The sequence below is a fragment of the Alosa alosa genome, chromosome 9, assembly GCF_017589495.1.
Source record: "Alosa alosa isolate M-15738 ecotype Scorff River chromosome 9, AALO_Geno_1.1, whole genome shotgun sequence".
NCBI classification, from domain to species: Eukaryota; Metazoa; Chordata; class Actinopteri; order Clupeiformes; family Clupeidae; genus Alosa; species Alosa alosa.
Window position 1 is genome coordinate 29,836,571 of NC_063197.1, and position 142,559 is coordinate 29,979,129.

At 44.4% G+C, this 142,559-nt stretch overlaps 8 protein-coding genes across 21 annotated transcripts in view; 4 read left to right on the forward strand and 4 right to left on the reverse strand.

Moving 5' to 3' along the window:
* Window positions 1-13,283: 13,283 nt before the first annotated feature.
* LOC125300970 (regulator of G-protein signaling protein-like) lies at window positions 13,284-35,105 on the reverse strand. 2 transcript variants are annotated; one of them, XM_048253184.1, is made up of 23 exons: window positions 35,052-35,105; window positions 34,024-34,106; window positions 33,833-33,907; window positions 33,559-33,688; window positions 32,948-33,049; window positions 32,217-32,384; window positions 30,861-31,849; window positions 30,452-30,514; window positions 30,020-30,245; window positions 28,510-28,617; window positions 27,572-27,668; window positions 27,268-27,470; window positions 27,029-27,146; window positions 26,553-26,640; window positions 22,408-22,537; window positions 22,141-22,300; window positions 16,428-16,566; window positions 16,060-16,184; window positions 15,599-15,768; window positions 15,249-15,326; window positions 15,039-15,111; window positions 13,894-13,932; window positions 13,284-13,410 (listed from the first exon to the last, which is right to left on the reverse strand). In XM_048253184.1, exons 1-23 carry the CDS (start codon window positions 35,074-35,076, stop codon window positions 13,335-13,337), a joined length of 3,465 nt encoding a protein of 1,154 aa, XP_048109141.1. In that variant the 5' UTR covers window positions 35,077-35,105; the 3' UTR covers window positions 13,284-13,334. The 2 variants fall into 2 exon arrangements, with proteins under 2 accessions (XP_048109141.1, XP_048109142.1); XM_048253185.1 differs by having other exon boundaries at window positions 34,816-35,083.
* On the forward strand, window positions 34,547-53,288 carry LOC125300972 (flavin-containing monooxygenase 5-like). Of its 7 annotated transcripts, none has more exons than XM_048253186.1 (9): window positions 34,547-34,667; window positions 43,390-43,533; window positions 43,625-43,813; window positions 46,931-47,096; window positions 48,975-49,117; window positions 49,616-49,812; window positions 51,347-51,702; window positions 51,927-51,999; window positions 52,431-53,288. In XM_048253186.1, exons 1-9 carry the CDS (start codon window positions 34,662-34,664, stop codon window positions 52,840-52,842), a joined length of 1,686 nt encoding a protein of 561 aa, XP_048109143.1. In that variant the 5' UTR covers window positions 34,547-34,661; the 3' UTR covers window positions 52,843-53,288. The 7 variants fall into 7 exon arrangements, with proteins under 7 accessions (XP_048109143.1, XP_048109145.1, XP_048109149.1 ...); XM_048253188.1 differs by lacking the exon at window positions 34,547-34,667 and adding an exon at window positions 42,049-42,104; XM_048253192.1 differs by lacking the exon at window positions 34,547-34,667 and adding an exon at window positions 42,054-42,104 and having other exon boundaries at window positions 43,369-43,533.
* A 303-nt stretch (window positions 53,289-53,591) lies between these two features.
* prrc2c (proline-rich coiled-coil 2C) lies at window positions 53,592-89,228 on the forward strand. The gene is given in 36 exon segments (XM_048251604.1): window positions 53,592-54,003; window positions 57,811-57,981; window positions 58,886-59,063; window positions 59,581-59,861; window positions 60,553-60,833; window positions 61,892-61,971; window positions 63,427-63,551; window positions 63,853-63,940; window positions 64,186-64,363; window positions 65,772-66,432; window positions 66,898-67,070; window positions 67,688-67,961; window positions 68,139-68,352; window positions 68,646-69,890; window positions 69,892-70,483; window positions 70,486-70,643; window positions 70,645-71,316; window positions 72,136-72,287; window positions 72,804-72,958; window positions 73,549-73,981; window positions 74,143-74,228; window positions 74,943-75,137; window positions 76,245-76,496; window positions 77,429-77,524; window positions 78,678-78,779; window positions 78,942-79,128; window positions 79,575-79,772; window positions 80,727-80,962; window positions 81,377-81,639; window positions 81,945-82,179; window positions 82,518-82,631; window positions 83,295-83,507; window positions 83,947-84,050; window positions 84,873-84,999; window positions 85,869-86,096; window positions 86,724-89,228. Coding segments are annotated over 35 exon segments (8,949 nt in total). The 5' UTR covers window positions 53,592-54,003; window positions 57,811-57,866; the 3' UTR covers window positions 86,982-89,228.
* Window positions 89,229-91,787: 2,559 nt separating this feature from the next.
* Window positions 91,788-98,319, reverse strand: myoc (myocilin). 2 transcript variants are annotated; one of them, XM_048251605.1, is made up of 4 exons: window positions 97,251-98,319; window positions 93,911-93,964; window positions 93,491-93,589; window positions 91,788-92,718 (listed from the first exon to the last, which is right to left on the reverse strand). In XM_048251605.1, the coding sequence occupies exons 1-4, from the start codon at window positions 97,771-97,773 to the stop codon at window positions 91,928-91,930; spliced, it is 1,467 nt and encodes a 488-aa protein (XP_048107562.1). In that variant the 5' UTR covers window positions 97,774-98,319; the 3' UTR covers window positions 91,788-91,927. The 2 variants fall into 2 exon arrangements, with proteins under 2 accessions (XP_048107562.1, XP_048107563.1); XM_048251606.1 differs by lacking the exon at window positions 93,911-93,964.
* Window positions 98,320-103,465: 5,146 nt separating this feature from the next.
* On the reverse strand, window positions 103,466-110,601 carry vamp4 (vesicle-associated membrane protein 4). The gene is made up of 6 exons (XM_048253574.1): window positions 110,346-110,601; window positions 110,184-110,234; window positions 107,885-107,985; window positions 105,365-105,444; window positions 104,977-105,028; window positions 103,466-104,793 (listed from the first exon to the last, which is right to left on the reverse strand). The coding sequence occupies exons 3-6, from the start codon at window positions 107,949-107,951 to the stop codon at window positions 104,768-104,770; spliced, it is 225 nt and encodes a 74-aa protein (XP_048109531.1). The 5' UTR covers window positions 107,952-107,985; window positions 110,184-110,234; window positions 110,346-110,601; the 3' UTR covers window positions 103,466-104,767.
* An 11,064-nt stretch (window positions 110,602-121,665) lies between these two features.
* On the reverse strand, window positions 121,666-126,733 carry itpa (inosine triphosphatase (nucleoside triphosphate pyrophosphatase)). The gene is made up of 8 exons (XM_048253583.1): window positions 126,630-126,733; window positions 126,080-126,137; window positions 125,925-125,989; window positions 125,753-125,826; window positions 124,195-124,226; window positions 123,964-124,076; window positions 123,234-123,310; window positions 121,666-121,991 (listed from the first exon to the last, which is right to left on the reverse strand). Exons 1-8 carry the CDS (start codon window positions 126,690-126,692, stop codon window positions 121,862-121,864), a joined length of 612 nt encoding a protein of 203 aa, XP_048109540.1. The 5' UTR covers window positions 126,693-126,733; the 3' UTR covers window positions 121,666-121,861.
* Window positions 126,734-126,815: 82 nt separating this feature from the next.
* Window positions 126,816-131,281, forward strand: mettl13 (methyltransferase 13, eEF1A lysine and N-terminal methyltransferase). Its single transcript, XM_048253582.1, has 8 exons — window positions 126,816-127,277; window positions 127,382-128,132; window positions 128,542-128,741; window positions 128,830-129,019; window positions 129,437-129,625; window positions 129,735-129,947; window positions 130,377-130,508; window positions 130,760-131,281. The coding sequence occupies exons 1-8, from the start codon at window positions 127,125-127,127 to the stop codon at window positions 131,047-131,049; spliced, it is 2,118 nt and encodes a 705-aa protein (XP_048109539.1). The 5' UTR covers window positions 126,816-127,124; the 3' UTR covers window positions 131,050-131,281.
* Window positions 131,282-131,912: 631 nt separating this feature from the next.
* Window positions 131,913-142,559, forward strand: part of dnm3a (dynamin 3a) — a 45,690-nt gene continuing 35,043 nt past the window's right edge. For all 6 annotated transcript variants that reach the window (XM_048251514.1, XM_048251511.1, XM_048251513.1 and 3 more), the window contains exons 1-6: window positions 131,913-132,206; window positions 132,584-132,772; window positions 139,675-139,748; window positions 140,122-140,271; window positions 140,719-140,922; window positions 141,581-141,679. In XM_048251514.1, coding sequence (XP_048107471.1) covers window positions 132,612-132,772; window positions 139,675-139,748; window positions 140,122-140,271; window positions 140,719-140,922; window positions 141,581-141,679 — 688 coding nt within the window. In that variant the 5' untranslated portion in view covers window positions 131,913-132,206; window positions 132,584-132,611. The remainder of the gene's footprint in view (window positions 132,207-132,583; window positions 132,773-139,674; window positions 139,749-140,121; window positions 140,272-140,718; window positions 140,923-141,580; window positions 141,680-142,559) is intronic.

Consider the following 142,559-nt stretch of genomic DNA (forward strand, 5'->3'; position numbering starts at 1 on the left):
GTGAACCCAGCCTGATCTGCCGGCGATTTCTTTTTTGATTTCTTAAAAGATTGAGCTTGGTCTGGCGAAAGCCAGACTAACCATGGACCTCACAGTTGCAAAATGCAAGGGAACATGAATCAGCCTATATTTCCACAAACATTAACGGACAGCAGCTCTTCAACTTGGCCCATTAAAATGTGTATCTAGAGACGCATTTCATGAAGGCCCTTTTGGACATGTCAGTTATTTGCGCCACTGGGTAAAACTGCATTTTGTTTTAGACTACTGGTATTTAATTTTTGCATTGACAATTAAGTTGAATATCATATGAACCAGATGACAGAAGAAACATTCGCAAAAATCCATGACATGACCTCTCTTCTTGATAGCTGTTGAAAACTGCATGGATCTGACAGGGATTGTTTTGTTTAATAATAAATAAATAAATACATACATTATGCTGCTACCTTCTGCTTTTCCCAAATACAATGTAGCCTACAGGTGTACCTTTCATCAGTCCAGTTGCAATGGATGGACTGTGATGAACTGCCCTAGTTGTGATTGTTTAGAGATTTTAAAGGTTTTATAACAATGCTACAAATTGTTTGGCAAGTGCTACATATCTATTCACCCTTGCAGCGCCAGTAGGCTACTTTCTGTGCGGCCCGCAAACACACATGCCAAACAAGCATACACAAAAGTTTCAAGAGTGGGGGATGGAGTAGAAGATGGAGACAAATTGATTAAGTTAATGTGATTTATTTTTCGCGGAATGGATGTACAGGACTGAGCGGGGGGTCATATTTTGTACCGCTATGCGGTACATCTGGTTTATCTTGATATTATTAATTACAAGTAAATAAAATACAAGTTAAATAAAAGTGTTGAGTACAGAGGAGTCTTTCAGATATACATTGTGTGATGGATGTTCAGTGAGAACCAACAGAGACCTGTCCACAGACAGCTTGTTTTGGTTCTTCTGAGTATTAGATCAGACAACTGTGGTTCAGGTTCCTGGTTCTGGCTCAGCGGTGAAGCAAGTGCATAAGCTGCTGGCTCACGGAGGAGAGAGGAACTCAATATAGTGGGACTTCAGAGCAGTGATGCTTTCACAGGAAATCAATCAGCGGGGGGAAAGACGGAGGGCTGAGAGGAACACATTCTACAAGACACTTCTTCTTCTTCTTTGCTGCTGCTGCTGTTTAGATGGAAAGAGCAAGGCATGAAATAATCACAAAACATTGGTTGCAGTAAAGGCGTAGTCAGACAAGGCGATAAGGCCCCATCTATACTGCCAAGGGAAACTACAAAGAGTAACTAAAAAACACCATTTTAAATATCGCTCTAGCCAATAAGCACTACAGTGTCCACATCATACACCATAACAAAAATATAATGACATTGGGGACAATATTGATCAATAATCAATTTCAGAGCGATTTTGTGAATGATTGAAGTCCTGACAGCCAATCAGAATCCATTGAATTTTAGGCAGGCCATCATGAACATGACACTTATTCCTGAAAGGCTGTCCTTATCATTAGTCAGTATAAATACTGATATTATCACTATAGTAACAGTATAGTATGAACCTGATCTCTATAGCTGTGTCTATAGTAAACATTAGTCATGTGGACACACACCCCTTATCAACACTTTACTGGGATTGTACACCAACAGAGACTTCACCGCTGGATTGCTGAACTACATACTGGGGTCTGGGCCAGATGTGGTGATGTCCAAGAGCAGAGTTCTGATACCCCAGATGTGGTGATGTCCAAAAGCAGAGTTCTGATACCCCAGATGTGGTGATGTCCAAGAGCCGAGTTCTGATACCCCAGATGTGTCCAAAAGCAGAATTATGATACCCAGATGTGGTGATGTCCAAAAGCAGAGCTCTGATACCCCACTGATGGATGAGCTGCCCATTTCCCCTGGTCCTGAGACCCATCAGCCAGAAAAGAAGGGGGTTTCATTTACTACTGTGAGTCAGTGTGTGTGTGTGTGTGTGTGTGTCTAAGTGTTGGGTGGGAGGGGGCTGCCTTAGGTATTCTGTGGTCAATGCAGTGACATGCAGTGACCACTCCCATCCCAGTGCTACATACACACACACACACACACAGCTAAATTCCTTCTTTCCCAGGGAGTGTAAATATTTCCCCCTCCATTGTAGCCTAGCCCAAGAGAGTGTGGAGATTCTGCCCCCAAGTCTGGCCCTGCTTCCCCCACCTACCCCCACTCAGCCTGTCCGACTCTGCGGTGTAAACCTTATAGCCCCACTGGGGGTTTGGCGTGGGGGCCAGGCAGCAGCCTGTTGATTGGTGTTTGGCCGATGGCTTCCTTGAACCAGAACGGCACATCGCCTTCGGAAAAAGGTTTATTTTCCTACATCACAGAGCAGCCGAGTCATTCCTCACCCAGAGCTGTTTGAAAAGAGACAAGAAAAAAAATCATATATAGTGTGCATGTGTGTGTGTGTCTGTGTGTGCATGCATCATCAATGTGTATAGTCTAACACTCAACACTCACACTGCCGATGTCTGTCTTTATTGAACACAGATAATGCAGTGTGTGTGTGTGTTGGTGCGTTTGTGTGTGTGCGTGTGTATATTTGTGGTTGTGAGAGGAAAGAAGCACTAGCTTTCTCTTGTCAACACAGACAGACGAGACAAGTTCTCGATCCAACCCGATATTGCCGGCAAGCATCAATCTGGGCCACCATGTCAATGATCTCCATTACATGTGAGCACATTCGCAGCCTGCCTCTTGTAGCCTATATTTATGAAACTCTCACTGTTCTCCATATTTTCTGTGTATAAATCTGAATGTCGCTTTACAGAAAAAACAATAATATTACAGTGCTGCTGTCGTCGTCGGTTGCAGAGAGCCTCCTGGCGTGAGTGTCTGCGGAGGGAGAGGCTCTGGGAGGCGGTTGGGTGAGGATTAAGCTGTTTGACGAGCGAGACCCCCTGACCGAAGCGGTTTCTGACCACAAATAAACATCAGGCTCCGGCCTCCACGCGGTCAGCTACAGGAGCGCATCAATCATGGCGCAAGCAAGCTGCAGTCTCCCCGCGGCACACACACACACACACACACACACACACACACACACACACACACACAATGTACACACACCAATATGTGTACAGACACACACACACACACACAAATATATACACATACACACACTTAAACACACACCAATATGTGTATACACAAACACACACACAAACACACACACACACACATTCATTTAAACATACACAAACAAAAACATATAATCAAACATACATACAAAATAAGTAGGCATTGATGTGCATGCATACACACCAGAAGTCCCTTAAGTCAGTGGTGGGTACTATGATGCACCCTGCAAAATCAACCACCTGCAAAAATACAAAAATGACTAAACCTAAGATACACAGATATAACATACACCCTACATACTGTACAATCTCAGGCATAAACGATAAATGTAGCCAACATCACCTTCACATGCATACACACACACACACACATGCAAACGCACACACACATGCACATAACAAACTATAGTGCCATTTCACTAAAATACTCAACTTCAATTGCTCAGATGGAAATAGAATGATAAGGAATTGAGCTGCACAAAGCAGGGCCCTGGAAGAGGCTTCTGAGAGGGCATGCCAGAGCACCAGCCTTCCTCTGAGTGTGTGGAAATAACGCACCATGCATCGACCTCCTGCTCATCATCAAAAGGAGAGAGGACAACAAACACACAAAATAGCCCCCTCAGATTGGAGCCAAGGATAGTGCTGGTCTGGCCCTGGTCTGGCCCTGGTCTGGCTTAGGCCTGGCTCTTAGATGGCCCCAGTACAAGCAGTGACCGTGTGACCGGAATCAAGCAAGACAACAAGCATCAGATGGTGTTAGTTGTTGTTGTGGTGGTGGTCTGGTGTGTGTGTGTGTGTGTGTGTGTGTGTGTGTGTGTGTGTGTGTGTGTGTGTGTGGCATTAGTATACTGTATATTGTGAAAATGTAATGTTAAATGGACAGTGGTGTTTGTGTATGAAAAAGTTTCACATTATTAGATTCAACAGGGGTCACCATTGAATTACAAACATTCAAGCTACAAAAGACAGGGCATTTGTGATTGGCAAGAGTAACTGATTCATTGCCCTCCTCATAATCGTAGCTGAATTATACAACTTTCCATTACATTAAAACATCATGTTAATGCCGTGAGAAACTTCTCCCTGAAATCATATGAAAACAGTCTAATTCACTATTACTATCCCAAAGCACCAAGTAATTGAAATAACTCAATTTTGTTGAAATGTAGGTTCGTTTTTACAAGATCCATTAAATCTGTTACAACCCAAATTATTTTCATTCAAATAAGATGATAGAATAAAACAGATTATTTCTTCTCTATGTGAAAAAGAATATCTACTTTCGCCAAAACAGAAATCCACTTTTTCTCCAAACACTCAAGAAAACTGTGTCCCTACGTCCCAGTGAACTGTCAAATTGTGCAGTAAAATTTCAGAAAACCTAGTTAGCAATGTGCGCCATTAGGGTCCAGGATGCATGCTATTTTATCATAGGATAATTATGCAGTTTCCCCTCACCACTGGCTGTTTGTCTGGGGTCCGTTTCCCAAAATAATAGTTGCTATGATATCAACTACCTTGGTAGGCGCACTACCAAATGTGAGTTACGCATACACAAATACTCAAGCTTCCATATTGTCACATATCACGCTTTTCATTTTGGAAAATTAAAAAAATAAAAGCATAATTTGTTAGCGTTGTTTTTGTACTAAAATGTGACCGAAATACGACCGAATTTCAACACCGTATTCGTTGACGTATCCTGTAACGTGTGACTCAAATACTGCCAACTCAGATTTCACAGTGACGCCACCACGGAACATGCATCGCAGCAACTAGGCCTATATGCTTTTGGGAAACGCAACCCTGGTTTTATTTGTAAGTTTGCGGCAGGATGATCTTTTGGCTCTAGTGCCCCCACCTGGCAAGCATTAAAAAGCCTGTAGCCTACTGTTTACACACATAGTCAATGTTGACATTTTTTCTGGACCAATTAAGTTGATATTAAAACGGTTTAAAAATTTACAAGAACGAAACAGAGAAAGGAAAGAAAAGAAAAGGTTTATGTTGAATTAAGTGTGGATAGTACTTCACATGCATCCTCATTTGTCCTAAAATATTGCCATTGCATTTTAAACTATTCTGGCAGTCTGTAATGATTGCTGAAAGGCGAAGGCAATGTCACATTAACTGTGGCTTACGCCAGCAAATTCATATTTTTGCACAAGCAGCAGAGTTCTGTCCGACTGCTGGACGCTTCCTCCATGCACTGCCCGCATAATAAAAACGCTGACTTGATGTAGCTGATTGACTGATATCTGTCACAACCCTACCAGACGGATCTACAACATGTCCTCTGCGTTGACAAGCTCGACTGTTCATGTGCCAGAGGTGAGAGCAGTGTGGACGATCTTTCCTGTAAACATACTTTCATCTCAATATGAAAGTGTGCAAACAACATGGCTGACATTCCTCAATGATTTCAGTCATTAAAATGTGGTGTTAAATATTGCAAAAACCATATGCACCATGTTGTCGGTGCAAATGTCACGTTTTATGGCGCCAAGACTTAATGACCTAGAAACGCGTTTTAGTAATTAACACCTATGATGAAACCTGGGGTTTACATTAATTGGTTTGGTCCAGGGTCCCATTCTCATATCTCCCCACATCATTAAGATAACCACACAAAACGCATCGTGTAATTGATATTGTAAAATATCATAAAATCTTCCGAAATCAAATGAAAATAGTTAATTGGCGAACTTATTACATTCCGAGGTCTATCAATAGGCTACAGAGTGCAGTGCATTCAATGAAAACTCCCCTCTTCGTCTCCTTTTCACCAGAAGGTAATTAGATTTCTAATGGAAACCCGTTTTTTCGGTGCCCTTTTTCAATCAAAGGTCTCTAATTGAAAATGAACCTATTTTCTTCCTATCATTTAAGTCTTTAAATTTTAAATAATGTGGGTCAGACGTTACCGCATCGACTTTAAAAGACCTTCCGCTGCAGATATTCCAAAGGCAGTTCTTAGCACTTTCCTCTCTGTCCCTTACATATGTTCCCTCTGTTCTTGGGTGGACAAGTACAGGGCTGAAAGAACAAAAACTCAATAGGCCTATCACCAATAAATCTGAAAAGCCTGAGATGATCTTGAAATAGGTGGAATGTTTTGAATGGTACCCACTTTGCACTGCATTATTCCACTAGAGCACATCTGTCTTGATTATTTTTGCAGATGATCTAAAGTTCTTGCTGATGAACCATTACCAAATATTGTATTTTCATGTGAAAACAACCACATCTGATTAAAACAGACAATATGCATGCAAGCAGTGCAAGCAAGATGGCAATACAATGGCTCTCTTTTGATGTATGCGTATTTGACTCAACATTTCTGGCTAATGGAAAAAAACTGAGACTGAAAAAAGAGCAGAGGGGAATGGGTCTGTTGAGAGATATAATAATAATAATAATAATAATAATAATAATAATAATAATAATAATAATTTGATCTATATCAAATCTGTATTTGATCTTGTCTTTGAAGACGACAAAGCAGATAATGAACAAGCTGCGTAGGAAACAAATAGTGATTTCTGAGAAGTCTGGATGCTGCACACAGCGCCTCCAATTCGATCGCTCTCAGACGGGTGCGTCCTCTGAGAAGCCAAGAGTAGTTTGTCATGGTTCATAAGGAGGAGTCTGAGTGAACGCTGCCAGTGATGCGTCTGCTTTAAATTTCCTTTACAGCTGTTCAGTGAAGATACCATGCCACAGGAGAGCTGGGTTACGACATTAAACTGAGCCATTTGTCTATCAGGGCAGCCGCGGTGGTAGGAACCTAGGGTTCAGAGCAGGATTTTGAACACCTGCTGAAATCTATTCTGGGACGCTTTTTACTTAGTCCAGGTGACATTATACATCATAGTAAAGCATGAATCACAAAGCTCTCATTAAGTAGCCCACAGAAGTGGAACAAATTGGGCTTCATGACAATTTTGTAGCAGAATGTTTCAGGTTGTGTGTTTACATCTCTTGTTGTATTTACATGTGCATATTAATGATTTTTTTGTGACTCAGGTACATAAAGTCAGTAACCAGGGCCACTTCTTGAAGCCTTCATCCGCCGAGCAGCAACAGCATCTTTGCTGACCTGCAGCAGACACGGCCTTGTACAACAGTCCATCTGAGATTTATTTAGTCTCTCCATTTGGCTCAGGGAGACCAAATTCCTGGCCCCTTCCTCTTCACAGCTGCTCTCAGAGCGCCCCCCTCCGTTTGCCTGTCGTGGCTCTTTTCTTGTTGAATCAAGTCAAACATCTGGAGTGAGATAAGTTATCTTCCCCCCTCTCTCTCTCTCTTCCCTCTGTTCTGCGGGAGGCGCCGGTGAAGCCTTGGCGATGGGGCCGACGCAAAGCCAGAGCTCTCATTTGCCTTTAATGGGGTGTCTGGACGTTACAGGCAGACATTTTTGTTTTTTTTTGGGGGGGGGGGGGTGAACTTTTTCCCTCTCTCGCCCACACCTCCAAAAATCTCAGGGCAGTGCTGACCCTTTTCCCTGCGTGGTCACCTCGGTTACAGTCAAAACCACGTCATGGAGTTTCTGTGGAAGCAGGCAATTTCACAATATTTGACATGGGATTAATTGCACACAGCTCGCCAAAAGCACAAGATTCAAACCAATTTGTGCACAGCTAACCGGATCATGAGCCCGTTACGGTACTGTAAGGAAATCAGTTTAATAAAGGGACATATACCCCGGCACACAACGCAGAATGTCAACCTGAGGGCCTTTCCTCAAGTGTACAAACTGAAGATATATGACAGTCTCTAACCAACAAGGACTAACAACTGCGGGAACAAAGAGGAGGGAAAAAAATGCCGTCTTGCATGGCCATACGGGAGTTGTTTGTCTCTGAAGACGCCCTTGCATGCATCACAGCCCTCGCCCACCCACCCACCCCCCGCCCATGCTTCTCCCTTCCCCAAAACAGGGGATGCAGTTACATCCAATGTGACAAGACTTCAGCTATTCTTAACTTGGGCTCCTGTGGCTGTGCCTTCGCTGGCCATGGGGGGGGGGGGGATTTAGATTTAGGGGCGTGGGGAGGTGGGGGTGGTAGAACAGCGTGGGACTGTAGGCAGTTGCCTGACGGAGGCTCATCTGACACAGCCTACGTCTCCCCGCGCTCTGCCTTTGGCTCCGTGAGAACAGAGACGGCCATCTGCCCGGGCTCTCCAGCGTGCCCATCAACCGCCAACTGGGCCAAGACAACAACAACAACAGGAGATCCACTGGCACGGCGAGGAGCGCTCACACCAGCTCCAGATAACCACTCCAGCTCCAGGAGCACTGCTAGCTCCCTCTGTGTGTGTGTGTGTGTGTGTGAGAGAGAGTCAGTGCGTGTCTGAATATGAATATGTGTGTGTGTGTGAGGGAGAATGCATGTGTGTGTGAGAGTGTGGACGTGTTTGAGTATGGAAGTGTGTGTGTGTGTGTGTTTATGCGTGCATCTCTGCATATGTGCGTGTAAGCGCGTGTGTGTGTGCCTCTGTGTGATAGATAAATAGATAGATAGATAGATAGATACTTTATTGATCCCCAGGGGAAATTCAAGAATGAGTGTGTGTGTGTGTGTGTGTTTGCGCATGTACATGTAGTGTGTGAGCATTTGCGCAGGGCACGGGGCGTTGGTGCTGCCAGATTCGGGGGTGATGAAAGGCAAATGTAGCATGTAAAAAGAGTGTGATTGTCTGTGGGCCCCTCTGGAGGACGCTGATCCAGACTGACACCCGACAGACAGCTGGGATGGCTGAGGGCCACCTGACTTCTGCAGGCCCACAGCCTGAGAAGGGCCCCTGGCTCCCCCGCAACCCCTGTGTGTATGTGTGTGTGTGTGTGTGTGTGTGTGTGAGTGTGAGTGTGAGAGAGAGAGAGAGAGAGAGGGAGCAAGAAAGAGACAGAGGGGAGTTAGGGAGGGGAAAAGTGGAAGAGAGAGGCAAAAACAGAGGGCTATAGAGAGAATGAGTGAGAGAAATAGAATGAGGGAAAGACAGCGGAAGATAGAGAAAGGGATAGAAAGAGAGAGAGAGAAAGAGGGAGTATTATAGGAGCTCACCATGAGCCTCCACCACAAACACACTCAACCAGACAAAGCCTTAATTAAAACATGTCTTTCAGCACTTGGCAAATGAGGAGGGGGGTGTGAGTGTGTGTGTGTGTGTGTGTGTGTGTGTACGTCTGAGATTGACACCACCGCTTTGGAAATGATTGCAATTCTTGTATATGCAAATACAATGCTCTACAAAGGAAATTCTGTTTGAATATTTCAGTGGGTTATTACCCTGAAGAAATTAAATTGTTTGCCAAAGTTGCCCACATGGGTTCTAGACTGCATAACCGTGTGGGATGAGAAGGCTCTCTTTGGTTCTACACTGCATGAATGTGTGGCATGATAAGGCTCTTTGGTTCTACACTGCATGACCGTGTGGGATGAGAAGGCTCTCTTTGGTTCTACACTGCATGACCGTGTGGGATGAGAAGGCTCTCTTTGGTTCTACACTGCATGACCGTGTGGGATGAGAAGGCTCTCTTTGGTTCTACACTGCATGAACATGTGGCATGATAAGGCTCTTTGGTTCTACACTGCATGACCGTGTGGGATGAGAAGGCTCTCTTTGGTTCTACACTGCATGAACGTGTGGGATGAGAAGGCTCTCTTTGGTTCTACACTGCATGAACGTGTGGCATGAGATGCCTCTCTGTGGTTCTACACTGCAGGAACGTGTGGCATGAGAAGGCTCTCTTTGGTTCTACACTGCATGAACATGTGGCATGATAAGGCTCTTTGGTTCTACACTGCATGACCGTGTGGGATGAGAAGGCTCTCTTTGGTTCTACACTGCATGAATGTGTGGGATGAGAAGGCTCTCTTTGGTTCTACACTGCATGAACGTGTGGCATGAGATGCCTCTCTGTGGTTCTACACTGCAGGAACGTGTGGCATGAGAAGGCTCTCTTTGGTTCTACACTGCATGGACGTGTGGCATGAAAAGGCTCTTTGGTTCTACACTGTATGAACGTGTGGCATGAGATGGCTCTCTTTAGTGCAGCTATTCCAGTGGGTTGCCTCTGAGCTGGACAAATTGTCTATTAGGAGCAGCACCACGATGCCCAGAAACTGGACCCCAACACACAGCTGAGAGCACCAGTGGCTGGCCATGTGTGTGTGTGTGCGTGTGTGTGTATGGTGTGTGTGTGTGTGTGTTTGGTGTGTGTGTGTGTCTGTGTGTGTGTGTCTGTGTATGTGTGCGTGCCTGCGGCCATGCCTGACTCAGCTCAGCTGTTACTGTCTTGCTTAAGACAATAAGGGCAAAAGCAAGACTCCCTTACCAACTCACCGTCATCAGGACACACACGTCAACAACATAAGAGTTCATTTATATTTTATGAGCACTCATTTTGAACCTCCCACATACTGTAAATTTAAACGTGTGCAGACATATTTCACTATTCTATTGTTTCTGTTAACGATAATCAGCGGAAAATATGATGGAACTATCATTTATTGTTACACCAATGTATCCACCTGTAAGGAGTTTTATTATAGTTCTGCTGTTAATGCTGATCCAAGTGGTCTGTCTGCAGCGCTCTCCTCCGGGACTCCTTTGAAGGTGGCTGGCCATGTTTCAGAAGCCTCTTTAAAAATTAACCATCTGTGCAGCTTCCCTTCCCACTAACCATTTCAACTTCTGAAATTGCAATAGACATCAAGTCTGAATTGTTTCAGATGATCGTCTATGACAAAAGTGATGTAATCAAAGCTAATTTGAATTTGATTGGGAAGAAAAACAAGTGCTGGTATGTGGTCCGCACTTGTGAGGACTGCGTGGGTTCCATATGGTCAAGTTCAGAATTGCTCTAATGGTTTGGTATTTCTTAACATGGCAGATGATTACTTCTTGTTAGTGTGCGTATGAAAAGCTCAACAGTGCACTCTGTAACCAGATCGGCCCTTGGCTCTACATAAAGCACACACAGAGACAATGGACATTGTTTATGGCGCTCTATAAATAAATGCAATTCAAGTGAAACAAATATGGCTGGTATTTAATTACATGCATTGGAACCACCCATACTGAATCTGCCCTGTCTGCACAATACAGTTCCCCTAAGGAAAGGAAATGCACTCTGCTCCTCAGTGATTTTATTTTACAGTAGATGCTAGTAACAGCAAGAGGCCGGAGATGTAAACACTGTTTGGGTCTTAAGCGGGGCCAGGAACTGCATAATACTCCACAAGGCTTAAGCTCCCTACAGTACAGGAGAGAGGGGAGCAGAGAATCGGGTCTACCAACCCACAGGGTTTGTAAATATTAATGAACTCCTTGCCACTTGGGGATTCTGTCACTCTCTCTCTCTCTCTCTCTCTCTCCCTCTCTCTCTCTTTCTCTCTCGCTCTCGCTTGTTTAATTAAAAGAGCTCATTTTAGAGAAATGAATAGTTGTCTGTTGCCTGTGGGGCGGCTCTCAGTTCTAGGGCTGTGGACTTGACATTTAGCTGATGTGTGGAGGGGGGAGGTTGGCATGGCGACGCAGACGCACGCTGGAACTCTAAACGTTCGGGCGTTTGCCCCCAGAGTCACAAACCACAAGACTGCAGTTGTGATCCAGTCTGTGTCCCGTACTTTAATGCTTCCGTGCCATGCTTAATTAGACAGCGAGCCCTCATTAGGGCTGAGGAGAACACTTGGCAAGCCACATCAAGAGAGCTTAACATTCTCCCCTGCGCCTTGTAAGTTTATTTTAAATTCAATGCCATATTTTGCTTCCAACTAGATTTTGCTTTGATGTCGTATCGCACTACTCCGAAGCCTCTATAATGGATAAATCCAAACATGTGGAAATATTTCACAGCATTTTGTCTAATCTCCATTCCAACTGGTGTAAGCACAATTTATATTTAGTTCAAAAATACTGTTTAAAAATGTCTTAACAATTGTCTGAGATGTATTTGTTATCAGATTGTCTCATTTCAAGAGCACAATCTAATCTAGAACACCATAACGTGATGTCACCATTGGAGTGTCCAGGGGTCAGAAAGAAGTGTTTTAATGCACAGCTTAAATGTGAACACTTTCCCCTGAAACTGTGTGAAAGCCGCCGCAGCAGCAGCAGCAGCGGAGTGGCATGGAGGGAATCTGCGCAGCCTGAAAAGACTAACGTCACAACGTATGATGAAACAAGCGGGGCCTACGGCAGCCTACGGCTTCACACTGTGCCGAGCGTCATTTTTAATAACTCTGACAAGGTATCAGATATACTCATCTTCTCCCGAACAATAACAAGGATAAACAGGATTTCCGTCGCTGGGAATTAGCGCCACGCTCCTCTTACACTTTTTTTTCCTCTTTTTTTCTTTCTATCGCTCTTTCCTTCGTTTTTTTTTTTTTTGAAAGTGGAACATTTTCTCTTTTCCATTCACTGTGAGCCACAATTCAAATCAAACTGGGCAGTTGCTTCAATGTGCACTAGTTCTCTCTTCCTCTTCTTCTTCTTCCTCTTCTCTCTATCTCTCTCCTCCCTCCATCTCTCCATGAGCATTGTGAGGCCGACAAATTTCTTAGAGAATAGACGCCTTCTCAATCCCTCCCCCCGTTTTAATTGCTTTCTCGATGGTAACAAAGGCGCCATTTCACTAAGAGCCAGACCACATACAATAATGATTTCTCCACTGGCCTGTCCTACTTATTTCAATGTTTGAAAACTTTTTAATTCAAAAATTGCAGTGTAGATTAATTGTCTGATATGTAAAAGCATTGTTCTGCATACTAATTCTACAGCCATTTCCTATTGTGCCGAGCATGTCTTTTGATGTGGGCCTAATTAGCGAAGAGATGTGAGCCTTTTTATGACATGTAAGTGCATAAATGAGCTAATTACCGCGCTTATTGGAGGAGCAAACTGACCAGTAATGGGTGTCCCCACTCAGTGTCATTTCTCTGAGGTTAAAGGACCACTACAATGGATTGCTGCTACAAAGCACAGGAAGCATCAATGGACCCCATATTTTCTACTATTCCATGAAAGGAAAACATGGACCTGCTATATTGTACCTATACAAAATGACCCAACTCCATAATCTGTCTAAAAAAAAAAATTGATGCCCAAAAAAATCAATTAACATCTACACAATTGCTGCAGATGACTTTTATTCCTTGTGCTCGTTTGAAATTATAGTGGCTGTCTCTTTGCCTAGAGCTCCTCAGCAACAGACAACAAACTTACTCCTGATGCAGGGGTGCCCTCTGGATGTTGGAGGTGGGTATTACTGGATAACGGAGAAAGGAGGGTGATACAACATAAGAGCCACAGAGAATTCAGCTGAAGAACTCTCGCTGCTAAGATCATTTGTATTCTGTCTTTGTTACCATTCCACCCGCTGCCTGCTAACGAAAAGCTGAAGCCGTGTTAAAAGAACTATGCGAGATGTGTGAGAGTGTTGCTTTTCACACACATCACCAGCACATCTCCACAGAGACATGGTGCAAATGTGCCACGATACAAGTGCGTGTGTGTGTGTGTCTACATATTCACACAGACGTGTGTGTGCCTATATATGTGTGTGTGAGTGTGTGTGTGTGTGTATGTGTATGTGTGTATGTGTATGTGTATGTGTTTGTGTGTGTGTGTGTGTGTTGATGCTCATTAGGCTGCTTTAGCGTGTTTGCCACCTTCACCGAGGTGCCTGACAGGGCATAGGAAAGAGTGCGGCTGCATGCCGTCCCGTGTGAATAGAGCAAGAAAAGCTCACCTGGACTGCTTCTGAGGAGGGGCCTCCAGCCCCAGTGAACTGGTGATGAGAGAGAGAGAAAAGAGAGGAGAGAAAGAGAGAGAGGGAGTGAGAGAGAGGGGGGGGTGTTGGAACAAGAGAAAGAGAGAGACCAGAGTGAGAGAGAGAGAGAGAGAGAGAGTGTGTATGTGAGAGACAGAGAGAGAGAAATCATGATTATGCATGTACTTTGGCAAACTCACACATATACACACTCAAAAAAGAACTACCCTGACTAGAACACCTGAACTTCTGATAATGCAAAACTAACAAGAGAGTGAGCGAAGGAGCAAGAGGGAGAAGGAAGGAGAGAGGAGAGAAGGAATGAGAGATGGAGAAAAGGAAGGAGAGAGAGGGAGAAGGAAGGAGAGAGGGAGAAGAAAAGAGAGAGAGGGAGAGAAAGAAGGAGAGAGGAAGAAGGAAGGAGATAGGGAGATAAAAGGAAGGAGAGAAGAAGAGCAAGAGACTATTTGAATGTGAAAATACGGACACTCTCACACATTCATATTCACAAAGTCATACAAAAAACATGAGATTGGACTATTTTTAATGGTAAAGCTAAGATTTCTACAATTCCAGAGAAAAAGAAATGAAATAAAGCACTATCATATAAAATATATTCTATGAGACCCTTGCAGCTTTTACACATATTGGTATCACTGGTATCAATAACACATTTTGTGTAATGCTTTAATACATTTACAAAGTATAAAAAAATGTATTATTGATACCAGTGCAATTTTCAATCCACATTATCTTTTAAACAGTTGAAATATTTCAAATGAATCAGTAACTGATTCTGACAATGAAAGTACAAAATGCAGAATATCAAGTATGCTAGATCAAGGGCATAAGAGTAGAGGATGCCACAAACATACAATATCATCAGGCTATCATAATATCCACACACCAACAATTTAAATAAAATGAATAACCAAAAATATTTAAAGAGTATATCCTTGTCCTTGTTTAAACTTCTGTTGTTTAAAATGTGCTATATAAATAGTGTTACATTTAAAATTTTGGGGATTTTTGGGGTTTTGTTTTTTTGGGGGGGGATTACACTGTATTTGTGTGTGTGCGTGTGTGCGTGCGTGCGTGCAGTGTCTGAGTTCTGATGTACTCACTCTGGCGCTCCAAATGCCGGCAGCCCACGGTGCCCACTGGGAATCTTGGACAGCAAGTCACTGCCTGGGCACTCTGCCCACAAGGACAGAAGTGCTTTCACTATACAAATATACTGTTATTGAATCATAACAAATGACTACAATCAGATGATATCTTCTGTGCTCTTTAAAGTGCGGTGGTCAGTTTTGGTGAGGGCGTGAACTGGTTACCTTTCATGTAAACCTTGTTCTGTGGAACGATCAGTTTGAGGCCTCGCTGAACAGTGAAGCGTACAATGGTATGTTCATCTGAAAAACACCACCATAGACATACACGCACACGCACACACACACACACACACACACACAAACAATAAAAGAAAACATATCATTTGGAAATCTGCATTTCGTTGTCTCTGGACTTGTACTCTGCACAATGACAATAAAGTTGAATCTAATCAGGATTGAAGCCATTGTAAGATTGAAGCCATTGTAAGATTGAAGCCATTGTCGTTGCTTCAATCTCAGAGTGAGTTTCCTACAATGGCAAACTTTCTTTCTGTGTCTGGATGCGCACTCACCAGTCAGGGATACGATGGTCTTGACTTTATGGTACCAGTCGTCCTTAATGTCCTTAACCTCCAAGTGGTCTGGAGAGGCCTCGGGATTGGCCGCCTTCTGTCCCACCTTCTTCGGCGTCTTCACTGCTTTCTCCCCAAACAGTTTCTTCATAACCCGATGTGCACAAAACCTAGATAGATAGATAGATAGATAGATACTTCATTGATCCCCAGGGGAAATTCAAGGGGGAGGGGATAGGTAATGAGTACAAAAGAATACATCTCACTTAAAATCAACTAAAGCTATCAATCAAGACACTTCAATTAAATTTTATTTGTATATATTATATAAATTTGTCAGTCAAGATGTAATGTAATGTCATATATGGTGCTATGCTAATAAGGATTAAAATCGTCTCGAATGTGCTTTACAGAGCCTGGAGCCAAGAGCCTCCACACGTGTGAACAAAGAGACGACGTACTTCTTCCAGCAGATCATCAGAATGGGGAAGACGGTCACGATGGCCAGGTAGAAGAGGGTGCGGTCCACCCGGGCAGAGTAAAAGAGCTGAAGGATGCTGTCTCTTTGGGACTCGGCGATGTTTATCTGGAAAGAGAGTGCCATCACTCATTTCTCTTACATCATCAAAAGTCATTTTAACAGTCTTCACTATCCCAATATTTTGTCACTTTTTCATCATACCTTGGAAGATCTGAAAGATTAAAAAATGTTTTAAATCTCAGTACATCACAGAATAGCAATCAGCAAGAATAAGTTTATGTAATGGTGACCCCTTCTGGTCATACCAAGCACAGCACCCTACACCATGATAGGTAAACGGACACCTACCCTAAGTTTAGGCAAGAACTCAGACTTGAGGAAGAGTTTGATGATCATGTCAGCCTTCTGGTGAAGCATGGCATAGTCGTTTTCCCCGTACAAGCCGGCAACCGCCATAGCTTTGCCAGAGTCTGCCAGGCTCCGGAACCTACATCAAACATACATACCTACATTTGCATGTGTTCATTTAGATGTGCTTTTAGCCAAAGCAATTTACAAACATTACATTACATTACATTACATTACATTACATTTGGCTGACACATTTTTAGCCAAAGCGACTAACAACATGGTAAACAGTTTAAGCTTTTTAAAGCAATTCTCTCAAAATTTCTAGGAACAATTTAAAAAAGGTAGAGTACAATAAGAACTAGAAATGCAATTCCGATGAATTACACGAGGGGATGCAATCTGCTGGTTAGGGTGTTGGTGGGGCTGTTGAGCTTGCTGCTAGCTGGTTGGTAGGGTAATTGTGATACCTGCAAAGGTGTTTTTGGAGTAACCAAATTTGAATCTTGTGTGACATGGCATTCTTGAGATATCACACAAGGTGTTTTTGACCTTGACATTTGACCTTCAACCTCCAACATCAACTCACTTCATCTTTGAGTCCATAAAAACACTCGTACCAAATTTGAAGCATGTACGTCAAGCCGTTCTGGAGATATAATGCTTAATTTATGAGATAGGGCTGGGACTTTTATTTTGACACACAGGAAACACTTTAACAGGATGTGTAGTTCAGGTAGAGCTAGATTGTATGCTTAGAAGCTGAGACAGTTGGATTCCTCACAGGTGACACCTGTGCCAGTGTTCTGATTAGCCTGGGAACTGCTCTGAGAACTACTTAATCCAGCAGCTGGCTCTATTATGACATCAGCCCCCCCTCCCAAGTCTATGGGGGAAAAATACACTTTTAATTACAAATATCTCAAAAATGAAAAACGGATAGGACGGTAAAGCCTTGGAAGATCTACGGAACGGTGTTTCAACCAAATTTGTACGTTAAGCGGTTTGGGCTGAATAGCGTACACAAAAAGGTAAAAAGAAAAATAATAATAATAACTAGAAATGCAATTTCAAGGAATTACCAGTGCATGAAAATGCAAACGTTGAGATGTAAAATATCATGTATAGTTAAAATAGATAATACAGAGATGGTTACTACGGTGATGCTAGGATAGACATGGTGGTTCCATAGCTCAGTAAAAGTTTATAGTTTAAAAGTAGACCGTTTAAAAGTTGAATGTAGATAGTTTAAAAGTTGTTGATAGACAGCTAGTTTAATAGATAGATGGTTTAATGGTAGTTTAAAAGTAGACAGTTTAAAAGTTGAATGTATAGTTTAAAAGTTGCAGCTAACAATTTTAACTATGCTAACAAAGATAACTACGCTAACCATGCTACTTAGCTAACTTAACTAATGTTTTCTAGCAGTTTTGCTAAAAATGTTAACTATGCTAAAATGCTAATGTTTTCTAGCAGTTTTGTTAAAAATGCTAACCATGCTAGCAATGCTAACATGCTAATTATGATAACCATGCTACTTAGCTAACTTAGCTAATGTTTTCCAGTAGTTTTGCTAAAAATGCTAACCATGTTAGCAATGCTAACATGCCAACTATGCTAACCATGTTACTTAGCTAACTTAGCTAATGTTTTCTAGCAGTTTTGCTAACAATGTTAACCATGCTAGCAATGCTAACATGCTAATTATGATAACCATGCTACTTAGCTAACTTAGCTAATGTTTTCTAGCAGTTTTGCAAAAAATGTTAACTGTGCTAACATGCTAACTATGCTAACAATGCTAACTAGCTACAGTGGGTAGGATAGTTGATGAGAAGTTAAAAGTTGTTGATAGACAGCTAGTTTATTAGATAGATAGTTTAAAAGTAGACCGTTTAAAAGTTGAATGGAAAAAGTTCAGTAGTTTAATGGGTTAAATTGTTTAACAGTGGATTATTGTAGTGAGGACTTTTATTTTGAAACAGTTTTGGGCAGAGGAAACAGTTCAATAGGATGTGTAGTCTTAATTGACCCAGATTGTATGCTTAAAGCCTGAGGCTGCAGGTGGCCTGAACACCTGGCATAGGATTCTAATTGCTTAATGGCCGTATTATGATGTCACAATCGGCAATGTTAAGTCTATGGGGATTTTTAAAAAGATTTTTCTTTAATAGTTTAAAAAGTATAAAAGTTTCAAAGTTGAAAAGACATAGCAACCTGATACGTTTGAAGACCTACGTTACAACGTTTGAATGAAGTTTCTAAGTTAAACTGTTGAAGAGAAATTGCGTATGGAAAAAGTGGTAAGCGGAATAATAATAATAAGAAAAACTAGAAATGCAATTTCAAGGAATTACCAGTGCATGAAAATGCTTAAGTTGTAATGTAAAATATCATGTATAGTTAAAACAGATAATACAGAGATGGTTACTACGGTGATGCTAGGATAGACATGGCGGTTGCATAGCTTCATAAAAGTTGATAGTTTAAAAGTAGACTGTTTAAAAGCTGAATGTAGATAGTTTAAAAGTTCTTGATAGACAGTAGATAGTTTAAAAGTTATTGTTAGACAGCTAGTTTAATAGATAGTTTAATGATAGTTTAAAAGTAGACCGTTTAAAAGTTGAAGGTAAATAGTTTAAAAGTTGTTGACAGACTGGAAGTTTAATGAATGTTGATATTCAAATAGTTTAATGGCTGTGTATAGGTAGATATTTGACAATAACTGAAAGTTGGAATGGCTCTAATGTTTGCTAGCAGTTATGCTAAGATTTTTAACTATGCTAACCATGCTACTTAGCTAATGATTTATAGTAGTGCTAGCAATGCTAACATGCTAACCATGCTACTTAGCTAACTTAGCTAATGTTTTCTAGCAGTTTAATGAATGTTGATATTCAAATAGTTTAATGGCTGTGTATAGGTAGATATTTGACGATAACTGAAAGTTGTAATGGCTCTGATGTTTGTTAGCAGTTATGCTAAAATTTTTAACTATGCTAACCATGCTACTTAGCTAATGTTTTATAGCAGTGCTAGCAATGCTAACATGCTAACCAATGCTACTTAGCTAACGTTTTCTAGCAGTTTTGATAAACATGCTAACTATGTTAGCAATGCTAACTATGCTAACCATGCTACTTAGCCAACTAATGTTTTCTAACAGTTTTGCTAAACATGCTAACTATGTTAGCAATGCTAACATGCTAACTATGTTAACCATGTGCCTTAGCTAATCTATCTTATCATTTTTAGTAGTTATGCTAACTAGCATGCTAACAATGCTAACATGCTAACTATGTTAATTATGAGACTTAGCTAACCTAGCTAATCATTTTTAGTAGTTATGCTAACTATGCTAACTAGCATGCTAACAATGCTAACCATGTGACTTAGCTAACCTAGCTAATCAATTTTAGCAGTTATGCTAAAAATGTTAACTAGCATGCTAACAATGTTAACATGCTAACTATGCTAACCATGCTAACTAGCTACAGTGGGTAGGAGTCATAGTTGATGACAAGTAACAGTTACAATGGCTGAACAGTTGAAAAGTTCAGTAGTTTAAAGGGTTAAATTGTTTAACAGTGAAATATTGTAGTGAGGACTTTTATTTTGAAACAGTTTTTTGGCAGAGGAAGCAGTTGAACAGGATGTGTAGTCTTAATAAGACCAAGTCAAGTCAAGTCAAGTCGGCTTTTATTGTCAATTTCTTTACATGCACTGGTCATACAAAGAATTTAAATTTTGTTTCTTACTTTCCCATGCAGACATAGACATGCTTTAAATACAGACATAGACATACTATAGACATAGCCATAGACAATAAACATTAAATTAAAGTGCAAGACTGAAATATAGAACATGTATGTATCAAAATAGAAATATAGGACATATATATAAAAAAATAGAGGTAGTTGTGTTGTATATTTATATAGTCTTAACAGTTACATGAAGTTTAAACTTGTGCTTGTGTGACCTGTATATTTACATTGATATGCAGTATGCAGTAATTTCAAGTATATCAGGCTTGATGTGAAGCAGCAACACGTTAGGGCCTTGCCAGTCACAGTGCAGTTCCACAGGGCGGTGTTGGGGGTTAGGGTAGACAGGATCCTAGTTTCCTAGGTTCCTGGCTGGCTGGTGGGTGGGGGGGCTGTCAGTGATGGGAGAGTGGGTAGAGTGTTCAGCATCCTGATTGCTTGGTGGATGAAGCTACTTGCCAGTCTGGTGGTGCGGCCAGTTTGTATGCTTAAAGCCTGAGACTGGCAGTTGATCCAGCTGGCCTGAACACCTGCCATAGGATTCTAATTGCTTAACGGCCGTATTATGATGTCACAATCAACAATGTTAAGTCTATGGGGATTTTTAAAAAGTTTTTCTAAGTTAAACGGTTGAAGCTGTATTAAACGCACAAAAAGCGTTAGAATAATAATAATAATATTAAGAATAATTCGGATAACAGTAGAGTACATTTTCATGCACTCTAATAAGAAAAAGAAGTTGTTGTTGCCTAGGAAGAACAGTACAGTGCATTTTCATGCACTGTAATAAGTTGTTGCCTAGGAAGAACAGTACAGTGCATTTTCATGCACTGTAATAAGAAGAAGTTGCCTAGGAAGAACAGTACAGTGCATTTTCATGCATTGTAATAAGACTCCGGATTTCAATAGAGGGGATGCATTCCCTCTAATGAGAAGAAGAAGTCACAGGATTTCAATAGAGGGGATGCATCCTGAGGATGATAGAGATACATGTTCCCGTATTAGATGGTAGGTGCATTTTCTGCTAACAAAGGGAAGGATAGCCATGGCAGTACAGTGGCACTATATTTTACAGTCTATGAGTACTACAGTATTTTATAAAACTGTAAGTAAATACGGTAGTAACAAGATGACACTATTGATGTTTGTCAAATTTCTCTCACGGGATCAAAAGAGTAGGCCTATATATACTATACTGTCGTAAGAGAGAGAAGGAGGGAGAGAGGGAATTTATTCACATATCAGGTCTGATATGTGATATCTGTATGTCCATTTGGTTTTGTGCAAAAGAATAACGATATTATATTAGTTTACAGTATTATTATTTATGAATATTTATTGGCGCCCCTGATAAAGATGAGTAAAAAAAAGTCATAAAGAATTATTTGGCATTTTATCTTAGTTTCACAATGAAAACAATGAGGAAAAATGTTTAAGTATATAAGTATAGGATAAGTATATATACTTTTTTGATCCCGTGAGGGAAATTTGGTCTCTGCATTTAACCCAATCGGTGAATTAGTGAAACACAAACAGCACACAGTGTACACACAGTGAGGTGAAGCATACACTAATCCCGGCGCAGTGAGCTGCCTGCTACAACGGCGGCGCTCGGGGAGCAGTGAGGGGTTACAAGGTTTACCCTTCAAGATTAGCATATTCATTCTGAGAAGAAAGAAATATTTATTTTGTTGTTTTTAAACAAAAACACAAGCGGCACAATTATTAGCAGCCCTATATTTTATTCTTTGTAAAGCTCTTAGTCTTCTTCTACAACATCTCATAAAGTTGGAAAATACAAGGCAGGGGATTTTCGAACATTCCTTACAGAATTTCTCCAGATTGCTTGGTCCTCTTTTGTGCATATATTTATATATATAAAATGAAAATGCATTTCCTGGAATGAAGGTTATTTGAATGTGATGTCAGGTGATGTTACATAGTCTCACCTCTCACACTCCAAGTAGAAGGAGAGATCATTGACCAGGAAGTCCACAATCAAGGGCTTATCATTGATGAGGCGTGTCTTGAGGGGAGCGGTATCGTCCTCTTTGGACGTGTATGTCTTTGACATGTCCAGTGACGATGGACTTGGGCTCACGCCGCATGCTGTAAGAGACAGCCACTGGTCATCTTGCCTACTATTTGCTATGCCACTGTATGCCAACTCTCAGGCTCTCTGCTGTGTTTGCAGTCAGAGTGGACTGGGTACTTACGGTCAGAGAAGACCAGGTATTGCTGATGCAGGAACTGCTCAAACTCGCTACGGGTATTGGTATTGGCCATACCCGCCTTGAACTTGCATACACCCTTGATGAAGCCACTCAGAATGGTCCAGACATTTTTCTGTGGGGAGAGGGATGGAGAGACCAAAAGACAGAGAGAGAGACAGAAATAAAGAGAGAGAGGGGGGGAAGAGAGAGAGAGGGTAAAAAACAATCTTCACCACTGGCAGGGCTGGTTCTGGAGGGGTAGCAACGTGAGCAACTGCACCAGGCCCCGGTCTGGAGGGGAGGCCAGAAAAAAATGCTTTCTGTGCTTATTCTGCATTAAGTGCATTTATTGCTAATTGTGTCTCACTTAGCAGCACAGAGAGGCCCTGTATGTTGCTTCAGGCAGTTTCCCTATTGGCTGATAACGATTTATTTTTAAAAATGTATCAAATGTCCCCCCTCTCCCGTGGGGAGTAGCATGTTAGCCCATCGGCAAGGGTCAAAACTGATTCTGTTCTTGGTAGGCTAAAATAGTGGGAAAATGTTTGTAAACAAATCTGGTAGCCAGAAAAGAAAAGAACATAAACAGAGGATAGTAAATACAAACTAGAATGTAATGCCAGAGGAATTGCAATAGTGGATGGAAAGCTGCTGGCTTAATGTTGGTGGGGAAATTCCTTGAAAAAAACAAAACAATAAATCACTTAATCTTTGAGTTCATACAAACCCTCGTACCAAAAGACCTTGTGTGTCAAGGCGTTCTTGAGATATAACACTCAAGGTGTTTTTGACCTTGACATTTGACCTCCAACATCAATTCACTTCATCTTTGAGTCCATACAAACACAAATTTCAGGCATGTATGTCAAGGCATTCTTGAGATATCGCACTCAGAGTGTTCATTGACTTGACCTTTGACCTCCAACATAGTAAATACAAACAAGGAGGCAGAAAATACAAAACAGGTATACGGTTCTTGGCTCAACGTTCAGACGGCAGACGAGTTTGAGGATACTGAGGCGTAAAGTTTTACGGCAGGACAATGAGGACGTTAATGCAGTAGCCCGCTGTGGCATGGTTGCTTGCAATTGTATGGTTGATCTAAATCAGTGGTTCTTAACTGGTCTGGCTTTGGGACCCACAATTTCCCGTGTTCATTAAGTCGCGACCCGTATATTTTCTTAGCACTCAAGCCATGATGAGGGGGGCTGGTGCTCGATGTTGCTCCACGGCTCATAATAGCGTAGGACTGGCCCTGACCACTGGTGAAAGAGTTGTAAATCAGAATCACTACGGTGCTGTATATACAGTGCAATCGGAAAGTTTTCAGACCCTTTCAAGTTTTCAGACCCTTTCACATTTTGTTATTTTTCAGACTGATCGTAAGATGGATTCAATTCATTTTTTATCTCATCAATCTACACACAATACTCCAACACTCCACCAAAAAACAGGTGTTTGGAGTGTTTCGTAAATTTATAAAAAATAAAAGACTGAAATATTCCATTTACATAAGTATTCAGACCCTTTGTTATGACGCTTGCAATTGAGCCCTGGTGCCTCCTACTTCTATCAATGGTCCTTGAGATGCTTCTACAACTTGACTGGAGTCCACCTGTGCCTAAATGAATTCACTGGAATTTATTAGGAGAGGCACACATCCCTTTATATATGGTCTCACAGTTGATATGTATGTGAGAGTTAAAACCAAGCCACAAGGGTCGAGAGAATTGTCTGTAGACCTGGGTTCACAGGGTTCTGTGAAGACACAGATCTAGTGAAGGATACAAGAACATTTCTGCAGCATTATAAGTGCCCAAGAGCACGGTAGCCTCCATCATTCTCAAATGGAAAAGTTTGGAACAACCAACAGTCTTCCTAGATCTGGCCGCTCAGTCAAACTAAGTAATCCGAGACAGATGGTAACCAAGGACCCAATGGTCACTATGAATGACATCCAGAGTTCCTTTGAGAGGATGAGAAGCGTAAAGAAGGACAAACATCAGTGCAGCACTCCACCAATCAGACCTTTATGGTAGAGTGAACAGATTTCCAAAATCTGGTTTCCAAAAAAAGCACCTGAATAACTCTCAGACCATGAGAAGTAAAATCATTTGGTCAGATGAAACGAAGACTGAACTATTTGGCCACAATTCCCAACAGTGCGTGTGAAAGAAACCAGGTACTGAACTGCACTGATGTTTGCCTTGGTTACACCCGGGCCGAGTGGTTTCATACATGCCACAGTTAGCTTGACACTGGTAACCGTCTGAAATGATTTCTTGGGGCTGTATTTTGGGTACCAGCGCATGGCGTAAAGTTCGTTATTCACCCGCGCAAAGTTGAATTCGGTATTTTGTACATTTCAAGCATTGCGCCCAGGGGTGTGGCAATAGGGAGGGGCCTGGTGCATTGTCTAAAAATCGCTATCATACACCACCTAAACCTGGTCAGAAGTCAATGGCGAGTTGTTCATATGCTATTTTAAGAGCGCATGTCAACAGTCATATTGGCAGGTGCACGCACCATCCTTCTATCATTCATGAACGCACACCAGCGCACGTCCATGTAAAGCATTACAAATTGCACGATTACAATGGGAAACATAATTAGAATAAAGATATTACGAAATACTGTACATCTCATGATGAGTAGTTATTCACCATCATTTGCAAATTGGTAATGACGATTAAAAGTGATTAGGGGAGAGGTACACGTATGGAGCACAGCTGAAGACGCACTATCACGAGGTATAAGAAACTCCTCTGCAGGATAAATGTTGTTTTATTCAGTCATTTGAGCAACATTAGGGTAAGTGTTGCTTTTTCCAGCCTATGTTTTCGGTGGTAACCCATTGTCAGTCAATAGTGAAAGTAACTGCTCTTGTCGTTGACTGACTCCTTGGTGAAGTTAGTTTCACTTTGCCAATGAGTTCAAATAATAGACGAGTGCAAATGCGTGAAGGCTATGCTAGGTTTTAGTAAAGCATGGTTTAAGAATGACTATTCCATACCGTCTCGCAAGCAGCCTCCTTCAAATGCGCCGTTGAATGCCAAAATACTGATGCATTTATTTGACATATCGCGCTTTGCGCCGTTGAAGGGAATGACAGATGTCATTCTCATTGGTTTAAAATGATGTTACGCCCCAAACACACCCATATAACTGATTAAAAAAACTAGGAACACCTTGTTGCGCAATGCGCTCCACGTTTGATAACGAAACCCCTCCCAATGTGAACTGGACATCCTACTAAATTTGAATAGACTTTTGACGAGTGATGATGGACTTTAGAATGTCATGATAGGGCCCTTGGTGTTTTATGCCCCCAACGTTGTCTTAAAAGCAGCGCTTTTTTTTTTTAGGGTTAGGCATGGGTTAAGGTTAGGGTTAGGGTTGGGGTTAGGTTTAGGATTAGGTGCCTTTAAGTCAGCGGTGCCAGCGCTGCCTGGAAGACGACGTTGGGGGCATAAAACACCATTGAGCGTCTGAAATGTAGTATATACAGGTAGTACACCAGTGCAGTCAATATACTTGAAAAACTGTCAAAACTGTCATGTGGTTTATGCACAATGCATCTAGCACTTCCTAAATTCCTGTGCATGGCACTACCCACATCACTTTACACTTTTATCTTCACACTGACATTCAGTTACTTTCACATTTAACACCTTCTGCTTTAAAGGGATATTCCACCATTTGGGGAAATACACTCATTTTCCACCTCCCCTCGAGTTAAAGAATTGAGTTTTACCTTTCCCCAGTTCATCCAGCCGTTCTGAGTCTGACAATAGCACTTTTAGCTCCAGCTCAATGAATCAGATCTGACCGTTAGCATCTCTGCTATAAGCTAACGGTCTAATCTGATTCAATGAGCTGGAGCTAAAAGTGTTACTGTCAGGCTCAGAGAACGGCTGGATGAACTGGGGAAAGGTAAAACTCAATTATTTAACTCAAGGGGAGGTGGAAAATTTCCCCAAATGGTAGAATATCCCTTTAACAATCCATGTGTGGCCTCCTACTTTGCTGTTACTGTAACCTGAGCCAGGCATTTCTGAAACTGACAATGACTATAGGAAAATACAAAACACTCATTGGAAACCATTTCTGAATTCCTAAGTTGACAAAATAAGGCCAAAGTGCTTCACCAGTTTGCTTTTGATGATGGATTCTCTGGCAGTGGTGTCAGGGACCACAGTAGAACAGGCGGGGAAGATGTCCTGGTACTGCTTAAACCTGGCGCCATGGAAATGAAACATCACAGACAAATGATTTACAGACCTAAACAGTACAGACAAATATTACTCAAACATAGCAGTGCGCTGTGTAAATAGTCTGCTTTTTCCATTTTTTTTCATTGCTTTTATAGTCCAGCGAGACCGCTGCACTTTACAGTAACAATCCCCATCACATTTTCTGTACTGTGCGTAACAAGTAAAACAAGCAATGCATATAAGAACATGTTACTGACCTTGAAACGTACTATAAGTATTACAATGACATACATTGACATAAAGGTCCATTGAACTTATTAACTGCTGAAGTACTTAGACACTTGATGTAAGGCTTGGCTTCACAGACTGCTCTTGAGTTAAACTGCTGTACTTTTGAGCTCATAGATTACCATGCCGCCTCAAGGGACTTGTTAACCACATCTTGGATGGTGTACAGGATCTCACAGGTCACTGTTCTCATGGTGCCCACCTTGTTAATTATGTCTGCACTGCACTGCAGGAAATCAGCTGCAAGGAATGGTATAGGGACATATTCACTGTAGCCATCACTAATAAACAGACTCTATGGGTACACATTATTACTTCATAGAAAACCATATGAGTTTATAAGAAGGCATAAAATCAGTACTGGCATCATCCCGTCGGAAATACTTTTCCACGATGGTGTGGATTTTTCTTTTCTGGATTTTGGCACCCTTTGGAGTCTGGTCGATGGAACGCAGGCGTTCCACTTCCTGGATGAAGAGCAGACCGCCATGGGTATTATTGTAACGCAGGTAGCGCTTGAAGTAGTCCAGGTGAGTGGAGTTCCGGAACAGGTCTCCATAGGTTCTGTTCGGAAGAACATAATGAAACTAGCACTAATATCACAATATGGTGTAGACACTCGTGAAATGTGGAAGTGTATTAGTCAAAATGAATGAGGGCTAGACCTTGGCCTCATGGATGCCGTGTGGTAAAAACTGTTTGCCTTCTTCAAATCCTTCCTGGTTGTAGTGGCTGACGATACATTTCTGGAGGTGGGTCTATCTAAGTTGTAAACATGAAAAGATGAAAAAAACATTGATAAAACGTTATTAACGTTTTTAAATCGTAATTAAATCACTGTTGTGGAATATTTTGTGTTTCCTTTCTTTTCTGTTTTAGCATCAAGTCAAGTAGAGAATGTTTGTGGTGTAGCATCTAAATTCTCTTCAATTTGATACATGGTTTAGTTCTTCCACTATGGGCTTGTGAACTTTGACAAAAAAAAGAGGCTGAACAAAATCGACACCACCCTCCCCCTGTAAAACTGGCTGTATCTTGGAAAGTATTGATCTTACATAAAAGTAATCTTACAGTGTATCTCCTGGGTAACATAGGTACACCTGGTAATTTTTTCAGAATATTTTGAGACCTAAGTGCGTGGGCCCTGGTTGAATTGACATGGAATGACCCTTAGTGTAGTTTTGCTGAATACATGGACATGTACAGCTAGACTAATGTTCTAAGTACACCTTGCCTGGGTACAGCTAGACTAATGTTCTAAGTACACCTTGCCTGGGTACAGCTAGACTAATGTTCTAAGTACACCTTGCCTGGGTATAGCTGGACTAATGTTCTAATTACACCTTGCCTGGGTGAGAACCCATTTTTGTTAAAGTGACAGCAAAACATTGGTACATAAGGTCCCCAATGATGTATAATAGCAATATTCTTTTGTGAAATAAAACAACTCAAGCCTCAGGGATCCCCCATATCACAACTATTCCTAATGTACAGGTTATCATAAATGTTTGTTGTCAAACCGGTGTGTAGAACGGATTGTGAATGGATTTCAATAATTGCTCTTTGACTGCAAAACACTGAGCCTGTGAGAGCTTGTTAGTACCTGATGGGGGTCTCTCCTTACAGTAGAGATGGTAGCTGACACTTATCCTCTCTGCTGCCACTTTAGGAAACTTCAAGGCCAGCTGCTCAAATGGCATATCAAACACATCTGCGCAATAGAAGAGATCAGTGTCAGTGTAATTTTCTTGTTTATCATAATTTTCCAACTATTAGCCGCGGCTTATACATTGATTTTGCAAAATTTCTTCAGCTATGAGGTTAATACACGGAGGCGGTCAATACGGTATTAATAGGGTTTAGTTTCTTTTAACAAGGTTTAAACCAGTGGTCTCAAATCCATTCCACTGTGGTGTTTTGGTTGATTTATATTTGTAATGAGATCTGGCCTGCATATCAAAGAAGCATTTCATTTTTTTTTTGTCTCCTTCTTAAGAATACTCAACAGTTTTCTTAGCCTAACCGAGGGGAAGAGAAAAACAGCATAACTTCGGAGACAGTGGAACCGAAAGCCAGAAAAAAAGACGATGATGAGGGAAGAAAAAGGCAAATAAATAATAATAGAAGTAAATTTATATAAAAGTAATATAATTTATTAAATAAAATAATATTTATTTATTTGTAATTTTGTTATTTGTATTTTAGTATATTTTTATATATTGTATTAAGTGTTAGTATAATTTGTATTTTAGTATGTTTAGCATATTCTTTATCTTCTACTGTCCTTACTGCTTAGTTGTGTTTTTATATTATATACTTTAATTACTCTTCTGCTGTTAAAGAATGTGTTTGTGTTGTATGTATGCTGCTGAGACCTTGAATTTCCCCTGGGGATCAATAAAGTATCTATCTATCTATCTATCTATCTATCTCTAATGAGGAGCCGTTTCTGAATGACTGAAAGTTGGCTGTTACGCTGCAGTTTGAGAATATTGTCTGCCAAAAAAAGGCAAGTTATTTAGAAAGTAAACGTCAGCCTCAAATACAAAAAGTTATGCACAGGTGAGCTGCTCATATTCATTCACTTGATAAAAGCACAGACATAGGCTGATGTGAAATGAACGTGCAACTAGCTATTTTTCAGGGGTTTTAATTACCGTTTTGAGAATGATAGTGGATTTTTCCTCAAGTATTTTTGTACTGGCCCCCCAAAAATGCAAAGAGGCCTGTAGGGTAATCTGAGTTTGAGACCCCTGGTTTAAACTATGTTGATATGCTATACATGACATACATTTTCAGAGTGGGTGCCATGTCTGTGATTTGAATAGAATGTACACAAATGGCTCTAAGCTGAGGGACATATAATTGAAGAGTTTGGTTCTAAAATGCTATATCCTCCATTTTAATGGATCATTTTTCTACAATTTGTTTTCCAAGTAATTTCAGTAGAACTGTAGTTGGGTATTGTTGTTTGATGTATCTTTACTCAATCAAAACAACACCATTGCAATTTTATTGATATTGCCTGAAATACACAATTAAATCACATAACTTTTTTAATGTTTTTAAAAATGGAGATGTAGCGTTTTGGAACCAAACTGTATTCTCATTACCGGTCTTTTTGTAGTGCAGGTGAATAGACCCTCCTCCAGCCACGTCTTCCAGTGTCAGGAGCACCCAGGTCTCATCAGAGAGGGGCTCTGCGTCTGTGTAGCCACAGCAGTGGTGGCACAGAGCCAGGGCTTCCGTCATGTGCCTGAGCTGCTGCTCTGCCGTGTTCCATCCACTAGAGGGCACTGTCAGCATTCTGGTGAGACACACTGTCTGCATTCTGCCAAACTGGACCAAACCAGATGGACATGATCAGCATACATTGGATTACACAAGTGCACACATTACACCTACATGCATGCATGACCACATGAAAACAGTACGCCTCCATACCCATCATTAACCCAGCAACCATGATTGAATGTACAGTAGTAGTAGTTTGACTAGTACATGGTTACTCTGAAAACATGACACATCAAATCAATAACACTCACAAGGTGAATAATGAAGGTTTTATCCTCTTCATCCAAAAATGAGTCATAGGAGGTGCTGAGAAACTGTGAATGTTAACATCATCAAGATTTGAATCACATTCCATTTCATCTGAGGTCATAAACACACACAGCTGCAACACTTCCAGAATGCTGAATGTAAGTGCATTTTCATTGAATTAATTAAAATAATTTTCAAAATATTTTCTGTCAGCTCTTTTTTGGAACTCTTCTGGCCTCTGTGATCAGCATCTAACTCTATTACCCAACTGTGAGACGTTGCTAAGCTATGTTGACGTTGCTGCCTGACAAATATTTTGTGTGTGCACTGCATATTGATAGGACAGGATGGACTCCTGTGGAGACTAAGTCTAAGAACATCAATTACAGCCAAAACTTGGCTCTTCAGTACCTTACAAATGTCATGCTTCGCTGCATAAATCCATGGAATGGCTTGCCCAGAGGGCAGGAGCTCACGTAAATGGGCGCAGGTGCCACTCTCTACCCCCAGCGTCCTCTCCACCTCTCTGCTGAAAAACGCGTCGGCTATCCTCCTGGCCACCGCCTGTTTCTGTGCATAGAGTGAATCCTCGCTCTGGGCCTTCAGCAGGAGGCTGAGAAGTATGTCCAGTTCTCGCCAGAGGGCCAGGTGCAGAAGCGGCCCGGCCAGGGCTCGGGTCTCCAGGAACGCCCTGTAAGGGCCCCCGGCCATCTCATCAGCAGACAGGGCCGGACCCATGTGGGCATGACGGCGGGCAGCGGGGGGTGACGTGGGCACGTCGACCTCGGCAGGCACATGGAGGGCAGGGGTGCCCATGCATACGTGGGGGACGTCCACGTCGGGCAGTGGCTGGTCTTTGCCGGTCTGGGCAACCTGGATGGACGGCCGGAAGCCTCCTGGCGACATGTCCGTGCCACTGGGCTGGACAGCGGGTCGGATCAGGTCACTGTCTTTGTTGTGGGCAATGCTGGTGCACCCATCCAGGCATGCTTTACCGTCCATAGAAAGCCACTGACACACACTTGAAGTAGGCTTTTGTCCTACGCCTTCGGTGTTAGTTCTATAAGGATTCTTGGAGCCAAACTTGGACCTCCAGAGGAGCTTCTTGCTCTGTTTTGAATTGTACGGGGAAGGGCCCACGACTGACCGTTCCAGCCGACTCCACTCCGTGCCGGGCAGCACGGGGGCCTCCTGAGGTTCGTCACAGGAAGCCAACCTGACGTACTCCTCGACCAGTGACCTACACTCAACTACACGGGCCAGGGAGGCCTTGCAGTGGCTCAGGAAGTGAGGTAACCAGTAGTCATGGAGTCGGCGCATGGCCTGAGCCCTCATCCTCCACAGCAGCTGCAGCTTGCCAGTCTCCGGGTGATTGCCAGCCAGAACCTCCAATGCCTCGGCTAAGGACAAAACACACAGGAGGACAAGCGATCATCAATTTTGCTGTGGAATAAAATCATACAATATCCCCTTTGTATCGATACTATATTAGGGTACGGTATACTAATATACTGCACTATTCTACACTGCTTTCTATTTATTTAGCAGCTAATATTCAAAGTGACTTACAGTTAAGTTGAGGTACAGTATATATCACTATGTTCCCTGGGTACTGAACCCATAATCTAGGCGTTGGTACTAATTCTCTGTGTTCAGAACTAGAATGTGCTATATTTATTCTACACTGATTATGTGGTACTGCATAGTCACTGTCATTGCTCATATCAGGACGTGATATGAAGTGGTGACACTAAGTGTTGTCCTGACCTGGGGAGATGCGGCAGGCGGCTATGATGCCGGATCCTTCCCTGAGGTGGTTCAGCTGGATGACTGAAAGCAAGCCGCGGTAGTGGACACTCGGAGGAGTCCCCTGCTCCTGCTTCGCCAGACTCAGCAACCTGTTCACTCGCACACTGAACAGAACCAGCTCCTCTCCTGGGTCCCCCGACAGGCACAGAGACAATGAAAACCAATGCAGTCATTTACAAGGGGAAAGCTTGCAGGATTGCTCTTGCAGCATTTGTCAGTTACTTGATGATTTCATTAAGAGATTAGATTATCTTCTCTTCCTATGACTGCTATTGTCATGCAAAGAAAGTGAAGATAAATCTGCATCATTACAAATTATCCACTTCATATTCTGATGTGACAATAAGGGTTATTTTCAGGTATTACTGTAAGCAAAACAGTCAATGTGACGAGTTGGCACATGCACCAAAAATCAATAATTGCACTGACAGAATTCAAGTACAGGTGCTGTGTGTGTGTGTGTGTTTGTGTGTATGTGTGTGCGTGCGTGCTTGTGTGTATGTGTGTGCGTGCGTGTGTGGGTGTGTGTGTGTTTGTGTGTGTGTGACTGTGTGTACAGTATGTGTGTGCATGCGTGCGTGCGTGTGTGGGTGTGTGTGTGCATTTGTGTTTGTGTGTCTGCGTGCGTGCGTGCGTGCGTGCGTGTGTGTGTGTGTGTGTGTGTGGCCCCTGACAGGGCTCCACCTCACCACGCGTGCCTGCCATAAAGGAGCTGAAGCGCTGCAAGCCCCTCACACTGCCCACACACCTCCTCAGTAGCCACTGGTCCGCTTTGGTCCATGGCTGTCCCTCTATTCACAAGATTCAGACATTTATCCGTCATATTCATAGAACATACACAGAACATACAGTTAAGAACAAAATTATTCATACCCCTGGTAAATATTGATTTAATGTTGTTTTTCTCTTTATCAATATGTTTGTTCTGACTGAAAATGGCAATGCCACGTGCTAAAACGTAAGACAAAGTGGTAGAAACATGGAATCAGAAAAAGAAGCGTTTTCATCTTTTTCATTTTTTTTATGAAAAATGGTGTGTCCAAAATTATTCATACCCTTTTTAAATAATCAATGGAAACCATTTGCCATCACAGCTCTCAAAATGGTTCTTATAATACCTACCAAGCCTTTCCATGTCTCCCCAATCATTCTAGACCGCCCCTTTTTAGCAGCAATCCGGGTTTTGAGGCAGGAACAACTCTTACGATATTTGTATCTACTAAAGTATCAATCAAATGTATCAATCTTTCAACAAAATGCAGAAACAGACACTGCATGTAAAACTGATTTAACCATTCACCTTTGGTTTGAGACGATGGGAGCTGCAGGATCTCTGCGCATTGCAGGTAGTGATGAAAAAGTTCAGTTTGTTTAAACAAGGTTAATCGTTGTGATGTCAACCACTGCAGAAACCCTGCTCCATTCACCTGCTGCACATTTGAATGATTTCTCTCGTCATGGTAGATACAAGCAACTGACAGAATTTGTACAAGCCTTTTCGATTTACCAGTGAATGAATGAATGAATAAATGAATGAATGAATGAATGAATGAATGAATGAATGAATGGGCTACTTGGGAGTGCAGAATGTCAGGACACAGAATCCACTTGTTGTCACGCAGAAGGTACAGAGGGGTCTGCCCAAACACCTTCATTAACAGAAAAGACATGTTTTTTTTTTTTTTTTAAAAACACCAGTGACAAATAAAGGAGTTTAAATGAAAAGATGTGATTAATAATGTCAAAACATGACAAAAACACTAACAGGTAGATTGAGGAAGGTGTTGAAGAAATCCACAAATACTTCATCTTTCAAAAGCTCTGATAAAGTTGTTTCATCTTCCTCTCCTGAACGATAATTCATACTCAATTAGTACAATAGAGTTTTGCAGGGTGTTGGATATTATGCCATATCATGATTCATCTGTTGCAAGTTCACTCTAGAACAGCGTAGGCCTACATCTTTATAATACAATCAATTTACTCAACTTTCCTAGACGTACAGATACGTGTAGGTCTAACCTACTAAAACAGCTGAACCCTCGGTCAAAGTGCCTATTCTCTCTCATGACAAAATCCACGAGACCCTAGTTAATTTAGGCTACATTGTCATAACCGCATAGATCACCACAAAACTTGGTCCTATTCCACACTAAATCTAGAATCGTATATAAATATTTATCTATTTAACCCCTCCCTATTACAACTCGCCATACTGTTTAATACATATTCTACTCCAACTCAGAAGGCGAGCGCGGTAGGCCTACTTGTGCTTTAGCGATGGGAGAAAAACGCAAAGACGCATCAAACCGCCTACTTGGAGCTTTGAAGGCCAGACGACTCGCATGAGAGATCCAGTAGATGTGGTCAAAAATGTTGTCCGTACTCTGTATTACCTGAGCAATGAAGGTAGGCTACGGATAATGGCTAACTCTTTCGGCTTGGCCCGTCAAACGGTCTCTATTCTAATATAGTCAGATATGTCAAAGCTATTGCCAATCATCTGGGTTCTGATAACATCTCCCTGCCACTCTGTGCCTGCAGTAGCGGACCTTACCTGCCATTTCGTTCTTTTAAGCCTTAGGTATACCTCAGTGTATAGGAGCTATCGATGGCACACACATAGAAATTAAACAGCCGTCATCAAATTCAATGGACTTCCTGTATAGAAAGAAGTATTCCCTTAACGTCCAAGCTGTGTGCAATTACAAATAGGCCTACAGCTTCATAGTAGGCCTAGTTGTAAAATGGTCCGGCAGCGTTCACGTGTATTTGCAAACTCCAAAAAAGCACCTGCGAGATGACACGATTCCTCCATGTCCCAAACCAATCACGAAAAAGGTCTAGAATGAAAGTCATAATTATGACATCAATGTTTTGACATCAAACATAGATGTCAAAATCAGTCACGAAAGTCTAGAATGAAAGCCATATTGACGTCATTTTTTGCATCCATGACGAAATTGATGTCAAATTATGGCAAAATGGTGTCAAAAACTTCAGTAACAACACAAATCGATAAACAAGTATTTTTATTTCTGTATAAACATCACAAATGTCACAATACAAAATTGAGCCTTCTGTCAAGGATGTCACATACATATATTGTTGTAAAATAACGCTATGCAGAGAACTGGCATTTAGCTGCAGAGGTGTATAGGATAAAGAAAGAAGGATTTAGAAATAATTCAACAAATAGAGAGGGGGGGGGATTTCCGTGTCAAATCTATAGACTGTAGGTCAAATCAGACAAAATCCAGGAAAATGGTTGCTGCACAGTCTCTGATTTTGCTCAAAGTTTGTCTACCTTTAAAGGGGAACTGGGCAACTATTTCAACGTAATAAACCCGTTTAGAAATCATTTGGATGGTTAAATTACCCGTTCCGGTGAATATTGTGCTTTCCCCGCTGCGCCTACGTCCCCAGGGGCTTCTCTCCCCAGGCGTAAAAAAAACACACCTTGCAACATTGAGACTACCGTCCCGGAAAGAGAAGTGAGAAACAAGAAACTCGTTTTAAATCGTGTTTCTTACCTTGTAACATCCACGTAGTTCTGCCAAACTTATGCTAACCGTTCGCTAGCTTGTAAACAAATCCATGTGCGTTATTACCTTTTCCCACAGTTTGAAATAGCATAATGCACAATTTCTCCAGCAGAGGGGGAAAGCCTGGCAAGTTTCCCTTTAAGTTACAAAACCAAGACCTGTAAAATATTTTTGCTCAATTCTATCATTTGATACATTTGTTCACCCTTGATTTTGTTTCATTTTTACTCTCAGAAATTCCTCATCTTGGAGGCCTATTTCCTGTTAAATTAAATATTTCATGGCGCACGGCCACCAGATGACGCCATTTCACTGCTTGTTTTACACCCAAATATGGCCCGAAGTGGAGTGCCATGCCGCAATCTAGTGGCCATGAAATATTTAATGTAGCCCATTGCACTGCGTTCCAAATTATTATGCAAATTACATTCTCAGATTTTCCTAAATAGTTCATGCAAATGACAGTGTAATTTTCAAGTCATCAACCGTTATAATTGTAAAGAACTAAAAATGGTAATTTGTTGAATTTGCAGCATTAGGAATCAAAAGTTATTTCAACCAAAAACCATCTTAAACAGGCCAAGTTACATGTTCCTCATTGATATCTCCTTCACAATTCTTGCATCCATTGAACTTGAGTTCTTGGGAGAGGGAATTTTTTTGCAGAATAGCCTCCCAGAGCTGCCAGAATGTCAGAATAGCCTCCCAGAGCTGCTGCTTGGATGTGAACTGCCTCCCACCCTCATAGATCTTTTGCTTGATGATGCTCCAAAGGTTCTCAATAGGGTTGAGGTCAGGGGAAGATGGAGGCCACACCATGAGTTTCTCTCATTTTATGCCCATAACAGCCAATGACCCAGAGGTATTCTTTGCAGCATGAGATGGTGCATTGTCATGCATAAAGAGGATTTTGCTACAGAAGGCACGGTTCTTCTTTTTGTACCACAGAAGAAGTGGTCAGTCAGAAACTCTACATACTTTGCAGAGGTCATTTTCACCGTCAGGGACCCTAAAGGGGCCTACCAGCTCCCTCCCCATGATTCCAGCCCAAAACATGACTCCACCACCTCCTTGCGGACGTCTCAACCTTGTTGGGACATGGCGGCCATTCACCAACCATCCATTACTCCATCCATCTGGACCATCTAGGGTTGCACGGCACTCACCCGTAAAAAAAACTTTTTGAAAATTAGTCTTCATGTATTCCTGAGCCCACTTTCCGCTTGTGAGCATTGTTTAGGGGTGACTGAATAGTAGGTTTATGCACACTTGCAAACTTCTTGAGGATCCTACACCTTGAGGTTTGCGGGACTCCAGAGGCACCAGCGGCTTCAAATACCCGTTTGCAATGGCATTTTAGCAGCTGCTCTCTTAATCCTGAGAGTTTGTCTGGCAGAAACCTTCCTTTTATGCCTTTGTGTACACGAACACACCTGTGCTCTGAATCAGCGACAAATTTCTTCACAGTATGATGATCACGCATAGGTTTTCGGAATTATCCAATGTTTTCATACCTTGTCCAAGGTAGTCCACAATTTCACGTTTTTCAGCAGGAGCGAGAGCCTTTTTCTTTCCCATATTGCTTGAAACCTGTGGCATGCTTAATAATGTGGAACATCCTTCTTAAGTGCCGGTAGTTTTCCTTTGACTGGGCTCACCTGGCAAACTAATTATCACAGGTGTCTGAGATTGATTTTTAATGATTCAAAGAGCCCTGAGACACAATACCATCCATGAGTTTAACTGAAAAACAAAAAAAATAAATGTTTATGACTTTTCCAATTTGCATAATAATTTGAAACACGGTGTATATTAGAAAAGAAGCGGCCGTCAACATCAAATTGACATCATGGTGCTCGCTGGGTTATGAAGGAATACACAAGCAGTGGACTGACCCCCCAGGAGCACTTTGGACTTCTCCTTTGCAGATCACGGATGGTCATGCAATGGGCGCTTGAAGGCCCGCTTCGCTGTACTCCGGAGAGCAATGGACTTGAGCCTTAATGATTTACCACTGGTTATCATTGCATGTTTTGTTCTCCACAATTTCTGCGAAGCCAACAATGAAGCAGTCGCTCAATCAACTGTTGATCAATGCGACTTTTGTTTTGAGCGAGACTTTCAGCCTTCAACTCAGCACAACAACATCCGCACAGAGTGCAATGAGTCAGAGGGAAGACGTGTACACAGACATGTACTGGCCAGATATCTGGATCCTTGACATTGTCTATGTGAGCCTTCTTCTTTTAGCCAGGCCAACTGAGAAGTTGTTGAGGCTTATGCCTAATTGTTATCTCTATAAAATCCTTGTTAACATTTCTTGGTGTCTTGGTGCAGTTGGAAGCAACAGTGAGGCCTAGCAAGGCCTAATGACTCTATGGCAACATTAGCAACTTTAAAATCTATATAATTTACTAGCCTTAGTCACAAAGGATGTTTGACTTTAATGTTTGCCTCATGCTGCCATTGAGTTATAAGCGTTAGGCTACTATTTTTTTTTTAAGGTGATGCTGGCATTAATAGATGTGTGTGACTCATAAACCCTGGTATCACATTAACCTAAATGCGGTAGCCTATCCTAAATGTAAGAAGTCAGAAAGACAGGCAATGTCATTTGATTAAATGTATTCAACAACTGTGCCCCAGAGAGATCAATGCTTTCCCTAAGTTTAGTCAGGCGCTGACTCTTCCTCAGAGAGATAACAATAGAACACTACTTCAGAACACTGCAATACCACTGGTTCAGAGCAAGTTATGCTGTGGAGAAACATCAAGGGCTCGTTGCTCATATAGATTAAGCCTAGCTCTTAACGTAGAATTTAAATGGAGATATGAACAAAGCTTTTAGTTTTGGATTAGGCTTAATCTACATACAAGCGCCAAGAGTGTTTTAGTATGATTTTGGTTTTGGTCAGATAAATCTGGTTGATAAAATAACTATCTAATGTATTGCCAACATTGACCACTGATCACTTTGTTTTAAAAGTCACTTTCCAGATGATTAGGACAGGTTGTGATCCCTTCAAATGACATCCACATACCATGAGCAATAGTGTTAATTTCGTCAGACGAGACTAGAGAAAAAATGTTCGTCAACAACCTTTTTTTCCATGACTAAGACGAGACGATGACAAGACTGCACTAATGTCCTGAAACACTGACTAAGACTATCTTAAGATGCATTATTGTTGACTAAAAAAAAGACAGAGACTAAAATGTTTTGCATGAAATAAAAACTAAGATAAAATCTCTCTTCATTTTCGTCTAAAAAATGAGAAGCCAGAATAGCTGTTACATTTTCAAAATATTCCGAATGAGTTCAGGTTCATGCGCAGCAGCTTTCCTGTAGGCTAGTCCACGTGCTGTTGCTGCAACTAGACATTCTCTGCTGCAACCCTGTGCTAAAACTACATGGAACAAGAACACCGGAGATTTCTGCCAGAGTTAGCAAGCTAACTACCTAGGCATTAGGCCACAATGCTACATACCCAGAAGTTGAAGCTTCTCTCATACATATACAGATTAACATCCCCCAGAATGTCCATAATGAAAATTTTCAGCAAGTAATGTCAACTATTTAACTAGTTACACTGATGATGCAAAGTTTGCTAGCAAGTAAGCTAATATGGAAAGTTAAGCTAGCAAGTTAGCTAAGATAGAGAGTTTGTGTTATGTTTTAAGCATATTGCCATCTAGCGTGGACGGAGTAAACATTCATACTTGAGTCTAAGACAGTGTTTCTCAAACTTTTTCAGATGAAGGACCACTTAACTAATCAATAAAAAAGAAACGCACGGACTACCTAGCTAAAAAAAAAACAATTAAAAATAGACCTAGCAGTATATTAGCCTACACAATACTCACTGAACCACCTTGCTTATTGTCTTTGCACTTTGCTTAATTGTGTCAGAGGATTCATATGATTTAAACTGGCATATCTGACATAGACAGTGTTGTAGAACTGTTTGAATTTACATACAAGTTGGTTCAATATTGCAAACAACTCATCTATATTATATTTTACCAGGTCTGCTCGTGGACCACTTGGGATAGCTTTATGGACCACCAGTGGTCCCCGGACCACACTTTGTGAAACACTGGTCTACTTAAGATCATGACAGTGGTCCAGTCAAATCTTTTACTGTCTGGTCAAATCCCAGCCGAAGCTATAACTGTAGCTCGACTTACCTGTGCATGTAAACATACTGACTGACTGAAATAATTTGTTATAAAAAAAGACTGAAATGTTTTGACTAAAACTGACTAAGATAGCTTTAGTTTTCTTTTGACTAAAACTAGACTAAAATTACGAGACTTTTAGTTGACTAAAACTTGACTAACAAAAATGATATTTGAATGACTAAATATGACAAAGACTAAAAAGGACATTTCGTCACAAGACTAAGACTAAGACTAAATTAAAAATAGGTGACAAAATTAACACTAATGAGCAAAAATGTTTGTTCTAATCCTTATCCTTGTAAACATTCCTAAACGTATTCTGTGTCTAGAGTTCTAGGAGACTCTAGGCTGGGTTTTAGATTAGATAAGATTAGATTAGATACAACTTTATTGTCATTTTGCCGAGTACAAGTACAAAGACAACAAAATGAAGTTTGCGTCTAACCAGAAGTGCAAAAAAAGCAGAAAAGTGCAATGTGATGGGGGCTGGGGATGTCCACCTCCTTGTTGTCCCTGTCAAGGTTGCCATGGTCGTGGAAAGGCAAGGAGGCATCGGGCAGGGGCGGTGGGGGGCTTAGTTGGTTGATTGTCACCGGGGTGCAGAGCTAAAGTTCAGTAGGGTGACAGCCGCAGAAAGCTTCCTCTGAACTTTCTGGTTCGGGTGCGGAGAGACCTGTAACGCCTCCCGGAGGGGAGTGGGGTGAACAGTCTGTGGTTGGGGAGTGGTGTGGGAGGAAATTTCAGAGAGACTTTACGAAAGGGTTACCAAGATATAAAACATTATTTCTCTCCATGTTGGCCATATTCTCTAACATTTGAAAACTGAAGGAATTCTAATACAACCAGTAGGATGAGATGCTTGAATTCAGAGTGGTACGGTGTTAAATGCAGTCAGCCCTAGCTGCAGCATTTGTAGTCCATTGTAGGCTTTGTCAAGGTGAGTGATGCACCAGCATTGGGAATGCTTAATTGGAAAAAGGTCACAATGCATTTCAGTTGCTATTAATCAAAACAGTTGCTCCCATTTAACTTGAATATGTCGGACACAGCATTTGGTAGAAGTAGTACACCTACACAGCGAAGCTTGCCTTGACCATGTCATGATGACCTGTAACAGTTTTAAGCCGCAATGCATGGACAATTTTTAACTGTTCAGTTAAGCCATGCCAGCTAAATGAATACACTTTAACTTAATGTTCCTCCCCTTTTTTCGATTGACTTTTCCCCTTGACACCAAAGAGCACCTGATTTAAGCAACATACCAGTATCTCATCCTACTGGTTGTATTATTCTATTTGCCACCTTACTCAACGAACAATGCGGATGGGTTTTGACATTACCCACCCTCCTCATGATTTTGCAGCCCGGGTATATGGCAAATACCTTTTGGGCTGTGCCATTTAGGGGAAACTGATTCAACCACCTAAACGATATATTTTCAGAAAGCATAATATTATACCCTCAAGATGAGATCTAACATGGGTTTTGACACGTGCCACCCTATAACACATTGGGCATTAATAAATCAAGTGTGTATGGCTGATATATTTTGGGCTGTATATACCATGAAGGGAAAACAAATTAAACCACCTAAACCTTGTAATGTCTGAAAGCATATACCCTCAAGATGTGAACTAATATGGGTTTGGACATAACATTGGGTATAGGTAAATCGACAGGTGTATGCATTTTAGGCTGTGCCATTTAGGGAAAACTGATTCAGCTACCTAAACTATATATTTAGCATCAAGATGTAAACTAACATGGGTTTTAACATTTTCCCTCCTCATGACTTTGCTGCCCATGAATCATTGGGTGTAAATCCAGATATTCATGATGCATTGTTGTGTTTTATCGATATCTAACTGCCACCTTCAACCCTAATTCGCTCAAACTATCCCCAGTAAACATTAGACGTCTGATGATCTGCATGTCCATCAGACGTCTAATGTTTAGTGGGTAACGCCCAAGGCTACCTTCAACCCAAATTTGCTCACAAAGCAACTCAAAGTCCATGTAAGAACCACTCCGCCCACAATGTTATTTATTAGATACAGTCGCTGCAAGAATCAAACGCACCTGACTTGCCTCCGAGAATTGAAAAATTCCAGATTGCTCGGTGAGTTAACACACTTTTTTGTTACGCATTGCATGTAAAGGCGTTCACGTATAACAGCCATATAACAGCCTAACAAGGGCGTAGGTTTGGTCTGAGCTTTGGTGGGGACACACTAACCCCCCCACCACCACCAAACTCAACTCTTTCACCAGCCACTATAGATATATAAAATTATTAAAATGTGCTACTGTCCAACTTGATCTAACTATACTGTGTACATGGCCTACACAATCTGATTTTAATATGTATAGTAGGCTATATTTAACATTTATTTTCTATTTGGTCTGTTATGAAATCATTGACCCATTTAAGCACAGCTCAGTTTTAAGAACCTTAAATACATGCACGCTTAGCATTTTGTGAAAAGAAATCATTAAGGCTACATTGACAAACTCTTAACCATGAGCTGCCTGTATATTCTCTGATTCTAATATTTACAGATATCTAGGCGATGTAAGCACAGCTCAGTTTTAAGAAATGCTTAAAGCCGAAAGACCATGTTGAATTTTGCTACAATTTATTTCAAAACCGGATTGCTCTGGAACAGCTAACTATACACGAGAATGCATTACACCGTTGTGTTTGGTAAGGTCTGCTGTTTATTCTGATATATGGTTTGTCATGTGTTGCGTGAAGAGTGTGTAGGCCTACGATATTCCACCGAGACAAATGGATGTGGAGATGGGCGCAGAGAATAATTATTAAATCTAGAAGTCTCGCGAACTGTTTATCACAGCAAATAGTGGCTAGCTAGCACCGTTTAAAAGCTGAGAAAAGGCTCTTTTATGTGACACAAGCCCCACCTGACCCCATCAACATATGGTAGGCCTAACGTTAAAATAACGTTCGTACCTACATTTCCTGTCTGATCCGCTGGATCAGATATTATTTTAATTTATATGTCAGTCTGTTTATGACTCTTAGGTTTGGTCTTCCTTGACAAAAAAGAAAGGCATTATTAAATATAGGCACAAAACAATACATTTCCTCCTGTTCTCTTGTGCCCCGAGAAACTTGACGTCACTATCATATTCCTTAACCACGGTGGCCTCCCTTGCAACAACGCAAGAGGCGAATCTCACTCTCATTACAAATAGGCAAGGTAATTTATCACTAATTAACACTAGCCTACAGATAGAAACACTCGACCAAGACATTTTCATTCTTGCTCAGCCATAGTAAGCAATTCTAATAACTTATTGATACGTTTCCTGTAATTGTTTTCGGAGCTGATTTCATGAACACATATTTATATCCATTCCAGTTTTGTTTTTATTTTCTTTAGAGATCATCTACTATGGCCAAACGTGTAGCAGTGATCGGAGCTGGAGCCTCTGGCTTGACATGCATGAAGTGCTGCTTGGATGAGGGATTGGAGCCAGTGTGCTTTGAAAGCAGCGATGACATTGGGGGATTGTGGAGGTTTAAGGTATGGCTATTTGCATTTAATTTTCCATTTTCTGACCTTCATACGCCATCACAGTACAATACCCCTTATTGCAGTTGATCTCCCCCCACAGGAGAACCCTGAGCCAGACAGGGCCAGTATCTACCACTCTGTGATCATCAACACTTCCAAAGAGATGATGACCTACAGCGACTTCCCTATCCCAGCTCACTTCCCAAATTACATGCACAACTCTCTCATCATGGACTACTTCAACATGTACACAGACCACTTCCAACTCCGGCAATACATCCAATTCCAGGTTTGTTACTTGCACAAATGTATTTAACCTTTCCCAGGAACTCTGGGGCAGCCAGAGGGTTGCCGGTTCGAACTCCGACCAGTAGACACGGCTGAAGTGCCCTTGAGCAAGGCACCTAACCCCTCACCGCTCCCCGAGTGCTGCTGTTGTTGCAGGCAGCTCACTGTGCCGGGATTAGTGTGTGTTTCACTTCACTGTGTGTTCACTGTGCGCTGAGTGTAGTGGTGGAGGAAGTACTGAAACTCGGTACTTAAGTAAAAGTACAAATACACAGAGAAATATTTACTTTAGTAAAAGTAAAAGTACCACAATGACAACCCTACTTAAGTAAAAGTAAAAAGTACCTGCTTTTAAATGTACTTTAAGTATTAAAAGTAAAAGTATTTGCATAATGATTTATTATGACCGCCGCTTGAAGCAAGCGGCGCAGTCATATAGGTTTAGTCAGATTTTTTTTTTTTTTTTTTTTTTTTTTTCGCATGTCCAAATTTCTGTCAAGGATTCCCGGGACACTGTAAGACCGGGGTACACGAAACTTGGTGGGCATGTAACCCCACATGGATAGCATGGAACCTCCTTTTTTCGTTTTGATCTGTAGCCCCAGCTGGACTGGACCCCGAAGGAGGGTAGGACGAAGACACAGTTTTCTGTGAATATCTCGAGAACCGTAGGGGTTTAGGAGGACCATTTTTTGTATGTTGATCTCAAAGGGCCATGTCAACCCATTTCATAACCACTCATTTCATGTATAGCGCCACCTAGTTAAACACAAAAAGTAAAAATGAGGTGTTGTAATCGCGGGTATCTGTGACCTAACATAGTCAAAACTAAACCAAGGGAAATTGGAAGTGTAGGATCATTATGACATCCCTCTGAATGCACGCCAAGTTTCGTGGAATTCCGTTCATGGGGGACTACACAATAAATTAATTTATGTTACTATACACCAACTGGCCTGTAGGTGGCGGGAGACAGTTTTCTGTGAATATCTCGAGAACCGTGGGGCCTAGGAGGTCCATTTTTTTGTATGTTGGTCTTAGGGGCATGTCAACCTATCCCATTACCACTTATTTCATGTATAGCGCCACCTAGTTAAAAATTAAAAAAAGCAAAACATTAGGTGTTTTTCATCACAATATCTCTGGCTGACATGGTCAAAACTGCACGAAATTGAAAGTGTAGGATCATTATGACACCCTCGAATGCATGCCAAGTTTCGTGGACTTTTCGTTCATGGGGGCCTTACAATAAAATAATTTATGTGTACATTTAGTGACCGTACACCAACAAGGATTCCCGGGACACTGAAAGACCGGGGTACACGAAATATGGTGGGCATGTAACCCCACATGGATAGCATGGAACCATCGCTTTTTGTTTTGATCTGTAGCCCCCCCGCTGGACTGGACCCCCGAAAGGAGGGTAGACAGAGCCTGTGGCAGACACAGTTTTCTGTGAATATCTTGAGAACCGTAGGGCCTAGGATGACCAATTTTTTGCGTATGTTTGCCTCCAGGGGTCATGTTAACCCATTCCATATGCACACATGTGCATAAACAGATACACGCACACACATACATTCACAGTAATCCTACGTATGACACATGCTCACACAGTAGACATATATACGCATGCATGCACATGCACACACACAGGCACATAAACAGGCAAACACACAAGCACATGCACGCACACACACCCACCCACACACCCACACACACATAAACATAAACATGTACACGCACACATGCACACAATTCAAGAATTTTTCAGAATTATGAACAGGCAAGATGGGGGTGGGGTTGTATAAAATGTATATTACATGTGAAATCTATGAACTATATCATGTTTTGGTACTTGTTGTCTTGCATAATGTAATTCAGTGAGACAGTTAGAATCATATATGCCTTTCAGCGTGACTTATTTTTGTGGAAAACACGTGCTGGACTGGGTGGCGGTCATATTTTGTACCGCTCTGCGGTACATCTAGTTCTCTTAATATCTATATTCTAAAAGAAAAATCAGTATGGTCTGTGGCATCTTAATTAAGCTAGTTTTAGGTTATACACGACTAGATAGTTTTAAGCTAATGCAATTGTGCTTACCATCTGTGGCCCAGTTTACATTCTGACCTACAATTCTAGAGACTGTAATTCTGGTTATCTACTAGGGTGATCTGCTGAGTAAAATATCATTCAGCAAAACACGAGAGCCTGAAGTTTAACGGGGTTGACAAGGGAAACGTCGAGTGGATCGTAATGCCAATTCCACTGATTGAACAGAAAAGTTGCTGAGAAAGGTGTCTGATTAGACATTGAATGAGCGCTCACATTACTACCCCCCAATTGTGGGCTATGCCTCTTTATTTGATCACACACAATTAAGAAATATTTCCTAATCTGGAAAATGTTACGTTTTTTCGGCCAGCGGTTCTCGTCTACCATTCATTTGTGCCGCAAATGATCAGACGTGGGCATAGCCTGTAACTTCGCTGATCCGCGGATAGCAATCTCATTGCAGAGGAGGCCCTAACGCTGCAGATAACAGACAGAGAAAGGCACAGAACACAGTTGCATGTCCAGTGTAGCCATGGGTCTGGTGAATAATATAGCCTACCGAATGCAGATGGCTACAAGCTTTGCCTGGTCTAGACTAGAAGCTTATTCAAAGAATTAGAAGCTGGGCACGTCCAGCGATCCAGAATCTTTTGTAGCAACCCCGCCCCCTGGTAAAACAAACGTGTTTGTCAGAGAGAGAAAAAAACTGATCATAAAATGTATGGTAAAAAGGAACAATGGTGTTGTAGAAATGTAGCGGAGTAAAAGTACAGATAATTGCTGTAAAATGTAACGAAGTAAAAGTCAAAAGTATGCACTATAAATTCTACTTAAGTAAAGTACAAATACGTGGAAAATTTACTTAAGTACAGTCACGAAGTATTTGTACTTCGTTACATTCCACCACTGGCTGAGTGTGTTTAACTAATGCACGGATTGGGATAAATGAGAGACCAAATTTCCCTCACGGGATCAAAAAGAGTATATATATATATTTATACTGCCCAGAATGCAGGAGTCATTAAGAAGTCCTTCTTAATAGTGAATTTCTTTACCGCAGACACGGGTGCTGCAAGTCAAGCAGAGGTCTGATTTCTCCCACTCCGGCCAATGGGAGGTAGAAACCGAGGCGAGGGATGGGAAGAGAGAAAGCCACATCTTTGATGCAATTATGGTTTGCGTCGGACATCACTGTCACCCTCGCATGCCACTGTCTGATTTCCCAGGTAACCAGGGATCTCATAAACATGAATATATACAGTACAATACACACACACACACACACACACACACACACACACACACACACACACACACACACACACACACACACACACACACACACACACACACACACACACACACACACACACACAGGGAGGGTGGGTGGGTGTGTATCCTCTCAACTAGTGTTCAGTATCCTCACATTTAGCACATTAAAAAGCCCCTGCTACAGTCATAGACAAAATCATAGCAACACATGTGCTCAAAGTTATTCGCAAGGTCTTTATTACCCCCTTGACTCTTTTTCCCTCTGCGTATTTTACACCTGATTAACCACAAAACCTTTCCAATCGTGTCCAGACCAGACCTGACTGTTGAATATTGAAGGTTGTGATATCCACTGTTGCATATGTGCATACATACATGGTGTGTCCAGTATAAACAAATATCACTGCTTGCTATTACATGAAAATGTGGGCCCAAAGCTCTATCTGTGTTCTTATTTGTGTGTGTGACAGTGGAAGTCAATGCAAAAAGATGTGTTTATTTTCCGGCAGGACAATCATTAACCCTGCATGAATATGCATGCAGGGATGTGTTTGCCTTCCACAGGTTATTCGTTCACCCATAGTTGCAGTGCAGATGTTTGCGGTGGTTATTTATAGTCAAGATAAGGGTGTAGTAAGCTGAAGCCATTGAATGTGTAGTGAAATGACTTGCTTGCCACATTCTTGCATTTATTTGTGTTTCTGGCATGCCATCTTTATCATTCGGAACTTGTGGTTCAAAGATTGTTGATGACAGCACCAAACACTGACCTGTTTAAAAATGTGATGAGATCTGGGAAATTTCACCAACTTATAATTTTGATACCATCCTAACAACATCCAGGATTTTGTGAGGATGGTATCCAGGATGTTGCTAGGGGATGATATCCGTGATGTTGCAAGGATGGTATGAAAATCTTAAATGGGTGAAATTTCACCAGGGGCCTATTGCACAAAAGCAGAATTAAGACATCCGCTCAATGAATCCAAAACAAGAGCGTACAGGCTTAATTGGTTGCACAACAAGCAAGCCAGGATGAGCAGACACGGATTCATCAAGCCAGGTGAAACCTATCCTGGATAAGTGCGCGCACATGGCTTCCTCAAATAGACCCCGCCACCGATCACAGATTCACTGATTCACCATGGCAACTAGAGTGGCTTCATTGCTTCTTCTACGGTGTGAAGAAGGTAGCGATAGCCTTTTCACAACAGCAACGAACAGCGACACCTCTGTTTAGGAGAATATTGCAACTAGTGCTGCGACCACCACGCGCGAAATGGTTAGGCACTCCCGTGTCGTCACATTGTCGCATGACAGGTCGGGAATGGCGAGTATGTAAAAGTTGATTTATGCTCACAAAAGTTTAAATAATGACAGTGGGTCTAGTTATATGTGATAACAATGTGTAGTGGGCAGTGGAATAACTATTGGTTTCCGTTTGTGATGACTGCTGACTGAGATAAGGGATGAGATTAAATAGATCCTGGAATTTAGCCTGGTCTGGAGCAGGGTAGCTCCACAGAATAAATCGCCATGGTAATTTATACCATAACATATCCCGCTGCCCCCTATCCCGCTTTTGTGCAACTGGATCACGGATAAATTGAGCCAGGATAACCAAGATATCCCGGCTTAATCCCTTATCCTAGTTTTGTGCAAAAGGCCCCAGAGAGGGTTGAAACGGAGCAGAAATAAAGGATTTGTTTGTTTTTTTTATTTCACCATGTGATGGGTTTTCCCAGATGACACCCTCTGCCTGTCTTGTTGTACACAAACCCCACCTTGATGTTTCTTTAGCTTTACTCACTATGATTTAAATATTCTACCAGGCATTGACACGTTTAAGGGGAAGTACTTCCACAGCCGGGACTACAAGGCACCAGAGGAGTGGCGCGGGAAAAGGGTGGTGGTGGTTGGCATCGGGAATTCTGGAGGTGACATCAGCGTGGAGCTCAGCAGAATGACCAAGCAGGTATTTAATGCACTGTGCAAATTGCAGTATACCCAAGACTGGCCTCCATAATACAAGGCTTTATGGTGCTTTGATCCCCATAAAGTATTTTTTGTTTTCTGGGTTTGGGTTCTTTGTCTAAATTGGAACAGTTTTGAATCCTGAATAATAGTCATATATGGTAAATACTCTCAGTCAGAAGCATTATTTCACTATCACAACAAAATATTCGCCAGAACACATCCTTCTGTGAACACTGAACATTGCTTTCATAGTTTTCCCACCTCAATTAAGATATGCACAGATCAGTTTGGTCTCACCATATAAATCTACTTTCTTGTAAAAAAACTATCTGTACAAGGATGTCCTGAAATTTAGTGTATGTGGTGAAGACCCAATACAAGAGAAAATGTAATAGTCTCTCTCTTTCTCTCTCTCGTACACACACTAACACACACACACATACACACACACACACACACACACACACACACACACACACACACACACACTGTACAGTTGTTCCTGAGTACTCGTCGTGGTGCCTGGGTTATGAATCGAGTGGCTGACAATGGCCTTCCTCTGGACCTGGTCTTAAACAGACTGACACGACTGATCCAGAAGATACTGCCACGTGACTTCATCTGTGACGTTGTGGAGAAGCGGCTCAACTATCGGTTTAACCATGCTATGTATGGCTTGCAGCCCAAACACAGGTATTACAGTTTCTCTCAAGGCTCCACACGCCACTGATGCTTATGTATATTTGTTATGTTTATGGTATTTCACTTTTCATGCCAAAGCGACTTACAGTATATAAACACTACATCATAGACCTACTAAAAAATAATAATAAACATAATAATAATGCTATTAATAACAACAGTATTAACAATAATAACTATCATCAACAATGAAAATAATTAGTTTTCATACAAAAAACATTATTACACAAACCATAACCCTATAAGAAAATGAATTATTGTGCAAGGTGAATAGATTTTTAAAGTCTTTTAGTCTTTTAGTCTTTAAACGTTTCTTCAAAGTCCCAAAACTATCACAAGAACGTAGAACATTAGGTCCCCATTGAGGAATCACAGAGTAAAAGAGTCTTGACTTAGCCTAGGTGAACCTAGACCTGTTAGCATATTTAAATTTGATCTTCAGGTTGGTCTGGAAAGGGGCACATTGATATCCGTTTCTGATTAACCAAAAACCCAGGAACATGAATTTTCTTTGGAATTGAGTAGACAACTGCATTTGATACCTTTGTTTACAAGAAAGATGTGTTTGCTGCACTTTTGAAACGATATGATAAGAGTTTCAATGCACCAATTTAAGTTTAATTTCACTGCTGGTTAAGTCCTGGAAGTTATAAATCGGGAAGTTCAGAAACAGGTATCAATGGGATTCTTTCCAGACAGACCTGCAGAGCAAATTCAAATCAGCTAACCAGTTTGCCTGGGTTCACCCAGGCTAGTCTTGACTGTGATGTCTTAGCTTCAGTGGATGGTCTACACAGCAGACGCTCATCAGAGGACCACAGTGGTCAAGAGGGGACGTTCAAGTTCAAGTAATTTATTGTAACTTCAAGTAGTTTATTGTAACTTCAAAGAATGAATTAAAAGTAGTAATTAAAAGTAATTAAAAAGGTATATTTTGTGTGTGTGTGTGTGTGTAAGTGTGTGTAAAAAGGTATTGTGTGGAGGTATGGTGTGTGTGTGTGTGTGTGTGTGTGTGTGTGTGTAAAAAGGTATTGTGTGGAGGTATGGTGTGTGTGTGTGTGTGTGTGTGTGTGTGTGTGTGTGTGTGTGTGTGTGTGTGTAAAAAGGTATTGTGTGGAGGTATGGTGTGTGTGTGTGTGTGTGTAAAAAGGTATTGTGTGGAGGTATGGTGTGTGTGTGTGTGTGTAGGGTGAGGGGGGGTGAAATGGTGTGGGGAGGGGGTATGCTGTGTGTTTGGGTGGTGGTGGTGGGGGCGGGGTGATGAAACGGTGTGTGTGTGGGGTTTGTGTGCGGGGGGGAGGGGTAAAGGGGGTATGTCTGTGTTTGTATGTGTGTGTGGGGGAGTAATAGGGTGTACAGTTTGTTCATGGAATAGCAAGGAGCAGATCCAGACAGTGTCCTGCAGGCCAAAGTGAGGGATTTGAATTGAACTCTGGCTGCCATAGGAAGCCAATGAATTCAGCAAGAACACTAATGTTCACTGATAACTCACTGATAACTTTGTTGCCATTTTGTGTTTCCTAAGGGTCTACCATCAGCACCCCACTATCAATGACGACCTACCCAACCGCATCCTCTCTGGCACGGTGCAGGTAAAGCCCAACATAAAGGAGTTCCGAAGCTCCAGCGTGGTGTTCGAGGATGGCTCCGTGGAGCACGACATCGACCTGGTGGTGTTTGCCACCGGCTACAGTTTCTCATTCCCCTTCCTTCCCGCTCATGTGCTCTCTGTCTCTGAGAACAAGACCTCCCTGTACAAGCACATCTACCCACCAGGGTTAGAGTGCCCCACTCTGGCTGTAATTGGATTGATTCAACCTCTGGGTGCCATCATGCCCATCTCAGAGATGCAGGCTCGGTGGGCCACAAGGGTCTTTAAAGGTACTGACAACATTTCCTTCATGAGAGTGTATCTGTTGTTGTCCAATTCAGTAACAGAACTGGCAAGTCAGTATTTAGTTCTCAGTGCTGCAGCGCCGTTTGCTAGAACCAGTCTGACGATTGGGAAAACAAATGTTATACGGTTACTAAAAGTTCTTGACCCCTACCTTTGTAAATCATAATGAATCTGAGTCTGGGGGTTGATCATGTTTTCTGTATCAAAGGGTTGAATAAGCTTCCTTCGATGAGTGTCATGATGAAGGACATCAAGTGCAAAGAAGAGGCAATGGCCAAGAGGTATCCTCTGTTCAAAAATCCTCAAAGTCTTTCCTCAAATGTACTTATAATAGCCTTGAAAGTTCTTTTGAAATTAAGAGACATGAGCAGAAGACATGAAAGTGAAAAGGAAAGGAAAGAAGTAAAATGACCATGATTCAGTACGATAGATAGATAGATAGATAGATAGATAGATAGATAGATACTTTGATCCCCAGGAGAAATTCAAGGGAATGAGTATGGCAACTTAGAGAACCAACGGTATCAAATTCTGCCGAATCAGAACATATTATGACGATTCATAAAAAAAAAGCTTGTCTTAGGAAGGGTACACTATAGTACTAAGCTTAAAGAAATAATAAGAATAAGCAAACTGCTGTGTATTTGGTATTAAATCCTTCCTTCCATATAGGTGTATGTTCTTCTTTTAATGATCTCATTTTTTCCTCGAGGTACGTAACGTCCAGTAGGCACACAATCCAGGTGGACTACGTCCCCTACATGGACGAGCTGGCTGAACAGGTGGGAGTGCAGCCCAGGTTCCTGCCTTTGCTCCTACGAGACCCTGGCTTGTGGCTTAGAACTCTGTTTGGACCCTGCACACCATATCAGTACCGGCTGTTTGGACCAGGTCAATGGAAGGGGGCCCGCCAGGCTATCTACACTCAGTGGGAACGAGTGGCTCAGCCCATGAAGACGCGACCCATTCCTGCCAGGGAGACCAAACGTACCCTTAGCACCCACCTGCTCTTTCTGTCAGCCGCCACATTGGTGGTGGCGGTAATCTATAAGAGAGACAACTACCAGGAGTACCTCCAGTATCCCATGATGATACTGGACAAGCTGAAGACATATACTGCTTAGTCAGATGTCCGTGTTGGGTGTACCATGCAGTATGACTAATTGATTTGTCTGTGATGTTTTTCTTGCATTTTTAATGATAATTGTAAGTGTACTTAAGACTTTTTTATGTCTGGATTATACTAATAAGGTGTATAAAGCTTGTAAAAGAAGGTCCAAATAAGATTTCAGAATATATAGTTTTTATAATGTGGTAAATTATCATTTTAATTGGTTGCCTTTTTACTATTTTAACAGTCTGTTATTGAGCGCCTATGCTTAAATTACTCTTTAATGCACCATCTTGTAATGTTTTAGTTTACTGCATTTCAAATTGTCAACTGAACATTTTCTTGATGTGTTTTGTGTTTGTTTGTCCCTGATACATATGACGAATCCCACAATTTCAGAGCTTGCCACTTTGTTTATTTGCAAATAACAATAAAGTAGCCTCTGAATTAATAATTGAATTTAAGCCTCTCTGTGTTTTTCTGTGTGTAGTGGAACATTTTCTCCTAAATTAATGAAAACAACTACATTTTCACCTGATGTTCGACAGGGTGCAGTACAGTACAGTTGTGTTCAGATACGGCTCTGGTTGTGTTAGTTATTCCAGAGCCCGTTTACGGTGGCGGTTCTCCCCTTATTAGACATTCTCTGGTTATTCTGTCGCTTTAGTTTTCTCTGTGACGCCACCTGCTGGTGGTGATGCTGACTTGCATGTCAAAAACGACCTCCCTCAGCCGCCGTCATCTTTACGCGATGACGCCGATTCCCGTGGATTGGCAGTCTGCCATCTTTGATTGTGCGACAGGCCTCGGCGCGAGCGGGGCCTCTTAACTGGAGCAGACCTGTCTCACACGAGACAACGGGAACAAAAAAATACACTGACAAACTGGACGAATACATGCGAGCTGCTCAGTGTCGTCCAAATTCGAAACGATACGCTAGATAAAGAAGAGCCACTGAACGGGCACAATAAACCAGCGTGGCCCTTGCAAGTCAAGAGCGTTTAGGTTGCTAGCACTTTAACTGGCTAGTTAGTTAGTTAGCTAGCTAGCCAGTGTAGCAAGCTTTTGTAATTCACCGGCTGCACACACACACGGAAAGCAAAGCTGGTCGAACACAGCCTCTTGCGCAGGCTAAACGAAAACCATAAGTCAGTGAAGGGACCGGCGGAGACAGGTATGTCCATTAACGAAACTAAAATATTTTTCAGGCCTCAAAAGATTAAACCTGTGTGTAGTGGTGGACACTAACTAACCAAAGCCAGCGCGCTAACATGTTAGCCAGCCATGCTAGCGTCGCTAACACCGCCAAGAATTTGGCCGTCAGGAATATGTGGTGATGGCAAGATGTTCTCAGTGGAAACTAGCGAGGTAACATTCACGTGAAACGAAAGTGAATGAATTCGTGTAGTCATCAAACCATCGGTCAGATACGATGTTGTTACTAATGTAGATATGTGTTTTTGAATAGGGGGTATCAATCCTGGGAAGTTGCCCAGTAGTCTGTTGTTCAGAATGACCAGACTAGTAGCCATGGAGGAAACTTGACTTGGCTAACATTAGCCAAGTAGCTACTAAAATGGGCTTCGGAGGCCACCTCAGTACACCGGGCCGCTGCGACCCTCCCTCCTTCTCTCTATGCTTACTGAAACTATTACATGAACAAACCACACAGATCACTTCAAAGAACAACATGGGTTAATTAAATATTTGTTCGCAGAAGTTAAGCCTGGTAATATCAGACGTTCGAAAGAGATGGTCTTAACGGTGATGGATCCAAACAGGGGCGCTGTGACACACTGAGCTAGCGAGTTTGTTAGCTAATAACCATAGTTAGCTCATTAGTCTGGACATCATTATTGAGATGTCTTTGCACTAATGCCAAGCGCAAGTAAGTTAACGTTATGGTTTTGTTTAGAATCATTTCATACATGCAGACAATAAGGTTTATAGTTAGGTAGTAGGTACGTTCAGTTTTGTTTTAGCCTACCATGTAAGTAGCCAATATTGTCGCAACAATAGTGGTAGAACTAGCTTTAATGTTGCAAGGGTTGCTGTTTCTCACTGGAGTGTTATAAAACATGGGTAAAGTTCATTTGTATTTGTCAAATATTCAACTCTGAAAATACTGGGCTAGTCGATGGAGGGATGAACAAGTATTTTAGTAAGGGTTAGATTGGCTGGCTTGGATAACAATCACATCACCATATTATGTACGTCTTCCAGTCTATCATGATATATTTGGTTTCCCCTTGTTCTGTTGGTGGTGATAACGTTACTGCCTTAAGGATCATAGATCATGGAAGCGTTATCCACCGGTCAGCTATGGCTATACACCACTGGATCGATGTTAAATTATAATCTGGTTTTGTAAGTTCCTGGTGGCCCCTTTTGTAGACAAATACATTGTGAACGCCGCAGGATGCGTCAATATAGTTGGTGTCGATCTATGTACAAGGAAGATCGGTATAAAGCAGAAAAGTCTAATATAACATTTTGTCCTGGAGATTAAGGTGGGAACGTTACTTCACTATTACGTTACTTCACGTACGTCACCTCGCTTACCTCTCATGTTCACGTAGGCGGATGTGTTGGTTAACTCTGATGGGAACATTTATGGCAACGATAGATTCTCATCAGAATCTTGGGGGCGGAGGAATTGGATGGATCCTTTCAGAAGCCGATCATTAACATCATCTGTTCCTAGTTTTACTGATGAACTGTGAATGCCAAACCCCCACTAGCCCCAATCCAGTTATGGTATTGATTTATTCAAGAATCTTAAGCGAATAGTAGTTCAGTAGGGCCAGTTGCCAGGCCTGAGATTTTAGGGTATGGTGGTCTCTTCTCTCATTGGCTGTTATCATATGGGAGGCAGATGGCTGGGACCTGTGATGGCTGCTCTGGTCCCCTGAGTGTTTCATCTATGAGATCACAGAAGATGTCTTGATAACAACTCATTTTATATTGGACCTAGCAAGAGCTAGGCTGTGCTAACAAGATGCTAAGGTTTGATTTGGTGAACGTAGACATTCTTTCTATGCTGAGCAACATGGCCAGCGGTGTGGTTTTGAATGGAACAATCACTCTAAAACCATTGTGTTACTGCCTTGGAAGCATCTCTTGGAACCTCCCCCAATGTAACATTTTAGTTGAGCCTGCCAAAAGCCAAGCCAAAGCTAAATTTATCTCCATTCAGAAATCACCAGTGAAGTTGCAACCCCTTTCGTTCTCAGTCTGGAGCACTGATCAGTCGCTGGTTTTCTGTCGTGCTCTGGATGGAAATAAGTAATCCTATAGACCCTTTCAACAATAAAAACAAAAACAATGCTTGAACATTCTATTTGGTTCCCAATCTACTTCCTCTGCATTAAGATAACATATGGAATGTTAAAACGGAAGCCTTGTGGGGCCAACTATGATGCTGATAATGGAACTCTCTTGAATGGGTCTATAGCTGTGACTCAACTGACTCCCACAGTCGGTATGGTGGGTGAACAGAATGGAGCCCGAGTAGTCACATGACTGGAGAGAGATGTTGGTGTTGCAGGACGTGGCTCACGATTCAGAGTGCCACCCTTCACTCGTCTTCCAGTCGTCACCGAAATGCACATGTCCTTGGGTGACCTTTGGCCCCACAAAGGATCCTGCTATTTCCTCTTGCTGTGTGTGTGTGTGTGTGTGTGTGTGTGTCTGTCTGACTGACTGTCTGTCTGTTTGTATTGTGGTTGTTGAGGAAATGAGGTCTGCTCATTCTCAAGTTTGGCCTTCTTATCAATTCCCCTTTTACCACATAATGCAGAACCACTTGGCACAGTCTGCGCACAAGGACTTGCCTGATACGGCATTTAAGAGAGCTGTGTGTTTGTTTCCTTGTAATTATACATGTTGAGGCTTTGGTCTATATTGATAAAAGGAAGCTGATCTAATATGCAGTTATCATACTATGGCGGTGCACACAAGGGGTTAGAGAGTGCCAGAATATGGTCCAGTAAGGGTATTTATATAGAATATTTATGCATTTTAAATGTGTTGGGAACAAAAAAGAGTCTCAGATTGGTTCTTTAGGATGTCAGTGAGCAAGTGGAAGTGTGAAGTGATTTTTGTTGTTGTTGTAGTAGTCGCCGGCTGTCCTGTCAGCCATGCGTGTTGAGTTGTGGTGGCTCAGCCCTTCTCTCTGGGCTTGACTGTGCTTCATCAATTATGAATTGCCCCCATGTGGCTCGCTGGAGACTTCAGCCCCAAATGCTGTCAATCCACCACACTTACAGACTGTTGGCATAGCAACGCGACATGCTCTATCGATTGAGGCGTTGTAATTTAAAGCGGTAGGAGGCTTCTCTGGCCACTCATCTGAGAAAACACAGAATTGTAGATAAACATGTTTAGCATGTTTACACACACACACACACCCCTCTTCCATATATCATGGTTGGCTGATCAAGGGGCTCTCTCTCTGTTGCATCATACTTTACCAGATGCTACTGAAGCTTTTAGAGTGCTAAAGGTATTGCAAAAAAGTATTTGGAACTGATGTCTCTTTTGGGCAAGAAATGGTGGCCCGACTGAAACTTGTCTGGTTAAATTGGTTTGTCCATGGAATTATTGAGGACTCTTGTCCAGGTTGGTGAAAGTGATCTACAACAACATGCCTTGGTTGCATTAGTGTTGCATATTAGTGCATTGGTATTGCATTTCATGCATTAGTGTTGCATGTTAGTTAGTGCGTTAGTATTGCTCATTGTCAGTGCAGTCTTTTGGTAAGCAAAGGAAATTAGATGCCTTTGAAAACAAGAGTGAACTGCATCCTTTTTTTCTTTTGGAATACCCTTTCATTTGCAATTTCTCATCCCTGTTTTGCTCTCTCTCTCTCCCCCCTCTCTCTCCCCCTCTCCCCCCCCTCTCTCTCCCCTCTCTCTCCCCCCTCTCTCTCCCTCCCCCTCTCTCTCTCTCTCTCTCTCTCTCTCTCCCCCTTGTCTCCTAGGAGGCTGGTTCTGAGGGGTGAGGCCGGAGGACCAGACTCAATGAGTTTCCAGCGAAATGTCCGAGAAGTCAGGGCCAAGCACCAAGGCAAAGGATGGCAAGACCAAGTATGCAACCCTTAGCCTCTTCAACACCTACAAAGGCAAATCTCTGGAGACCCAGAAAACCGCAGGTGAGTATTGCAACACATGCTGCGTACTGTCCTTTTTAACAGCAATAATATAAATTATGTATATCAGTGTTTCTCAAAGTGTGGTCCGGGGACCACTGGTGGTCCGCAAGATATCCCAAGTGGTCCGCGAGCAGACGTGGTAAAATATAATATAGATGAGTTGTTTGCAATATTGAACCAACTTGTATGCAGGCTAAATCCAAACAGTTCTGCAACACTGTCTATGTAAGATATGCCAGTTTAAATATGACTCCTCTGACACAATAAGCAAAGTGCAAAAACAATAAGCAAGGTAGTTCAGTGAGTAGGCCTATTGTGTAGACTAATATACTATTGAAGTAGGTCTGATCTTTTTTTTTTTTTAGCTAGGTGGTCCGTGCGCTTCTTTTTTATTGGTTAAGTGGTCCTTCGTCTGAAAAAGTTTGAGAAACACTGATGTATATTATAAGCCGCTAAAGAGCAAATAAAGCAATCTTCAAGCCCAAAACACCAGACATACCTTAACGGTCGAACACAGTCATCAGATGGGAATGCAAGTGACTACCCCCCACCCCCCCACTTCCATTCATGAATAAACAGCTTTTCTGTCTGGCCATTGCCAGCTTTACTAAGCAGTCTTTGTCCACTGAGTCAGTTCTTTGCATTTCTGCTGCTCCTCGAGCCCAAGCCTTTTACTGATGTGTGTCATGGGGGAGAAGCTAATGAGAAGAGGGATTTATTGAAGTGGGGTAATATTTGCCTATGATTCACTGTGGTTGACTGGCCTTAAAGCATTTGTGGATATTCCATTTGAACTGGTCATTAAAGTGTCCAGTCCCTCAGTTTGGAGTCTCGTTCTGTGTCGCCCTCATTTTTATTTTTATTTTTATTTTTCTTTCTTTTCCTCGTTCGTGCTGGTGCGCAGTGGCTGCCAGACATGGACTCCAGAGTTTGGGCAAAGTTGCGGTCAGTCGGCGCATGCCCCCTCCGGCTAACCTGCCCAGCCTAAAGGCGGAGAACAAAGGCAACGACCCCAACGTCAACATCGTACCCAAGGACGGCAGCGGCTGGGCCTCGCGTCAGGACCAACCCGGAGACGAACGGTGCGATGGACACACACACACGCTCACACGCTGTTTGGCCTCACTGACCCCGTGTGAGCTGTACTGTACTAATCAGCAACTCAGATGGGCCCCTCAGATCTGCTTGTATGTGTGTGTGGTCTCAGGAGCATTAATGAAAGTCTATTGTTAAGGCTAATCCAGGTTTTGAAGTTTACCCTGATCGTTTCTTGTAGCCTTTTTGTAAACAATGCTATGTGCTCTCTCTCATTTGCATCTGCCCCCATCCGCCCCCATCCGCCCACCCCCTGTGTACCCTGTGTAATTTTCTTTTTTTTCCCCTCTGTTATTTTTACTCTGTTGTTTTTATGTTCATTAACATTAATACAAGGGGCATTTATTATCTTTGAGATTGTACGTGTGGTGTTCTCTTTATTTAGCCTATTAATCATTTCTTATTTTTTTTATTTTTTGTAAAGCACTGTGGTGCAATGCTGCTGCTTTTTAAATGTGCTAGAGAAATACCTTCACTTGACTTGACTTGAATTGTGTATAACAGACAACAAGAAACCCCGCCCCCTCAGCCCAAGCCTCCGATCACTCCAGCCCCGGAGCTCACTCTGGGCACCAGCCGCTCGTGGGCCAACAACAACAAGCCGCAGCAGCAGCAGCAGCAGCAGCAGCCGCCGCCGCCGCAGCCAGGCCAGGTGGACGGCGCGCCGCGCGTCAGCAGCCAGTTCCACCACGAGTTCCCCACTCTCCAGGCAGCCGGAGAAGCTGAGAAGGCAGGCGACCAGAATGAGGAACCCTACGGGCCCGGCCCCAGCCTCAGACCTCAGAGTATGACACGTACCCATACACCCTTTTATTTAGGCCAGCCGCATTGATCTGTCTGAATCGTGTTTTGCAAAATCTCGTCTCTGATTTTTTTTATTATTATTTTTTGTGTGTTGCTGAGTAATTGCAGCATAACATGTCATCATCAGTGCTAATTAGTCTGTGTTTGTGGTCCATGTGTTCACGCGTCTGAGTAATTAGTCTCTAGTCAATTCCTGATAACTTTGTTTCAACTAAACCATCTTTACACAAGACATTTTAGTATTATTGGTGTTTTTTATGTTATGTTTTTTTATGTTATGTATGTTCTATGACTATGAATGGGGTGCACAGGAATAATTAAAAATATTAAGTGCAGTGTTGGGATTAGGGATATAAACAGTGTTTCACAGTGCCTGGGTAGCAGAACCTCTACCATGGTGGCATATCGTAACTGTTTTGCTATGTTATGCCGTGATTGTGCAACTTCTGCTGTGATTCTGTGCATTAAAATGGCTGAATATGAATATTATAATAGCTGAATATGAATATTAATGTAGAATATTTTGGAATGGTTAACTGGTTATTCACCAATCTGAACACGTCCCTAATGACTACTTCAAACTGTATTTTTAATGACAATGATGTTTATTTTTTTATTAATGCGCGTTGCTTTGGACTAAAGCGTAAGAAACTTTCTCTCTTGTTGGTGCAGATGTTGGCAGCTGGCGAGAGGGTGGGGGCAGGAATCTGAACTCGGCTTCCAGCCCCTCGGAGATGGAAAGCAAGCCTCCTGAGGAAGGTGGGGTGGCTCGCACCACCCCATCCCCCACCGTCGACTCGGACGAAACGAGCAAACCGGCCCCGGCCGAGGGCAGAAAGTGGGACAGGTTGCCCGCCCCGGCCCCCCAGCACAAACTCAATGGGGGGCAGCAGCCTCCGGGTGGCGTCCCCCCACAGTTTCATGCCCAGTTCCGGGGAATGATGCCCCCGTATGTAAGTGCCACAATTCATTAAGATGCAGAAGGAATTTAACAGGCCGTTAGCAGCGAGAACAATAGCTATTTTCTTTTATTATTATTTCTTATTTATTTATTTTATTATTTGTTAATTTTGTTTGTTGTATGTCTAGGTGTCACGGTTACGGGTGTCTCTGTCTGGCATCTTTTGTGTTATGTGCTCTTGCGTGTGGAGCGCTTTGGGTTGCACTCTGTGCATAGATAAATGCGTTATATAAATAAAAGTTACTTACTTACTGTAACGATAACTGCAAAAAAAGTATTGGTCTAGCTAATATGAATGACTCCATCCAAACATGAACTATAACAGTAATGGCACTAATATCTTTATAGTTAGTTACCTTTATCCGGCTGTTTAAGTCCCTGAGTACTTTCAATATGAATTAAAAAGGTTTTAACGATGGGGGCATCATTAAAAACATAGCCCCAGACTGTAGCACTGTAGCTACTACTTTGTATCATACCGACAGTACTCAGTGACCTCGAGGAGCAGATCTATGTGAAAAATTACCGGAATTCTCCTAAGTCGGGATGGAATAATGTGCTGACAATACTTGTACCTGGTCTATCTCCTCCCAGAGCCGCTTGTTTTTCCCCATAGACTGTAAAATAAACTATTTTTTTCCGCTATTCAGAGTAGCCGATAAGAAAATTGTCGTTCAACTACTGACAAACCTAACAAAATCCGTCTTTCCGCAGAGGCCTGGATTTTGATTATATCGTCCGGCTACATGGCTACACTTATTACTCTTATTGATTTATGCAATTTGTTGACCCTTACTAAAACAGAGGTGATGTGGTCGACGTTTACAGGTTGTGGAAACCTGTGAACCTGGCTGTGCTAGTAAACATCTTTTCGGATGAAAAAGCTGTTGGGCCCGTGACGTCGCACTTAACAACTGGATAGTTATCGTTCCTAGTGTGAATGGCCCTTTAGGGAATTATTTCCACCATAGCTGAGTGATTACTTTGTTGTGGTTGCATTTAGGTTGGAAATGAGCTCCATCTCATTGCTTTTTTTTCCCTTTTGTGCAGATGTTTCATGCCTACCCTCAAATGCCTTTTGCACCTGTGCAAACAAACTTCAGATACCCTGTGCCGCAAGATGGATCAAAGTGAGTATTCTTTGCAGTGCCCCCTTCTTTCTTTGTTGTTTCTTATCATTGTGTAAGTTAGTTATTAATATATCCTACATATTTATATATGTAGAATGTACAAAGTGTAATTCTGATGGGATATTTGGTTGGTGATGGTCTCCTCTTGCAGATTTACTCAAAATCCATACTGATTGTTAGTGTGTATATCATTTATGTAAATGTGTAAATGTATCCTGTTGCTTCCCTTGGGCAGTCTATTTGTTTACACCTTTACAGCAACCTTGACCCACTTTTAAAAATGCCAGAGCTCTGTGCTCATCCTTGATCATTGACCCCTGCAGTGCAATACAGATAAGGTTGCTGTGGACCAGAATTAGCCTTGTACTTGTTTAGATTCTGAGCTTTTTTGAGCCTGACGTTTTGTCCTGGCAGCCTTCACTGGTTATTCAAAAGAAAAGGATCTTTTGGAGCATTTTCAACTCTGATTGAATAGACCATATACATTAGGAGTGGCACGGTTCATGAAAAGAATCCGAACCTCTCGGTTCGGGCCATGTGTGCATCGTAGGGTGTTGACGGTCATGCCCGTATGCGACCTCAGACAGTTATTTTATTTTTCCTTTCGTGTGAAAGCGGAGGTGTGAAGTGCTGTGGGTCACGTGTAGAAATGGAAAGTGGGAGAGATAATGAAGGCAGCCCGGAGTTGCGCCAGTGTCTCATAAGTCTCGTGTGTGGGAACATTTTGTGTTCAGTTTTACTTTATGACGACAGAGGAAAGAAAACGGTAGATAGAACTGCGACTGTGTGCAAGCATTGTGCAACACATATTCATTATGCTAGTGCAGGCCCGGAGTGGCTTATCGGGAGCTTCGGGTGGATTCCTGGTGGGCCATTAGCGTTTTGGGCCAGTCTGAAGATCGTGAGCTTAAATATATTCTTTCTGAAGTTCACTTGCTGCTAAAAAGGCACAAAAGTTCCTGTAGATGGCAATAACACATTCTACTTTTTTGACAAATAAATTAAAAGCATGTTGAAATCATCAATATCTTCACTCTTGCTGTATCAAATTCTCACCTTTCCTCAGAGATGGTCTCAATGATGTGCTTAAATTCAAGTCAAATTCTTTCATTTTGTGCATGATTACATGATATAACTATTTTAATATTGTAGCCTAAATGGTGGATAATTAAGCTATATATCATATGCTGAAGTATGATATTTCTGAAGTGTTAAAGATTAAAAGAAAAAATAACAACAAAAACCGTACAGAACCGAAAAAACCGTGATACGAACGGAACCGTGGGTTTTGTGAACTATGCCACCCCTAATATACATGCATATTAATAATTAACATGCTGTTTTATATGGTCGGAGGACATATCTATATGTTGTACATCTGACGGCTGACATCTCTTCTCGCTCTTGTCTCCCCTCCCCTCTCTCTTCCCCTTCCCCTTCCTGACTCTATCCCAGGGGCCCCAGACCAGGCCCAAGGCCACAGTCATGGCAGCAGGACCCTGACCGGCCCTCCATCATCAGTGCCACAGACCTGAAGGAGCTGGACAACCTGGACACGGAAGCCGACGAAGGCTGGGCAGGTGAGCGGCGACGAACAGCTCTGTTCTCACCAGCTGAGCTAGCAGCAGACATCACACAGCTCGTCCAACACGCCCAGGGGAAATAAGACGAAAGACGGGTGTATTTTTATGTGTGTGTGTTCTAATGAGTTGACGCAGCAGGGGTGTCCAGATGAAATTTGAGGGAAAAGTAGCCAGGCTGCAGTAAAATAAAATAAATCAAGAGTAGCCTTAAAATGCACCATTAGAGCCCAGAGCTAATTAGCACGGCGATATAAAATGTTGTGTCTGACTGCGCGCCCTGTTTTTGTCTGGTCTCCAGGAGCCCAGATGGAGGTGGATTACTCAGAAAAACTCAACTTCAGCGACGATGAGGAAAACCAAGCAGCCAAGGAGAAAGGGGAGAATTGGTGAGCTCATTAGAGATCTCTCTCTCTCTCTCTCTCTCTCTCTCTCTCTCTCTCTCTCTCTCTCTCTCTCTCTCTCTCTGTTGTGAATGTTTTTGTTTGTGTAGTTAATATCCTGTGAAGGGTTGTCAAGGTAGTCGCTGCTTAGTGTTGTTTATAGAAATCCTTGTGGTTGCATCTTGAATAATCACACAGCTTTTTTTTTTTTTTTTTTTTTTTTTTTTCGTCTTTTCTCCACATCTGCGCAGGGATTGGATGGGTAAGATGGAACGCATGCGAGCACGGGCTGCAGACGGACAGGAGGGCTGGAAGGATGGAGGCGAGGACCGGGGCGGCAGCAAAGGCTCATGGGTAGACGGCGGCGACGGCAGAGCTCCCTCACCAGGCAGCATGGCCCAATACAAGGCAGCACAGCGAGACTTCCAGGTGATTACTAATGATATGCATGCGTGTGCTATTTAGTACAAATGCCAAATTTAAAGGATCGGGATTTCTTTCTCACCATGCTTCTTCAATTGACGTTCAGTTTCTGGTTGGTTTTTGTTTTGGATATGGGAACTGAAACACAGACACCTTCACAGAGCAGTTTCCCAAACCAGTCGTGTAGCCTTATTTGAAACATGGCCAGTATGTCGAGACATGCTTGCCCATCAGGAATAGCTTTATTTGGTTGTTCAGCATAGCTATGTCTTGCCACATTATTAAAGTTTAGGTGTATTGAAGTACACAGAAGTGGAATAAAAGATGAATAGCTTTATTTGGTTGTTCAGCATATTTATACAGTATATCATTGTGCTCTAAGCGATGCCACACGTTTTTTAGGCTAAAACATGTTATGTCACTTACTGCAAACATCACCTAACCAACCGCTAGCTGTCTGTGTCCTGAATACACTGTAAAAAAAAACGCGATCTCTGTGGACGGCTAAAAAAACGGCAACAAAAACAACCTGGGCAAACCTAGCCCATAAAAACATAACAAACTGTTCCAGCAAATCATTGACAAGATGCGCGTTTAAGAGTTTCACTTGCACAGGAGCAGCACGGGAGGGATGGGGAGGAAGTAGCGAGCCAGCTCTCTGTTTTATTTGAAAGTCAACAGAAGTGACGTTACCCAGCATCGCGTAGAGCACCTTTAAGAGTCACTACATTTATTTTAATAGAGCTATATTGAAGCACAATAGAGTCCCGAAGTGTGACGTAGCGTTTCCATGACGGCAGAATCACTGGATCTAAACAAACTTTCGTAGTGGCATAAATAGCATTGAATGTAGACATGTGGCATCATTTCTAGCTAATAAAAATAAATATATCCATTTAAACGTGTTTTACCTGCTAGGCAGCAGCTTAGCCACATAACACGGATTCCCTCGCAGGTGTAATAGAAAGAAACAAAATTCCAGTGGATATTTCCAGTCTTCTCAAAGACTGGCGGCTGTTAAAGGCGGCGTTTTTTGCCAAAAAATAAAGCCAAAAACACGTCCATTGAATTTAAGGATTTTAACCGCATGCTGTGAAGTTACATGCAGGTCTCTTTTACGGAGGAAACCCATGCTAAAATAAAACTCTGTAGTCACGAATTTGATCGTGTTGGTATGAATGAATATATGTTGTAGTATGTGATTCCTACAGTGTCAAAAAATATACTAACGTCTTAGAAACGTTGTAAAATTATTGAAATAGATTAAGAAAGCCACCGCTATGGCGATTTCAATGGTTAGATTGATTTGTTTGGATCCAATGAAATTGCTGCCTTGGCAACGCTACGTCATGGCTTCGGGACTCTATTAGGTGTGTGTAAATTCACCCGTGGTCTCGTCTCCGTGTTTTGTCAGGGTCAGCCAGCGGGCCGGCCGGTTGGCGGCAGCGGCCCCAGAGCGGTGAAGCCACCTGCGGGGGAGGAGGACTCGGAGGCGTGGCGTCAGAAGCGCAAGAAGCAGTCGGACCTGTCGGAGGCGGTGGAGCGCGCGCGGCGTCGGCGCGAGGAGGAGGAGCGGCGCATGGAGGAGCAGCGGCTGGCCGCCTGCGCCGAGAAGCTCAAGCGGCTCAACGAGAAGCTCCGACCCGCGCCTGCCTCCAGTCCCACCGCCACCGCCACCGCGACCCCCTCGGAGCCCAAACACGGCGCTTCCGCCACAACCCCCGGGGTCAGCGACGGCCATGATGACTCGGCGGGCCCCCGGACGGACACCCCCACCCCCCAGCCCCCCCTCCAGCAGCAGCAACAGCAGCCTGCAGCAGCGGCGCAGGGCCCTCCTCATCCTCCAGTCCCGTCGCCAGCCCACGAGAGGCCCAAGTCCAGCGTGCCGGAGGAGGAGGAGGAGCTCATCGCAGCGGCGCATCTTCCCCCGCGGCAGCCCACCCCACCGGCCCACACGGCCCACGCGGTCCAAAGGACCCCAGCGGAGCAGGACCACAGCGGAGCTGGAGACGAGCCCCAGCTGCAGCCCGACAGACAGTCCATGAGAGATTACTTCAGCTCGGACGAGTGTAGAGGTACACACACACTCACACACACACAGAGAGAGAGAGAGAGAGAGACACACACACACACAGACGGATGTCAGTGGTAAAGACACACACACACACACACACACACACAGACACACACAGACGGATGTCAGTGGTAAAGACACGGAGACACACACACAGAGACACACAGATGGATGGCAGTGGATGCTTGGGTCGGTTTCATGTTCATGTGGATCACAGAGTAAATCTTTTTGCCTGTTAAGAAATATCACAGCTGAGACCCAGTGCTGAGCACTCCGGAATGTAATGGAAGGAACCACTTCCAGCTGCTTCAGTTAGAATGATGGCATTATTTTTTGTGGCTCTTTGGAGAAATTTACATTTACATAATATGCATTATTAGGACTGAAGTAAAGGTGTGTGTGCGTCTCTGTGTGTGCGTGTGTGTGTGTGCGCGTGTGTGTGTGCGCGCATGTGGAATGCGTGCAGTAGAGGACCCTCAGCTCTCCTTGTCCCGGCTCGACCCCTCCAGCAGCGAGGACCCCCCTCTGCAGCCTACGGAGGCGGAAGGGGAGGGTGGTGCAGCCATCCGCCCCGCGGTCAACTCGGGCTACTCCAAACAGTTCCAGAAGTCCCTACCGCCTCGCTTCCTCAGACAGCAGGTAATGCCACACACCTGTGATGGGACTCTACATATAGCTAACACCATTTATGTGACTAGAAGTTGTTTTTAATGTGTATATATTTGATACTTTGATATGGGTGAAAAATAAATGTATCTTGTTGACACAATCTAAAACGTTCAATTATGTTAATCAAAAACATCAAAATTATGTTCAACAATCAATTCAATGTGTCAAAAAAAACAAAAAAAATCAAAAAAATGTGTCATTGGATATATACACTACTCACAAAAAGTAAGGGATATCTGGCTTTCGGGTGAAATTAGTGTTTCAGTACAGAAAGTACTGAAACATTGAACTGTTGTTGGACATGCGCGTTCAAAAATTTAGAGAAGGTCACATTAAGTTCACCTGTAAAGGTTATAGTGGAAGCCGAATATCCCTGACTAGTGTATTTAAATCAACGCTCAACAGCACATCACAAAGCAAGCACACAGGCAAGTCTCTAACACTCAACAGCACAAAACAAGCACACAGGCAAGTCTCTAACACTCAACAGCACATCACAAAGCAAGCACACAGGCAAGTCTCTAACACTCAACAGCACATCACAAAACAAGCACACAGGCAAGTCTCTAACGCTTTCACATCTGCAGGAGCAGCTCAAGCAGCAGCAGTGGCAGCAGCAGCAGCAGAGTGGCGGCGGTGGTGGTGGTAGCAGCAGCGGTGGTGGCCCAGTGTCCCCTTCTGGCACCGGGGTGCCCGCTCCTCAGCACCGCTCCCTGTACCAGCCCCTGGGCCCGCACCCCCAGCACCCTCAGCACATGCCCTCCATGGGCTTCGACCCGCGCTGGCTCATGATGCAGTCGTACATGGACCCCCGTATGATGTCGGGGCGCCCGCCCATGGACATGCCCCCCATGCACCCAGGTAAACAGTGGCTCCTTGTAGGCGTTGCAGCACAATAGATGCTTGTTTAGATTATAATCACTGTTGAAGTGTAGTGATAAGTTTAACAAAGCACTCTACTTGGGAATGTTAAATGAATACCAGTGGTGAAATTGCACATCTGAGTGATGTTTGTCCGGCGCGTGTTCCATCCAGCAGGCAGGATTCCCCCCAAGCAGCTGGTGCGTAGAGACCCGGCGGACAGCAGCCCGTCGGGCTCCGACTCTTTCGATCACCTGACGCGTCCCATCCGAGAGCACGGCCTACCTAACGAGCCGCCGCGCGTGGTGTGGGGCGCCGACTCGTATCCCCAAACTGAGCCGCTGCCCTCGGCCACCCCACCCAAAGGGCGCGATGACGTCAAGGAACCCAGGTGAGGGAGAGGACCGAAAGGTTCCACTTTTGTTGACCTTAGTGATGTTACTTTGTTGCACTACTCTGTACTTCTGTTCTACTTTGTTGTACACTGTTGTTTACACGTTGTTTACTTTGTTGTACACTGTTGTTTACACTTTGTTTACTTTGTCGTACACTGTACTTGGTTGTAAGAGGGTAGCATACCTTATATCAAGAGTAACCTTCTATGTGACGTGTTTTAGTCAGTGTAAGCGCATAGTTTCATAGTCTGTTTGGTTGACTGATTGTTTCCCCCTCTCCTCGTGGCAGGCTGGACGCTGGTCTGGAGCTGGACAGGGGTCTCTCCTCTGTCTACTCTCAGGAGCACAGCCCCCTGGAGCCCCGGGGCAAGAGTGACTTCTTCCGGGACTCGTCGGAGCCGCTGTCTGCAGCGTTCAGCCACGGGCCCGAGGAGGTGCCGGGCCTGCTGCAGGCGGACAGGGTGGCCGCGGTCTCGTCCTTCGAGCCCGAGGAAGCCAGCCTTCCCTGCGGCGAAGACGTGGATGCCCTCGGCAAGGCCGTGCTGCAGAGGAGTTTCTCCCAAGGCTCCAGCCACTCGCTAAAAATAGACGAGCCGCGCTTCGAGGCCGTTACCCTGGCGACAAAGACGTTGGACCTGTCTGAGGGCGGCGGCGAGCGTCCGGACGAGAAACCCAGGAGGGAGCCGTTCGGACCAGGCCCGACCGGCATCAACAACCGCTCCACGCCTCCCGCCACTCAGACGGACGGTGGCGTTGGCAGCGTGCACAAAGCAGACAAACTCCCACTGCCTCAGCCTGGGAAACAGAAGGTGGACACTCGCTGGCCCTCCCGGAGCTCTGGCTCTGGCAGGAGAGAGGGAGGAGGAGGTGGAGGAGGAGAACGACCCCTACGGCGCTCGGGCATCAAGAAGCCCGTCCTGCGTGACATGAAGGAGGAGCGCGAGCAGAGGAAGGAGCGGGAGGAGCGCCACGAGAGGGGAGACCGCGGCTCCAAGAAAGACTCCGGCGGCGGCAGCTCCAAGCCCCCCTCCTCTGCAGCCGCGGCCGTGCTGGAAGGACAGAGGCCCTCTGTGGAGCGGGAGGCCAAGAGGGAGACGACGTCCACTGAGCCCGAGGATGGCGGGGCAGCCAATGGGGCCGCCAAGTCCAGAGACCGAGACACGCAGCTGTCCGCGGGCCCTGCAGCAACGGCGAACATCCCTGATGACAAAACGGACAAACCAACTGGCAGCGACAAGCACCCCGAACCCAAACTCCCCTCCCGGAAAGAGTCCAACCTGCCGCCTCGTTCCTACAGGCGCGATGACCGGGAGAGGGATCGTGACCGCGATCGGGAAAGGGACCGCGATCCGCATCGGGAAAGGGACCGCGATCTGCATCGGGAAAGGGACCGCGATCCGCATCGGGAAAGGGACCGCGATCCGCATCGGGAGAAGGACATGGACCGGGACAAGGACTGGCCAATGGACCCCAGCTTACGGGGCCGCGGGAGAGGGGAGTACTACTCTCGCGGGCGGAGCTACAGGGGCAGCTATGGGGCAGGGCCCAGCACCGAGGCGCAGCAAAGCGTAGTACCGCGTGCGGGGGCAGCGTCATCTCGGACCACCACTCAAGCAGCCGACGGCCGCCAGCCTCCGCTGCCGGGAGGAGAGCGAGACACGCAGCGAGAGCTCGGACTTTGAGGTGCTGCCCAAGCGTCGCCGCCGGCGGGGCTCGGACACGGACTCGGAGAGCGAGGGCCACGAGTCGGCCAGCGACACGGGCGCTTCTGACAGAGAGCCCAGCGCCAAACCCAGCCGTCCGCTGCGGCGGGAGCTGCCCGGGGAACCGCGCTCCGGACCCAAAGCTGGCGGCCCGTACGGTTCCGCTCACCTCCCTGACAAAGGCGGGAGCAAAGACGACGAAGGTAGGCCAAAGCCTGGCTTCCTGCCCAAGGGCGAGCCCACACGTCGAGGCAGAGGAGCACTTTACAGCAGGAGAGGGGGTGGCAGGGAGCGTGGAGGCCCCAGGCCAGCCCCCCTCAGGCGGCCTGGAGTCCGCGAATCCTCCCAGTGGCCCTCCAAGCCAATGGAGACCTTCCGATCAGAGGCCGGACAACTTCAGCGAGCATGGACAACCCGCCCGTCCGGATCGGGCGCCACCATCGACGAGGAAAAGCCGGGGCGTTTGGCGAAGGAGCTCAGAGCAGCAGGGAGAGGCCCAGGAGGCCAAGGCCCGCACGGCCACCGCGACAGGACAAGCCTCCCACCGCTTCGCCCGACTGGAAAGAGCGCCCGGCAACCCGTCATGGCCGAGAGGTTTCCCGTTGGCGCCGGCGCGGTCACCATGTCCCCGACGCTCTCCAAAGCCCCTGGCACCCCCGTCACCCTCCCAGAGGGGAGCGCTGCTGCTCTTCCACCCAGCCTGCCCCCGACCTCCGCTACCAGCTCTGCAACGCCGGCCACGTCGACCGCCACCGCCACGCCCCCCGAGCTGCCCGGCACGGAGGCCGTGGTGCCCTCTGATGTCGCCGCGGCAGCAGCCGCCACTACCGTGGCCGCCGCCGGCAGCAAATCCCCCGACCTGTCCAATCAGAACTCGTCGGACCAGGCCAACGAGGAGTGGGAGACGGCGTCGGAGAGCAGCGACTTCAACGAGCGGCGGGAGCGCGAGGAGCGGAAGGGCGCGCTGGAAGCCGCGTCGGCCACCGCCGCCGCCACGACGACGACATCCTCCGCCGCGGCTCCGGCCGCCTCCGGCCCCGTTTACCAGGGCTCCGCCCCCCACAGCAGGAGCCCCACAGAGGGAGGGGTCACCCCCAAACGTGAGGCGGCAGCCAGCGCCAAGCGGAGCTTCTCCAGCCAGCGGCCCGTGGACCGGCAGAACCGCAGGGGCAACAGCGGCGCCAAGCCGGGCCGAGGCTACGCAGGTGGCAAGGGTGAGAGGAGAGGAGGCTCTGGCGCCAAAGCTGGAAGGAAAGGGTGAGTGGAGAGACCGGGTGATTACATAGCCATTACACTGCCGTTAGCTTATATACCCCTTAGCGATAGAGAGCTGTGGGGCAATTTAGTTTTATCGGCTCATCTTATCTACACCTGTTGCAATTGGGCATATACAAGGCTTCCAGTTCAGATAGATGTTGTTTCAGGCTGTAGTGCTGTTTGCCTGAAAGTGGCCACGAACTCTCTCTTTCTATCTAGCACTCTCTCTCTTTCTTTCTTTCTTTCTTTCTTTCTTTCTTTCTCTCTCTCTCTCTCTTTCTATCTAGCACTCTCTCTCTCTTTCTTTCTTTCTTTCTTTCTTTCTTTCTTTCTTTCTCTCTCTCTCTCTCTCTCTCTCTCTCTCTCTCTCTCTCTCTCTCTCTCTCTCTCTCTCTCTCTCTCTCTCTCTCTCTCTCTCTCTCTCTCTTTTAAGCAGCCTGTCCCCACCACAGTGACTTTGTATTTCTGCCAGTCATCTGAACTGCTCTCGGCTCTCAGGAGCTGCTTCTTCACTAATTGCCTGCATGTGATTCTTTTTCTCTGGATCTTTAAATTTAGACTCCGGCACAGAGTATTTTTAGCCAGGTGCCCCCCTCATTTTCTTCCATCATGGCCTTTCATAAGAATAGCTTGACAGTGTTCATCTAATATCCTCTCTGCCACTTGTCTTTTCTCAGAGCTCTTCTCTGTCGATAAACAGTCTAGACTGGCGTCCGGTCAGGACAAATTACAAGTTACATTATCCCTTTGGCCTAAATCTGTCATCAGATTTATTTATGTTTGTGTGTTTGTTTGTTGACCGAGTTCTCCTTCTTGCAGTGCCCAGAACCCAGAGTCCGGCCAGGCCGGAGCGGGTCAGAAGGGCGGAAAGGAGTCATCCTCTCGCCGCAAAGACGAGGCCAAACATGCCGCCAAGAAACCCAAGGAGAAGGTTGATGCTCTGTCCCAGTTTGACCTGAACAACTATGCCAGTGAGTGGCCGCCGTCCAGTGTCGCCGTTCCCAGTGTTTGAGTTCAAATATGAGTGTGTGACGTGTGCAAATAGTTATTGCTGTAGCTATGCCGTAAATAAATATGAGTGCCTGAGGTAAACTACGTTTAACTGGCAATGGATCAGATTTTTGAAGAAATGGTGCATCTCTGAAGGGCCAGAGAGAAAGATGTGTAAATATTTGAGTATATTTGACTATCCAGAGTAAGAAATAATGATGGTGTCATGAAGTCCCATCTACTACAAGACTTGTATATAGTAATTTCCTGTGTATTAGCCGCATTGTGTATAAACTGCAGGACGGTGTTTTATGCCATATTAATACCAATACCATATTAACTGCCTCCGTGTATTAACCCCATATTGAAGAAATTTAGCAAAATCAATATATAAACCGTGGCTAATAGTTGGGAAATTACAGTGTATACTGTGACAGTGCAGAGAGAAACGTGTGTGTGTGTGTGTGTGTGTGTGTGTGTGTGTGTGTGTGCTGTAGGTGTGGTAATAATCGACGACCATCCTGAAGTAACAACACTAGAGGACCCCCAGTCCAGTGCCAATGACGACGGTTTCACGGAGGTGGTTTCCCGGAAGCAGCAGAAGCGCCTGCAGGACGAGGAGAGAAGGAAAAAGGAGGAACAGACTGTACAGGTAGAGTATGTTTGATTCTGAAGTGCCGTTCGCACCAAGAACGATAAAATTATAGTAAAAAGTTATTGCTCTAGCTAAAATGAATGACAACGTCCATACATAAACTATAACAATAATGACATGAAGAACGATATAGTTGGGTATCACTTTCAGAGCGATTTTTAAGAATGATAAAAAAAGCTGACCGCCAATCACAATCCATCAAATTTTAGCCATTACATTCATCAACACAACGCATTTATCGTTATAGTTATCGTTATAATTGTCGATCCTGGTGTGAATTACCCTTTTAAATGTGTTTTGGTAGCCACCGATTGCCTTTGGGATTTTCCTGTTTGATTGAAACATGTGCAGTCTGTTATAGAAGTGTGGGGCTGAACGTTTGAGAGTTTTTGAAATAGATGGAGAGTGCTATTTTCTATTATGTGAGCGCGCGGTCGTCCGCCATCCCTCCATCTCATGGCCCTTGGTTGAAGTAGGCTAGTACCGGTAATGGTGCTGAATCACGTTGGGACAAAGGAAATTACTGCAAAGATAAACATCTCTTCCTATGAAGTGCTTAACCATAGTACTCTGCTGCTGCGTTACAGAACTGGAGCAAAAAAGGTTCTGGGGAGAAAGGCCGAGGAGGCGGAGGCTCCAAGCTTCCCCCTCGCTTTGCTAAGAAGCAGCAGCAGGTATCCCAGCAGCCTCAGCAGCAACAACAGCAGCAGCAGCAGCAGGCCTCTCAGCAGAGCCAGGCAGCCCCCTCAGCACCCCAGCCACCACCACCACCACAGCAGCAGCAGCAGCCCCAGGCTCCCCAGCTTCCTCAGCCCCAGCCAGCCATCTCGGTGTCCCAGCATGGCCTACAGCCCCCAGCCCAGCCTGCTAGCTCCCCCCAGCCTCACGAAGGAGCCGTGCCGCTGCCCTCCGCACCCGTGGACTTCCCCACGGCCAAGACGCAGACACACAGTACCCTCGGCACCGAGCTTTGGGAGAATAAGGCGCCTGGGTCCACCGTCCTTTCGGATGTTAAGAAACGTGAGTAGCTCTGAATGCCATGGGTAGATAGTTTGTGTGTGTGTGTCATTTCCTGACTTAACAGAGGATTATGAAGATGTTGAGAGGAAATACTCTTGTTTGTTAATACCCATCGCCAATGGCAAAACATTCTCATGGAGAAAGCTCTTGTGTGTTTTCAGTTGGACCCATCAGTCCTCCCCAGCCTCCCTCTGTCAGTGCCTGGAACAAACCGCTCACCTCCTTCACTGGGACAGTCACTCCTGAGGTGAGAAGCCGTCTGTCCGTCAGCGTGTGTTTCAGTGTCTGAAACAACCTACATCTTATTTATTGACCGTAGCGTGTATGGAAATATAGGTCAGAGGTGGGGAAACTAGGCTTCAGTAATAAAATAAATCCTACCACATGTTTTTCCCAACCATTTACTAAAGCAGCTGATTCTTATTAGCTCAACTGTCCAGCCAGGTAGATGCCCTGATTATTGAAATTAACTGTTTTGTTTTAGACACACAGGAAGAACCAATACATGGTAGGACTTTGACTTCCTGAAGCCAGGTTTCCCATCTCTGATATGTGTATATTTTTGGGTTAGTGCAGTGGTTCTCAAAGTGTGGGGCGGGCCCCACTAGTGGGGAATAGAGACATGACGTGACGGGTGGGGCGCAATCAACAGGAGGACATTTGAATGCCTTTCTTTTTTGACAAAGGAGATCATATATTCGAAAACAAAATAGCCACACACAAACATAAGAGCCATTAACAGACTGACATGAATTTTATATATATATATACATATACATATACACACACATACACACACAGTATGTTACCATTTTGCCGGGCTGATAGGGTCAGGTCGGGCTTGAAAATCCCCCACCTCCAAAGTGGGAAATGACAAAAAAAAAGTTTGAGAACCACCGGGTTAGTGTGTCCAATGTCTGACTCGTCCTAAAGCTCATAGTGTCTGCGGTCTTTCCTTCAGGGGGTGAAGCCCAGTGTGGACACTGGAGTGGAGCCGGGTATGGACAGCATCCAGTTTGGCGCCCCGTCTTCAGCCGGCAGCACGGACAGCGACGGCGTTCCCGCCCTGCTGGAGAAGGGCTCCGAGAACAAGCTACCTGAACCCAAAGAACAGAGACAGAAACAGCCCCGCGCAGGACCCATCAAGCCTCAGAAGGTACTTTGGCCAAATCCAGGACATTCAGTACTGTGTGTGTGTGTGTGTGTGTGTGTAGTTCAGCACACTATACTGCAGCTACACCACTAAACCGTAGACATGACTGTCAAGCATAAAATTAATAATATATATAAACCAGGGCTTTGAATTGGTTCAAGGAACGAAAACGAAAACCGGGAACTTTTTGTATTTTACAGGGAACAGGAACGAAACCGGAAACGTTATTATTTTTTATGTTCTGGAACAGGAACACTTATTTAAAAATAATGGTAACCGACCAAAACCAAAGTTTTCGTTGCCTAAAAAAAAAAGTAATTATTTTCCTGCGCACGTTACCATGACTGCTGAGGTTCACTTCCTGTGTGACCTCACATCAGACATTCGCTGACTGTATGGAGAAAGAGCGGTGGATTACAAAGTCTCCACTCCACATCTTAAATAAGGGCTAAATTACGATCCATCGTTAATTAAAACGCTCATTCCAAACACAATAACAATAGCTATATTTGTCGACTCCACGTTAATGATGGACTAGCAAACATTTGGCTAAATGGCGGCAACACCTCTGTTTGCCTAATGCACAGATGGCTTGTTACGGTATGAGTAGGCCTACTGGATGGCCTTTCCCCCGACAGTTGGAATTTGTTGTAAATTATATAATAATATAATTATTATTATTTAATAATGGTTGTAATATTATTACATTTGGTTTAAGCTGGATGAGAAAGATGTGACATAATTCTATAGCATTAAACAGCTGACAGGAGCGAAATTAACCGTTCGGGGAACAGAATTTTTTGTTCTAACGGTTGGGAGCGTCAATTTATTGGTGGAACACATAACCGGAAACGTTATAATTCCGTTTCTGTTCGGAACGAACCGATTGGGGAAAAAAAAATCGGTTCAAAGCCCTGATATAAACATATAATGTTTTTTGCTTTTTTTCTTTCTTTTTCTTTTGTTTTGTTTGTGTCTGTGTGTAACCCATTTTCTGATTCTGGCTCCATTCTGTTTTCTCTCCCTCCTATTTACCCGAATATCCTTCCATTTTCCTCCTCCGCTCTTTCCTGTACTTTACTTTTCTTTTCTCTCCTTTTGTCCTCGCAGCTCCCAGAAATCGCTCCCCCGGAGCCAAAGGAGTACAAGCCGGGCCCCATCGGGAAGGAGCGCTCGCTCAAAAATCGCAAGGCCAAAGACGGCCGCCAGTCGGACGGCGAGGGCTTGGATAAGGGCGTCCCAGGGGGCAGCAGGGACCGCGACTCCAGCTCCCCCAACAAAGACGCCAAGGTGCCCGAGCTCGGGGGAGAAATCGAGGGCATGATCACCGTACCCTCTGCGGAATATTCCAGCAGCTCCAAGGTGAGCTACGGTGGCAGTGCCGGAGTCACTCTTGATCTTGTATTAAGGGCAGCTGTGCTTCGTTTTGCTACAATTCGCACAACTGGCGTATAGTCGATTCTCTGCACCACGTCCTCTTTTCTTTCGGGGAAAGCAAGCACCGGCCATGTGGATGCAGCTCCATACGTTTCCATTCAACCCAAGCGGCCTGCTTTCCTCGAAAATGTGGCCGAGGACATCCAGCAAATTAAAAGTTTCCGGATGTGCCGGTCTGGCTTTTTTAAAATGTAAAAGTCTAAGTCTGTTTGTTTTACCCTGGAAATCCAGAGTTCTCGCGAGAGCACAATTTGAATTGTGCCCGCAAGATACTCTGGCCTTTTATTAATGATCAAATTTCTTCTATCTCTCGGCGAGAGGGACCAATCAAATCGGTGTAGGCGGGACAAAGGCGAGCTACACTGATGACTGACACTGATGAATTGTTGTGATTGGTCGTAGCGTTATCCAACTGCGTGCAGTGAGTTTCAAATGCATGCTTAGTGCCGCCCCTCGAATTGGGCCATTTTCATTACTCGTGGCCAGACCCTTAATCTGAAAGAAGGTTTACCAGGCTATGTTTGTTTAGCAACTATGCAAAATCTATTTGCAAATGTAATACCATGAAAAAGATCCTAAGCACAAACAGCGGTGGGTCAGCTGAAAGCTGTCTCACACCACATGATGCCGTTAGTTCATGGACAAAAACTTTGCTTATAGACTGACTTTGCACTTTGCCTAGCATTCAATTAGGAGTTAATTTCTGGCTTTATCAATAGTAAATGCTCAATAATGAATTGCCCAAACCTTCAGTCATTCAGGTGTTAGATGTTACCCTGAATAATGCGTTAGCTGTGAATAGATCTGATGACAGCCTTGTGTAAGTAATTGCATCGGTGTTCTCTCTCTGTCCCCAGCAGGAGTCTGTGACGGACTACACCACCCCCTCCTCCTCTCTGGCTGATAATGTACCCACTGCAGGGAGCAAGATGGAGGAGAGCATCGTGGCCAATGTGAGTTGCACCAACATTCAGACACACACACATGCACACACACACACGCACACTGAGGTGTATTTTATGGTCACATTACTGTATGTACATTTCTTTTGCACTGTACAGTTAGGTAAGATGATTGCTCTTAGGCTGTAGATTGTGAGAGAGTCTGTATTAAAACTGTAGTTTGTGAGTATATATTACAACTGTAGCTTGTGAGTCAACTGCTGGTCGAATTAGAGTGGAGTGAAATTAGGCTGATTAGCTTCATCTGATTGCTGCGCAGTTGATCAAGAAACCCGGATGTTGTGAAAAAGAAAACAAGCGTTTCTGCTATCGATGTCATTAAACATGGAGCCCTACAATTAAGTGGTGGTATGAGCATTCATTCAATCGCGATCTCTTGTGAGAGAAACTAAACTAATGATAGCGTTGGTATCAAAGCTCAGCTTCAATCTGGAAGGCTATTTATTTATTTAGCGAAACTTAATAGAGCAGCGTTGTTTTTGGAACTTCCTTAGAAACAGAGCAGAGACTGTATAATACACTGTATAGCATTGAGTATTGTATAGTCAAATTTTATAGCATGGCCAAGAGCTATTGTAGCCTTCTTTCTGGGTACATGTAGATGGAGCCTTATGACCCAAAGTCTGCCATGGCCGGGCCTCAGGTCAAAGAAGTTTGAAAGGCTGGTCTATATAACCTGCATCAGATAGGAGTTTGCCCTGAGTCTGTATTGAAACTGTAGTTTGTGAGTCTGTATTGAAACTGTAGTTTGAGAATGTAGTTTGTGAGTCTGTATTAAAACTGTAGCTTGTGAGTCTGTATTGAAACTGTAGCTTGTGAGTGTATTAAAACTGTAGCTTGTGAGTGTGTATTAAAACTGTAGTTTTGTGTGTGTGTGTGTGTGTGTGTGTGTGTGTGTGTGTATTAAAACTGTAGTTTGTGAGTGTGTATTAACCCTTAAAGGTGTAGGTTTTTGAACGTTCTAAGTTCCGCAACAATTGAAGGTTCTAAAATTCTATGTTGAATTCAATGAACCCAGATATTCTTTAGAACGTTCATTTCTCAACATTCCCGTCACACCAGTGTGACGGTACTCCTTTAAGGGTTAAAACTGTAGTTTGTGAGTGTGTATTAAAACTGATCCATCATCTTCCTCTGCATCCAGGTGGCCCTGCCTCACTCTCTGCCTCTGCCACGCAGAGAAGCTCTCCAGCAGAGCTCCAGCCTCACGACTGTGTCTCCCGCTACTGTAGACCTGACACTTAAGGTGAGAACACACACACACACACTCTCTCTCTCCACACTCACACTCTTTTTGCTTCTGTTGGTATATCCTTCCAAGTGCTCTTGGATATGATACCCAAGCGTTACCGGATGCAGACTTGCCTCCTTTCTGACTCTCCTGTGCTGTGGTGTCTGTGTATCTCAGATGGAGTCGGCGCGCAAGGCGTGGGAGAACTCGCCCAGCCTGGTGGAGAAGAGTTCGCCCGTGACCTCCTCGGCCTCCCCCATCACCAGCGGAGGAGGAGCCGGCAGCGCCTCCTTCAGCTCCTTCTCCAGCGCCTCCATGCCTCAGATCCCCGTGGCCTCAGTCACGCCCAGCACCTCCCTATCAGGTACTCCCCCACCTCCTCCCTCAGGTACTCCTCAACCTCACCCCCCCCCCCCCCAACCCACCTCCCTATCAGGTACTCCCCCACCCCCGTCAACTTAAGACTTAAAACTTCCCTACCACTGCAGAACTATTGCTGTATATTGTTCACATTGGGCTTAAACGTAAACTAAAGCAAAGCTTTGCAATGTCAATGTTGATCTAATTATATGAGCTAATTACATGATCTAATTATATGAGCTAATTCCATAAGCATCAACATGACTAGGACAGTGCAATGCTCCCACATGGCCACATGACTGCTTTAGTTCTGTTCATGTGTGAGTCAGTTCGCTCATTGCTCAACATTGTCAATTAAAAGTTAGGGTCCACAGCGTGTGTGTGTATACATATATATGTACACGTAGTGTAGGAGGTGCTGATGTGGATTTCCTCCCTCTCCTCCTCCAGGATCGGCTACGTACACAACTTCCTCCCTGAGCACTAAGACCACCTCGGCCTCGGACCCTCCCAACATCTGCAAGGTGAAGCCCCAGCAGCTGCAGGTGGGCAGTAGCAACTTCTCCCAGCTGGGCTGCGTGCCTTCCCTGTTGCCCCAGCAACAGCAGCAGCAGACACCGCAGGTGTTCGTCTCCCAGTCTGCAGCAGGTGAAGTCCCCCCTACTCTGCGCCCATTAAGATTTTCTCTTTCTCTCTCTCTTGCTCTTTTCTCGCTCTCTCTCGCTCTCGCTCTCTCTCTCTCTATATATATATATATATATATATATATATATATATATATATATATATATATATATATATATATATATATATATATATATATATATCTCTATATATATTTATATCTTGCTCTTTTTTTTCTCTCTCACTCTCTCTCTCTCTCTCTCTTGCTCTTTTTCTCTCTCTCGATCTTTTTTCTCTCTCTCTCTTTTTCTCTCTCTCTCTCAATCTGCACCACACACACACTCCTCCCTGGCTTTGTGATGGTAGCTTAGAGAGCTCATGTCTCAGAAGGTGGTGCCTCCTGTCCCCCAGATGAAAGCCGGTACCAGGCTGAGTGCTCCCCAGTGCAGCTCCTAATGAGGCCTGTGTTGGGGAGCTGACGCTCTCCCTCTCGCTGGGCTGCTTTGATGGGAATGTAGGCCAAGGGACAGAACAGCAGGGGACGCCCAGGGACACATGACACACATAGAGAATGTTTGACAAAAGTGGCACAGGTCCACCCATCATAAATCATGACTCTGAAGTTATGAGCAGCTCCAGTAAAATTGTGGCGCTGTTGTGGTTGGAAGTGTTCTGTTGTCATGCTCCCCCATGTTCTGTTGTGGTTGGAAGTGTTCTGTTGTCATGCTCCCCCATGTTCTGTTGTGGTTGGAAGTGTTCTGTTGTCATGCTCCCTCATGTTCTTCAGAGCTGCTGTAGGGAAGTTTCGTGGAAATGGCTTGCCCTGACATTAGTGGACCAGTTATTTCAGCAGTACTGATTCTGGTGTTGTGGATCATTTCATTAGAAGTTACCTTCCTGTTGTTCTTGAATCTAATGTGGTATGCGCTTGTTTTCCACCCCCACCCCACCCACCCCCTCCTCCTCCTTTCGCTGTAGGTTCTGCAGCCCAGATCCCAGCGTTCTACATGGACACTGGTCACCTGTTCAACCCGCCACACCCACGCCTGGCTCCCCCCTCGCAGGGCTACCAACCTGGCCTCTCGCAGGTACACCACCCCCCTGGACCAGCCAGCTCATCCCCAAGCATGCTTTCCACACGGGACCCATATTCCAGTGCCCAGGCCCAGACCCAGCTGCTCATGTCTGCAGCTGCCACCATGCCCAAATACTCGGTCAGCTTACACACTGGAGTCACATTTTATTTACACATTTTGCATTACATTGTTGTGTTTATACATGCCTTATGTGTAAATTCTCTATGTTCACTGTTCAATAACAATGTACAGATATCTCTATCTTTGTGTTTATATTCTTTGCTGTTATCTTGATTAAGCTAGATTGTTGAATGATTGGCTTGCGGACAGCACATACTGTACTGTGAAGGAGTGCCTTTATGGATCCTGGGGATAGCCTGTGGCACAAGTTGCAGCTGTCTTGAGCCAATCCTGCAATGCTGTTGTGTCCTGTGTCATGTTGTGTGTAATTAATTCGGCTTTGTTTGTTGATGGGACACTGTGGGAGGTCCCTAAGCCAAAAGCAAAAGAAATTAAACTTCGTTCTTGTGTACAACTGGAAACGACATACAGATCCCTAATCTGATGGCTCGGTTTCCCCCCGCCCAGCCAACGGCCGTGCAGCAGATCCCAATCCCCATCTACGCCCCCCTGCAGGGCCAACCCCAGCATCAACATCAACACCAACATCAACACCAACATCAACACCAACACCAACATCAACACCAACATCAGCACCAGCATCAGCACCAACATCAGCCTCAGCTGGGCCTCAGCGCTGGCCCCTCTGTCTCCCAGCCACAGGACCTCTTCGGCTCCTCCATACAGCCCTACAGGTACAGCACACGCATGCATGCATGCACACACACACGCACACGCACAAACGCGCGCACACACCACACGCATATATATGTGTGTGTGTATGTGCACACTCACATATACTCACAATCGTACGCAGAGAGAGAGTCACACTCCTTTAGACACCTGAACGTTGTTTGCTGTGAACGATTGGCGCAGATGTTAACTGACTGGAAAAGATCTTAAGTGACAACATTTTTGTTAAACCTGATACAGTGAGTTGGTGACCCAACCCCATCATATTCCCATTCTTCCTCTACCCCTCGTAATCGCCCTACTGTAGGTCCCAGCAGGCTTTCATGCAGAGCAGCCTGTCCCAGCCGTCCCCCATGATGCTGTCTGGCACGGCACTGCACAGCTACCCTGGGGTGCAGCCCCCGGACCTGGGCAAGCCTCAGTCCAGCCTGGCCTTCCAGCAGACCTCCAACACCCAGCACATCCCCATCCTGTTCGAGCCGCAGCTCAACCAGCCCTCCGGCATGGGCGGCTCACAGCTCATCGACACACACCTCCTACAGGTATCAGTGCGTTATGTCTGTACACTCCATTCACCTGGTCAGACCGAACACTCCATTCACCTGGTCAGACCAAACACTCCATTCACCTATTCAGACTGAACATTCCATTTACCTCTGTGAAACCAGTAACAGGGTATTGCCCATGTCCTTTATAACTTCACCTTCTCTTAACATATGCTGGCTGCATTTCCATGATTTCGTTTAGTTGTGTTTGTGAGGCATTTGGGTGTGGGTTTGGAGCTGAGCCACTCTTGAGGAAGCTGATTGCTTGTCTTGTGTAGTCTGTTTGTAATGTAGTGTTTTGTTTGTTTGTCCGTTTATTGTTTGCTTTGTGCCAGGCGCGTCAGGGGATGAGCCAGCACTCAAATCTGTACTCGGGTCAGATGCAGCAGCAGCACACCCAGAACAGCTACTACAGCTCTACGCAGAGCCCCAGCTCCGGACTACAGCAGGTTTGTGGAAGACGCAGATGCAGACCGGCGTGTCACTAGACCCATAAATATAGACCCTTTTAACAATAAAAACAAAAACAATGCTTGAACGTTCTATTTGGGCCCCAATCTACTTCCTCTGCATTAAGATCACATATGGAATGTTAAAAAGGAAGCCTTGTGGGGCCAACTATGATGCTGATAATGGAACTGTCTTGAAAGGGTCTATACAGGAGCACAGTCCAATCTGATGATGATGATGATGATATGCTGCCAAAGAGTCAACAGGAGCTTGTTAAACACCTTAACTTATTTACTGGGGCACGTGCTAGTGGTCTAGTGATGTCCCTGCCTGGCTAACACCGGTCCAGTGATGCCCCTGCCCGGCTTCCGATTCCGATTTCCAAGGGGCATGTCTAGTGTAGCTAGTTTAATAACAAACAGTGAAATGAAATGTGTACAGTTAACTCGTACCCAATCTTTTTTGGAAGTACAGCAAACACGTCTGTCTTGGAAGGTTTTAAATGCAGTTGTTTACTTAGTTCCAAAGAAAATACTCGGTGTCATTTAACGCCGGCACCATCGGCCTACAGTACACAAAAAACCCGTTAAAGGTTTGGTGCGCAACAAACCTTCAGCATACAAACAGTCCACTTCATCTTCCATAACTGCTGCTATGTTCAGGTGACGGTGCCTCTGCCAGGCTCTCAGCTGTCTCTGCCCAACTTTGGCTCCGGTGGTGGGCAGCCTCTCCTGGCCCTGCCGCAGTCTCTGCCCCCGACGCCTCCGCAAGCGCAGCCGCCCAGCCTGAGCCGCCAGCCCCCCACCAACCAGAGCTACCGCAGCCTCATCGGACAGAACACTCACACTCACAGCATGATGCCCCCCTCGAGCAAGGTACACGCGCACACACACACACACACACACACACACACAGCCCTTCCCTTCCCCAGCCAGTTCAACCCACAGGTAAGTGAGGAGTGGAGCACCCACACACACACACACACACACACTGCTGCAGTCAAGGAGCTTACATATAGCACACACACACCTTCTCATTATCATCGCAGTTATCGCGTTATTGACCGAGAGTAACGCACAACAAAGCATTATTAAGGAGGTGCTGACCTTTGGTAATAAACTTAAAAATAAGATGTCGTCACACTCTGGTTCCAAATTTATTGGATAATGTTTAGACCGTGAGGCCGCCTTCCGTGCTACACCTGTCACAAGTATGAATGCATACTCACCTGACTGCTGTCCCTGACTGCTTTACTCACCTTGTCCCTGACTGCTTTACTCACCTTGTCCCTGACTGCTTTACTCTTGTGTGCAGGTGTGTGAGATGGACCTGAAGCTGTTTGGCAGTGGAATGGACGTCAAGCCCGGAACGCCCCCTGTCAGCGCACGAAGCACTACGCCCACCTCCAGCCCTTACAGGTGTGTCTGTGTGTGTGAGAGTGTGTGTGCGCACACACACCACATACATTATGTACATATAGATTTCATTCTGCAGAGCACAGTGAGCCATTAACATGTACTGTACAGGTTTCTTTGGACAGATCTGAATTCCCTGCATATTCCAATTCCAGCAGCTGTGCTACACTAGGTGTGCAATTAAAGCGCTCCGTTCACAGCGTGTAAAACTAGTTTTCAACTTAGATGGACGCACCGCAATCACGTCTGGTGTAGCCAGTTCCATTGATTATATTGGAAGCTAATTGTTGTAGCAGACACTCTGGGAACGGGTCGCTTCAGTTGCGTGTCTAGTGTAGCCTGCCTGTAAGCATATAAACCTGTACCCATGAAGCTTTTGGGAATATGTTTGTTTTTCACTGCCAGTGGAATTAAAGACAGTAAATGTAGCTTTGATGGTGGTGTTGTTGACAGTGGAATTAAAGGCAGTAAATGTAACTTTGATGGTGTTGTTGTTGACGGTGGAATTAAAGGCAGTAAATGTAGCTTTGATGGTGGAATTGTTGACAGTGGAATTGAAGGCAGTAAATGTAACGTTGATGGTGTTGTTGACTGTGGAATTAAAGACAGTAAATGTAGCTTTGATGGTTGTGTTGACAGTGGAATTAAAGGCAGTAAATGTAACTTTGATGGTGTTGTTGTTGACGGTGGAATTAAAGGCAGTAAATGTAGCTTTGATGGTGGTATTGTTGACAGTGGAATTAAAGGCAGTAAATGTAACGTTGATGGTGTTGTTGACGGTGGAATTAAAGGCAGTAAATGTAACGTTGATGGTGTTGTTGACAGGGCGAGTTCGACCAGCCCCAGCAGCCAGTCCAGTAAGATGAACAGCATGCTGTACCAGAAGCAGTTCCAGTCAGGCTCCGGCGGAATGCGCATCGCCCAGCCCTTCCCCGGCCAGTTCAACCCACAGGTGAGCGAGGAGTGGAGCACCCACACACACACTGCTGCAGTCAAGGAGCTTACATATAGCACACACACACACACACACTGCTGTCGAGGAGCTGACTCACAGCACCCACACACTTTGCTGCAGCCTACCACCTCACACACACAGCGTGCGCACACACACACCACACACACACACACACACACACACACACACACACACTCTCCTGCAGAGATGTGAAAGTCCTGCCACATTTCTGTTCCAACCATTCACTTAGTCAGCTGATTCTCATCAGCACAACTCTTAAGCCAGGTACATCCTCTAATCAGTGAAATCGCCTGTGCTAAGTGCACAGGCAGGACCAATACATGGCAGGACTTTTACTTTCTGAAAGCGGACTTTTACGTTTCTGTTTGTGGGTCACGTTGTTGTTGTGGTGGTGGTTGTTGTTGTTGTATAGTATAAGTGTATATATACTTATTTGATCTCGCGAGGGAAATTTGGTCTCTGCATTCATCCCAATCCGAGAATTAGTGAAACACACTCGGCACACAGTGGGGTGCAGCACACACTAATCCCGGCGCAGTGAGCTGCCTGCAACAACAGCGGCGCTCGGGGAGCAGTGAGGGGTTAGGTGCCTTGCTCAAGGGTACTTCAGCCGTGCCTACTGGTTACTCCGGTTACAAGTCCGAAGCGCTAACCAGTAGGCTACGGCTGCCCCTAATAACGGGAGACCGCGTGACGACGGCAGCCACGGCATCAAGCCGGATTCGAACCGGCGATGCTACTGGCACAATTCCTCATGCTCGGCAGAGCAACGCCCTCTCAGTAGTGCTAAGGAGGGGGTTGTTGTTGCTTATTTTCTTTTCCTCTCTCCCCTCCGCTACGCCCAGATTCTGTCTCAGCCCAACCTGGTGTCTCCTCTCGTGCGGCCTGGCCACTCCAACTCCTTCCCTGGAGGGATGCAGCGGAACCCTATGGGGCCCCTGGTGTCACCCTCCATGAACACCGGCCTGATGCCTCACCCCCGGCCCCAGCACCCCCCCAGGGGGCCCCCTGGACCTCCCATGGCCCCACGGGGCTCCCAGGCCGCCATGAAGGCCGCAGAGCAGGACCTCAAGGTGAGATGAGCAAGCACACATCCAGCATTAAGCGGGAATCACACTGGCCAGCGGCAGGTTTCCTATTGTTCTCTAATGTTTGGCAGCGGAACGGTGGCATCGCTGGCGTAACGCTAGCGTTGAACAAGCTGAGCGTTGAATTTGGTTCAACTTTCAAAAGCCCAACACGAGCGTATTCAATTGTCAGTTTAGGCAAACCGTTTGTGTTGCTTAGGAACGAGATAGAACTTATTATGGTCTGAGCGTTGCGTTACGCTTCTTGCTGCTGCTTGCCGTTGGCCAATGTGATCCCCACCTTAATCAAAACCTGGAGGAAAACTGTAAGAAAAATGGGTGGCTTCCATCAAAGCGTCAAGTTTTGTGAAGTGTGAAGAGATGTGAGGTTTTGATTCTGTTTTCTTTTTTTTTTTTTTTTTTTTTTTTTTTTTTTTTTGTCAATGTTTTTCTAAAATGCACTACATCACAGGCCATCCTGTATAGCGATTGGTTTGGAACACAAGTTACTATTGTTGCCATCATTGCTCACGTTTAGGTACCCATTTGTACTAGTAAGTATTTAAGTACAGTAAGCATACAGTATAATTGTACTGATTTCTCATAAACTACTTGGCCTCGTCTCTTTCCCAGGCTAAGCAGCGAGCCGAGGTACTGCAGTCCACCCACAAGTTCTTCTCGGAGCAGCAGCAGCAGTTGAAGGCCGCCGTCAGCAAGCCCGTGGTCCGGATGGAGGCCGGTGGCAAGCCTGTGGACAGCGTGGCGCCCAACCACCAGGGCGGCCCGCCGGAGCGCTCCGACGCCGACAAGCCCACCGCCATGAGCGCGGCCAAGCCCATACGGACCGGACCCATCAAGCCACAGTCCATCAAGCCAGAGGAGGGCAAGTAGTGCGCCCCCTACGCCCCGACGCCTGGCCATGCGGCCTCTTGTCTGCCCCCAGCCACCAGGGAGGGTTGGACTGACAGCCAGACGGATTGATGAATGGACAGATTAGATGGCATACGTGGATCTAGAGAAGAAGAAATTCTACACGCAAACACGCCCACGCACCCCCCTCACACCCTGTAGAGAGATGGGGAAGGGGTTAGAATGGGGGGCAGGGGGGTGGTTTGGGTTTTGGGGTGCTGCACATCATCTTTTTCTTCATTTGTTTCTTTAAATGAGCGTGATTTTTATTTCTCTCTCTCTGAGGGGTACGGTGTGCGTGCACCATCCTAGTCTTGCCCTCCTCTCCTCTCCTCTCTCCTTTCCTTTCCTCCATCTCCTCTCCTCTCTCCTTTCCTCCATCTCCTCTCCAACCCTACCCTCCCACAATGGAGATCTGCCTCTTTGCTCGCAAGGTCCTGTTGCCTCGCATCTAGAGGTGACTAGCACTACACACCCACCTGTTAATGTGTGTGTGTGTGTGTGTGTGTGAGAGAGTGTGTGTGAAGTGAAAGTTTGGAGCAGAGATGAAAAAAGAAGTCAATTTGCTGCTGTTCATGATTGTCATATCGAAATTGATTTTCCTTCCCATCTTTTGCATTCCCTTTCTTTTCCCCTTCACCCCCTCGAAGAGAATCCCCTGTACAAGGGTGGGAGGGGAAGGCTGCTGTTTCTGTTAAAAAGTTTCCTTGTAGTAGTCAAGCAGCCAGTCTTATTTAAAATAGACGTCACTGTAGTGGTTTTGTTGTTTCTTGCCCTCCCTTTTTTTCCCTTTTAAGCTGTGCAGTTGATCACATGCTGAAAAGGGCGAGAGGGAAGAAGTCCTATTCACAAAACACACACACACACATACACACACACACACACACACACACACGCATGCCTCCACCCAGGCACCTACATGTATGCTCCTACATTCTTATTGTGTAATAGTTTTAACACACACAATACACACACACACATACACACACAGACATCCAGGAGTTCAAAACGAGCAGTAACCAGGAGCTTGTTTTTAAAAAGCAGTTTCTTTTTTCCTCTTCCTGGTAAGGAAAAATGTGAAATCGCAGCCATTAAAGTGATTTGGTTTAGTGGAATGATGATTTGCAGTCTCCACTGCGAACCCTTTCTCCTGCCTTCTGCTCCGTAGTGGTTTTGCTTGAAAATGAAGAGGTGTGTGTGTGTGTGTGTGTGTGTGTGCGTGCGGGCAAGAGAAAGATATCTTACCTTTAGCCAAAGGTTTAGGCAATGCTGGGTCACCCCCGACATGCATCCTTTAGAACACTCTTAATGAACTCGATTACAGATCAGCTCAATAAACAGGAAGTTAAAGCATCCTGTGATTTTGATTTTTTTTATTTTTTTTTATTTTTTGTCTTTTCCTTCATTTCATTTTGTTAAACGGTTATTAGGGTGTCAAGAATCCCCATACTCCTGTTGGCTCACGGGCCAGTGGTGATGAGAACGAGTGAAAAAAAAGTCATTTGTCACACACACACACACACGTGCTGCTCTCTCACCCTCCACCGATCCTAGTGTTCTCTCACCTTAACTGTGCCCCCACAACGCTACACCCAACCATGCTGCTGGCCGTGTTGAAAAGCCGGATCTTGGCCCTCCCGACAAAACAAATCAGATGCCTAATGGGTCAAGGCTTAGGGCAAGCAGTCAAGACTTTGATTTATCCTTGTTTTTGTTTAGTTTTGTTTTGATTAGATAAAACATCAGCTTGTGGGATAATGCAACAGGAGTGAGAGAGAGCGACATTTGATTAAAAATGATAGAGAAAGTTAGCACCCACAAGACTGAAGGGTGAAAAGTGTGTTTTGAGCAAAAAAAAAAAAGGACTTATTTTCTGTTGTGACGAGACTTCTGGCCTGGCCTCTCCCGCCCACCTCCCTCCGCCTCGTTAGTCCTGCGTTGCTGACGGCAACGGAGAGCTCGTCATAAAAGGGGCGCTACGCGCTCCCCTTGTAGTGATTTGGCCAGGCCTCCCACACCCACAGTGGGAACGAGAAAATGCAACAGGTGGAAGGGGGGTGGATGGAGGGGTAGTGATTTGGTTTGATTTTTTTTTTTCTTTTTTTTTTTTCTTCCTTTTTTTGTTTTACTTGTACAGGGGTTAAATCGCTGTATTAAAATATGTAAGTCTTATTTACATTCTCTTGTTTTGGTTACAGAAACTAATAAAATAATATGCTGTTAAAAGAACACCCGTCTCTTTTACTAAGATACTAATCTAATTTTTGCTCACATCCGCATTCTCCTACTGATGCTACACAGAAAGGCCTTTCGTTTGAAATGCTTCATATATCGTAAATATTCATGTGACGGAGCCAACACTCAAAACACAAGTGCTTGTTTCCGCTTTGTATAGCTCTGGTGAAATTGACTGCGTCTTGGGTTCATGTAAGGGTTGGTCTGTGAACGAATGAATGGCACCGTAATCCTCTGTGCCATCTTGATTGTAGTGTTTATCCTCTATCCTGTACCAAAACCCACAGCAATCACAATCAGACCCAGCTAGTGAGTAGCCACTGCACTACAATTACCCAGGCTGGGACTGCTGAGTGGTGACATCAGCTGCGGACGTCTGGGGAGAGAGGATGACGCCAGGAAAACCCCTGAAGCTTTCTATGCTGAAAAAAGATGTTATTGTGTAGGTTTTAAATAGTTAAAGGCTAGGCATTTGGCACACCTTGTTATCCAAGGTATACCATACACACATTTTATCCAACAGGTATTAATATGACATTTATTTATATATTTATTTATATTATTTATAGATTTATACTGAATAAACATGTTAGGTTTTTATTAGCTGACATAAATGATCTACAACCTACATGCACTCAAAGGATATATTTCTAAATAATTATAATAAATATGTATAAATTGATTAGTTATTTATGGTAAAATACATGTAGGAGAGCACTTCCTCTTTTCATTCAGTTGTCATTCAGGCAACAGATCTGGTGGACATTATTGCCATCAGTCAGCAAACAAAGACATCAGTGGCATTGTGTTGTGTGATTAAAAACTACATTTAGGAGCAGTCTGTTATTGCAACCAGTCCAAGGCACGTCTGTGCAGTTATCATGCTTTTAATCAGCATGGTCTGATAAGCCACACCTGGGTTCTCCCAGGATAATCAGATGCTGTATTATCTTGGCAAAGGTGAAGATGTGTGCACAAAACTAAGCCTTTTATATCCTATGTCTTTTACTACAAAAGATATAGACTACTTAAGTGTTGTATAATTTTGTTCAGTAGCCTATAGAAAGTCAGTATGTTTTATGAACACTTAATAGTCATTATTTCTGACCACCTGGGGCACGAGTCTTATTAGGCACTGTGAAACTAGATATAGACAGAGTCATCATTGGCATGGTAAGGAAAATCTTTATTTAATGCATTTGTACATAATTTATGCTTGAAATACAACAAGAGGCATAAAGCAGTCTCATCATAATTGTATAGATAGATTATCATAAAATAAAATTTTTTGCAGGATTTGAGAGAGGAAGAAGCTGACATTTATGTTTGTGTGGTGGGAGACACTTGCTTCCAACTATGTTTCCTTTGCCAGATATTTGTGCATTTTTTCCTACAGTAACAAATGTATTGTTCTTTATTTTTTGACTGTATTTTTTTTTTAAAAAAGATATGTGTTTTGTTCCTTACCCTCTCAAATCCCTTTTCAGTGCCACATAAGAAAACTCAAACAAAACAAAAGATTTACAAGCAAAAGTAGAAAAATATTTTTTTCTTGAAATGTTCTTTATGTGGACCGTGCCACCGAGAGAGAGAAAAAAAAATTCCCACTGACACAAATCGCCTGCAGGGGGCACCACACTCACTACTATACACTTTCAAAAACAAACATATTAGCACACAAACCGGACATCCGACTAACATAGTAGCCTACTTACTAAGGGGTGTGTTAGTACACAACACACTCTCACAAGCTTAAAGGAATTATCCGGAGTAAAATGCACTTTAGATCAATTTACGGATGATTGGGAGTACATATGTTGAGTTGACATCAAAATCATGTCATTTGGATGTGTTTTGAGAAAGTTCGATTTTACCGTTTTTAGTCAAAACTCGTTAGCCTGGAAGTGACCAGGGCAAGTCATTTTGCCGCTACAAAACGCTATTTTTATACCTCTTCTACAGTTCCAAACAACATTACACTTACATTGGTAGTGAGTAGAGGGTCCCTAAAGTCAAACCGGCATATCGAGGTCTTTATGTGGTCGGATAGAGTCCAGAATGAATTTCATCAAGCCAGTGCCTTTCCGGAAATGTTGCTGCTGCAGCTGGCGTCTTTAGGGGAAAGTCCGTAGGAGTCGATTGTCGAGTGGAGTAACACGCTCTGGAAATTCACAATTTCGTTTAAAAAAAAAAACATGGTCCACTATTTCTTTCGAAATTGAAATGAAGTTGTATGGACTGGACTATGTTTTTTTTTTGTTGTTTTTTAAAACGGCAACGAAATTGTGAATTTCCAGAGCGTGTTACTCCACACTACATGGTACATGAACGTATGTACTCCCAATGATCCGTAAATTGATCTAAAGTGCATTTTACTCCGGATAATTCCTTTAACTATCCAGCAAGTGTGGTGTAGAAATATTCATCCTGGGGCTGACTTGAAATCAGTAATGTATACTTTGTTTATTTAAATTTGGTCTTTGTTATTTAAATACTCATATTTATCTAATACTATTAATACTACTTAATATATATTTTAGTATGTATTTTGTGACATACTTGGTCTGTAATGATGTGTGACTTTTTGTGTATGGTTTGCTTTTTCAGGGCGTATTGCTGTACACTATGCCTGCTGCACACTACTGTACTAATGTATCACTGTTGTGGATGTGTGACCTGTCATCTAGGGAGATTCATGCCCTCTGCCTGCCCAGTCGGACGTCGTAGGAAACAATGTGGTAGTTGTCCCAGGCAAACAGCTTCCTTTGCACCGGGTTGTAGTCTATCATGCTGTTGTAGCGGTACTTGTTCTTTAGCGGCACCGACAGAGCCTTGCCTTGGCTGGTGGCCGTGTCGAAGGTGTAGTTGATGGTGGTCTCCGCCGCCGTGTAACTGGCCACTGTGTACAGTCGGCCACATATCATGAAGGCGTTGGCCGCCGTGACCTTGCGGATGTTGGTCTCCCAGGTCTTGAGCACCTCCAGGCTGTGTGGGTCCAGCTTGGCGATGACGATGGCCCCCTTGGCCTTGTTGGTGCTGTAGATGGCCCAGAGGCCCTGCTCGTCCACGGCCAGGTCGATGTCGGTGTAGCCGCCCCACGAGTAGGGGAACTGCCCGTGGAAGCCGGCGTGCGGCAGGTCGCGGCGGGCGGCGATGCTCTCCGACGACAGGTCGTAGCGCAGCAGAGTGCGGCTGCGCCGGCGCTGGTAGTAGAGTGAGCCGCGGTACATGGTGGCGCCAGTGCTCTCTACGGCCTCGGGCAGCAGCAGAACCTTGGTGGGGTAGCCGCGCGCCAACTGGTCCGTGTCCTCGTAGCCAAAGAGCTGCCGCACCTCCGAGCCCACTGTGTCGATGCGCCACACCACGCCCGCGCCGTACGGTGCCACCGCCTCGGGGTCCTGCATCCACACGCCGTATTTGCCGGCGATGGTGTCGGCCTTGCGGTGGGTCACAGGCTCCCCGATGGCCACCAGCTCACCACAACCTGATGGAGACACCGTACTGTTAAGGAGGGGAGAGGCCTCAACGTTTATGACAGAATAACACTAGTCTACCCTACACAGAGGGAATGGATCTGAGGTAAAATATGCCCGAAGTGTAGTTTGAGAAATGTCAGGGTCATCCTCCACCATTGCCCCCTTCTCACCAGCCAGGGCAAATGATCAGGGGTGTTTGGTGCCACAGCTCAAAATACCCCCAGAAGGTATGAGAAGGGAGAGGGTCTGGCATGGCACAGAGGGGGGTGGGGTAGGGGGGTGGGCGAGGAGAGAAAACCCTAAAAGTTACAGTGTTTGTTTAGCAGCAGGGTCTCAGCAAATGACCCTCATGTCCTGCCGAGCGCGATGCTAAACATACACAAGACTATTTATACGCCTGACTAACTATTTACCCTCATATGTGCCTGTCCTGTCAGCAGAGGAGTAGTGGTTAGATGGCCGTGTCATTTCAGGGGACACTGGGGGCATGGTAGTGGAGCTGGGAAGGGGAATGTGCCCTTTCAGCACTGAGGCATATGGTCAAAAAGATGGAACTATAGACCCTTTCAAGAGAGTTCCATTATCAGCATCATAGTTGGCCCCACAAGGCTTCCGTTTTAACAGTCCATATGTTATCTTAATGCAGAGGAAGTAGATTGGGAACCAAATAGAACGTTCAAGCATTGTTTTTGTTTTTATTGTTGAAAGGGTCTATACTGCGAGTGCTTTTGGAGGGCACCCTAGACAAAGGTGTAGCTGGATATATTGTGCCATTCTTACCTGTGCCAACCTCGATGTATGCAGGTGTTGGTACAGGTACCTCGGTCACCTCTGCCTTGAGCTCTTGATACCCCGGGGATCCATAATGCCAGGATGGGTCTGGGGAGATTGGTGGGGTGGTGGGGGGGGAGAGAAGAGAGAAGAGAGAGAGAGAGTTTGACTAGCCAGCTTATGTAAATTGAGATGCATTGGAGGATGCTGAGCCCTCAGCTCCACAGTTGGGATTCGTTAATCTTCATCAATCAAGGCTTGTCATGCATGGAGAATCGGAAGGAAAGCCCCTACACCAAAAGGACAGTCTGGCAAAGGTTAAGTAGTTTGTTTACAGCCAGGAGGAAAAGCAGAGATGCAAAGCAGCACATACTGTTTCATTGATTGATGTTCAGATTTATGATATTTTGAAAGCTTAATGCTGGTTACCTCTTAGACTGCCAGTCTGCCCGCTGGGCACAAGACGCGAGAGCACACTTGGACCTGAACAGAAAGTACATAGGGGGTAAGGGAATGTCCTTGAATGCCTGACCAGGTTTCTTGTACATGTAGCATGACAATTGTCATATGTGAAAAATGGTTTCAAAATGACTGAGAAAGAAATACCATGAAAAACCAAGCACCTGGGAGCGCGAGACGTAATTGGCTAATCTGGCATGCAAGCAACAGGTTCCTATAGCAACGTGGACGGAGGGTGTGAGTGTGTGTGGGGGGGGGGCAATTGGTGAAAACTGCGCTGGGACGAAGATGGACAGGTGGGTCTGATGAAGATGATGTTGCTCTGTGCCCCCTGGAACTCTTTGGATCTTTGAGGTGGTCGGAGAGGGGGGGGGGGTGCGGCCCCACTGACAGGCCGGAATGTGGCGGGAGGAAATGAAGCCCACTGAGTAAATTCCCAGCTGTGCTGGAGTCTAGCGGACGGTGGAGTGGGTGCTGCTACCCCACCCACGGCTCCCACAGCCCCACCCACCCTCCACCACCCAACAAAGTGCCAACCACAGCAACCTCAGCCTAAAACACACATACACACACACATGCTTACATACATTAGGAGTGGTGTGTTAGCTAGTGTGGCATGGTCAGGCCTGGTCAGGGCTAATGACTTCTAAGGTCCACTGAACCACTCCAACCCTTTCACAGAAGCACACACACACACACACACACACACTAGCACACAAATAAATAGTGCTTTGCCCTGAAACAAGCGTTTCATCTCAGTCCAACCCTTACATCAATTTTCATGTTTACAGCTCGGAAACCAAATATTTAACTCTCCCTCAGAACATGTAAAAGCCAGCAGCATCTCAGTGACACTAATGAATGTTAATGTGTGAAAGTGTTTACAAGGGTTTACTGTGAGTCTTAATTATGACGCCAGATGCCAACATCTGGAAGTTGCAGTTCATCGGGTGCAGCTGCCAACTAGATGGAAGGTGAATTGGAGAGAGCCAAAGCAGACCAGTTGATTGTATACATTAAAGGCAAATAAATTGCTGTTCTAATGGACAGCGTATGTGTGCAGATGAGGCCATGCATTCGAATTCCCTTTGAAACTGGAAAACGTGAGTGCCCTGTCCGTGAAGGAACAAACACACTGGCCCAAGAACAATGTGTGTTTGTGTGTTTACAAACGTGTGTTTAACCAGCTCCCCGTCCCTGGATGACTATCGGGACGGCGTGGGCAGAACACCAAGAAACGTTCTGGTGAGTCTGGAAACTACTCGGAGGCAACTTCAGCAGAATCCCCACATGTGGTGCTTAAAGGTGCCCAGCTGTCCAATTATTTATTCGTAAATAAATCCGCGTTTAAAGGGTTGTTTTGGAAATGGGACGTGAGATACTGCACGTACAGCTCTGCTGTTTCCATACCCCTCGTTTCACCCATAGCGTGGCCAACATCGGCGCTCGGACCCATGCTGCTGGTCACTCTGCTGGAGTGGACGGGTCCCTTTGCGCCCAGGAGCCAAAGACAACTCATCAGCCACTCAGCACAGGGTCGCCGCGGAGACAGATGCTCTGTTTATGTTTTTAAGGGGCGCCCCAGGAGACGAGCGCATTCTCTGCTTGGTCAAGTGCTTCCCTCTTCTCTGTTAACAGTATAAAGTTTTTGTGTGGGCTGTTTTTTTCCCTTTACCTCCCTTTCCTCCTCTCTCTCTCTTGCTCTCTCTCTCTCACACACTCTCGCTTGCTCTCTCTTTTTCTCTCCCTCTCTCACTCTCGCTTGATCTCTCTCTCCCCCTCCTCTCACTCTCTCTTTCTCCCTCTCTCTCCCCCTCCTCTCACTCCCCCCCCCTCCTCTCTCGTTTTGATCTTTTCTCCACATGGCTTCTCCTGGGGTCTCTGCTCAGAGGGGCCTTGCAGAGCAGGTGTCAACAAGAGGACCAAAACAGATGCTGGCAGCCAATGAAGGCATATAAATGCGCTTTCTGACCAGATAAATTTAGTGGTGGCTTGGAGCTTTAGTGTTTATTTATATCGACCAGTCGAGTTTCTAAACTATAATTCAAAGGGAACCTCCAGGAGGAATGTGCATGTATAAGCAAGGGAATACCGAAGATATACGTGCTTGAGTTGGGGCAAGGACATAAAGGGAATATATGGGTAAGAAGCATATAGGCATCATCAGGGATCAAGGACGAGGATTTGTTGGAAGGGAGCCCTGTTGCTGGGGCTTATGGCGCCTGGCTGAAGCCTAGGTCTGGTCAAATGCAAAAGTGAGTCGGGGAGGGGGTCTGTGTGTGTGTGTGTGTGTGTTCTGTAAGTTGTTTAGAGAGGGGCTTAAACATATTAACCTTACCAAACCAGGTCACCATCCCCTTCGCTCCTTGATTGCCACAGGAACCCCCCACAACCCCTTCCCCTGAATTCCCAGAGGGTTTGTTAGCTGTGCTAGAAACCTGTAAACCAGACCCTGGATGAGGGCCTCTTTACGTTTTACAATCAAGCTCCCCCAACCACCCCACCCCACACACACATACAAACTCACACAAACACACACACACACACACACACACACACACACACACACACACACACACACACACCTTTTCCTCATTCCCCACTTCCCCTTGTCACACGGCTGTTAACGCTACACTGGTGTGACAGGAATGTTGAGAAATGAACGTTCTAAAGAATATCTATTGAATATATTGAATTCAACATAGAATTTTAGAACCTTCAATTGTTGCGGAACTCAGAACGTTCAAAAACCTCCACCTTTAAGGAAACACCAGCTACCCGAACCCCTCAGTAAATACCCCCCTCCTGTTATCTTTACTCCCTCTCTCCATCTCCTGCACTGTGAATACTACGCCACTAAAACCACGGAGAGAGCACTGGAGCAAATGAAATGTTATCCACACCCATGTGCCTGCCTCTTGGGGGGGGAGGCGTGAATGCATGTGCGTCCTTACAAAGAATCGAAGAGTGGGGGAAACTACAGTAGGGCTGTGACCGATAAGAATGTCGCTCTTCTGTCAAATTGAAGTGGAATCAACGAATTTAGACAAAATGCAGAATATTCGTCATAACATGTTTATTAATGATAATAAGTTGCAATGAAAAGATTACATGGCTGAGAATATTGTCATGCACGGCTAAATGGTAATATTTGAGGACAGGCAGAGGGGTTTGGCAAAACAATCACATGCAGCCCAGTAGCTTGACTTTTTAAGTGGCGCAGACACTGGGGATAAGAGACAGTCTTTAATGGCTTGTCCAGTTCATTCTTTGACCGCCCTACGCCTCCCATCATGTCGCCTGTACTCACCTCCTGCGGGTCGGAGGCCGCTGTCCTGCTGCGGAGCGCTGGCCGCCGGCGGCGTCTGGACGCAGGGTTGGCTCCTCAGCCTCTCAGCCTCCTGCCGCGACTCCTCCAGCCTCCTCTGGAGGTCCTGCACCTGCCTGTCCAGGTTGTCCTTCTCCCTGCGGAGCTGGGCTTTCTCCCCCATGGCCTGGCTGTACGCCTCCTGAAGCTTCTGCTGCTGCTGCTGCTGCTGCTGCTGGACGACGCCGGCCCCAGGTCCACCTGCAGCGGTGCCCACGGCCCCCGACGCCTCTCCGCCGGCCAGTCGGGTCACCATGACCTCCAGCAGGCTCAGCCTGGATTTGAGAGCGTCCATCTCGGGACCTCCAGCTTGGGTGGGACAGCTGGCCTCCGTGGGGCTGTTGACGGTGAAGGTGTACTGGCAGCGGCCGCTGCGGTCATTCCCCCTCCACATGGCCGTTCGGTCCTGCCCCCTGGCCCCCAGGAGCAGGCAGGAGACACACAACAGAGTGGCCACAGACAACATGCTGGACAGAGTGTGAGGAACTGGACAACAGACCTGGTCAAGAGTCAGAGTCAGAGAGTGAATTCCGGGGCAGCTGCTTCTTCAGGCGTGTCTTGAGATGAGATGTTGACTTTGTCCTCCTTCCTTCCTCTTCTCCCTCTCTTATCCCTCTCTTCTTCCTCTCGTTTTGCTCTTTTCTCTTCCTCTCCTCCTCCTCCGGGTCTTGTTGACACGTCCTGTTTGGCGTCTTCTTTAGTGCCGGCACTAATTTGTTTCCTCTCGGCCGTCCTCGCTGGGGCACGCCGCAGTAACCCAAGCTGATGTGATGAGCCTCCAAATGTCTTCACCCTGACCTCTCTCTCTCTCTCTCTCTCTCTCTCTCTCTCTCTCTCTCTCTCTCTCTCTCTTTCTCTGCAGTCCTTCACCTCGGATTTCTCCCTAACAAGCGTTTCCTTCTGTGATCTGGTCGGTGTTGTCTCGTGGTGTTGTGTGTTGATTGAGAGGGGTGGTGGTTTGCGTCTGATCTGAGGTCAGCTAGGTCGGTGCCCTCTCTGGTTTGCAGCTTGTGACTCTGAGCCCAGGCTCGCTTCGCTGGGGATATTTATACACAACCCGAGAAAGAAGGGATGGGAGGGAGGGATAGAAGGGGGTGGGATGGAGAGTGGAGAGAAAGAGAGAGGGAGAGAGAGAGGAGAGGGGAGAACGAGGGAGGAGAAGGGGGGGCTGGGAGGGAGAGGCAGGATGCTGTGTTTTGGGGATTGCCTGAACAACAGGAACATTCCAGCAGGAGAGTGTGTCTGCGGAGGTGTAATGAGTGGCATATTTTTCGTGTGTGTGTGTGTGTGTGTGTGTGTGTGTGAGCAGGAGTCTTTGAAGTCTGAATGGAGTGGAGTTTACTGTAACTGAACATAAATCATTCCAGTAAAATTCCTGAGCAAATACAGTTGGTTACATAAGAGAACAGAAGCGTGTCAGTAGCTTACAGTAGCTTACATTTGGTGAATAATATTTATTATAAATTAGAACTCCATATGGGGATGCATCAATTTTTGTCTGTGAAGCTATATTTGTGTTTGATTGTGTGTGTGTGTGTGTGTGTGTGTGTGTGTGTGTGTGTGTGTGTGTGTGTGTGTGTGTGTGTGTGTGTGTGCATACAAATGTGTGTGTGTGTGTGTATGTGTGTGTGTGTGTGTGTGTGTGTGTGTGTGTGTGTGTGTGTGTGTGTGTGTGTGTGTGTGTGTGTGTGTGTATCCGTGTATGTGCAAGTGTATGTTTGTGTTATACAGCTGGCTGCCGTTGGGGTTAACTGAGGCAGTTCCCCCGCATCAGACTTCAGCTTGATCTTCCCGTTTCTAATTCTGGGCCCAAGCATGCGCCTCCATCCCAGGGGCTATTGGTTTCTTGTGGTTTGACCATGACAGGGGAACCTCTCAGTGGACTAACCCCAGGAAAGGGCTTCAGAGGTAGGCAGAGGAGGGATAAAGTTTCCCCTTCTCTGGAGACACAGTGCCCTGGGGCATAGAGTGTCCAGTTACTGGGGTTTGGTGGGGTGCTGGGGTCAGAATATGATGCAAGGGGAGATTTGGGTCAGGGTGGATCAATAGTCTTGTTATGTAGTGCATTCGCCTCTAACTTCTGACACTGCAAGGACTGGTGGTGGGTCGAAGAGGTCCTGTTATTCTCCATGATTACAGTATGTGTGTGTGGGATTGGATTTGCACACATAGGGGTTTGTCAGTGCTATTGTGTGTTTGTATGTGTGTACACGTGGATGTGTGTGTGTGTGCACGTGTGTGTGTGTGTGTGTGTGCGTGTGTGTGCACGTGTGTGTGTGTGTGTGTATGTGTGTGTATGTGCATGTGTGTGTGTGTGTGCACGTGTATGTGTGTGTATGTGCATATGTGTGTGTGTGTGCACACGCATGTGTTTGTGTTTGTGTGTGTGTTTGTGTGTGTTGCCTACACGTGACCAAGTATTTCAGAAGTAACCAGAAGGTCTGCTCACCAGGTGCTTTTCCATTCTGGTCTGGGTATTACTATCTTACCGTTTTAATATGTCATGAGTCACGCTCCAGCCCACAAACGGACTATCTCCAGCCTCTCTCTGATCCCCCCCCCCCTCTCTCTCCCTTTCTCACTTTCTCTTTCTCTCTCTCTCTCTCTCTCTCTCTCTCACTCTTTCTCTCTGTCTCACTCCCTCTCTGTCTCTCCCTCTGTCTCTCTCCCTCTCTTTCTCTCTCGCTTTCTCTCTCCCTCTCTCTCTCTCTTATGGCGCTCCATCTTAAAACTCTCTCCCTCTCTTTCTCTCTCTCTCTCTCGCTTTCTCTCTCTCTCTCTTTCTGTCTCTCTCTCTCTCTCTCTCTCTCTCTCTCTCTCTCTTTCAGTCTCTTCCTCAACCCTGTCTGTCTCTCGTGTCCAATCTGTGGTGGCATGGGAGCATACTCACACTCACTTCCCTGTTCTTTTGCCAAGGCACTTGGCATGTTTCACATTTCCCCTGGGATCTGTTTACCTTTTCCCTCAGGGCGACTCAAGGCTGCCATCCTGCGTGTGCAGCTTTCAGCTTGGTAGCAGGGCACATTTGAACCTTTAACCTTTATGGAAATCAGGGACATGATGGCTCAACATCCATAAAGAATCAGTGGTGACAGTGGTGATGTATATTGAACTCTTCTTCACATCATTGATTCTCTTCCTCTGTCTGTCTGTCTGTCTATCTCTCTCATTCTCACTCACACACACGCATTCTCTCTCTCTCTCTCTCTCTCTCTCTCTCTCTCACACACACACACACACACATTCTCTCTCTCTCTCACACACATTTTTTCTCTCTCTCTCTCACTCAGACACATTATCTCTCTTTCTCTCTCTTGCTCTCTCACACACACACACTTATCCCACCCTGATTCAACAGACCCTGATTGTTTTATACCTAGAAGGCTCCAAGGCATCACACACACACACACACACACACCTGCAGACAGTTAGGAGAAGTCTGATATTGTGAGGGAAACAGCAGACCATTTTCAACTGCAACTGCCTTGAGTTTCATTGGACTGATTGAGAGGTGTCAGCGCAGCAAACTCCTTTTGATGTTCGCTTTATAAGTGGACGCATGCGTGCTGCCTTGTGCACCTTCACATTTATAAGATTGTGACTTGATCCATGTGTTAGAATAACACTCAGGTGTGGAATGTGCCAGCTGCCTTTGAAGAAAAAAAATAAAAATTAGATCGCTCGCCTCAGCTCAGATTCTCATGCTTGAGCTAACATATCCACAACACCCACTGTTTCTGAGCATCTGCCATCGTAATGAATGACCGCCGTCGTCTCTGCGGTTGGCGTAATTGTTTTTCTAGCGGACCTGCATTACTTCCATGACCCCTGGACGGGGACGGTGAGAAACAGCAGGAGTGTTCAGGACTAGCCAGACGCATACTGTGCCGTGGTTCACCTGCTGGTCATGTTGGGTTTGTCTCCACTGGATTAGTGTGTTTGGAAAAATACCTGTGGACTTCACACACACACACAGTTTTATTTTCTTCCTCTTGTCTCTCCCAAGAAGTTTATCTTCATCCCCTATTTACTTTATCGTGACAATCAAACATTTTGTCGCTCCATAAAACTTGCCTGTTTTTGGTTTTTAATCTGTTCATCTTATCTTCCTCGCCTCAGGTATGTCCTGCAAGCACTTTTCCTTATCACTGCAAAACCTCCTGGATGTGCTCTGGCTTTCAGCCCACAGCCGTCAGGCCTGACTTATCCAAAGTGGAGCGCGCACCATGTCTGCACACCAGGCCACAGGGAACATCAAGCTTTCCAGATCGTTACGGAGCACAGTTGAGGTTCACTTGTTTGATTCCTGATATCACAGCTGCCACATAGGGGGGGGGTCTTATATGCCTTTCTACTGGGTAAAGTCGGTGCAGCTGGGTTTGTTTTGATGATGATGATGATGATGATGATGATGAATGTGATGATTTCTCTGCTCCCTTGCGGTGGAGTCCCAGGTTCTCATCTGATCCACCTCCTGCTGCTGTGAGAGCTCTGATGCGGTGTAGGGCAGGAGTGCAACGGGCTCCTATTTCTCCCTCTCGATGAAAACAACGCCTTGGGTTGGTCTGCTGTTCGCACACCCCCTGTTACCAATATGGGTTTTTATATCATTTCTACTATGCTGGAAACCTGATGTCACTTTCAGAACCAGCCAGCACCAGAAATCCAAAACAATCTGCACAGCCAAACCATGTGTGAGTGGGAATGTGTGTATGCATGTGTGTTTACAATTGGTGCTTTCAGATGGTGCGCATAAAACACAGCGAGAACAAAGCACGTGTGTATGATCAAGCCAGGTCACAAACCAGTGAGTTTTAAGCAGGGGCTTATGTCCAGTTTTGACCCAGGTGGTAGAAATCTGGTAGCTATGGCCAGACAAAACCAGGTTGGCAATCGCTTGGGCATCCCAACTAGTGGGCCCTGGTCCATGGAAACGGATGCTGCTTGGTTGATGGAACACATGGAAGACATTTTCCTTCTTTTCATCTTTGTTTGTTTCCCCCCCTTTCTGCCACCCTCTTAACGCAAAAGCTTCCCTTGTTAACGGTCCCTCTGACGGATAGTGTATAGTGCCATTAATCTCCTGACCTCTTAGGTAATATAGGCCCATTCATCACTATGAAGGGCTTCAGTTGAGTGTGAAGAACTTAAAGATGGCTCAGTTTTAAAGTTGCATTTAACACCTAATGATCCCTGCGCAAGTCCTTTTGGTACTTAATCAAAACCCCTTCCTGAAACCTACTCAAACCTTAAGGTGGCTGAGTATAAAGCTGTAGGCACCCGACGTCCTTGCGCTGAAGTCATGTGGTGCTTAATCAAACCTCTCACTAAAACCAGATGCTGGGAAACAGACAAAGGAAATAGATGGTGTGGAATAACGAGAAAGCAATCTCTCACATGAATGAGAAAGAGTGAGAAATGAAGGGGCAAAGAGGATGGAAAACCAGGAATATGATCTTGGGTAAACGATGGTCCAGTCTCTGGAGTTAATATTAATGATGGCTATAAATCCCAGGGTTTTTCATGGTCCCCAACTCTCTGTCCACTGTCCAAATGGCAAACGCTCAGACCAATCCCCCAGCTCGCACTTCACTGTTTTCCATGGGCACTGCCCTTCAGAAAGCAGACTTTGTGGACTGCGTCAAATTACTACTATGTATCTTTTGGTAAGAAAGGTCTTTTGGTTCTGCTTCCCTCTTTCTTGTCACATGGGCACCACCGCATGGCGCCACGACCACATTAGCACAACGACAAGAGCAGATAGAGAAGAGGGCAAACCAAATGAAAAACACAACATGAGAAAACGATTACGATGACAACCTGATGGAAAACGTGGCTCAAATCGTACGCAGGCCCAAGGACTAACCTGAAACACTGTACTGGTCGTAAAAAAGAAAACCCCTTTGAAACGACCATTAGAGTCGTTTAGAGTGTGTGTGTGTGTGTGTGTGTGTGTGTGAGCGGGTGGTCAATAAAAAAAATCAAATAATGAATCCCTGAAAGAATGCTAGAGTCATATACCAATGGTTCCCAGAGGGCCGTGTGCGTGCCTTATTGTGTTGGAATGATGCACTCTTAAACTGGTTGGCAGACGAGTGTCAGTTTCTAAACGACCTTTCCCTCTGTTCCCTACAGTCTGAAGGTCATTCAGTCATACACCCTTTTAAAATTACTTTATTTCAAAGAAATCGGTCAAGTAGTTCACAGTCGGCAAATGTTACATTGTTGAGTCTTCGTCTATGGAATGAATATTTACATCAACTTAAAAGTATTTACATTAAATTAAATACAAATAATAATATTAATAATAATAATAATAATAATAATAACATAAATCATAATAATAATCTGAAAATAACAAAGAAAAAAACAATATCAGTATGGTCCTAATATACAGATGTGTGAATCCCAGCCCATAAATGCTGACTGACTAAACTTAATCTGTGATTAAACCATCCAAATTATAACCAATTAATGCTTATATCAAACTGTAAAACCACACAATAAAGTCCAGTTTTGATGACTCTCTCCACTTAAGATGCAAGTTGCAAAAAGAAGTCCCTTCCTAACATAAACAAAGCACACTTACAAGTAACAGCCATGGTCAAGACCCCACATTTCCCCAATTACATTTGTCCCGGTCATTGTGGATGGTAATAGCAGCACATATTTAAAAGCGTTACTTACTTGAATCCCTAGAACTGTATATATTTTATGTGAGATTTTAAACCAAGTTGATGCAGGTTACATACAGACACCCACCCAGGCCCTCTTATCTGGTGTCACATGTATTTCATTCATCATAATCTTAACCAAAACTATGTACAAATTACTTGAATTGTGGTTTTCCATTTACTTAACTCGATGGAAACAAAACTATAACCAATTCCTTAAGCAACACGTATCTGTGTGTGTGTGTGTGGTGTGCTTGAGTATATTCAGAATAAGTATGGGCTCTAACATTATATCTGATTCACAGTTCTGGTAAGCATACTTCAAATGACTCCTGTTCATGTGACCAGGAAACGTTTCCAACGATGAGTAAGACTTTTTTTTAAGATGGCTGAGAAGAGCACCTGTGATGAGGAAAGCAGGCACCAACTGGCCTGATTGACCGCAGACAGTCTTCAAGTGAAGAATCTATGTGTGTGTGTGTGTGTGTGTGTGTGTGTGTGTGTGTGTGTGTGTGTGTGTGTGTGTGTGTGTGTGTGTGTGTATTTGCTTACTGATATGTTCAGATGAAATATATTCAGTATACATGGGGGGGGCTGCACACACACAGAGAGCTGGACCCTGGATCTGGCCCTGAGCTGGTTAGCCCAGTGGGCAGAGCAGCTAGGTATGTGTGTGTGTGTGTGTGTGTGTGTGTGTGTGTGTGTGTGTGTGTGTGTGTGTGTGTGTGTGTGCGCGCCTCACGCTGGTGTGGAGGAGTGAGTGCAGCCAGGAGAGACTGGAGACTTCTAGCGATACCGCAGGATCACAGGTACTAAAGGAAGAGGAAGAGCTCATTAGTCTCCGGTGCACACAGAGGGTAGAGATACAACAGATGAAACAGAAGTGAAACAAATCAATATTTGTGTATGTGAGTATCAGTATCCCTCTGTGTTTGTGTGTGTGTGTGTGTGTGTGTTTACACAAAGCAAAGAATAGAGATTTACACTGAACATACCGATAATAATGAGCAGTAGCACCACCACAACCAGAGCAATTATTGCCTTCATCTGTAGAGGAAGAGAAACACAGGGCAGAGGTCAGGCCCTAAAGCATTCAAAACCAGTTTGGGTAAACCAGTGACATTTAAAACACCATTGGCCTTCTGTGGACAGTGGAGAACTCTTATGCTGCTATCTGAAAATTGATTAGGCTGAAGTGCTGCAAGACTACGGAGAGACTTGGTGGAGATTGGAGAACCACTGTTGGGGGATTGGGGGACCAATGTTGGGGGGGATTGGAGGAGCACTTTTGGGGATTCTGGGAGCACTTTTGGGGGATTCGGGGACCACTGATGAGGGATTGGGGGACCAATGTTGGGGGATTGGGGGACCTAAACTACTCACCTTCACGTCTCTCCACCACATCCTCCTGTGAAGCTGCTTGGCGCGGCTGCTGAAGGCTGAGGCATTATCCGACAGGCTCTCTTCACACAGAAACACACACACGCCGGGGAGAGAGAGAGAGAGAGAGAGAGAGAGAGAGAGAGAGAGAGAGAGAGAGAGAGAGAGAGAGGGAGAGGGAGAGAGAGAAAGAGACAGTGAGTAGAGAACAGACAAATACAATGGACCATCAGCTGTCTAATCAAACTGCACAGAGAGGAGAGGTGATGAGCAGGCTGTTCTGTGCCACATCTCAAAGACCCGTGTGTGTGTTACATCTCATGCCACATCTCAAAGGCCCGTGTGTGTGTTACGCAATCTCACCAAAATATCGGCTGAGAGCACAGTGTGCTCCAGGTTTTTTGTTTGTTTCTTCGAGACTTTTGTTGACATTCGGTCTGTTAGCCGAGACATTAGAAAGGTCTCTAGTGATCATAATCAGTGCTGTGTGCTGTCTACGTTAGACTCCACAACACACCCCCCACCCCACCCCCAACTCCAGTCTCTGAGTCAGTGCCAAAACATTTACTAATGGCAGGAATCCACTCCAAGCATTTAATAATAGCATCTAATGAGGAGTGAGTGTTTGCTGACGTCTGGGACCCAGCTGAGGCCGTGGGAGTGGGGACCTGCGTGTGCACTGGCAGAGAGAGAGAGAGAGAGAGAGAGAGAGAGAGAGAGAGAGAGAGAGAGAGAGAGAGAGAGAGAGAGAGAGAGAGAGAGAGAGAGAACTTGGAGGGTAAGAGAAGGGCAACAGATCAGGTCCCGGTCACTGCAGAGAGCCAGAACAGCATATTCCAGGGTGTGGAGTGTGCGGGAAGGAGAGGTCTAGAGGCCGGCTAGTTCTCTTCGCTGTGCACAGATGCACGTCTCCCTGGCGCTGCTATGTGGCGGCACCTAATAACAGTGATCGGGGAGACGCCTATTTGAGGTTTCACAACTGCAGGCACACGTGCGCGCACGCGCACACACACGCACACACACACACACACACACACACACACACACACACACACACACACACACACACACACACACACACACACACACACACACACACACACACACAGCGTTCTCCGTCTCCTACCTGCACATGGTGCACATAGATCAACACTGGATAACACATGTTGAGCACACAATACACACACATTCACACAACACACCACCCACACACACACACACAGACACACTGAAGTGACAATGCCTTCCAGATGCACTTCTTTGTCTTCTCCTGGTAAACATGATCGCTTCAAAAAATGACCCCTGGCCACCCCTAAACTGTCCCACTCACTCACACATCCACCAAAACAGAGGGAGAGCCTGTTATGCAACATCTGTCCCCCGACATAACAAATTCTAATGGAAACGCCAGGAGGAACAAGCGCCGGAGAAGCAATGAGCATCATCTGTGCAACAGAGAACAGACAACAAGAGAACAAGGAGCTGTTAGCAGGAGACCAACTCAAAGCTACATCACCGTCATTCCATTGTCTATTGCCCTCTTACACACACACACACACACACACACACACACACACACACACACACACACACACACACACACACACACACACACACACACACACACACACACACACACACACACACACCCACACACACACACACACACACACACATGCCTGCATACGCACACATGCACCCACACGCATGCACGCACACAGTCACAGTCTGCGTTCTCAGTTGACACCTCTCTATGCACAGGGCTCTGGTTTCGTCCTCCACATCAGAGCCCGTCGTGCCTGTGAAGTAGGACACCTGAGCTGGCCAACTGAGTGGCAGAGCACCGGAGGTCTGAGGTGTCCACCACCGACGCCTAAACTAAATAAATAGGTTTGACCGGCACGTCTGAAGTGCTGCTCAAGCGTCCTGCGCACACTTGATTTATTAGACGGCGGGGCTCTCCTCCTCTGCTTTTCTTGGCAGCGGTTAATGTCGAGGGGCACTTTGTTTGGCTCGGGAAGTGCCTCTTGTCATATAAATGTCACAGTCTCCTCTGCTGGCCTGTGGAATAGCAAAAGCAGAGGAGCAGGACGACGACTAAAGCCAGACAGGGAAGTGTCAGTGTGCAGCCAGGAATGCTGCAAGCTTTTTTATGCAAATATCTAAAGAACTAAAAACTTGTCCCTCCACCCAAAAAAAGAAAGAAACACACACACACACACCCTTGGTTCTGTGTGTGGGGATGCAGATACTTGGACTCGGGCTCTGGCTCATTCCCTAACTGATGTTTATGCATGAACACCTATGTTTTCTGTCCTGTCTGTAGGGGCTGCCTGGCATGTTCATCAGTGTTGAGGATGGTGGTGCAGACTCAAATGGGTGACAATCTCTCCCCTCCGGCTCTCCCACTGAGTGAGTTTGCGGAGTCATGTTGTTTTGTTGTTTTTCAACGGCTCACATCTGTGAAAGACTCCCTGGAGCCGTTTGTTAACACGTCAGGCAGCCAGGGCCAAATGGTCTCACCTGATTTGTCCTGCAGGTCGTCCAGACGTTCGCCCCTCTCAATAACCTTGGAGATGTTCTCCTGCATGACATCGATGACCTCATCAACCTGCGACTGCACGCTAAGAGAAGAAGAAGAGGAGGCTAAAATCAAAACAAGCAACAATAGAGGCCTTTAAGATGGCAGAACGACAGAGGGAACTGGGGGGGGGGGTCCTTTAAAACAATATACAAGTATGACACCCAGACCCTTGCATGTATCCAGCTGTATAAATACATTGTAATTTAAGTCTCGCTGGGGATTTCAGAGTGTTAAGGCTGTAAATACAGGTAATAGGGCTACCGCTTCTGTTTATGCGCTCAGCCATAAAAAAAAAAAAAAAAAGAAAGAATTGGAGCGGCCAGGACATAAAATGGGAGTCCAGCATGTTTACAACGTTGGGAGGGAATCTTTGGTCCCCCAGCCTGAGTCAGATCTCTCTGGAGGTGGTTCCTCGCAGTCGCTCCATGCATGGAAAACAGGCGCCATGCTTATGAGGTTTTTTTTTTTTTGGTTAAGACACAAGAGAATGCCCATTAGTGGAGCCTGGGCATGTTCAAATACCTACTACCTGTTGACCCGAACATTCCCTTGGGTGAAGAATGACAAGAGCACCCCATGACTTCTTCTCTTCAAGCACGAGCCTGACTCCCTAGGAGGTGCCGAGATGGCTTTTGCCCAAAGATGGGCTGGGCCTGCCAAGCTTGCTTGCACCCCTGCCCTCTCTCCCCTGGAGCCAGCGCCCCTCCCTGGGCATGCCTTGGCACAGCTAATCTCTCCTGCAGGTGGCACCTCTGTGTGTGTGTGTGTTTACACAAAGCAAAGAATAGAGATTTACACTGAACATACCGATAATAATGAGCAGTAGTACCACCACTTCATCTGTAGAGGCATGTGTTTACACAAAGCAAAGAATAGAGATTTACACTGAACATACCGATAATAATGAGCAGTAGTACCACCACTTCATCTGTAGAGGCATGAAAACACAGGGTGTGTGTGTGTGTGTGTGTGTGGGTGTGTGTGTGTGTGTGTGTGTGTATATACCTGCTTCCTCATTGACTCAACACAATACCCCGCTGGGGGGCAGAGTGCAGGGAAACACAGAAGGAGAGAAGAATTCAGCCTCTTCTTTCACCTCCCTCCGACCGCTCCCTCTCCTCCTTCTCTTCCTCTCCTTCTCTCCTCCCTCCGACCGCTCCCTCTCCTCCTTCTCTTCCTCTCCTTCTCTCCTCCCTCCGACCGCTCCCTCTCCTCCTTCTCTTCCTCTCCTTCTCTCCTCCCTCCGACCGCTCCCTCTCCTCCTTCTCTTCCTCTCCTTCTCTCCTCCCTCCGACCGCTCCCTCTCCTCCTTCTCTTCCTCTCCTTCTCTCCTCCCTCCGACCGCTCCCTCTCCTCCTTCTCTTCCTCTCCTTCTCTCCTCCCTCTGGCCGCTCCCTCTCTTCCTCTTTTAGCTCCCTCTCCTCCTCTTTTACCTCCCTCTCCTCCCTCTCTTACCTCCCTCGCTTTTATCCTCAGTGCCAAAGTACAAACGCAGCGCCAGCTTCATAAAAACAAACCTCCCCAATGTTCTCGGTCTTAATTAAATCTCCGTTCCGAGTACTTTCAATAAAAGGAGGAGTGCAGTGCAGGTACAAAAATAAAAAGGGGGGAAGAATTTGACTTCACAGGCCTGCCTGTAACAGCATTATCGAGCCCTGCAATGCAGAGTCCTTTGGGAAAATAACTCAAACATGTTGGCAAGCTCGTAACCTAAACAAACCTGACACATGTCAGGGTTTGAGAGCAGAGAGGTCTGGGGCTGGTTTTGGGCACATGGGCTAGGGTGGGGGTTTTATGAGATGACAGTCACCCCCCTGTCCTTGGCTGTTTTTCGGTTTGCCATTAAAATAATTGCTTCTGTACTTGTGTGTCTCACACACACACACACACACACACCAGGTTTCATGAGGATGGCGAAGAGGCCTGTTATGAAACACTGAAAAGTTGTGGAAGGTCTTTTTTATTGCTTTTTCTTTTTACGAAGCGTTATATAATCAGACACAAATAGTGAGACAATCAGAGCAGCCTTTCGGAGGCGACACACCTTTGAAACTTTCTGGCTGTACACCATGATCTGTAAGGCTGTGTGCATATGAATGTCTCTGTGTCCATATGAGACTATTTCTCCCTTTCTACCCTTGTAAGTGTACAGATGCCATATTCACTCCGACAGATCATTTGTCTCTTGACAATTTGATATCACTGGTCGTTTTGCATTTTTTATAGTGTTAGACTTACTTTCTGATTTTGTCATTTTTTGCCCCAAATCTTGGTCCTGTGGGTCCTCTCCTAAATCAAAAAAAAAAAAAAAAACATTTATTTAACATTATATTTATTTACAATTAGTAAAATGGTCTGTTATTTTGCACTTTATAGAAAGGGACTGAAAACACAACTCACAGGAAGAAGTCTTCCTCTTCATCAGAATCTTCCTCTAGCAAGTTTCTCTGTGGATTAAGGAGGTCATGGGTGAGACAATTAACTCAGGTCACACCAACAACACTTCTAACCTTTCCCCTCGTGAATGGAATCCCAGCACTCAAACACTCAACACCTAAGACAACAGATGCCGCACAGGCCTGATCTTTGTCAACAGTCTGTTATGGTCTTCAGACGGTCCGCAGTCATATTTGAGGCGGTCTGGTCAAAGTCCACACAGAGGAGGAAATACTGAAGGGTAAAGGGGCTTGGCTGAGGGCTTAGCAAAATGCCCCTGGAGAGCCTCCATGATTTCCTGCAGATGCACTCACAGGACCTTCAAACTGAAGCCTTGTGCTGACAGCACATGTTGAGATGCCGACCCTGTTCACCTTTAATTATATTACAAGGCAATGGAACCTCTGATTAATTGTTACAAGGCACTGTTGTGTGTGATTGCTGCTCAGGTCAGCTGACCTCACTTTATATGACACTGCAATACAGGATAAGACAGAATAACTATGATGTGTTTTTTTTCTCAGTCTAAGATGCTGAATCTGCAAGCAGTTTAGGTCTTCAGAAAAGTGAAACTGATGTGCTTCCAACAGTGTGACATCAACGGATATTATTATGCAGTTCTTTGGTACACTATATCAGCATCAGATTGATCAGAAGTTGCTCTTCTTCTGAAGCTTTTAAATTATTTTTTACATCACATCAGGGGAATTCTTTCTGGACATTCAGATCGCCCAAGCTGTCTGGAAGATTTTCATGGATGCTGCTCTGTCTTCAATAATAAAGTGATCATATCCATACCTTGGCTTCGTGAAAGTTTTTGAGATCTCTTGGTTTTGACTTCCCAGCCAAAGCCTTAAAGTCTATTATACCCATCCATGTCTTTATGAAGCTCTTGTATAACTAAAGGAATTTCAAACATCTCATCTTCACTTGGCATATGACAATAGGTTATCTTTACACTTTCAATCACTGCTATTACTGTGTCCGCATAGCATCAGCACATTACAGTCTCGAACCAATCGTCTGTTCAAAGCAATCATTACGTCTGGTACTAAAACAATCCACACTACTTCCTTTTGATCATAATGGGAGAGGAAAGCCAATGAGGGGAGAGCGGAGACAGGATGCAAGAGTGGACTGGTACCAATTATTTGCGGTGGGACAGAGTTAGTTAGTGAGTGTGTGTGTGTGTTTGTTTGTGTGTGTGTGTGTGTGTGAGTGGCCAGCATGTGTTATGTAAGAGGTCCTGTGCTCCTCTTTGTTGCTGCTTACCAACGCAGTGGAGCAACTGAGAGGAGGAGGAGGATGAGGAGGAAGAAGAGGAGGAGGAAGAAAAGATTGCTGATTGCTCCTTCATTTTCATCACAGAATACAGATTCCACACACACAGAGACAACTAAAAATGTTTCAACCGAGTTTGTGATCCACACTCACACTTTGTATTTAGTTCCCTAGCAACTAAGTCTTCACAATTCTCATCCCCTCATCTACCTAGCGTGCCCCATCCCCACCCAGGCTGCCCCATACCCCATCCCCACCCCACCCAGGCTGCCCCATCTCCACCCAGGCTGCCCCATACCCCATCCTACCCAGACTGCCCCATCTCCACCCAGGCTGCCCCATCTCCACCCAGGCTGCCCCATACCCAATCCTACCTAGGCTGCCCCATCTACACCCAGGCTGCCCCATACCCAATCCTACCTAGGCTGCCCCATCTACACCCAGGCTGCCCCATACCCCATCCCCACCCCACCCAGACTGCCCCATACTCACCCCACCCAGACTGCCCCATACTCACCCCACCCAGGCTGCCCCATCTCCACCCAGGCTGCCCCATACCCCATCCCCACCCCACCCAGACTGCCCCATACCCCATACCCTATTCCCACCACACCCAGACCCTCCTCACCCAAACCCATCTGGGACTTCCCCTTGCCCCCATCCTCACCCAAACTGCCCCGTACTGTACCCCACCCAGACTGCCCCGTGCTGAATCCTACCTAGGCTGCCCCATCTACACCCAGGCTGCCCCATACCCAATCCTACCTAGGCTGCCCCATCTACACCCAGGCTGCCCCATCTCCACCCAGGCTGCCCCATACCCAATCCTACCTAGGCTGCCCCATCTACACCCAGGCTGCCCCATACCCAATCCTACCTAGGCTGCCCCATCTACACCCAGGCTGCCCCATCTCCACCCAGGCTGCCCCATACCCAATCCTACCTAGGCTGCCCCATCTACACCCAGGCTGCCCCATCTACACCCAGGCTGCCCCATCTACACCCAGGCTGCCCCATACCCAATCCTACCTAGGCTGCCCCATCTACACCCAGGCTGCCCCATCTCCACCCAGGCTGCCCCATCTCCACCCAGGCTGCCCCATCTACACCCAGGCTGCCCCATACCCCATCCTACCCAGACTGCCCCATCTCCACCCAGGCTGCCCCATCTACACCCAGGCTGCCCCATACCCAATCCTACCTAGGCTGCCCCATCTACACCCAGGCTGCCCCATACCCCATCCCCACCCCACCCAGACTGCCCCATACTCACCCCACCCAGACTGCCCCATACTCACCCCACCCAGGCTGCCCCATCTACACCCAGGCTGCCCCATCTACACCCAGGCTGCCCCATACCCAATCCTACCTAGGCTGCCCCATCTACACCCAGGCTGCCCCATACCCAATCCTACCTAGGCTGCCCCATCTACACCCAGGCTGCCCCATACCCAATCCTACCTAGGCTGCCCCATCTACACCCAGGCTGCCCCATACCCAATCCTACCTAGGCTGCCCCATCTACACCCAGGCTGCCCCATCTCCACCCAGGCTGCCCCATACCCAATCCTACCTAGGCTGCCCCATCTACACCCAGGCTGCCCCATCTACACCCAGGCTGCCCCATCTACACCCAGGCTGCCCCATCTCCACCCAGGCTGCCCCATACCCAATCCTACCTAGGCTGCCCCATCTACACCCAGGCTGCCCCCTCCACCCAGGCTGCATCTGCGCGACAGATACCATTGAGTCCACTGTGCTCAAACTGGGGGGGGCTTTTTTTCCTGTCTCCTTTTGACAGCGCAGTCGGAAAACGGCCTCTCCCCTGGCCAGAGGTGCCTCGGAATTTTCCAGAATACAGTAGAGGAGGGGAGTGTGGCTGGGGACAGGGGTCTATCTGAGGCAACAACAAAGAGAGAGAGGAAGAAATGCAGGCAGACAGAGGGGGAAGTAAAGACAGAAGTACTCCAGTAATCCAGCATAGCTGCTGGACAGCTAATTGTATAAGATCAATTTGGTGACCATTAGCCTAGGTTTTGAGGGTGGTCAGCCGTTGAATGTGCTTTCACACATGAGCATGTTGAACTGAAAGATGGAGATGAGCCAATGGACAGGACAAAGGATGGAGTCTAATGACTGATGGGGCAGTACTGTAGTGACAGACTCACTCACTCACTCACTCACAAATGATGTAGACTCTTTTAAATTATACACAGCTCATTTTGTTCTGTGGCTCTACAAAGTGACATTTCAACACGTCTCAAACAGATTCAACACGTCTGAAACAGTCGTGGTTCTATGATAAAGTTCAGATTAAACTTCTGTCCGCCTATGTTGACACGATTCCATTTGTGTGTACACATCCAAAACTGGCTACACGGTGCTGCTGGGTGACGGAAAAGGACAACAAACACGTCCTAATTTCTAGAATTTACCTTTAAATCACTTTAATATAAATAATTTGCCCCACAACCAGATTGAGCATGGTTGCCTCAGGACTTAAACTCTGACCCGACAGCTGACGTTGCTGAAGTCAGGTTATGTTGTTCATCCACTGATTTCAGACAACATAGACAAAAGCAATCTGACAAGCCTGTGAGATAATATCTTGCTAGCTGACTAAAACTGTGGGGATGTGATTTTAAACAGTAAAATGTACTCTAACGTGACATCACTGACGTGGAATTGCCGTATTGAAATAGCTAATGACCAACATCTTAGGTCATCTTGATGTTAATGTTATAACGTTAACGTTACTTTCTTTCATATAATTCAAGCATAACGTTACTTGACGTTGGCTAACAAACGCCAACGTTAACATTAGGCATAGCAACTAGCCAGCTAGCTTCATGGCTACCCTGAATTGTTCAATTACCCTCTCACTGAATTAACACAATCAAATTTAAATGTTCAACTTAACTGCTACAAAAACAGCAATGGCTGTACATGATTGTAGAATTAACAGAGTGAGCAAGCGTTAGCCTGACGTTAACAGAACTGCCAAACTAGCTAACGTTAGCTGGCTATCTACCATTCACACCGCCACCAGAGATGCAAGACGAACAAGACAAGACCACAACAAGGCCAGTGCTATAGATATAGCTCACCTATGTAGCTACCTTTGGTCTGTTTGTCCCGGGGACACGTTCTCCTGCAAGCAAATAATGGCACAGGGAGAGTTTTCTTTTCACTTTCCCTAAGCCAAAATATAACTGCTCTTCAGATATGTCCAGAGGAGGACAGAACGTTCCGTGTAACGTTGTCTGCTGTGATCTGCGGATTGTCTATTCTTCCTGTTCTCATCAGCTGACTGGAGGTCAAAACAGCTGTATTCAAATTGCCTGCGCTGTCTATTAGGCTAGATAAGACGAGTCTGTCAGCATAATCTGTCAGAAGAAGCTTCCAGAAGAAATGCGACATGGAAATCCAGTTTCGCAGGTCTCTTTCTTTTCTTGTTCATATTTTACCAACTAATCTAGTCAATCTTTTTTTTTTTATTAGGCCTGGCCAATCATAAATATGTTCACAATTTGCCTTTTGTTTCTGATTAGAAAAAAGATCATTAAAAAAAAAGTTGCGCAACTTTAGCGCAACTGTTTCAAGCTCAGGAGTGTGTTCATGCCTGTAGGCTATGGGCCCATCTTTAGAACAAATGAAGGAATGATGGACTGTGTTGGATACTTATCAGTCATTGGCCACAGTGAGAAGAGTTTGGAGGCAAGCGCTGGAATGTTTACTCTGTGCCTGAGATCTATAAAGCAGGTATCCTTGAGACCTCACTCCTCGTGGAATTTTCTTGTGCCAAGTGAGAAGATGAGGCTCTCTGTCCATACTGTGAACTTGAAAATGATTTGGGGCTGTGCCTTTTTATCAGCCAGCTTTGAAATATATGTGCAGAAAAAAGAGAACAGCACATATTTAAATTTGTCTTAAAACTCCAGATTCAGAGTGGACATATCTGCCTATTTATGACCTCTGATCCAGCCACCCCGAAGAATCATTTTCAAAATAACTCCTCTCATGAGACTTTTTCAACAGGTTATTTGCACTATGGGGTAAATGATCAATCAATATATCAAATTGATGATCTTTTTTTTTCACCACGGCCAGGAAAAACCCCTTGGTGCATGTTGTCCTTCAACACCACTGAGCTAGAGGAGTGCGGTCCTGAAAAATATTGTTCTGTCCAGTTTATTAGAGAATGCTGCTGTCAAGTAGTGGACAGTGTTTTGAAGGGAAATAAACTTTGTCAGTGGTGGATTTCATTTCGGTCTAAAACATTTCAACAAGTTCTCCTCACTATTGGCCTGATTTCACAGTTATATTCATTCAAGATGTTTATACAAAAAAACATTATTGATACCATACTGTACATAGCTGGTATTCAAGTAAAGATCTGCTTGGATGCATGCATGTTTGCTTTGCCAACTCCTTATTATTCATGGAATAATCTCATAGAACAAACAAGACACTGTGAAGCATCCTACAAAGGACAGTCCTCTACTGTATTCACAGTTACCATGTGCCAATGTTCAGACTACTCCATAAAGCTCCTGTTCTTCCTCTGAAGTTTATAAAGCTTGAAACCACAGAGAAAGAGAGAGAGAGAGAGAGAAAGAGGGAGAGAGAGAGTCACTGAAAGTAAGTAGAGCTGCATCCCTAATGAGAGGAACAGACATTCCACAAGCTCTGAATTCCGTTTTTAAGGAAGGTATTTTTCTTTCCCTGGATGATCCGGATGGATAATCCAGTGTGTCATACGCTTCTCTGGGCATTGGAAGCTCTCTGGGGTGGGGGAGTGCATGTAGAGGAAGATGGTTCTGCTGATGTGATGTGTATATGTGTTTCAACACAAAGTGAAGTTCAGGGTTATAAATGACTGTGGAGAGCCGTAGAGGGCCGACAGGAACTGCTCCCAAACGTATGACTGATGCCTCCCAGATGCGCCTGCAGAACCTCATCAGCACCAGAAGAGTCCCCAGCAATCACACAGAACCATTTGTATAACTCTGTCCTTACACAGGCACGAAGCACGTACAGATAGGATGCATGAGTCTAGCTAATGGGCTTATACACAACTCTCTATATGGCCATATTAAAAAGCCTCGTAGATACTTGATTTACCTTACATTACCTTACATTACATTTCATTTGGCTGACGCATTTGTAGCCAAAGCGACTAACAACATGGTATACAGTTTAAGTTTTAAAGCAATTCTCAACAATTTTAGGACAATTAAATTGTCCTAAGAATAAGTGTAAGTACAGTACAGTAAGAATAAGTGCATCAGTGAGTGCTGTTTTTAACAGTTACGTGTCAATTCAAGATGGCTGGTGAGTGCTAGGATCAGCAAGACTTGTTGTAAGTGGTGTTATGAGAGGAGATGTTCTCTAAAGAGCTGGGTCTTCAGGAGTTTTTTGAAAATGGAGAGGGATGTCCCTGCCCTTGTAGGAACTTTGTGTTCCACCAACGAGGAACAACAGATGAGAAAAGTTTGGATTGGCCTGAGCGTACCGGTGGTAGAGCTAGACGTCGTTCGTCTGAAGACGAGCGGTCTAGAGTATGTCTGTATGAGGGCATTCAAGTAGGCGGGAGCAGAACCGGAGACTACTTTGTATGCAAGCGTTAGAGCCTTGAATTTGATTTACCTGTAACATCTGTGTTGTAAGTTAACTCAAACCTAGAATTCTGTGAGTTGTGGATATTATCATTACATGGGTCCTAAATCACGTCTCCCTTGACCTCTCCCAAACCATGCCACAAATAAGCGAAGTTAAATTGGGCATGACCTGGGAGAACAAATATTCAGTGCCAAACCAAGATCCGCTCTTGTGAGGGGCCATTAAATCCTGTCTTTCAGGCCAACTGCAAACCGAGCCAAGTTAATTAGCTTGTCATTAAACGCAGTTTGTGTTGGAAGGTGGTTTGATTACAATGTTGAGGGAAAGACTGAGTCATGTTGTAAATAAGATGCACTGCACGGGCGGTAAAACGTGACTTGCATGTGAATCCAGCACAATTATTCTAGTCAGACCCCTCACTCACATCTTCATTGTCATTTCAAAGCGGCTGAGACGAGGTTATTGCCCACTGACTCAGTAAAAACCTTTCTTTTCATCTCTGCACCTGCACCTATTTTTCTGGTTTCCGAAGACATCTATCAGAGACATTTCTTTCCTTACACAGGGTCTCAATGGGTCAAGGGTTCTCCTCCTAATGGTGACTTCACTGATTGATGGACAACTAAACCCAGGGGACCATTGAGGACATTTTCAGGCTTCAGACATTTTCGTTTTCATTATCCAGGGAGGTGGAGGAGATTCCAAGTTGGTTTGATAGCAGACGCCTTGTTCCTCTCTCTCCATGCTCTTTTTGTTCTCTTTTGCAAGTGTCCTGCGATCCAGTCAGCACAGCTGTAAACAGGACGGAACATTCATACTCATTCCACATTACCAAGGTGTAAACAGTGCCCGCTTAAACCAACAAGTGGAATGCCAGGTGTTCCTGCAAACAGACGGGATATGGTTGTCTTTCTCACGCATAAAATCAGTGCCACTGATAACGACCTGTTTAATGAGTTCCTTCTTTATTGGATGTCTTGCTGGGAGAGAGCGAATATGTGTGTGTGTGTGTGTGTGTGTGTGCGTGTGTGTGTGCGTGCGTGCGTGCGTGCGTGCGTGCGTGTGTGTGTGTGTGTGCGTGTGCGTGTGCGTGTGCGTGCGTGCGTGCGTGCGTGTGTGTGTATGTGTGTGTGTGTGTGCGTGTGTGTGTGTGTGTGTGTGTGTGTGTGTGATTATGATTATTCCTTGCAGCAGTGCCCTGTAATTGAGCCTGTGTGTCACTTTCTCGTGTGAAATCAGTCAGTGGTCTTGCACGTGTGGGTGTATAGCAAACTATTGAGGATTGAGGATTAAATCAATAAATGATTAAATATATAATGATGCAGTGAATAACATAAACAATATATAATGATATATCTATACCATATACCCATAAACCTCTCTAGGTATGTTGCAAAATAATAATATGAACTATATGGTTGTCTCTCTAGGTATGGTGCAAACCCTTTTTCATGGCAACTACAGTTTGTCAGGAAATAGTGTCTGAACTAACAGACCACCACAAGCATTTACAGGAAGCTTTCCCAGACACCCATCCAACCCCATGAAGTCCAGCATCCCAAACAACATGTTTACTTATACACAGGAAAGACAGAGAGGAAGTATCTGAAAAATCTAACACTGTTGTGCTTAATTGAGGGATATTGTAACTGGGAAGTCACAGCACCTCCACCCCTGGTTTTTATGGGATGCCTACTGTGAGTCTGTGGGGAAGCTAAGCTCTTGGCCTGTCTGTGGGTTTGATGTGGCTCTGGATAGGACAGCCTGCGCGCCGTCTCCCAAATACCTGGAATAGCTTTAACGTTTGGCTGCCATACTACGAGTAATGATAAGTGGCTCTGGCTTTGTTTGTGACACACACCTCAGGTTGTTATTTTCACATTCTTTCCTCAGGCACCACTACCAAGCATTCCTGTTCATAGCTCAGACTGCAGACTAATAACTGACATAGAGAATGCATCCAGCTTAATTAAGGTCGAAGTCATCATTTATGTTTCATGACAGGGTTGAGATTTATTTTCAACCGATGTCCGTTCTTGAAATATAGGGTTCACTGTAGGGGCCCATAAACCTGCATGTTGTGCAGTCTTTACTGGACTGAGGTAGACAAGTTCAATCTGATTACTCATTTCAACATATTGAATGATGTTACAAACTTTGGAGTCCTTCCACATTTCTAGTCCACTTCACTAGCCTGTTGAGTCTCTTTGTTTTGGTTCGGCTTGTGGTGCTCTCCTGAGAGTAAAAGGGTTGTAAACAGCCATTTTGAACATGATTCTCTGATTCCTTCTGGACTCACTTTAAAGGAACCGTATGTAAGATTCTGGCCAAAACTGGTACTGCAATCACTTTCAAATTACTGTAGAGCGGTTTATCCCCCTGACTGGCAGAGCTGGCAACCCGGATGCCGAAACACTACTGACTTTGTGATTAGTAGATAGGTGGAGGGTGGCGCATCAGGCCAAAACACAACATGACAACATCAACATCAGTTGAGGGCTGCAACTTCACTTTTTAAATGACAATATCCTGGCCGGACTACTGTTGTCAGTGATATAAGTATTTGAAATGAACATGATTTCTTAATGTCTAGTGACATATCAGGGCCATTTTATGATTAATTGAAATACATTTCTTACATACGGTTCCTTTAACCGTGACGCTCATCCAGAGATGGGAAGTAACAAATTACAAATTCGTACTTAAGTAGCATTTTCAGGTAGGCCTACTTTACTTTATTTTTCTCACAAGTTTTTACTTCACTCCTTACATTTTCAAAATTGGCTCGTTACTTATGTGTTAATGTATTTGATAATTGTTATATTTTTTATTTTTTTTATTTGAAGTCATTGTGTGCTTTCCCAACATCAGGGCAGATTTCAATCAAAATGGATGGGACAGCAATATGATGCAAAAAGGGGGTTGCCTTGGCAACTGTACGGGTGCCACCAAAGGGGCAGTGACAAAACCATGGATACACGACGGCATGGAAAACTTCTATGTCGAATTCAGTGCTTTATCAGAATGTGTACAGATGATAAAACATCAGATTCTGATATAGATTCTGAACATTCATATATATATATATATATTATCTATTATTTATTAAATTACCTCTTATATTTTGTTTGCTTTTCCTCCTTAAATATCTCCCAGGTCATTCAGACAATGTCCTTCTAGGCCAACGAGCTTACCTCAAACAGAATGTTTGTTTCTCTGTTTGGCTTGGTACAGTAGTAGGCAACAAGCCTTTTTTTATGAAATGTCATAGGGACAGTGTAATACTGTAGTTGTTAAGTTTAGACTTGTTGTTATAGTTGTTGTTTATACTTCAAATACATTTCAGAGCCTGTACTTTGTCACTTTTACTTGAGTAAAGAAGTTGAATAACTACTTTTACTAGTCTTTTTACAGAAGTATCTGTTCTTCCTCATCATGCGTATGCTGTGTATTAGCTTCCTCTTTTGTAGTTTTTATGTAAGTATGTTATGACTGAGGTTCAATTTGTGTAAACATCTATCTGCAATCAAAAACCTGTAATACAAGAGTATTTACTTTTTGGGAGTTATCAAGGTACCAAGATAAATAGGACACAACACATGAGTATGGGACAATATGCAGTATATAATGCATCTTGCAGAACTCTAAATGCCCTACTAGTCATTTATCATCACTAAATGTAACTATATGTGCAATGTACAAACATAACATGCTTGGAGAAGAGGTTAGACTCTTGTAAATCTTTTTTTTTTCTACAGTAGTTGTAACCCCACCTGTAAAGACATTCCTTAACTTCTCTCAGGGGAGGGCAGAGCAGCCAGAGGCACGGGCTGCTGCACAGAGACAAATGAATTGAGTACCACCTGAAAACGGCCAAACAGAATGGTACAACAGCATGCAACATGTTTCTGAAGACCAATTCCATATGAACAAACAGACGGTGTAGTAGGGTACCAGACCAGATGTAAATTTGTGGACTGAGACGGCTTATCCATTTATCACTTATGCTGAAGTGGCAAGAACTTCTTAGGTACTAAACATTCCTTAATGACTAAACGCCATGTGGAAAAAGCCACATATAATGTTATTTCCAGTCATCCAGATAGTCACTTTCACTGCCATGCAGATTTTCAATGGCCTTTTAAACACACTTTGTTTATATACTATGCCATCCGTTATGGATGATTATCCATGGACATCCAAAAACAACTAGTTTGATATCTTGCAGTGATGTTATTCTCGAGATTCTCTATTTAGATAGAATGCAACAGATCTGGGTCCAGCTACCCGACATGATATAAAAACACAATTCATCGTAATCAAGAACCAGCTCTATCCACCACAACTATGTACCTGATGACAACAAAACAAAAAACAAATCTTCAGTGGGTGAAGAAAACGGATTTATTAAAAACAGGCAAGCGACAGAGTGTCCTTTTTTTTAATATAAAAAGTTACAGTATATGGCTTTCAACATAATCAGTTCTGGTCAAACAACTAGTGTTCTGGTCAAACAACTATGTTCCTGTATGCAACAATGGTTATGACAATTATTTTAGCTTGTGAATGGCTTATGGTCAGTCCCCATGCTTTGTCCTCTTGGTATCAGGCGTGTCATTCAACTGAGAGAAGTGTTCGGACATGGCAGCCAGAGCCCGGTACCGATGAGAGATGGTGTTCTTCACCTCTTTGGGAAGCTCCGCATAGCTAAAACCATAATGGAATCATTGTGAATATACAGTAGATACTAAAGCTCTGCATAATAAAAACATAATGACATCATTGTGAATATACAGTACCCTCCAGAATTATTGGCACCTCTGCTAAAGTTGACTAAAAAAACAGTATAAACAATAATGGCAGTAACATGTTTTTCTTAAAAATATTTATTTCTTTATGAGATTTTCCTTTTTCTCAAAATAAATTTGCTTCCCTTCAAGGTTGGATTTTTCCTATTTTTTCCATTGTGAGATTACAATAAATAATTATTTTTTATACTGTTTTTCAGTCAACTTCAGCCGAGGTGCCAATAATTCTGGAGGGTACTCTAGGTGCAGACTTGCATGTACACAATCCCAGCCATTTCATATATCGCTCCGGTCAGCTCATGACCCTTCATTACAAATCCGAATGGGAAAAATATTATGCATGTCTCAGAAGTTTAAAGGCGTTCATTTTTGGTTCTCCCTGGGCATTAAATACTAGACTGAAGTAGATGGTCTTGGGTATGAGGGAGAATGGAAATCTCAAGAGGAGAGAGTTCAGAGGATACAGATGTTTGGTACTTTAACATTCTTTTGCCTCAGGGAAGCCACATTTAGTAAATCGTAAAACATTTTTTGTTAGCCTTAACTATTTATTATTTTCCATCATTATACAGTATCATACCTATGATTACAGCCTGTATACTTGTGTACACTGATAAATGTATTACTGATAAACTGTGAGACTGTGAGCAAGTGCACTGATAAACTACTATGCCAGTGGTTCTCAAACTTTTCACAATGAGTACCACCTCAGAAAACAACTGGCTAAAGTACCACCATTATGACCGGCATTAAAATACAGAAGTATAGGACCATTTCACTACATATTTTACAGTGTACATACTGTTTTGCGTGTTTTTTTTTTTTTTTTTCAAATAAGACAAAACACCGTTTATATTTAACTTCAGCATGGTTAAGGATTTTGCATTATATATATTTTGATAAAATTTGAAGTGATCATTTCGTCATCTCGGAGACTCCTAAAGTACCACTAAAGTCCGCGTACCACCAGTGGTACCCGTACCACAGTACTATGAATCATGCAACAAATGGAATGTATTAATACAATGTTGCTACAAATCATAATTCTCAGAGCCAACTCTTATCATTCTGAAGATATACTGCCCTCTAGTGGCCATATATTCGGGACACAATCACTGTGGTTGACAAAGCACACACTCACGTCTTGTCAAAGCCATCTGGTTGGAAACAAGGGTCCCATCCAAAATCTCGGGGTCCTCTGGGCTCAACAATGCGCCCCTGTAACACAAAGTCTGTTTAAGTAATCATGCAGGATACGTGTATGTGGGTAATTTTAAAATCAGGCAAAGTGCTTTGTTTCACAAGGCATAACAATGAAACCCTCTTGAACTATGACATTTGTTGATAGAAAACTTTAGTGGTTAATCAGTTGTTATGATGTTTAAATTGTATCTGAAAATGTTGTTAGTAGGCTAGGCTGTTACTTAATTTGATGCATATCTGAAGTATTTCCTCTGCTAAACAAGTTCAACTAGGTTAGCTAAATTACTAATCTTATGTTTGACTCAATTTGGCCTAAATTCAAATACCTTCTATTTCTACTAAAATTATCATAATTCTGTGCTTTCTTCGACATCAACATTTTAACACATTGTAGAATGTCCTTGTGTGATCCAGTCTTCTCCCCACAGTAACATTTTGTTAACATGATCTGTTGAAGTGGTGTAGTTTTAAAGTGAAACATAGTTTCAAGGATCAAAAAATGTATTTTGGTTTTGTACTCTTTTTCCAATTGTCTAGGTGCTGCTTAATCTAGTCATTAATAATAACATAGTTATCAAACATAATCAGCTAGTACACGGTGATGGTGAAACTAACCATGTGTGTGTGAGATTGATTGATGGTAGGCTACAGTATGGCAATACACTTACCTCAGTTTTCCCCCTAAATAACTGTACAGGCTCGTCTTTTCCAGCACAAAAAGCAAACGTGCAAAGAGCCCATGCAGATTTATCCTCAAAACCTGCCAAGAGTTTGTTCAGTCCTGAGCATAATGGAAAAAGAGAACAGAGGTTGGGTCAAGTCAAAATGATGGTTTAAAAATAATTATGTTACATTACAGTCATGTTTCAGGACTATGTAAGAGTAATAAACTTACTAACCTTCTGGCTTCAGCTTATCCAGGAACCATTTTCTACACAAGAAAAACAAACAGAAAATGTTTCAAGGGGAAAGGCACCAATAATGGCTTTCTGATAATAACTAAATGTACCGCAAAGCGGTACAAAATATGACCACCGCTCAGTCCTGCACATTCTCTCCACAAAAATGAATCACACTTATCAATTTGTCTCCATCTCCATCTCCATCTCCTACTCCATCCTAGTCGGCCAAATTTAGCCCCGCCCACAACATTTGAGGTCGGGAAGTCTGGAATTGAGTATGATGCTGGGGGCGCTGTGGCCCAACAGGTTACAGCGCTCATACCACATACGGGTCCAAGTGCCCACGGTGACCCAGGTTCGAATCCGACCTGCGGTCATATCCTGGTCCCACCCAATCTCTCTCTCCCGCCTACTTCCTGTCTCACTCTTCACTGTCCTGTACAAATAAAGGCAAAAAGCCCAAAAATATATACTTAAAAAAAAAAAAAAAAGAATTGAGTATGATGCTGTCAGGCTATCCCCTACCCTTGCAAATTTTGTGTATGTAAATGAGTGTGTGCGTTTGCTTTTGTGTATATGTGTGTTCTGTGTGTGTGTGTTCACTTGTGAGTGTGTGTGTGGGGAAAATGGGGTGTGTGTTTGTGCGTGTGAGCATGTGTGCGTATCTGTGTGTGTATGCATGTGCGTGCGTGCGGGTTTGTGTGCATGTGTACTGTGTGTGTGTATGTTTGTGCGTGCATGAATGTGCATGTGTACTGTGTGTGTGTATGTTTGTGCGTGCATGAATGTGCATGTGTACTGTGTGTGTGTATGTTTGTGCGTGCATGAATGTGCATGTGTGCGTGCCTGTGTGTATGCATGTGCGTGTGTTTGCGTGCATGTGTACTGTGTGTGTGTGTGTGTGTGTGTGTGTGCGTCTGCTTGGCTGTATGTGTGTTTTTATGTGTGTGTGTGTGTGTTTATGTGTGTGTGTCTGCATGTGTGTGTGTGTGTGCGTGCGAGCATGTGCATGTGTGCGTGACGTGTGTGTGTGCGTGTTTGCGCGCATGTGTACTGTGTGTGTATGTATGTGCGTGTGTGTGCCTGCTTGGCTGTATGTGTGTGTTTTTATGTGTGTGTGTTTTTATGTGTGTGTGCATGTGTGTGTTTGTGCATGTGAGCATGTGCATGTGTGCGTACCTGTGTGTGTATGCATGTGCGTGCGTGTGTGTGTGTTTGTGTGCATGTGTATGTGTGCATGTGTGTGTTTGTGCATGTGAGCATGTGCATGTGTGCGTACCTGTGTGTGTATGCATGTGCGTGCGTGTGTGTGTGTTTGTGTGCATGTGTATGTGTGTTTATGTGTGTGTTTGTGCGTGCATGCATGTGCATGCCTGTGTGTGTGTTTGTGTGCATGTGTATGTGTGTTTATGTGTGTGTTTGTGCGTGCATGCATGTGCATGCCTGTGTGTATGCATGTGCGTTTGTCTTCATGTGCATGCATAATAATAAATAAATAAATAAATAAATAAAAATAAACAAACAAACAAACAAACAAACAAACAAACAAACTCACATATAAGGCCCAGGCAGACCACCAAGAGCTTTAAAACATAGACAGGTATCCTCTACAATGACTGGTCCATCAACCTGTAGAAAAATACAGTGGTGAAAATGGATCTGTTGTTGTTTTTGTATCTTCGGTTCAAGGCTACACACATAAAACAGTTTTGGCACGTTTTACTTACTAGTTTAGCTGCCTCTTTACATTTCTGAATGGAGATGTCATCCGGCTCTCCTTGATATTCTGGTACTAAAAATGAGCTCATGTTAGAATTACCCATTTATAACTAAAAGTACTGTACAATTTCAATAATGTCATGATCATACAGCAGCCACTCACGGTCAATCTTTTTCGAGATCAGTTTATAAGGGAACTTGTCTCCAAGAATCTGGATAACCTGTTCAAAGGGACATCACAGGAACATCTAACACTTAATCATGTCTGCCCAAATTTGGGCAGCCGTGGCCCACTGGTTAGCACTCTGGACTTGTAACCGGAGGGTTGCCGAGCACGGCACCAACAGTGGGCCGCGGCTGAAGTGCCCTTGAGCAAGGCACCTAACCCCTCACTGCTCCCCGAGCGCCGCCGTTGAAGCAGGCAGCTCACTGCGCCGGCATTAGTGTGTGCTTCACCTCACTGTGTGTTGTTCACTGTGTGCTGTTTGTGTTTCACTAATTCACCGATTGGGTTAAATGCAGAGAGCAAATTTCCCTCACGGGATCAAAAAAGTATATATACTTATACTTATAGAATAGCCTACTCGCATGTCATTGAATGTTATAACCGCACAGTGTTATTCCACTGGGCACTGGGGCTTACAAACTTCAAAGGTATGTCACTGAACAGTAACCAGTCGTATAACAAGCGAGCAGACGAATGCAATTCTTACCTCCTCTAGTTTTTTGGCATTTCCAGTAACAAAAACAACTGATCTTCCAACCGGCACTGCCATGCTTGCAACTTGGAGGAAAGAAATGCCCGGAAGATAAATACATCCGGTTCCTTGATCGACAAAACTGACCAATCAGAGCCTGCTGTGTATGTACCGCTAAGAAATGAGTCCGGGTTGTGTAGACATGCCGTCCATGCATGCCGTGCCATCTATCCATGTGGTTGGATCGGTGGACACTGACAGCAAGGCTAAACGACAACTGTCCGAACTAATTAACTAGGCTAATTCTTAAGAAAAAAATCATTCATTTTGTTATGAAAATACGCAAGGGAAAACGGTTAGAAAAAATATCAAGTTGCTGCCAAAGTTGATTAACTTGCTGTGCAGCGACTGTTGTTTACTGTAGCTGATATCCAACAAGAGCACTTGATGGCATTTTTCTTCATGCTACCTATATTTCATTAGAGAGTAGTTTGAGGACAAGTTGAAAGGATGAGTTTATTGCCCCGCACTGCAGAAGAGCTTAGCTCGGCGGACTACTGGGAGCGTTTTTTTCGTAAACGTGGAGAGAAGGCATTCGAATGGTATGGCGACTATCATTCTCTCTGTGGAGTGCTGCACAAATACATCAAACCTCGTGATCAGGTAAAATATTTAAACATCGGTAACTTCCTAAATTGCATGGCAAATGTAAAGGTTTTTATCCTTGGCATGTATTTGTTGTGTAATCCCGTGTTGTTCCAATACAGGTACTAGTAGTGGGTTGTGGTAACTCGGAGTTGAGCGAACAACTCTATGATGTGGGCTATCGGCAGCTCACCAACATTGACATCAGCGAGACGGTAGTGTCACACATGAACCAGCGTAATGCTGAACGCCGGCCAGGCTTGACTTTCCAACTAATAGACGCCACTCAGACAGGTTTTGAGGATGGCAGCTATCAGGTGGCATTAGATAAAAGTACCTTCGATGCCATGGCCTCCGAAGAAGAGGGTGCACTGGCCAAGAGGATGCTGACAGAGATTAGTAGAGTGCTGGCCGTTGGGGGGCGGTATGTCTGCATTACTCTGGCTCAGGAGCATGTGGTGCGTCTAGCTGTGGATCACTTCTCCAGTGCAGGCTGGGCCATAAGGCTTCACTGCCTGGCCAAGGAGGATGACCAGGACTCCGATTCTGACTCCACATTTGCTCTGCCAGTCTTTGTTCTTGTCTGCACCAAGTTTCGGCAGCCACCCCCTTTTCTGGTGCTGGAGATGTGCTTGGGGGAAGATGGTGCCCCGAAAAGACTGTCAACTGTGCCTGACCTTCTGGCTGCGGTAAAAGAGAGGCAGGCTTATGCCCTCTTACAGCAGAAGCTCCGTGGAGGCACAGACTCAGCCAGCAGCCCCTCTCTCACGTTGTGCCACTCAGCCACAGGATTGCCTCGGTACACCCTCACAGTGCAGGACAGCCCACCCAGTGCCAAAGTGCCACGTCTCAATCATTTCGCAATCTTCATAGGTAAGAGTTTCTGTCTGCAAAGCTAAACATTGTACAACTAATGTACAGCTCTCAATGCTTGCAAAAACAAACAAACAAACAAAAAAACGGAACATTCCAGCTAAATGGTCAGCTGTCAGCATGTTCTTCTTGTCTGGGAGACTATGCTGAATTTTTGTAATTTCTTTTTGTAATGTTCTTTTTGTAATGTTTTTCATTTATTTTTCATGCTATGTCATGTTATTATGTTATGTTATATGTTATTAACAATATATTTGTTTTATATATTTATGGCAACATAAACCATGGTGTATGTCTGCACAGCACAGTACTGATTGTCTGGGTTCATGTTCTCAATGTGTTGTAACTCCTCTGCGGGCTGTCAAATTGCTATATCTCTTGACAAATATATCCTGAAATTAATCCACAGTGCCACAAGGTCGTGAGTCTGATTGGCTCTATGGATCTGCTGAGGGCCGTGCGCAGTTAGCGGCCAGTGCCAATTTCAGACGCCTAGTTGTTGTGTCTATGCACCGAGACCAAGAGTATCAGGACATGCAGGCCATTCAAGCAGAGCTCTCACCAATGGTGATGGAACTCGCTCCTCCAGGGATGCCAGCCAATCAGCAGGTAGAGATTGCCATGTGACACGCACAGTGCAACACTTGTAGTTAGTCACCATGGCTAACTAATACAGTATATCCTCATTGCTGCATAGGTGCCCTTTCTGTCTGTCGGAGGGGATGTGGGCTGGCGTAAAGTAGTGGGTAAGGGGCTCAGTGAGCTCACGGGGGAGTACTCTGTGGAAGACGTCAGAGGAGAGGACGGCAATCTCTACCGCCGACTGATCTTCCTGAAGAATGATCAGCTGGTCCAGTCTGAAAGTCGCCTCCGCACACCGGCAAAAGGTGAGATGGGATCATAAAAAGACCACTTTTCTGCACTGCAGGGATCATGAGGGCCTGATGGTAGGCATGAACGTGAAGGGTCATCGGGGTCATTTACATTGTGAGTGTATGTTGGCTTAGACATGTTAAAGTGGCTGGCTATAATTGTCAACATGTAAAATCGTTGTATAACATGTATTGCTATTTATGACACAGTATCACAATTTTATAAAGGATTCCTCTGTACATTTACACAGTGCTGTTTGATTTATACACACATACATACTTAATTATGCTCTTTTCCTGTACTGCCCTATGCTACAAAGCTTAAGGCCATGTGAGCAGACACATAGCTAGATCACTAATAATAGCATACCTCAGTCCTATTTCTCCAATGTGTGCACACCAAACTTCCCATGATGCTCTCTTTTGTTCCAGCGTCTGCAGCGCGCAAGAAGAAGAATAAGAGGAAACCAAATCCTGCAGCTTCACAAGCCCCTCCCAGTGCTTCGGGTTCTGATCCTACCAGTCCCCCACCTGTAGATCACAGTGTCCTGTGCTGCACTCATCACGAAGTCATGGTCGCAGGTTTGGCCTTGTTAGGGTTGAACACAAGTGCCAACAAAGGTATGATATTGGTCGTTTTGCTGTCAAAACAGTTTCTCTAGTTGTGGCTGTGTGTTTAAGATGTGTGCTCCTACCAATATGTGGTTAACAATCGATCATATTTCTACAGATCAACCCATATCTGTGTTGCTGGTTGGACTGGGAGGAGGGGGACTGGCCCAGTTTGTGCATGACTTTGTCCCATCGTCCCAAGTGTATGTGGTGGAGTTGGACCCTGCAGTACTTGATCTGGCTAAAACCTGGTTCGAGTTCCAGCCAAGCGACAGACTGAAAGTCACTCTGGATGATGGGCTGGCCCATATTGCCTCTCTGGAAAGCCAGGGTAAGAGAAGGAATGGGGGGTTCAAGGCAGATCCAAGTCATTTCCCGATCCCACCCGATCCCACTCAATCCCACCTGATCCCACTCGATCCCACCCTATCCCGATCTCTATCTCTATCTGTCCCAATCGCTTCCTATCACTCTTTTCACGGTCCTATTTCAATGAAGGCAAAAAGCCCACAAACGTACTTTAAAAAAGAGAGAAGGATTGAGAAAAGAGTGGGGTAAATAGAAAAAAATGGGCAACATGTCTTCATGGGTGTGTAGTTAGATTGAATGACAGTGACTGAGTCAGGGAGGCAACTATAATGAGTTTTGTTGGCTATCCCTGTCTGTAGCACTGTTACAATTTTGTTGGATGTATCTTGCTGTAAAAATATCTCTCCCTTATTTTACTTCCTCTGACATTACAACTCTGCTCTATTTATAGGCGGACATTCTTATGACGTCATCATGTTTGACGTTGACAGTAAAGACCCCAGCCTTGGAATGAGCTGCCCTCCACCTGCCTTTATAGAAAAGGCCCTACTGGAAAAAGTGTTCCGCTTGCTAAGTTCACGAGGTTTGATGTGTATTATTGCTCATGACTTCTGCATTTAAAGGCCTGTTGTATTGATGTCTAGTTCCTCTAAATAGAAGTGCTTAATTTACCACCATTTGAATAGGTCTACTATACTCATTTAGTTTTAGTTTAGAGTTACTGAAACTCTAGTAACTCATCAGTAGTTTAAAAAAATACTCATTCTCTCCATTGTACCTTGTCTACAAATTCTCACTTCTAGTTCCTTTTTTTCTGCATTCACTCCATCTCAGGGGTGTTCATGTTGAATCTGGTGTGCCGAGACACGTCCTTACGACAGAAGGTGATGGGGACTCTGCGGGAGGTCTTCCCTCGGGTGTTTTCCCGTCCAATTGAGGGTGAGGTGAATGATGTGCTCTTCTGCCTGAGAGAGGCAGGCAAAGACAAAGACACTGGTGTCCCGGTAGAGCTGAAGAAGGCAGCTAAGAGCCTACAGGGGGCGATGAGAGCACACAGTGATGGAGGACCCAGCAGCCCACACATTGATATTGCTGCAATGCTGGAGGACCTCATGATAGCATAACATCAGATATCATCATGGAAGTGTGTGAGTGAAAATTTAAGTTGAAAAAGACGTGGTATATATCATGGTCATATAGATTGTCTCTGGATGATAAAATATGAATGTGGTGTGATGGTAATGAATGAATGCATTAAAGACTAAGTAAAATCTTTCCAGCTTCTCTGTTTCATCTAAGATCATTTTTTGTTTCCTGTTAAGTATTACTGAAAAAGTAAAGGCACTTTCAAGATTTTTTTCTGGTTGAGTGTTGCACTAATTTCATTGTCTGACTGGTTATAATGGAGATATGGCTGATGTATCACAAAGAAAAGTTTCCTTTGATGAGGTTGCAATAGGTAATATGTTTGGACAGCGAGTAGTAAGCTCCAAGTTGTTATTTATGGCTTCTGAACATTGCTAGTTTTGGAGCTCTGTTTGGGTCATGTGTGAAAGTGGGCATTTACAGACTTGGTTCAACTGGGGACAACAACTTTTGCAAGATGGTATCCCTTGTTAAGATGGATGGAGGATAAAAAAAAAAAAACGTTTTTTTTATACCGTGATCATGATCATTGTCCCCTCAGGGTTGTGGCTTGACCTTTGGTGTTACTTAGAAGGAAAAAGTAATTTCTGGCAGACTGGGACACAATCTTGATCTGAGTCAGATCTGCCTGACCTTATTTTGACAAACCATGTTTGCATATTTGTGAATGCAATGATTTGAGATGTTCATGGCGGAAAACATCTCCCCCAGATTAGAATCGTAGCCAATGATAGAACATTTGTTTACTGTAATTTAGCCAGAAATATGACACATTTCCAACTGAGGTGTGGCTGCTTAGGGTTGTTGAACTACGCGCGTGCGCAGATAACCGTTAGCTGTCAGTGCGCGAAGGCTCGTCGTCCCGACTGAAGAGTTTGTCCCAGTGAAGTTGGATCAACCCAAGAAGACTCTTGCCAGTTCGCCGAATGCTAACGCTGATTGTCTTAAATGGCCAAGGAAAGAATTTATTTTTCATTTTCATTTGTCTGTTCTACTAGCCGAAGTCAAAGTCCTGAAGTTCCAGTGTAGACAAAACGCGCGAGCAGACTTTTCCTGAACTGGACCGTTCGGGTACCGAGTGGCAGTGATATGAAAGCGGATATTTCGACATTCTCGTTTCAAGTTAGCCAGAAAGGTAAGACGGAACAGTTTTTGTATAACGTCAGCTTTTTCAAGCAATGTTTTAACTGAATGAGTGACTGGCTAGCTCTCGTACACCCTGAGGGACCCCCCTCAAAATATAATTGCCTGGCCATCGCTAACAATAACTTCAAAGGCATGTACAGTAAGCTAACTGGCCAGCTAACCTACGAACCCACTTGTTGAAAAAGCATTGGCAACGCATTTTTAAGAATATACCTTTTTAATGAGTGAACGAATCTTTTAATAGTGAATTAACCATGCTCATCGTTGTAAATCAAAAGTAACATTAAAGGTTAGATGGTGTTGACATGGCATCATTGGAGACCTGAACTGAACTTCCTTTGAACTTGACGCTGCTCTTAATTTCAGTCACCTGCATCCCTGTAGCTCTGTCACCATGGGTAACCGGGGGATGGAGGAGCTCATCCCCCTAGTCAACCGGTTGCAAGATGCTTTCAGTGCCATTGGACAAACATGCAGTCTGGACCTCCCTCAAATCGCTGTTGTTGGCGGACAGAGTGCAGGAAAGAGCTCAGTATTAGAAAACTTTGTTGGGAGGTAGGTAAAGGGAGGTTAAATGTATCAAATCTGCACTGGTTGTTTCAGTCTTATTCCCATGGTTTATGTGTTGTTATTAATACAACATAATAGAAATACTCACTGTGAACTCACAAAGTGAACTGGCATCCTCCACATGACTGTACTTTCATAAGTTAGCAGTTCCATTCCAACCATTGCCAAGAATCTATGACAGGTTATGCCTGATCCACCTCTGCCATCGGTGTGTGTGTCTGTGTCTGTGTGTTTGCTCATGTTGTTTATTATTAGTTGTCACACAAATTTAAAATGTGGGCCTAGGTTGAACCCTATGCTGAGATGAGGCTAGTTACTTTACTGATAAATTAGACCATGTGCAGAGGTGGAAAAAGTATGAAAATATTGTACTCAAGTAAAAGTACCAATGATGAAATATTATTCAAGTACAAGTTAAAAAAACAATCTGAAAATGTACTTAAGTAAAAGTAAAAAGTAGTTCATTTAAAATGTACTTTAAGTAAAAGTTACTTAGTTACTTTTTTTTGGGGGGGGGGGTACCAGAATAACCAGTTTTACCAGAGACTTTCTAATGAGGAGATACAGCACTAAAAAAATCCTCCATAGTAATGCATGGGGTTAGTTTGTAACGTTGTCTACAAATATCACAACCCTTCCGCGGCAAAACGTTGACATGTGAATACATTGAGCCAATCATGTGGTGTGTTGTAAAATACATTGAGCCAATCATATGGTGTGCTGCAAGACATCGTGCCAATCATCTGTTGTGATCTCGCTGCTGAAGCAAGATTGGTGTCGTGAAGCCTTACGCACACGCATTTCTGCCGATAAGTGCCCAAGAAGTGTTGCAATATGGCCGCCGAGTGGAGGTACTTGTTTGAAAAGGACTTTGGTCCTATTTCGAGTTGCTGCAGCCAGCAGCTAAGGCAGCCATGTTCATGCTCCCAGTGTGTAGCGCTGTAGCTGCATTATCTGCAAGTGGAAGAAACATCACTGCATCAAGATCAGGATTCACAAGAGGGACCCATGGAATCTGTTTAGAACAATGGGCCAAAATCACACCTGATTTTATCCCCCCGAAAAGTGCACCGGTGCTTCTGACGCGCTTGCTACATGTTGATCATTATCACTAGGCTAGTGGTTTAGGGCGCAATTTTTTTTCTCTCCCTTTCTGTTTTCGATAGTCTTAACTTTTTTTTTTACTCAAGTAACGGATGGGATTTTTGATGTAGCGAAGTACAATACTTCACTCAAAATGTAATCAAGTAAAATTTAAAATACCGATTTTATAAACTACTTAAAAAATACAAAATACACAAAACTACTCAATACAGTAATGTGAGTAAATGTATTTCGTTACTTTCCACCTCTGACCATGTACAATAATAATTACAATGCTTTAATAATTGTAATGCGTTTACCCTTACCAAAAATACACCTCATAACAATTTGAAAGTAAATTGTATTGTAGACAGCAAGTTGTAGTAAAAAACACCGAAAACAATCGATTCTACCTAGCTCAAGTTGCTGCAGCCTACAGCTAGAGCTTCAAGGCAGCTGCAGTGCTACACTCTGGGTTCATGTTTATGAGCCCCCATGTTCATGTCCCCAGAGTGTAGCACTGTAGCTGCCTGGCTGGTAGAACTGATTGTTTTACTTTTTTTCATACTGACAGTACTCGGTGACTTCGAGAAACGGAGATCTAGCTGTGAAAAATGGCCGGAATTCTCCTTTAAGTGCACTTTACTAAAGGACAGTTAAACTGTGAACAAAATTTGGTGGTCAAGACGCTTGACCAGTTAAGGGCCGGGTGGATTCTCTTCAGGTCTTGTGACGTTACTGTTGAAGTGGCTCCTGGCTTCCAGAAATGACTGTGCTATGGTGACAAAGAGCAGAGCTAGGGCTGTTATCAAAAACTCTGGGTGGGGGTAGAAAGGCAGACAGGAGGTGTTTTTACAGTGTCCCTCCAAGTCATGACAGAGTTTGGTGGCAAAGCACACGTTTCACAAAACTAAAAACTATAGTACTAACTAATAGTATTATTTGTCCACTCAATGTTGACTGGGTTATGCAGTGTAGATGTTTTTTTCATTTTTTCATTTCAAGTTAATCTGTAGCCCTTGATGGACATCAGGCAACAAACCTATAACAAATGTGCCCAAAAATGGACATTTAACCGAATTTCAAAAGCAGCACCACCAGGCCTTTTCAGTCAGTACGCATGTACGCGCATAGTTCATCCCTTGGGAAAGACTCTGCTTTGCCTTCCCGTCTGCTCCAAATGAATCAAGAAGCCTGGTGCCTTTAACCACACTTTTCTCATTTGTCATTTTGCATTTCACTTCTACTTATTCAGAGTACCGGTAAATAGATACAACAACAGACTGCATCTGTCAAGCTGTCTGTCTACAGGTGGCAGGATTTGGTTTTGTGCAATCCTTTGCTGGGAGGGATTTTTGGCTGCTCAGTTAATTTTTGCTGCTTTCAATCTGTGTGTGATTAGGTAGTGACACTGACTGAATTATGGATGAATTGGGACTTGAGTACTGGCCTATTTGCTGTAAATAAACCCTGCATAACCCACTACTGTAAATCAAAACAGAGATGAGATTTCATCACATAGCCTAAGATTCAGATAGATAGATAGATACTTTATTGATCCCCAAGGGGAAATTCAAGGTCTCAGTAGCATACAGACATCACACACAACATGCACTTACAAGGAAGGTATTTTTGGAGTGAGGAGTTGGTGGGTAATATGTTATTTAAATTGTTTGCAAGAATATTTTTTTTTCCAAAGAAGTGAACTACTATGAGAATATTTTTTAACCACGAAAAGCAGCCCAAGTAACCATTTGAATATTGTGAGAATGCAGTCAGACATGGAGGCCACACCAGGCACGTACATAACTGAAGCTTCCGTTCCCAGAGCGTCTGCTGCAACAATTAGCTTCCAGTATAATCAATGGAACTGTCTACACCAGATGTAATAGCCGCATGTACGTTTGAAAAATTAGATCAGTCTTCTAAAAAAAAATGTTATGCTCCGCGAACTGACGCTTCAGTTGCAGACCCGATGTAGCCCAGGCCTGAGTATCATTCAGTGGACCAGCTTGATTTAATTCATTCACCCAACCTATACTGCTTTGGGCTATTAAGAACATTCTGGTTCATTTAGGTCTGTCCAGGACATATGTGTTTCAAAAATACAGTTAAGAACAATAATTACTCATACCCATTACTCATACCAGCATTTTATTTAATACAATGTTTTTCTATTTCTTTATTTTTTTCATTTATAACAATAATAATAATAATACTAATAAGCTCAAAGTGCTTCACATTTGAAATATTTAACACAATAATAGAGAAAAAAATAATAATAATATACAAAATACATTTTGAGGCTAATGCAGAAAGTTGTTGCGGTACTAGTATATAGGCTTTGCAAACAAATGCCTACACAACCCTACTAACCACAAGCCCTTGGTGCAGCCCACCACAATATACCAGCAATTTCCTACAAGTTCTTCAGTCATTCCTCTTCGTTGCTTTGTTGCTGTGGCGGTTTATGATCCAATCAGTAACATAACATTTAGACCTATATCTTTAGTGCAGTCTGTTGTCTTTTGCCTCATGCCTATGTCATTGCCAGGCAGAAGTATCCTATTGGTCAAAATATTGGATGGGTTTGAGTATGAGTTATGTTTGGTTCAACTATAATGTTGTCCCTGTTTCAAAGCTAACGCATGATTACAGGAACACGCCGAGAATGTAACTGAAAACATCCTGAGACATTGAGGGAAACACAGTGACAAAACCATACACATGGGAACCCGCCCTATTGTATTGCCAAGGCTGCTCCACCAGCTGCATCGCAGGAAATACTGCCGATGCTGTAGTGGAAGTCATTTGTGTGAGACTCATGTTTGATCTGAAGTATCATTTTCTGTGAGTTTAGTCACGCATAACTGCTGTGTTTGTGGTCGTGTGTAAAAATGGCTGAGTCAGGTCATAACGGTTGTGTTTCTGTGGTACAGAAACCTTAGGTCAGGTCAAAAGTAGCACGCATCTTTACATAGTGTGCATGACACAGCATTTCATAAAAGTCCAAATGTACCAGATACGACAGAACAAAAAGCTGTCGCTGTGCTTATGTTCATGTTGGATATGATCTGTATCTTTCTGTGTTTTTAGAGAAATGTTGATCATTCTCAGCTCACTGTGGTCGTTCTACTTCTAGCTCCTTAGAACTGAGAGGAAGTTATCTCGAGGGTTGGATGGAAAGTTCAACGTGATGCTTGTATTGCCACTGGGAAAGTCCATACAGCCATGTGCTCTCAAAAATCCTTGCCCATAAAAAGTGACCGTCTAAGGAATTAGTGTGGTGAATCTCCTCTGCTCCCTCGTCTCTCCATAGACGTGTGTGCGATGGAACATATTATATGCTAGTTTTTGGTCGTTGATTTCAAAGTAATGATCATTCCTGTATTGACATTAGGGCAGTTAGCATGTTAAAATAATCTTCTGCTGAACTGCTGACGCCCGGACTGAGTTAGGCTGTGTCTCAAACCGCACACTTCTGTCAGTACACTTCTAGTGTGCACTGAGCGCTTACTTCCGTAGTGCCCACTTTTCGATGGTTAGTATTGTCCCAATATCTGCACTATATCCTTAAACTAAGTATTTGAAGTGTGCATGTTGGTGGTTTGAGACACAGCGTTAGAGTCCATTAAAGGTGCCATGTGTAAGAATTGAGGTAAAAATATCCAAAAAATGAGCTACACGTATCAAAAGAATGGAAGGAAATAAGGGTGATGATGTCATTAAAAAAAATGACAAGGTATAGTGCTAAAGAGATATCAACCTGAATTAGCATGCTAAATTACTAGCCACAGCCCGACAAGTGTCATAATACCAGTTTCGGCTATGGGAGGCAGTATGCGGGTAACATAACCGCCAGCCAAACTGCAATACACGTGTCTCGGTTGTTACTCTAGGGTAGACAAACTCACTTTCTGGAGGTATACTGCCCCATCTTTTATGGAATGTGGAGTATGAATTGATTTTTTGGCAGACATTACACATGGCACCTTTAAGTGCCTTTTGTCACGCTTCTCTTCTCTTGTTAACATTTTACTTTCACTTCCCCAAGTGTTTTATTTGCCTCTGTTGTCATGTGGGGGACGGAGGACCACAGCATGTTTGCTCTTGTTTCATTCACTCCACACCAGCATGCCTCTTTCAGCTTATCAAGGTGCTGTTTATAGGCTGACAAAAAATGTACATTCCTCTGGCTGCAGGCAAGAATCTGTTTACACTATGAGGGCTATAAAGTAAAGCACCGCATAGTTATTTTTATATACACGTGGTGGCGTGAGAGTTATACTCTCCTTTAAACTGGTCTCTCATATAATATCAATTGTGCGCAAAGACTGGATAAAAACTAAAAACTGGCGATGGTTGACCTAGCGCAGGCATGACGTGTGTCAGCCTTTCCACAAGAGCACTGCTGTGAACTGGGTCTGTTCCCTGGGATCTTCCTCTCCTACCCTGTTTATGTTCCATCACTGGCTTCCTCCCAGTTTCCCATTACAGCCGTATAGGCTGGGATCAGAACAGGACATGTTCTGTCAGGCTGATTATCTTGGCCTTGGAGAAGACTTTCCTGACATGGGCCCATTGTATTCCCAGACAGTCGCCTCCTTCTTTTTAGCAATACTTTCTCTTTGACCCAAAAGCCACCAATTGAGCATACATGTACTGTACTACAAGTCCCGTAATATTTAATTGATGCCCGTTCTTGCAATAGCATGACTTAACTTTAGTGGTATGACATTGGTGAGAGAGCACAGATCCGTGTTTTCAGCTCAGTGTTATTTAGGCTATGTAGGTAGGTAGCACTCCCTGTCTAATGCAATAAATATGTCTGGAAAGAACTGCTTATTTAAGTACAGACTACTCCAGATTAGAGTCAGGCATGAGCTGTATGAATGTAAAACAGCCATAAATAACTGAATATGGTGGCCAGAGATGGGTGAGGTTGAAGGAATGGGTTTACTGTTTCACTCTCTGGACATACAAGCTGACGAAGCTTGTCGCAGCCTGCATTGGCACTAGTCTTCCGCCAACTCTTGACCGTGTATGTGTATGCGTGTGTGTGTGTGTGTGTCTGTGTTTGTCTGCGTGCCGCCTTTTTATTTGTAGCTATAAATGACATCAATTAGTGTTGTGACTTAATGCCCCAGGGGAGTCATATCTTGGCAGAGTTCAGGGATTAATGTGGAGTATGCATGTTTATTTGTGTACAGTTGTAGTATGGGTTTGTGTATCATGTGGTATGATTGTGTACAGTTGTAGTATGTGTTTGTGTATCATGTGGTATGATTGTGTACAGTTGTAGTATGTGTTTGTGTATCATGTGGTATGATTGTGTACATTTGTAGTATGTGTTTGTGTATCATGTGGTATGATTTTGTACAATTGTAGTATGTGTTTGTGTATCATGTGGTATGATTGTGTACAGTTGTAGTATGTGTTTGTGTATCATGTGGTATGATTGTTTACAGTTGTAGTATGTGTTTGTGTATCATGTGGTATGATTGTGTACATTTGTAGTAGGTGTTTGTGTATCATGTCATGTGGTTTGATTGTGCCTCTATGACTCTGCTCATGTCATGTGTCATGTCACTCTGCTCATGTCATATGTCATGAGGTTTGATTGTGTACAGCTGTAGTATGTGTTTCTGTGTCATGTGGTATGATTGTGTACAGTTATAGTATGTGTTTGTGTGTCATGTGGTTTGCTTGTGTACAGTTGTATCATGTCATGTGGTTTGATTGTGTACAGCTGTAGTATGTGTTTGTATCATGTGGTTTGATTGCTCCTGTATGACTCTGCTCAGGGATTTCCTGCCCAGAGGTTCAGGGATTGTCACACGAAGGCCGTTGGTACTGCAGCTCATCAATGATGATAAAGGTGGGATCATCACTAACTTTGAATCTATGCTAGTTTCTATGCCAGTTCACTATGGTAAACTATGGACACTGTGGTTGTCATTCAGATACGTGTCAGATTCATTATTCTATTTATGAAAACTTCCATGTTGATCACACATTTATTTTCTGCGATGTGGTGGCATCGTTTACATACCAGTGCTATCTTACTCTCCATTTTATGTCACTATAGCTGCCACTAAATGACCTCTGCTGTGTACTCGAGTTGCAAGCTGTGGTATTTTTGCCATCCTGGAGAGGGTGTTACATTCTACATTGTCCACTAGGTGGAGACCTCTCCTCTTCTAAACAATGTATTGATGCCTTCGAAATCCATCTTTTTTTTTGCTGCCCAGAGTATGCCGAGTTCCTCCATTGCAAAGGCAGGAAAATTGTCGACTTTGAGGAGGTTCGGAAAGAGATTGAAACTGAGACGGAGAGACTGACAGGAGTCAATAAGGGCATCTCACCCATTCCCATCAGGCTTCGTGTTTACTCACCCAATGGTAACCCCTGCCCACAGTATTGTCTCTCTTCACTCATTGGCTAGATCACATCCTGCATTTTGCAAACAGTCCTTTATTAGCGCTAATAACTACCTTTGTTAAGTGATTGACTTTGCCTGATCAATGAATGTCCCCAATTATGGACGTATCAATTTATGTACGTTTGGCCCCAACACCCATAATTAACTGATTCCTGTTTATTTGACATTACTATCCTCATTTACTTTAATGTCTGTTATATGCAGTTTCCGAATTCTTCAGAGCAAGATTTAAAAAAACTAAAACTTTTTTATTATTACTAAATACTTTACTGTAAATGCTAATACTTTATGAAGGTTGAAGTAACACTTAGCTTAACTTAACACTTATGAAGTTTATCTCTGTCTAACTAAACACTGTTCTATAAGTGCAACATGAAGGTCAGGCTCCCTATCCATCTCTGTGCAGTGCTGAACCTGACTCTGATTGACCTACCGGGCATCACCAAGGTGCCCGTGGGAGACCAGCCTCCAGATATCGAGTACCAGATCCGTGACATGATCATGCAATTCATCTGCCGGGAGAACTGCCTCATCCTCGCTGTGACTCCTGCCAACATGGACCTGGCCAACTCAGATGCTCTCAAGCTGGCCAAGGATGTGGACATTCAGGGTGAGAAGGGGGAAGAGACTCTTCACCTGGTGGTGCTCAGTCAATGTAGATCAGTGTAGATCATAACCACAATCTTAAATATTAGAATCAGAATCATTTTATTGCCAAGTTTTTTTTTCTTTTCCACACGAAAAAGAAAAGGCAAGGCAATAAAAGATAGTGTCACTTTCTTCTGTTTTGTGTTACTTGAGAATAATACATAATATCATGTCATATCATGTAGCTGTAAGTTTATCATGATTATGTTACAGTGGTTCCATTAGTTCCATAGAATTATGAATACATAGGGACTTGCTGCAGTATGTACATGGCTATTGTCTTAGTTTTCTAATGAATATGAGTAAAATAGAGCTGATGGAGACTCACCGCAAGACACAACCTAAAAGGAACTTGCCAACTTTTTGGGAAAAATGAGCTTATTTTCCATCTATCCCAGAGTTGGATAAAAGGAAACATACCCTTCACTTCTCTGTGTGTGCTATAACCCAGGCTGACACCCCCACCGTTAGCTCCCAAAACCAGTGTAAAAAGTTGGCGTGCTCCTTTAATGTTCTTCTTTCTTGTGAGAGCTCCTCTAATGACTGATGATTATGCTGCAGCTGGAGGGAAGGAAGGCTTGATGAAGGACGCTCTTCATGTTGCCTCTGTGTTGTTTCAGGCCAGCGCACCATTGGAGTGATCACCAAGCTGGACCTGATGGATGAGGGCACGGATGCCCGGGCCATTCTGGAGAACAGGTTACTACCTCTACGGAGAGGTATAGTGGACTGGTGATGAGAGCTCTTGACAGTGTGTTTGTGTTTGTGTGTGTGTCTGTTTGTGTGTGTGTCCGTTTGTCTGTTTGTCTGTGTGTGTGTGTGTGTGTGTGTGTCTGTCTGTCTGTCTGTCTCTGTGTGTGTGTGTGTGTGTGTGTGTGTGTGTGTGTGTGTGTGTGTGTGTTTGTGTTTTTTTTTGTTTTTTGAGGATAGTTTGAGTTTTTGGGAGTACATTAGTTGTGAAGATTGATTGTTTTTACTCATTAGACTTTAATTGAATTTCAAAATATGTGACTTCATAGAGTTCGGTACTCTATATTAAATTATAATAAACTCTTTGGCTGTCATCTACATATCAGCCATGTAAATAAATTTGATACGTATTCAGATTAAAAATATCTTCACTACTAAAATGGAATGAAAATATTTTTAAGATGTTGGAAGCAAAAGAGATCTGTAATTATCACAGTTCTACTTCTGATTAGTTCCCATTTTTCCAAGTATCAGCTTGCATACCAGTGTGTAAATATTGGCCCTGGTCTCCCCTGTCTTGAGTCTGTTGATGTGTAAGTGGGATCATTGTCAAGTGAATAATGCTGTCGGGAGCCTAGTCCAGTCTAGTCCAGACTGTCCTCCCCTCACTGTGTGGTAACACAGGGCTTGAGTTACACAGACTTGCTGCTGCTGCTGTTGCCGCCGCTGTGGATTGGAAGCTGAACATGTGCCAGACAGGGGGCTAGTCTCAGGCCTGCAGCAGCGCCGAAGCTAAAGCAGTGGCAGGTGCTGGGGCCTTCACGCTTCCTCAGGCTCTGCTAATGCATTCGCCACGGAGGCCAGCTTTCAGCGCACGAGAGAGAGGCCGCGGTGACAGGCAGGCAGGCA

Coding starts and splice junctions, on each gene's coding strand:
- itpa (XM_048253583.1), bottom strand. CDS start 126,692: ATGGCAGTGCCGGTTGGAAGATCAGTTGTTTTTGTTACTGGAAATGCC. Junction 125,827..125,924: donor GTAAAGAGGCAGCTAAACTA/GTAAGTAAAACG, acceptor ATTTTTCTACAG/GTTGATGGACCAGTCATTGT. Junction 121,992..123,233: donor CCAGATGGCTTTGACAAGAC/GTGAGTGTGTGC, acceptor TTATGGTTTTAG/CTATGCGGAGCTTCCCAAAG.
- LOC125300972 (XM_048253186.1), top strand. Junction 43,534..43,624: donor GGGGATTGTGGAGGTTTAAG/GTATGGCTATTT, acceptor CTCCCCCCACAG/GAGAACCCTGAGCCAGACAG. Junction 52,000..52,430: donor GAAGAGGCAATGGCCAAGAG/GTATCCTCTGTT, acceptor TTTTTCCTCGAG/GTACGTAACGTCCAGTAGGC.
- LOC125300970 (XM_048253184.1), bottom strand. CDS start 35,076: ATGGAGGAATCGTGTCATCTCGCAG. Junction 22,301..22,407: donor ATACCTGGTCTTCTCTGACC/GTAAGTACCCAG, acceptor TGTCTCTTACAG/CATGCGGCGTGAGCCCAAGT. Junction 13,411..13,893: donor CCTCCTCAGAAGCAGTCCAG/GTGAGCTTTTCT, acceptor TCCGTTATCCAG/TAATACCCACCTCCAACATC.
- myoc (XM_048251605.1), bottom strand. CDS start 97,773: ATGTTGTCTGTGGCCACTCTGTTGTGTGTCTCCTGCCTGCTCCTGGGG. Junction 93,965..97,250: donor CGGCCTCCGACCCGCAGGAG/GTGAGTACAGGC, acceptor CTTTCTGTTCAG/GTCCAAGTGTGCTCTCGCGT. Junction 92,719..93,490: donor ATACATCGAGGTTGGCACAG/GTAAGAATGGCA, acceptor TGTCTCCATCAG/GTTGTGGTGAGCTGGTGGCC.
- vamp4 (XM_048253574.1), bottom strand. CDS start 107,951: ATGCAGGAGAACATCTCCAAGGTTATTGAGAGGGGCGAACGTCTGGAC. Junction 105,029..105,364: donor TGTGGTGGAGAGACGTGAAG/GTGAGTAGTTTA, acceptor CTTCCTCTACAG/ATGAAGGCAATAATTGCTCT. Junction 104,794..104,976: donor GCTACTGCTCATTATTATCG/GTATGTTCAGTG, acceptor CTCTTCCTTTAG/TACCTGTGATCCTGCGGTAT.
- mettl13 (XM_048253582.1), top strand. CDS start 127,125: ATGAGTTTATTGCCCCGCACTGCAGAAGAGCTTAGCTCGGCGGACTAC. Junction 127,278..127,381: donor ACATCAAACCTCGTGATCAG/GTAAAATATTTA, acceptor GTTCCAATACAG/GTACTAGTAGTGGGTTGTGG. Junction 128,742..128,829: donor GGATGCCAGCCAATCAGCAG/GTAGAGATTGCC, acceptor ATTGCTGCATAG/GTGCCCTTTCTGTCTGTCGG.